Source organism: Anolis sagrei, chromosome 4, assembly GCF_037176765.1.
Source record: "Anolis sagrei isolate rAnoSag1 chromosome 4, rAnoSag1.mat, whole genome shotgun sequence".
Lineage (NCBI taxonomy): Eukaryota > Metazoa > Chordata > Lepidosauria > Squamata > Dactyloidae > Anolis > Anolis sagrei.
Genome location: NC_090024.1, coordinates 15,443,247 through 15,550,084, shown reverse-complemented (window position 1 = coordinate 15,550,084; position 106,838 = coordinate 15,443,247). Strand labels below are relative to the sequence as shown.

General features: G+C 40.3%; 1 protein-coding gene across 5 annotated transcripts; it reads right to left on the bottom strand.

Annotated features, from left to right (window-relative positions):
• Positions 1-6,988: 6,988 nt before the first annotated feature.
• On the bottom strand, positions 6,989-102,324 carry NDRG1 (N-myc downstream regulated 1). Of its 5 annotated transcripts, XM_060775899.2 has the most exons (17): positions 54,777-54,951; positions 44,949-45,081; positions 31,112-31,190; positions 30,334-30,369; positions 22,631-22,736; positions 22,079-22,199; positions 20,479-20,541; positions 19,413-19,473; positions 18,199-18,285; positions 16,973-17,029; positions 16,226-16,329; positions 16,048-16,104; positions 13,834-13,885; positions 12,573-12,620; positions 10,331-10,366; positions 9,655-9,706; positions 6,989-8,689 (listed from the first exon to the last, which is right to left on the bottom strand). In XM_060775899.2, the coding sequence occupies exons 3-17, from the start codon at positions 31,172-31,174 to the stop codon at positions 8,454-8,456; spliced, it is 1,179 nt and encodes a 392-aa protein (XP_060631882.1). In that variant the 5' UTR covers positions 31,175-31,190; positions 44,949-45,081; positions 54,777-54,951; the 3' UTR covers positions 6,989-8,453. The 5 variants fall into 5 exon arrangements, with proteins under 5 accessions (XP_060631882.1, XP_060631880.1, XP_060631881.1 ...); XM_060775897.2 differs by lacking the exons at positions 44,949-45,081; positions 54,777-54,951 and adding an exon at positions 102,204-102,324; XM_060775898.2 differs by lacking the exon at positions 44,949-45,081.
• Between the last annotated feature and the right edge of the window lie 4,514 nt (positions 102,325-106,838).

Sequence of the window (106,838 nt, the reverse complement as noted above, 5' to 3'; positions counted from 1 at the left end):
CAATTTATGTGCTGTTGCATGCTGGGCCTATACATAAGACTGTAGACAGGACATAAATTCAGTGTGCCCAACGGGACGCCGGGGCTGCCTCAGATCAAAGGCCCTTGGATTTCCTTAAAACAGAGTCTTTAGATTGCTTAAAGGTTCAACAATGTTCTTTATTAATGAAAACAAACAGGTACTTTAAAGCTTTCTTAACAGTCTATTGGCTCTCTCTCAATCTTGTCCACAGGGAACAGGCACTATCTTCATAACTGTAACTAATGGGGAAATCCTTAACTTCTAATCTGGGCAGTCTGTCTTTGCCTCTGTTGGCGTGGAGCCCCTGCAACCGGTACCAACTGCTTCTGGCTTCCGCGAGTGACCCTTACCAAGCAGAGCTTTGTAGACTTCCAGGGAAAAAGGAGTTCAGGCTTCAGTGATGGTTGACTGAAGTCTCTCAGTGAAGGAGCTGTAGGGCTGTATCTCCCCGGCCAAGCCGTAGAAAACAAAGCTTTCTACAGGAGCTCTTGGTATTATGTCCTGCATGAAAGGCTTCTCTGTGTGGACTGAACCCAAAATGGCTCCCATTCCCTCTAAAACCCAAAAAGGGGGCGGGACCAGGGAACCTAACTATAATTGACAGGTGGCTTGCCCTATGATTGCAGCCAAAAGAAGCCACCTATCTGCAGAGTCCCTGAAACTTAGGACTACAATAAACATTCAATGCAAAGCAAACAAAATTGGAGCTCCTGGTACAGCTGTACCTGCACAATTTACATAATGAACATAAAAAGGCAGCTCTTACAGGCTTTGCTTCCCTGTTCTCTTGTTCTTTCTTGTTCCCCTTTCCTGCTACATGTAACTTTCTCCAGCTATATACTTCTGCTAGGCATTTCGCTACCTGAGCAGGCTAGCCTCTTCTGCACCAAAAGGAATAGGATTAGATTGGTCCCAGATTTGAGTCTTCCTACCACGGACTGACATTATCCTTTGTGCAACCCAGCCAAGTTCTTTTCACAAGAGCAGGTGAGAGCAGGGCTCTTGCAAGAAGGATTCATTGCTTCCTGCCTGTCTTTAAACTTAAGCAGCTTATGCCACCAGCCAGACCCGGGTCCCTCTTGAGTAGGACAATTATCCACTTCTGGGATAAGGCTCAGAAATAGCCTTGCGCTTGTTTTCAAAGCATACACCACATTTGAGCAGTGACTCAAGTTACTGGCCTGTTCCTGTTTTGTCTCTACTTTTGGCAGTTACCAGGAAAAGCACAGTTCTCTGTTACTAAGAAACTTTTGCAAAATATATTGGAGGGCTGACAAATTATTCACTACTGTAGAATGAACTAAACATTAGGTAAAGGTAAAGGTTTTCCCCTGACATGAAGTCCAGTTGTATTCGACTCTGGGGTGTTGTGCTCATCTCCATTTCTAAGCCGAAGAGCCAGCATTGTCCGCAGACACCTCCAAGGTCATGTGGCCGGCATGACTACATGGAGTGTCATTACCTTCCTGCCGAAGGGTACCTATTGATCTACTCACATTTGCATGTTTTCAAACTGCTAGGTTGGCAGAAGCTGGGGCTGACAGCGGAGGCTCACACCACTCCCCGGATTCGAACCTGCGACCTTTCAGTCAACAAGCTCAGCAGCTCAGTGCTTTAACCCACTGTGCCACTGGGAGCCACATTCGTTTTCATAAAACTTAAATCACTGAGCTGCTGAACTTGCTGATTGAAAGGTTGGTGGTTCAAATCTGGGGAGTGGGGTGAGCTCCCATGGTTAGCCCCAGCTTCTGCCAACCTAGTAGTTCGAAAACATGCAAATGTGAGTAGATCATTACTGCTTCTGCAAGAAGGTAATGGTGCTCCATGCAGTCATACTGTCTACATGCCCTTGGAGGTACCTATGGACAACGCCGGATCTTCAGCTTAGAAATGGAGATGAGCACCACACCCCAGAGTTGGACAAGACTGGACTTAATGTCAGGGGAAACCTTTACCTTACCCTAGTAAAGGTGGAAAAATTAGAAAATATTCCAAAATGTTTTTAACTATTTATTCAGTAGCAGGAAAGCTTGATAAGAGTACTGAGACTCTTCTCAATTTCTGACTTACTCTGGGCAGAATTCATATGGGGCAGGGTGACCTATATAGAACATTTCTGCACAGAATAAATACCTCTTCAAGCACATGTGAATTTTCTGCAGAATAAGTCTCTAACTATGGCAGTTTCTGCACAGAACACACTTCCTTTTTTTAGTGCAAAAACAAAAACATATGACAATTCTATTCAAAATAAACGTCAACCTGCATAGTTATAGAAAGCTGTACAGTTTTCAAAAACCTTTTCCAAAGGGTTGTAAGAAAATAGCCAAAATTATTTAGTGCTTCCTTCAAGAATGGTTTTTGGGAAGAGATGAGAAGGTAAGTTGAGAAGTGTGAATTCGTCCATGCATGTGCTATCCGTATTTCTCCAGAGGCGCCTCCAATGCTATAGCTAGGCTTGTTTCCATTTCTTATTGCAATCTCCTGAGGCGAAAGGTAAAAGGAACCATGGTTTTTATTGAATTCAATCCGTTTTCTAAATAGTGCTGAAATCTACCTGAAACCCTGGAGACTTGACCACAATATGATGCTATTAAACTCACAGGTTGTTCCCATGACATCCATTAAGGTCCAATGCCATAGTTGATTTCCCCCCGGTCGAGTACTTCCAATGCAAAGCACCTAAAACATAGCTGTGTGAAATCTTAATTTCTCCAGATACTGGACAGCCAAAGCTAACATAGTCCATCATGAGGAACACAGTAAGTTGAAATCTGACATCCAGAAGGATCCACTTAGACCATGTCTAGTTTATTTAGCACTTCTAGTTAGTTTAGCATTTATGGAAAACTGCTAAACTGTATGTGACCATCAATCTGGTAGGAGATTCTCATGGTAAGACATCATGCATTGCCTCCCAGTTGAACAGCCTCTTTTCTTTTTTGGTGCCACTCTTATTTTGCCTGAAGTGTAGCCTGACTGGATGAACACCATATGACTTGTAAGACTTGTATAGGAAGTGAAAGTAATGAGGGTCACCAGGGCAGTGGAGATAAAGCATGGACAGAAAGCACTGAGAAGCTCACAGCTGCCCTACATTTCACCATATCCTAGAAAATGTCATTTTAACACAACCAATTCCATAAATATCTCAGGTAATGGGATTTATTCACTTGAAGGTTGCTACTTTCTTGGAGCTGAGGCTACCCTGTTTTTGACTACATGAAGACCATGTTCTGAAACACTCATCACCTAAAGAAAACAACCCTGAAGTTCTCACTATTCCTCTTAAGGAATCCTGGTGTAAACAGCCTACTAAAACTCTCCACATTTTAATCACCTTTTTTTTGAGGAATCATGTTATCCAAGTAAGATTGCCTCCATTCTCGAATTCTGCCAGTCTTCCTCAAGCATCTCATAATATAAATCCTTCCACAAACGTTATGTATGTTTACTTTGCAGACATTTTAGGTCAATCAGTGGTTGAGAATAAGTGGTTCTCAACCTTCGTAATGCCATGGCCCCTTAAAACAGTTCCTCATGTTGTGGTGACCCCCAACCATAAAATTATTTTTTGTTGCTACTTCATAACTGTAATTTTGCTACTGTTATGAATTGTAATGTAAGTATCTGATATGCAGGATATATTTTCATTCACTGGACCAAATTTGGCACAAATATCCAATGCACCCACATTTGAATATTGGTAGGGTTTGGTTGGGGGGGGGGGGTTAATTTTGTCATTTCGGAGTCGGAGTTCCTGGGATTTATAGTCAACCTACAAAGGGCATACTGAATTCCACCAACAATGGAATTAAACCAAACTTGGCACACAGAACTTCCATGACCAAGAGAAAATACTGGAAGGGTTTGGTGGGCATTGACCTTGAGTTTTGGAGTTGTAGTTCACCTACATCCAGAAAGCACTGTGGACTCAAACAATGATGAATCTGGACCAAATATGCCCAAATCTGAACACCGGTGGAGTTTGGAGGAAATAGACTTTGACATTTGGGTGTTGGAGTTGCTGGGATTTATAGTTCACCTACAATCAAGGGCATTCTGAACCCCACCAATGATAGAATTGGGCCAAACTTCCCACACAGAACCCCCATGACCTACAAAAATTGCTGTGTATTCCGATGGTTTTGGCGACCCCTCTGACACCCCCTGGGGTCTCAACCCCTAGGTTGAGAAACACTGATCTATATTATTCTGTCAAAGTCTGCATCTGTGCAAGTTTTTCTTGTTATTAGACATTCCCATTGTATCTGTTCTGAACTTACTCAAATTTTGCTTTTCTCCCAATGAACTGTTTCTTTCTTGATCTTTAGAATTAGTTTCTCTTGTGAAGTTTATTAAATTCATGTTTGATAGGTAACCTTGTGCACTCAAACTCCTGGGCTTTACTTTTCCAAATTCATTAACATGTATCAACATTTGATGACCATATCCCACTAGAAAGTTACTGAAAAGTTACAAAATTTTGGATTTTGATTGGATCCATGGATAAGTCAATTCTTTTGAGAGGGGAAAGCACCAATAGCACTTTGGGGGTGGGTGGAGGAAGTCACTCATGGCTACTTCTACTTCATACTTCTCTTAGCTTTTCTCTGGATGAACTAAGCTCATGCTTTTTTGTGACACATAAAGAAAGGAATGGTTCCATTTTTATAAGAGTTAAGTTACATGTTGACTTGTGCCTACGCTGACCAAGATTTTGGGAGGCAATTTTTATTATAATTTCTAGGCTTATTCATGAGTATGTTGGGTGAGATATAGTAACAAATAGATTTTGGGAAAGTACGTTAATACACTGCTGGGAGGGCATTTTCGCTTTCACACACCACTAGTAATGCCAACATTTGATGAACTGAGCGTGCCCTCTCTGCGGAGGTATGTGTTGGTGTAGCCTTGTTGCCTGACCTAGAATCCTGGTTTTCAGTATGACAGCTGGAACCAACCCCCTCCGATGCAGTGCTACCGCTGCACTGTTGCTTTTTCTTTCTCCAGCTTCCAAGCGCTTAAGGTCTTATCCTTATTAACCCCTTTTTCTTATATGGTTGAGTGACTACTGTACTTTTGGTGTCCCATTTCTGCACTCACTTTCCTCTGCACATTTTCTCCACTTTAGAGCCACTCTTACTTGAAGTTTGGAAAATATCTAGTAATTATAAGCCCTGTTCTGATGCTGATATTCCCTCTGCAGTAGTCACCTGGATTTAGCTACCTTTCAATTTATCATATGCTCTGATCTGATTTTCATTTTTATCGTGTCAGAAGTGACTTGAGAAACTGCAAGTCACTTCCAGTGTGAGAGAATTGGCCGTCTGTAGAGAGGTTGCCCAGGGGAGATCCGGATGTGTTGCCATCATGTGGGAGGCCTCTCACATGTCCCCATGAGAAGCTGGAGCTCACCACGTCTCACTGATTCGAACAGCTGACCTTCAGGTCACTGGTTCAGCCGGCAAAAGAGTTTAACCCATTGCACCACCACAGCTCCCAACTGCTTTTCATTGATAAGAAAGGTTTCTGCCCTATTACTGGACTCTTTGTGGCACTTTGTGCTCTCATCTCAATATTTTCTTTCCATAACTACTGTACTTTTCCTAATTAAAAAATAAATCAAACTAAAAGGAAAATTCCACACATTGGCAGGGCAGGAATGGAAAAACCGATGAGGAAGAACAGTACAAACATAACCGAAAAGAGTGCCGATTCCTGCTTTGTTGGTTAGCATGTGGGGATTAACCCATTTGACTGATTTCCCCGTGCCATCCCGAGTATGGAATGCATGGCCTAAATCCCAAGTAAAGCAGTCCAATGGATTCTGTGGGATTTATGTATTAGTTTTCAATTCAGACAATTGAGTCAGTTCATCTGTTCTAGCTGGATATAGTACAAGGTTGGGTTTGTGTTATTCAGGGAGCCAAATGTAAACCGGGAGAGAGGATGAACATCGAAGAGGCTTTTCACACTGTATAATTAATAGTACTGTGGATTTCACTTTAATTGCCATGACTGCATCTTACGGAGTCCTGGGATTTGCAGTTTAGGGATGAGGTGTCACTAGAAAATCTAGTGGTTCACCAAAGAAAGACTCCAGATTCCACAGTATACAGTGTACTGGAGAAGAGTCTTAAAATGGTAACTGCAGGACAACTTTCTTTATCTCCATGTGCTTTCAGCCCTCGATGGACCCAAAAGTCAGCACTACTGTGTGTGCATGTTCTTCCTATATTGGAATACCTACTTTGGGAATTTCAAAGGAGTTATATTGCCTCCTCCCAGTTTTACTGGAAAATGTCCTGCTTGGACAAAGTTACTGGTAGACACTTTTTATTTTTCTCAATTAATTTCTCACTGACAAATATTGATCTGAGATGTTGCAGGTTCCCAGTTAGAGGAGTTTCAACTTCCCCCATGAATAAAGAGTTGAGCATGCTTAGCCTGCAGAAGAGAAGGCTGAGAGGAGACACAGTGATGGCCATGTATAATTATGTGAGGGGAAGTCATAGGGAGAAGGGAGCAAGCTTGTTTTCTGCTGCCCTGGAGGCCAGGATGTGAAACAATGGCTTCAAACTACAGGAAAGGAAATTCCACCTGAACATGAGGAAGAACTTCCTGACTGTAAGAGCGGTTTGGCAGTGGAACTCTGCCCCAGAGTGTGGTGGAGGCTCCTTCTTCGAAGGCTTTTACGCAGAGGCTGGATGGTCATCTGTCAAGAGTGCTTTGAATGTGATTTTCCTGCCTCTTGGCAGGGGTTTGGATTGGATGGCCCATGAGGTCTCTTCCAACTCTATAATTCCATGAACAGTGAAGTGTATTTTCAACTTCAGATATGATTCCATTTGTATGAATTCTTATCAGATGTCATAAACCCATATTGAATAAATAATAATAGTAACAAAATTCTTCATCTCAAAAAACCTATTGCACTCAAGACATAAAACAGATTGCAAACGGCTGCAAAGTTACAAATTTATATATTTTTTGAAATAAATACAAATAATTCATTAATAAAAACTTTTCCCAATAGACAAGTTTAGCCTCTCAATGACAGTCTGCTGTTTGTTCCTCCTTATACAACGCCCAGTATAACTCGTCATTCTTAAAAAGAGGTGCTTAAACCTAGACTAAAAATCAGCTCCCTTGTACTACCCAAGCAATTCAAGATGTCGAGATGTTTTGAATGCTTGATATCCAACATTCATTAGCTATATTAAGAACGGTGATATAGCAAACTGGAAGCCAGTGAGAAAAAGATAATCTGTATAAACTATTGTTCCCATCTATGTTTGAAATCTGCTGAGTTACCCACAGCTTCCCAAACATGGGGAGGAGAGCATTAAGTTGCAGAATCAATACATCTCTACATTTACAGCCATTCGACGAATTCTCCATTACAGCCTTGCATCTCTCAACCCCCATTAACATGGCGAGATACATTTATAAAGCACCCGTTCTAAGCCTGAATTTTTAAGAGACCGAACCGTGTGGCAGTTGACTATACAGGATAATCATTATACAACATTTCCACAGTTCTACAACAAATTATTGCTGGAGTTGGGACTGGAGATCCCAACATTTGTACAACTGCCAAAAAGTCTCAAGCAAGCAAAGAAAAAGAAATTAAACAACTTGCGGTAAAAATGGAGGGCTTCCCAACACCACCTGCAATTGTCCTAAGTAGTGCAACTATGCCAGCTAGGCTTTGCTGTCTCCTAATGTCTTTTGAGACACAAACTCCAAAACCAAACTCTAACATTCCTTTCAGGAGGTTTTGAACATTAACTGTACTTGGGTAAGCAAATTAAGTTCTAAAGGGGGAAAAGACTGCAACTAAATCATAGGTAATATGACATAAAGGCTGAAATTTTGCTTGCCCAAAAGTTGCACCAAGTTCCCTATTGTAATTATTACATATTCATGTAGGAAAATAGGCCTCAAACACTACTCACAAGGCCAGACACATGTTACCATGTGGTTAATATGTACAGATGTTAGTAATTCCAGCTTCAATCTGAGGCTTTCTCTAAGAAGCCTTCCGTTGTGCCTTTCTCCATAAAGCAAACTTTTCAAGTCAAATGGGACAATTTTCATAAACTGTAAGAATAAAGGAAGGAGGTTTATGATCTGCTTCAAAAATTTTGTTTCTTAGCAGGACCTCAGGCAGTTTCGGTGTCAATTTTGTTTACAAATGCTGTTAGCTTTACCACCGGATGTGTGTAATAGCAATCTAGATTTAGTTGGAGGAAAAAAAATAGCAGCAAATCTCTGTTAGGGGAACAGAGCAATTGAGATGTCTGCTTTATTGGTCCCCGATGAACTCTAGGTGAGGGACAATGCCTTGTGTTACAGAAAACATTTTAGGTTAAATATTATGATACACAGTGGGTGGCTGTTACATCTTGCTTCCATCTCAAGCCAATCTAACAGGAAACTTCCATTGACTTGGGGCTTGACTGCTTGTTGTTGTTTGCAGAATTGGGAGTGAGCTCAATGTGCGTATCTGTGTGAGATCGATTCCGGACAGCCTCGCCAGTGTGGGATCTGCTCCGTGATCCCTCGCCAGTATGGGATCTGGTCCTGCCAGCATCAAGGGAAGAAACACTAGAGCCGGATGCTGTGCGGGATCTCATTAGTCTGGTCATGCTGGCAGAAGGCACTGCAAAGAAAAGAAAACCATGCATCCAATGACATTAACTCTGAAGCCATTAAAAAAAAAGAATGTCAATTGGCTCAATCATGACACAAGTATGCAATAAAGAAGAGAAAAACTGCCAGTTATAGAAATGTTCAAGATCAAGGAGGTTATCTAGACAAGGAGAAAGATGCTCTCATTGGCAAACATAAAAGTGTAAGCTTTGTTCAATTCTGGTGCCCTTCATAAGCGTGCAATACGGGACACTGCTTCTTTACGAATTTGGTATTTCACAGCTCCTAAAATCCCTGATCATTGGTCAAGGCATCTGAGACTCCTGGGAGTTGCAGCCCAGAACACCTAGAGAATCAGTATTTGGGAATCAATGGACTAGAAATTTCACTTTTGAGAGAGAAGCAAGAGATTTGCAGAGAGATGAATCACAATATCACATCCTGCGTGGCAATTGTTGGAATAGATGGCCTTTGTGGTCGCTTCCAACTTGGTGATTCTATGATTCAAAATCTACATTCAAAAGCCTCTCCAGACAATCACATGGATTTGGATGATGTGGATGATGGTGGTGGGGTTCATACAAAGGATGGGATGTGGTTAAAGGTGTGATACCTCCACTGCTCATCTGAATCCATTTTGGTCTTTCATACAAGTAACTCAAAAAGGGGCTCTATTCCATTCCATTCCATTCCATTTCAGAGCTCATATTCAGTTTCCAAGGGTTAGGAGAAATGGGGAGCATCAACTCTTCAACAGAATCTACTATGAATCTAAATGGACAGAAGCTTCTTTTTCAATAGTATCTATTTTTAACACCATACTGATACATAATTTACTCACAAAAGTGTTTATCTAATAAGAATTCCAGAGGGAAGACCTTCATGTTGCAATTTTTTGCAACTGATAACAATCTTGTTTTGCATGTCACAAAATGACAACAAAGCAAGTATTATTTTCAAACAAGATATACTTACTGTAACCCATTCCTTGGATAAAGTATTTGAAAGCTTCAGCAAGTTTTGCAGGCTGTAAAAAGAAAATATAGCATTTGAAGAGAATGACACTATTGGATGTGCAAGCTTGGGTTGAGAAGAAAGACAACCTAGCAACATCTAGAGAACCACAACTTGCTCTCCCAATATAGCATGTGCCAGAGCCCTTGCTCATTAGAAAAATCAATGCAACCAGCAAGAAGAGCCATGAGAAGTCATCTAAACTGGGCTGTACTGGTAAGGACTCAATTTCTCCATCAACTTTCATTATCCCACTCCCCATTTCCCTGAAGAAAGATCTGGCCATAAAAAGTTGAAATACTTTACAACCAGTGAGGAACATCTCACCTTCATGATGTTTTGAGTTTCATCTCTTAAGATGTTCCCATAAGTATGGCCAGTGAGAACCATCATACAGTGTTTTCCACCAAGCATTGCCCCCTAATAACATTTCACTACTGCACTGCATGTAAGTTGATATTCTGTTATTGGAGAAAGGGAGCTAAAATGACAACCTTTTACTGTCCAGATTCAAACCATTCAAACTGGACTTTAATTAAAATGTATAGAGTGCTTTCTCTGTTATATGCCTTCCCCCAATATATTCAATTCCAAATAAGAGACAAAATGGAGTCTCCCATTTTTACTCAATGCGTACCTGAGAAACTTGGGGAAGACCACCACAGTCAGCCATCTATTTAAAAAAAGAAAAAGAAGAAGAAAAAACTGGTTATTCAAGGTCTTTTTTAGTTTAATAGCTAGTCATGAAATAATTCTTATTTTTTTACATATAGCACACTACTACTGAATAGACATTTTGCTGACAGAAAAGCAACAGGGATGTAATTCTTCACTGATTTTCTTTTTGAGTGAAGCAGTGAATAATTTTAGCCATTTCCTTCCACAAAGCATGAAGTTCTGGAAGTCTACTGCAATTCAGGACTTATTCTGTACACATTTATCACATAGTTTTGACAGAAAAAAAACTGTTTCCTGATCATAAAATGCTGTTTTCTGCAGTAATTCTTTTTGTACAAGACAAGTCTTGGGCTGCGAAAATTCTATCAGTCCACAAATCTTCTCATCATCATTTATCAGTGTTCAAAAATATATTTTCTGGCTATTTTAAAAAAATATTGTTTCCATAAGAAAAACATGATTTTTCTGCTCTAAAATAGATATTGCAGTGTTCTTAGGATAACATTAATCAAGACTGTATCTTTCATATCTACAACTTTCATAACTACAACTTAGAAGAACTGAAGCTTTTGCAAGTCACAATCCAGATAGAAATATGGCAGACCCTATTCTTCTAGGGAAAGGATGTCCCATTATCCCCTTCAAGATTAGCTACATGCATGTTACACTCCTGGGGCTGCAAGAGGATTTATCATTAATCTGTGACCTTGTGGGAGAGAAGGGCACAAAGTGACATCTCCTCCAGGAAACTGACCAATATATTAGCTCCTTATGAAGATCACATCATTTTATTATCCATGTTTTTTGCCTTCCATGTGGGGTCCTTCAGGGTGCACAAGATGGGTAGACCTGCTACTAGGGGTTATGAAGAGGCACCCAGTAGTTAGGGTGAAAAACAGGATGGGATGGAGAAGAGGCTTATTTGGCAGCTATCTCAGAAAGTTAATGAACCAGTGTGTGGCGTGTATACATTGGTTTCATGCATTCTCAGCAGGGAAGCTGTAGTCATGAATGTGGTGAGTCAAGGAGAACTGAACACACCATGCATCACTGTCAGGAGCTATATCACTGCTGTCAATGTCACTGGATAGTCATGTCATGTAGGCATATTATCACTGTGCCCATATCCCAAATCTAGCCAGAACACAGTCTGCATAATTTGCAGGTACTGTCTTCATCTGTTTTGGCATTATTGGGAATGCATACTGGTGCCGCCAAGGATGCACCATAGATCTTGTGATGACAAATAATGACAGCATTCTACAGGGACATCGAAGTCTTAAGTATCATGGCTATGAATATTGGGGTGGGGGGTACCCTGGAGAGAGACCAATGCTGGCATCTATCAATTTCAGATTTTCAACTATCTTGATTAGAACATGGCCATACAGCCTGAAAAACCTACAACAACCCAGTGATTCCGGCCATGAAAGCCTTCGACAATACATATCTTGATTAAAGTAAGATACACAAATGTCAGAGGCAGACAAATTGCATGATCCACTGGAAAGTAACATGAGCAAAGTGTCAAATACTGGACAAACTACAGCAGAGGCAGTGGATTTTTGCTGTGCTAGGCATGGCACATGTGTGATTTTTCATCAGCTAGGTGGCAAAGATCAGAGGAGATGAACTGCTGCCCCTTGTTATACGATCTTCTGGAACTAACTCTCAGAAGGATTAATACCCATTATGGAATGAGTTTCTAAATGCAGTACTAGAAGCATTATCTTTTGACCTCTATCAGCGCTTTGATTTCTCATACATGTTCTTGAATGTAGGTCGGCCACTTTGTATACTGCAGAAAAGATGTCCCAACCCCACAACTCCTGGATTTCACATCCAAGCATCTTTCTTTATGCCCCAAAGTATGTAGCTGGTATGTATTTCCCCAAGAAAACCTCTGCTAACCAAGTACCAGTTTCTATGGTTCAAATACAGTACAACCCCGGTATCCACAGAGGTTACATTGCAGGACTTTGTGTGGCTATACAAAGCCAGGGATAATAGTAAACCCTATGGAAATGAAGGACTTGGCCCAAGGATACCATACAGGAGGAGAAAATGCCTAAAGATGGTATGTTCTACCAGGCGCGGATAAATGAAATTGCAGATAAAAGTCCTGCAGATATGGCAGACATATATTTTAAATTGGGACACCTAGTTCTTTATAACTGTTAAATTCTTATCAAAGCTGTTACCTTCAAAAGTGTAGTCTTTGTTGGGTCAAGTTTAGCATTGCAGTCAACCTATTTAGGAAAAAGGAAAAAGGTTGAGTTTTCCCTTTATACCAAGCAACAATGATCACAGAATCATAGAGTTGGAAGGACCTCACAGACCACCAAGAAGCAGGAAAATCACATTCAAAGCACCCCCTGACAGATGGCCATCCAGTCTCTGTTTAAAAGCCCCCCAAAAAGGAGCCTCCACCACACCAAATATCAAAGTGAAATCTGCACCATGATATTCGGTGCATATTTCAAGGGGCTTATAAAGTTAGGTAAAGCCTGCAAACAATGGAAGTAAGGGTCAAGTTACACATAATGCCATATGCATCAAGTGAAATTGCATTATAAAAACAGTAACAGCAGGCTTTAGGTCATGTGATGTGGATAATGTTAATTCCTTCCATGAGGCGATACTCTTGATATCAAACCCCCATCTGCTATTTTGTTCTGGGAGAGAAACTCCAAAAGCTGCAATAGAAAATTCCTCTTCTCAGATGAACAGTTAGTAGCAAGGGGGTCATCTGGACTGTGACATGGGAGAAAAGATTAGCTCTCTTTCCACTTGTTGTGATCTTGAGCATAAACATCATTTTCTTGATTGTGTTAAATTTTTACAAACAAAGCCCACCTATGCATTGGCATCGAACTTGTTATTGTTTATTTGTTCAGTCACTTCCGACTCTTCGTGACCTCATGGACCAGGCCACGCCAGAGCTCCGTCTGCTGTGGCCACCCCCAGCTCCTTTAAGCCAGTCACTTCAAGGACAGCATCCATCCAACTTCCCCTTGATCGACCCCTCTTCCTTTTTCCTTCCTTTTCCCCAGCATCATTATCTTCCCCAAGCTTTCCTGTCTTCTCATGATGTGGCCAAAGTACTTCATCTTTGCCTCTAATATCCTTCCCTCCAGTGAGCAAATGGGCTTTATTTCCTGGAGTATGGATTGGTCGGATCTTTTTGTGGTCCAAGGCACTCTCAGAATTTTCCTCCAGCTCCACAGTTCTGCCTTCCTTACAGCATCAAATGTACAGTACTTTATCCCTGAGATTAGCTCTTTCATGCCCAAGTTCAGATATACAGCCTGGTGCCTCTTACCCCATCAAGAAGAGATATTCCACACAACCCGTTTGAAGCCTTTTAGTATAGATTTGTCCTATAAAGGTCTTGAGGGTACTCCACATGATCCTTTTTTCAATATTATTTTTTTTTCCAGTCCAAGTTTTATCTGAACTTACCACAGCATCAACTGCAGGTGAGCTGTCTCCAACCACCAACAGTGAAGGGCACCTGAAAGAAAATCAATGATGTTGTGGTCATCTCTTAATACTTATGGGCTTCGAGCTTTTAAGGAAGTGATTCAGAATATTTGAGCAACCCAAAGACAGACCTGCAGTGTTACTGTGAAAATGGACTCCATTTCTGGGTCATCTAAACTCTTTAATCTCATTTATGGGAAAGGTGACATGGATTGATTCTTTTCTATGGTTAAGACCAAGAGTGGGCAATATGCTGCCTTCCAGATGCCGGTGGACTCCAACTCCCATCACAACTTCCACAATTTGATAACCGAGCATTCCAATAAGACAAGCCACTTCTGTGCCTCTCGGTAACCAGGACAGCTCAAGCATAATCCAGTTAACCTCTTGTTTTTCTGAGTCGCTAAGTCTCTAAGCTCCAGCCCGTTTGAGCCACAAAAAAGGCAAGACACTAAGATGTGCCCATGTCACCTTTCCCATAAATGAGATTAAAGAGCAACTTGGTGTCACTGCTAACATGTAAACTTCTCACGTTTACTGTTCAAGCTAGTCCTTGAAAAGTCAAGGAGGAAATAGCTCAGATGGCAAAGAAGGAAATAGCTCAGATGGCAGGGGGTGAGAGTGTGCCAGTGGGAGGGCAGGGCACAAAGTCATGGGGATTCTGGTACAGATAATGCTCTACTTATGTCTGGGACATTGGTTTAACTAAGTAGGACACTCAGCTTCTCAGGTCTACTGAGATTTCCTCTTGCTATAAGTTGAAATGGCTAAAATGACAGTTCCTGGGATTCTATTCTGATCTTAATTGTTGTTTAGCTCAGCAAAACGTTCAAGCAGTATTTGTGACTACTGGGATGTAGCCACAGAAAACCCATGAGGCTAGCTGATTCCAATGTGGAATCCCATCCTGAGCCCTTAGTCCGCCTTTCCCTTTATCTCTTCTCTCTTCATGATGATAACTTGAGCCTTTCCCACTGCACCTGGCAACCCCCCCCCCTTTTAAGGACCAACATATTCCTAAATCAATATACTTTCGGTGTAGCACACTTTATTAAAGGCTGACTATTTCTTGTTCAAAACATTTGAGAAATAGAAATGTCTTGGATCCCCCCCCCCCCCCCCAAGATTATGGAATATACACAATAACATATTTAGAGATGGGAATGAAGTCTAAACACATAGTCTAAAGGTCATTTTACACAATATTTTTAATACTTTTGAGCATGAAACAAAGGTTATATGCACTGAACCATCAGAAAGCAAAGCTGTCATTATCACAGCCACCCATGATGCATTTTTTTTGTCGTGTCAGGAGCAAGTCGCTTCTGGTGTGAGAGACTTGGCCGTCTGCAAGGACGTTGTCCAGGGGATGCCCGGATGATTTCTGATGTTTTATCATCCTTGTGGGAGGCTTCTCTCATGTCCCCGCATGAGGAGCTGGAGCCGATAGAGGGAGCTCATCCGCCTCTCCCTGGATTCGAACCTGCGACCTGTCGGTCTTCAGTCCTGCCGGCACAGGGGTTTAACTCACTGCGCCACTGGGGGCTCCGGTGATACAAAATACATCAGAATGATGCAAATTCTGATGTATTTTGGATTTTCTAGTTTCAAATAAGGGATGCACTACTTCTAGCATAAATCTCCAGCTTATATCACAATTTTTCTATGTGCTAAAATGTTTCAGTATATAATTGCCACTGATCAATAGTGAGTACTTACTGATTTGATTATCAGTAATTAACTTATAGTGTAAATCACTTCCATGAGTCTTACATAGATTTATCATGACATAGGGATCATGTGGCCCCTCCAGGAACTGTTGAACTATCTCTCCCACGATCCTTCATGGGGCTGATGGGAGCTGCAGTCCAACATCTGGAGACATGTCCTACCCTTATGCAGATGGTGTTATGAATGAATGAGTTGTTAATTGTACTAGCCATAGACCATGACATCAAATAATATAAAACTTTTAAGCTATTTTGAATTACATTAGCAGTGACAATCCCTGTAGGCATCAGATGGTGTTACCTATAAAAGCTTATACAACCCATTTCTTAATAGACTACGTAAGTTTGCATCATGAATTTCATTCCGCTGCACAATTTTAACATTGATACATAAAGATTTTAGAAAATGTATTCTTCCCCTTTTGCATCCACAGAGTGTAAATGAATTATGACAACTACTTACTGTAGGGTAACAACAGTTGTTCCAGGCATAGGACGCTCAATATCTAGGTCTCGTCGGCTGAAAAACAAGGAGACAATGAAGCATGAGGACTTCTGAGCAACCTCCAAACATCGTTTCCAAAACAGACAGGAAGAAGCCAACCCTAATGCATGATTTCCCAAACAAACTGGAGAACTACCTGTTGTAGGAGTTGACAAAGAGATGCAGATTGTTTTGATTCATGTCACTGATGATGTGCTGGCGGTAAGTATTGATCAAATCCTGGCTGTTGTGAATCTCTTCCTACATTTAAGAGAAGCTTTTATCAAAACGTACAAGAGTGTAGGGCACATACTGTCAGGCAACACCAACAATGTCTTTAATAACTAGTACAGTGCTTCATCTAAATATATCTGCAGACTTTTGGCAATGGGATACATATAATGCAGTGAAACAAGACTAATTCCGCTTCCTTCCTCCTCCAAACAGCAGAAGTTCAAACTTTGATAGCTAAATATACAATACAGAAATTTGTTTCAAAAAGGCAAATTATCCAAATGTAAGCTATAGAGTGTATGATAATGATTTGTAACCAACAAGTCCTGCACACAACCTTTACAAGAGCCTAAAATACTAAAATATCCACAATGCAAACTTCAGTTATAGAAGTAAACAGTTTGATTTCTTAATATCTTAAATGTAAATATTTGCAAATTCTATTTTTTTTTAAAAAAAAGAGCAAGGCAGAATGTATTGAAAGGCAGAGGTCTCCATGAACCCAGGAGAATGGCCAACAAATAACAAATCTTATGTAAACAATCCTTGAATATTTGCATCAGGTGATGGCAAACTACACCTGAGTCAATTATTAGCTCATTTTTCCTATATAAGGTATCACTGATACATATGACTGAACCTTAATTCAGATGTTACAGAAAGTACTTACCTTGCTAAAAAGATGTGAAATGACCATATCTGGTAAAGCATGAGCCCATCCAGAAATCTACAACATTTAGAAACACACTCATTAGGATAACTCAAGCATTTTATAAGGTCTCACAAGCTTGAATAAGTCAACCATTCAGTCCAGCTCATCACACATCCCTGTGTCCCTTTCCATCATCACACCATGCTAGAAAGCTCTTTCCATTAAACACTGAATGGTGTTGATTAATTAGATAAATAATACTTTGAAGGCCATTAGATTATAGTCCAATTAGAATGAATTATAAATAAAACTCAGAAGGTAAAGTATTTTGTTGAGAATTTCCAAACTAAAAATTTCAACATAAAATAAGCAGTTTACAAAAAGAGATTTTCCATTTCATTCTAAAGATTGCAGTGATTAGTTTTCATGATTTATTCAGAAAAGTAAAATTACTTATGCCAACATTAAAATTTTGCTAACATTAACTACAAGTGTCTATAGTTTTTCATCTATACAATATGGCCCCAATATCTGCAAGAAATACATTCCCAGACTTTGTGTATGAATACACAAAGTTATGGATAATAGCAAAACCTATTGGATTGAAGAATTTCTGGTCCAGGAATATCATAGAAGCGACATGGGAGGATCTAGAAAATGCCTAGAAATGACATTTTGTTGGGTATAGGTAAACGAAATCACAGATAGGGGGTTGTACTGTATAGTAAAGGTAAAGATTTCCCCTTAACGTAAGTCTAGTCATGTCCAACTCTGGGGGCTGGTGCTCATCTCCATTTCTGAGCCGAGGTTGTCCGCAGACACCTCCAAGGTCATGTGGCCAGCATGACTGCATGGAGCACCATTGCCTTCCCGCCAAAGTGGTACCTACTGATCTACTCACATTGGCATGTTTTCAAACTGCTAGGTTGCAGAAGCTGGGGCTAACTGGAGGAGCTCACCCTGCTCCCCAGATTCGAACCACCGACCTTTCAGTCAGCAAGTTCAGCAGCTCAGTGGTTTAAACCGCTGTGCCACCGGGGGCTCCACTGTATAATCTGTTTATTTTTTTTTATAAAATTCAAATTGTGCTTTTCCAACACTGACATTGGAATGTAGTACAATATCTGGAGATGAGAGAAAACTCTGAAATGCTCCATGTTTTTCTATTTAAATCATGGACTACATTAAATCATGTTACGTATAGATAGAAGGATATGTTTCCCACCTCTGAATGTAATATTTACCTTGGTTGCTGCCCAGTCCATCCATCCCTCGGCACATGGATTGACATTAATAAGCACAAGTCCTTCCACCATGTCAGGATAATTAAGCTGTAAATTGAAGAGTTGTGTGAACTTAAGATGTGTTGGAGAAGAAAAATGTAAATTGTGCAGTCACTTTCATTCAGTGAGGGAAATAACATTTAGCACAAATATCAAGGATGGACTACGATTTGACACTGGCTAAGACACATTCTAGACTTGTAACCCATAGAAATATTCTCAGCAAAAGATTTGCTTCTGGTAAGGAAAAATTAGAAAGGATGTGAAGCAATTTCATCCTATGGTTTTGCTACAGAGATCATAACTACAAACACAGAGTAAGGAGGTTATGGATTTTTATTTTTAAGACATGCTGGCAAATTACAATTCTGCTGATCAGAAACAACAGAACTGTAGCAACCATGTGCATTTGGGCCAAAAGGTATGCCTTTTCAGATCCATTTTTGTCTGACCTCTTATTTCATTTACTGGAAAGTTATTTGAAAGGGAATGGGTGTTTCAGTTTTTATTCGGCAGAGATTTGGCCCATTAGCTACAATGGGAAATTTTAACTGCTCAATCCTCAGGTATTCTAAGGCCCATCTGTATGAAACCTACCCCAGTTGAAGACCACACTGACAACTGTAGGTCTGCCAAGTTTCAAAACAATTCACCAATCTACTGAATTTTTAAAGAAATATTTTTAAAACATATGACATATTGCAAGAATTGTAATCACTTGTGTCCATTCTCAGCCAATCAGAGCATGGACACCAATAGGGTTTTATTGGCTGAGAAACACAGAAGGAGAGAAACTTCAACTCCCATCATGCTCCCTATGGTCACCCTATGCAAGTGCCATTGGGAAAGCGGGTTCCCAGGCCCCTCTCTGGTGGAGGATGTAACTTTCCAAGAAAAAAATGGAGGCTTCTTCTGCTGGGGAGAGAAAAAAATAATGGAGATCCCCCTGCCTCAGGTATTTTGTGGTGTTAACTCTTTTCCAAAAATATCATCTCTTTGAATCTGTTTTACTGGTCTTGTTGTCTCTCTCTTTCCCTTTGTTTTTGGAAATTTAACGAAAATGGCCCTTCGAATACTACACATATTTTTCTTAACATTGATTTGGGCCCAAATCTAATACAGGATATGATGATACCACAACGGGTGTGAGATGTTAGGTGAGCTCCAATACTTACAGCAAATCTGGTTAAGATGTAGGCACCAGCTCCAGTTCCCATTCCAATTACACTTTTCAGTCTGCACAAGGAAATGTATGGACCATTATTTTTTGGGCATACACCTCTGATTTCTAACAGTCCCCTCCTCCTAAATTTCATGATAGGCCCATTTCATATTCTGGTGTATTCAATTGTTCCTCAGTGGGAAATTTTATCAGGTACATCTGCTCCCTCCCCTGGTAGAATATGAGTCCTGTTATCATTCTTGTCCATAGGCATTGACTTTTCAAAATTTAAATAATAATGAAGTACACTAAAAACAAGTCACCATAATCTCTAATAGCATCATTTATTTTTAAACAGATGGTCTTGAGCTCATTATGGCGGCTAAAGTTAGCCAAGGAGTAAAACTGCAAAAGAGTCAACACCCCATGGCTAGTTCTGATGGGTGCAAATAGCACAAAGTGAAGGTCACAAATCATCAATTTTCTGCTCAATAATTACCCATTAATCCATATCATTTCTTGATAAGGAAGATATAATTCAGAGGAGAAAGCAATAATATTTTGCAGCATGAGCAAATAATTACACACTAGATAAGAAAAACTGACTTATTTACTATTGTACTAGTCAAATGCCACCCTATATTCGCACCAGCATTTTTTTCTCATTGTACTATAGCTTTGTCACCCAGGTTGTTGGGATAGCTTTGTAAAACCAGCTTATAACTCTGTGGAGCAACAAAAAGAGCTTTGTCAAAGAAACACCAAACAGTTCAACAAGAAGGAGGCATAACTAAAGGTGCCTCTACAGTGTAGAATTAACAGTTTGACACTACCATTAACTACCATGGCTGAATGCCACAGAATCATTGGATTATAGTTTTACAAGACATTTAACCTTCTGTCAAAAAATGCTGGGACCTCACCAAGCTACAAGTCCCAGGATTCTATAGCACTGAGCCAAGGCAATTAAAGTGGTGTCAAACTGTATCAATTCTACAGTGTAGATGTTGCTCTGCAGTCAGAAAATATCTTATCTGAAATTCCACGTGACTCTGCTCTATGTCAATGACTCTACTCACCCAAACTGTTTCAGAATTCCAGGAAGCATTTCAGCCAGTTGATCCATGGAGGGGTACATGTACCTACAAGCACAATGATGAAAGAGGCACAATTTAACCAACTTTTGTAAACAATTAAAACATAGGGTGCCATTTTTAAGTGGGGAACACAAGGGCTCATGTAACCCAATTTGTGTTGCTATTGGTGAACCACATTCACCAATTTTCCTTGATCAGAACTATATAATCTATAAAATGGCCTTTCTAAAGAAAAAGTCTTTCTTAAACACAAAAAGTCTTGGTTTTAGGCAGATGCATATTATAAGCAGGGAAATAGGATTCTCTACCTTGTATGGGAAACTACCACGAAATGAAGAGATATGAATTTACACAGAAAATATTCTACAACAAAGCGCAAAAGATTCAAAAACTTTTCAAAATGTCATGTAACACCAAGAGAATGTTCTTCATTAAAGGGGAAAAAACCATAAGGCTCTTTGGTGATAGGCAAAATTTGAAATATTTGGGTTCCCCTTAAGATTACAGAACACATGAAAACTTTGTAAACCTCTGGTTTATCACATTGTTCATTTAATAAGAAGGGATTCTCTTTTGCTTATCTTGGAAGAAGAATTCGCGGGAATCCAATTTCAGACAAAAAATAGGTGCTATTAAGCTATAATCAGATTGGTGACATAATTCATGAGTTCTTATTCTGCCCTCTTTATTCTGACACTACTAGCCAAAGATTTATATCACGTTATATATAGTCTGTAGAAAACAGTAGAAAAACTGTGAAGTGACACACAGCTAATTTGTCACATTCTTACTAGACCAGTTTGCATTGGCATGTAAGAAACTTCACTGAGAAGCAAACAGCAATATAAATATTAATTTTACACATTTTAGTTGATAAAATGGTTTAAAATTATATTTAATAATTTAGTAATATATTTTGTATTCTGTTCATGTTTTGTTCCATAAATTATGAAGGCCATTGGCTACATACAATAATGTTTATGATGAAGGGAATGTCATCAAGGCACAGGAAAAAAAAAAGTAGAATAGAGTATGATACACATGTTTCTTCTATATACCCTTCCTATCTCTCATCACTTCTAACATACTTCATGTTGGGTAAATCTTGCTATATCAAGTAATTCCATGTTTAAAATATTCAATTATTCATCAAATATTCACCTAAAAGCATCATTTAAGAATTTGTAATATTATAATTATACATTATCTCAAATAATTTATATACAGGTTGAGTATCCCTTATCTGAAATGCTTGAGACCAAAACTGTTTATGGATTTTGGAATATGTGTGTACCCATGTATGTAGAAATATCTTAAAGTTGGGAGTAGAGTCTAAATACGAAGTTAATTTATGTTTCATATGGTAAATTATTCACAATATTTTGAATATTTTAATTCACAATACAACGCTTGCATATATAAAACCATCAAAAAGACAAGTGTCACAATCTCAGCGACTGGTGTGGACAATTTCAGATTGTGGAGGATTTGGGAATTCCTGATAAGGGATACTCATGGTGGGTGGGGAGTGCAAGATGGAGCAAACATCTGTAAATGAATGCTGACTGCAGCAACAACTGACCCTGGTGGAAAAGAGGCTGCGCCATCCTGCTGCCCAGGGGCATCCACGTGGCAGACTGCAAAATGCTGTGTGATTTCCAGCATATCCTCATAATTGAAGAGGGGGTTGAAGCAAGTTTTGTCTTAACAGGAGAAGAACAGAAGAGAAGGGGACAACATTAATATCCATGTAGATATGAATTAGGAATACAGACAACACAATGAAAATCTTAACTATTTCACTCTCATTATAAGAGTAAAAATAAAATGAGGGATGAATCAGAAGCTCAAATGCTTTTTTCTACATTTGTTTTTGCAGGCATGATCCAATATAGCTAAACATGGACCTTCATTGAAAGGGTCCTTCACTATATATTACTGCATCACCAGAAAGGAAAATTTCACCCTTCTTGAACTACTGAGTGGATCTCTTACATTATTAACATACTTTACTTGTACTAAAGCAGAATGCAAAGAGGTTATGTTTGAGATAAGCAGATCTTCACTGCACAATAGTTAATGAAAATGGCTAAAATATAACGCACTTCAGCAGTCGCCTAATGATCATACTTACGGTTCAGTCCAATATCATGGTAGGTCAGGATGGCAGGCCTATTTCCCCGAGGGGTCCCACACATGGTGACATGAACAGAGCCATGCACTGTCTCAATATCTTGTTCCTGTGAGAAAGGAGGCAATCTCTTATTTGAGCATTCTTATCAACAGCCAAGAAAAAAGGCTTTTACAGCCAAACAAAGCTTATCCGAGTTCCTCAACCATCGGATAACACCAAAGCTGTTCCAGTAACTGCATTGGAATCTATTTATAAAAGCTGTTTACATCCACTAACAAAGCTTTGGATTCTCACTCACTGGCTTACAGTTTGTAGTTTCAAGTAAAGTGGAATTTCTCAGGTAGTGTAGGCAAACACTATCCAGGTTTCAATTTATTACAATTTACTGTACATGCTTCACAAAGTAATTTACACTGTCACTTAATGACTTGATTCTTCCATACAACTGACATCTAAAGCAAGAGACAAAACTAGAACTCCTCCGTTCCAAAGCATGGAACACTATTATCAAATATCAACACAATGAATGAATGAATATTTTATTTATTTATTTATTTATCATGTCAGGGGCAGACCAAAAAGTTGCATTGCATTTTTTAACAATGAATGAATAAATGAATGATACATATAATAATTTTGCTTGTTCTGATTTAGGCAATCAGGTATGATTCCTTCAGGATAGATGAACTCATCAGTTTGGGTTTCACTCAGTTTCTCTTTTTTCAGTCTAATATTCGTTCTCTCTCATTTCTGTAATTCAGGCAATCCCTGAGTTACAAACATCAAACTTTCAGATGACTCATAGGACTGAGATAGCAGGAAGTGAAAGAAATCTACCCCTAAGGAAAGGAAAGTTATCATGGGGAAAAAGTGTCTCCACTGAAGGTTTATTACCAATCCTTATTTCTACAACAAGCTATTTTTTTTTCAAAATCCAATTGTCACAGAGACAGAAAGTGAGGTGAACAAGGGCACAGACAGGAAAACAAACACCACACAGGTGTTAACCTTTCCCTAAGCTATTTGGTTGAAGTTACAGGTTAAAATGTTTCCAACTCAGAAACAAATTCAACTTAAGAACAAACCTACAGAACCTATCTTGTTCATAATTTCAGGACTGTGTGTAGCTTACATTTTAAATATATATGTACATTAATTTTCTATACTTTTTGTAATCACTATTGTTAATATATGCAATTTTGTATTCACTTTTGTTTCGTAGATACGTGGTTTTAGACATTTCCCTTATACAAGGTTTTTGTGCAAATTTTTAACCACTATATGCAAATTTTTTTTGCATAAACCTTTCTTTATACACTAATTTGTATGCATCTTTCTTGCAGAGAACTCCAGCACAAAAGCTGGAGAAATGTAAATACTGAAAGGCTAGCCTTGTTTTGTCATTCATTTTAGAACAAAAGAAGGCGGTAAGTACTTCTCAAAATGCAAACTAAGTAAAATTTTCCTGGATAATCTTTGAATGGTCAGTGTTTAGATATGAGAAGAGCCATGCATCCTGTATATATGCTAAGTTATACTACCTGGATGAAGGGCACATTTTTTAAATGTAGAAATGTTCACAAATTAAGTATTTCCGCTTTAGGAGTCATGGGGGATTCCCTCCACTGAGCACAGTTGACACTTACTTCAAAATTCAAGCATTCACACAAAATTAGCAAAAAACAAAAACAAAACTCTTTTATTTTGAGTTGAACATTCACAAATATTTCTTTCAGTTTTGTGTTTTTATTGTTGTTGTATGTTCCCTACTTATAGTGACTCTAAATGGAAACCTGTTACAGTGTTTTCTTGGCAGTATTTGTTCACAGGGGATTTGCCTTTGCTTGCCTCTGCAACCGAGAAAGTGAGTGTGGGGCTTGCCCAACGTCATCCAATGGGTTTCTATGACTGAGTAGGGATTCAAATGTTGGGTCTCCAGAATCACAGTCCTATGCTCACACCACTGAACCATTCTGGCTCTCACTGCTATCAAAAATTCACAGACATGAATTTCTAAAGATGTTGTTTCCACAGCTGACTGCTATCTTTGGAGGCAAGAGTGCATCAAATACATTAGGAAATGAATAATGTGTTCATAAAAAAGAAGTATTCTTATTTATTTATTTCACAGTTTTGTATACCGAGCTTCTCAACCTCGTCGAGGGACTCAGCCATAGCCCGGTTTACAGCCAAATTACTGCAATTTTTGAGTAATTTATTCCTCCTTACTACTACTATTAGTGGAAGGATTGCTTCCACCATTGTGGCATACTGCTTTGAGCCTTGGACTATGGCTTTGGAGAACAGGGGTTGAATTCCTGCTTGGCCATAAAACCTCATTGGGTAACCTAAGGCAAGTCATGCACTCTTACCCTCAGAAAAGTTGGTGACAGGTTCACTTTGGGGTTGCTATAAATCAGAAACTACTTGAAGACACACAACAACAAGCTGCTGTCAGTAAGTGTGATCTCTCTCCAAATTATAGCATTACTGAATTTCTAATACTTTAATTTGGAGAGAGATCAGACCTACTGACAGCAATCTCCAGATTACAGCATTTACTGAATTACTAAAGAAAACATCTACAGTTTCCTAAGTTGCACTTTGAGAGTTAAGTCCTCCAAAACATATTATGCAAAACAAGTAATATAAATTTTTTTTGGCACAATGGATTCATTGCACACTTCTTGCTAACCGTAAAGCTTCAGAATTTGTTCCAAGTTTACTAAGAGTACATCAGTCTGCATCCAATATTGAATACTTTCAAAACAAAACAACCGGTCATATTTCTTATCACATAAAAGCTATTTCAAAACATAATCAATCCAAAAGATATTGCTAAACTAGAAGTGAAAGAGAACTAGACATTTTAATTCTTGTGCTCCCTTCCCTTGCTGAAGTACTCACAGCATTATGCAATAAATAGGCAGTATCTTCCATATCCAGCACCATTTTTAGACAGTGCAGCTTGATATTAATCTCAAGGAGCCCAGCGAGAAAATAAGGATCAGATTTGACTTGGACTCGGTGGTAAGCCTGGTTATATAGCCAAGCTGTTGTGCTGCCTAAGCCCGCAAACTCCCATCATGCCCCGTCAGAAAAACTCACACAAACCAGTTCAGAAGGACGTCATTCTTAAGTAGGATTTAAGGCAGGTTTGACCGCAAGACTGTATATGCCATGCAGCTCAGACATCAACCATTGGGGTGGGGGGAGAGGAAAGGAAGGAAAGAGGCCATGCTGGAGGTTACTGTCTGGAAAAATGCCTTTACATACAGCATCACAGTCATGCTAGATACAGTACCTCAATGGGTGCCCAGATTAGTAGATTGAGATTAGCCTTGTTACCTGGCAGCAGTAACACATTAGATTATTTGGGACACAAGTGAAAAGACTGTTCCCCTGCAGGAGCTCCTGAGTTGTCAATGTCACCTAGTTTTATGAAAACCTTGGGTGAGGCAGTTGGTCTGATTTTGATTTTAATCCTAAAATGAGTGAACTTACAGTTCAACCCAGAGGCCATTTGAATTATTTCATCACATTTTAACAGTAATGCTGAACCACTTGGAAACACCATCTACCCTGTCACAATTATATGGGTCAATTTCCCTATGGTGTTCCACTTCTGCTCCCAATTGCCAATTATTTGAATTTATATTGAATTTACTGAGCTGTATGCAGTTTGATTTAGCCCTTGTTGAAATAAAGGTGAAAACAAAATAGCCACATATAGAAATTAACTGGTGTCCATTCCATCCAACTTTTCAAACTAGGATTGGAAAAGCAGTGAACACCTGTCATTTCATACATTCAATTTTTGTGAATTTTATCAAATTCAGTAAGGTCTTTCCCCTCCCACATTTTAAATTTTACCAATGTATTCATTTATTTATTTTTATTTTGAAGTTTTATATACCAGTCTTCTCACCTCCGAGGAGGGACTCAGGCCGGTTCACAACATGTGTTCATATACAGTAATGTAAAAACAGCACAATGCATCATCATCATACATTAAAATATAAAATACAATAAAATACATGGCTGTGTACCTTCTAAAACAAAGATAATATCAAGGATGCTTGCATTATATAGCAACACATGGGCACACCAGCCTCCAGGAGCACATTTTAGTTTATGAAGGGCAAGGTGCAATGTGTAGACCTTGTGTGTATACCACAGGCACCCTATGTATGTCCAAATAGTTTTGGGAATTGGAAAATAACTGCTAAAATAAAGGCCATGAATGTGTCTGACCTATTTTTAGGATGAAGAGTCTTTCTCCCAAACTTGAAATGTCTTCTAATCATCTCCTGGTCTGTACAGGTTTTTCTTCTGCCCAAAAATAAGGCAGAGGACCCTCAAAAAATTGCAAACAATTGTCTCTGTGGCCTTGGAGGAACAGTAATCTGATACGAAGCAGAAACAAAATCCAAGAGTTGGTGGGTTGGGGGAATGAGGTTCAGTATATGTTGAAAGCAGACCCTGAACTTGATTTAGTTGTCTACACTTGTCTTGGATGAGAAACTATATTGCAGGTTGGCTCTATCATTACATTACATTACAGGTAGTACTGTCATACTGCAACACTGCTTTCTTATCTGTAAGTGTTTAGTGGGAGCATCCCAGTTACTGGGTTAACTTCACCATTTTTATTATTTGTAGTGTGTCTTCATGTTATTTCAAACATAAGGTGACATCACTGGTTTTTCTTGGCAAGATTTGTTCAGAGGTGGGTCAGAGAGTCTGATATGACATGGCCCATGTCACTCAATGGGTTTCTCTGGCAGACTACAAATTGGAACCTCGGCCTCCTTCAGGTCACCTGTTGACTTTTGCTGAACCCCATGAATATCATAGGCCAGGAATACACAGAGGTGGTTTTGCCAGTTCATTCTTCTGAAACATGGCTTACAGCACCAGGAACTCATTAGTAGTCTCCCATCCAAGAGCTGATTTCGCTTGGCTTCTGAGATCATACAGGATTTGGTGCCTTATAATATTTAGTCTCAAAAAACCATAGCCAGTTAGTGCACTAATTGTATTTTTGCAGGCACACATCCTTTCTTCATACACTGTGGTTACTACAGTTAAAATCTATAAAGTCATCTGTTGTGGCATAATGATGTGTTCATGAACATTACTCTTTTTTGTTTCAGTTTTGAACCACAGCTGTAGATTTAAAATGTTGTGAGACTGAGAGGATAATGGAAGACTTTTATATGCAAATGCATGAGCTTACCCAAAAAGAAATACAAGGCAACACAAACTACATAGTCAAATAAAGACAGGCTCTGAACTGGCAATGTGCCCAAGCTTCCTATCTCAACTGACCTAGAGATCAGTGGGGTGTGAGTTCAGAAAGACTCTCTCTTATAAAGATGCGGCACACTGAAAACAGATGGCAGTGCATCCTAATCAACATCAGTGTTATAGTAAGAGGCTCTTTACTGACCGATTTGTATTAAAACACTATCTTGGAAAAAAAAATCCAAGGTACACTAATCCGATAGAAGGCTAAAAACAGCCGTGCCATCTGCTCATGCATCTCTCTCCTTTAAAAAGGCAGATTCCTGCTCAGTTGGTTCAATGAGGGCACGTGATTGGTAGATAAACACATCCAAGGGGTGCCATCACAGTTCTGACTACAGAAGCTAGTTTGACTGACACATGACTTTCTCAAAGGAGATCTCTGTATATCATGTCCAAATGAACAATGCTATTAACAGCTATGGAAATTGTATAGGTTGTCCTTTTCTAATTTGGCAAGAAACTGATAGACAATAAGCAATAAGCAATCTTTTCCAACATGCCACTATATTGAGTGTGCTTCATCTATATAAGCACTTTCTGCAATTAGGAAACCGATATCATGAAGTCATTGGAGACATAAAAATCCCCTATATGATTGTGCCCAATATGGTTAAGTGAAAAGTTTCATCAGTTACATGCTACGGAATCATCCTAAATGAACACAAGCAGAATATTTTTTTTTTAATCGTTCAGATGCTCAGCTTTGAGGATAATTTGGACTTCATTTCTGATCACAGAGTAACTCCATTCCTTCATGCATTTTATGTATACATGGGAAAAAAGAAGCCATACTTTAAAGCGGAATCTAATCTTGGTGAGACACATCAAGACATCCGAATTGGATTATTGTAATTCTACATGGGTCTTGCTTTGAACAATTTCAGAGACTTAGAATCACAGAATTGAAGGAGACCACAAAGGCTAACCAGTACAACACTTTGCCAGACAGAAATATACAATGAAAGCACTCCAAACATATAGCCATCCAACCTCTGCTTAAAAATATTACATGAGAAGTCACCATGAGGATTAAAGTAGAACCAATATTTTTTAACTGTACAGTTACAGACACACTCTAGGTATCAAGAAAATGACTGGATAAGATTCCTTTCCTTGATAGTTTTTATTTTGGTTGTCATGTGAAAGTAATTCTTTGATATGAAAGGTTATCACAATCACTTACATCTATAGCCAAGGCACAGGTTGACCACCTCAGGAACAAGATGGGCCACAAAAGCCAGATTTAGGCAGATAAATGTACGTTACACGTAAAAAAAAAAAAACTTTGAGCACACAGTCTTCCAAACTACTCCATCTGGAAATGTTAATGTTCTTATGGACTCAGAGCACAGCACACAAACAGACATTGAGTGCTTATTTCTGTGTGCTATTTTTTTTACCTGATAAGAAACCTATGGAACACTGTGTCACTTTGCCTCCAAGTTATTTTTTTCTAAAGTCATCAACCTCTTCCTCCTCCCCCATTTTTATTGATAGTAAACTTAAGTCCAGGTATTTCAATAGACTAGAATACGCTTGTGTTGTCCAAATATGATCGAGACTTTGTAGTATACCAAACATATCACATCAGTAAAAGCTCCACAAAACATATAGTTGTGTAGCAGAAGCAGCAGACTTCTGAAATATGGAAATACTGTGGATTTTTTTTTCACATCATGACAATACAACAGTCAGGGAAGCATCTCAAATCTACTACAGGCATGGGGCAAATGTGGCCCTAACACCTCCCCCCCCCCCCCCCCAATACACACACTTTTGGGAGGAATTCTCTCAAACATGTCAAGATGCAGGTTGACATCTCTCATCCAAAATGCTTGGAACCAAAAGTGTTTGGGATTCAAAATTTTATAGAATTTTGGCATACTTGTATTTGAATGTATATAAATAATAAGGGATCATGGAGATGGGACCCATTTCTAATTATTTGGATCATGAAACAAGGTTTGTGTCAAATAAAATAGACACTTTGTTTTATATTAGTACCATGCTTCCTTGAAGCTTTAGAAAATGTAGGTCTCTTTCTAAGACAATTTATCAATTGTCTGAGTGGCTTGTTTTAGCATCTAAATATAATATGATTTGTTTCTATGCCTGGAAACCACCAAATTCACCAGAAGGACGACTCATTTGGGGGGGGGGGGTACACACAAAGCATGTATGATGCCTACTACTGTTTCATACATTTTGGAGATCGGTACTTCATGGTAAGAGATAAATGATGCAATGGGACACACACTAGCATATTTCTAGGAAATTTTATATTCACCCTACTGCAACTACATTTCCCTTATGAATTTTGACAAATATTTATGAGGTATAATTACAGAAAATTATGCAAGAAGTTTGCTTCATCAAGCTAAAAAAACACTTACCTGCACATTGCCATCAGGCAGGAGATGTGTGATTGCCTAGAAAAGATATGCAAGAGTTACAGAAGATTAGGGGAATGTAACTAGAAGGTTTCATGTCACTTCTGACATGCAAGCCCTGTGAATCAAAACTACACTTTGTAGGATTATTTTTTGTGAAATCTGTACACCAAGATTTTCAACTCGATCTAGGTCTACAATGCAATCTTATACATGGCCACTAGAAATTATGTCCCACTAAGCTTAATGTGGCATGCCAAAGTAAGCTTATATAGGATTGCAGCTTTACATCACCCCCTACCAGAGGCGGCCTAGGTAATTTTCAACGGTAAGCAAACAGTATTTTGCCCCTCCCCCCAACCAATCACTGATATATATTTTCTGTTTGTCGTGGGAGTTCAATTCCATCACTGGTGGAGTTCAGAATGCTCTTTGATTGTAGGTGAACTATACATCCCAGTAACTACAACTCGCATATGTCAAGGTCTATTTTCCCCCAAGAGCGCCTCAAGAGCGCCCCTGGGCAAAATCAACTATACTGAAAATGCTTATTTTGCGTAATGGGCTGAGCCGCCCCTGCCCCCTACCAATATAGTTCTATGGAATCAATAGATTTTACAGAAGTACTGATTTAAGATGTGCAAATACATTAGGCCCCTCACTTTTGCAGGGCCTTGGAGCACAAAACCCTAGTGAAAGTACACTACATTAAAAAAATAACGCTATGCAGGCAGGTGTACATGAAAATTGATGGTCCGTCAGTACAGTAATTTAAGCTTACCTCCTCTTTGTCCACTAATGGTTTCACCTCAGTAATGTGCGAGTCAGGGCCTTCCCCTGACATTTTCAGTAGCTGGTACCTTTAAAAAAGGAGGAAAGGGGATTAGCTTGATTGCATCCAATATTTACTATGAACATAACCAAGCTTCTACAACATCAAGCACTGAGGAACATAAAAATGCATAAACCACAGCTATGATAAGATAAACATGTGGTGCAGACTGAAATGATAGGTCTTTCTTTACATATATTCCTGACCTTGTTTCCCAATTAAGATCAGGAACAAGGGCCAGGTGTCTTCAATAATATTATCCAACTAAACATTACACAGAAAAGAATGATCCCAATTCCCACATTCCTTAATAGGAGTACTTAACTTCCAAAACAGATGTGTTTCTGCCATTCTTGTAATTTCAGTATTGCTAAAATTTGACTCAGTTCACATTCACTGATTAAATGCTACTACCTGGATGAAGGATTTTTTTTAAAAAAAAAGCAAATTGTCCTACAAAAACAGAAGAAAACCCCCAGTTTGCCAGTATATATTAATTGATTAGGATTCGTGATAGTTTAAATATGAAAGGTGCTTTCTACTTGATATAGGTATAAACTGAAACACATCCCATGCTATTTTTTTTAAAAAAAACATTTCCTCTCTAGAAAAGCCATTGGCAATTCAATACATTTTCTGACACCTTAATTGATGCTTCTATTCCCAACTGTTTGAGTTATTTATGTCGTGTTTTTGAAAAATATCCATAAACTTCAGGTGGCCCAAAGAGCAGCAGCCAGGTAGCTGATGAGGACCAGTTTTAGGGAACATATCATGCAAAGTGTTGTGAACTATAAAGCTTTACACTGTTTGAATAAAGCTATTTTCTTCAACACAAGCCTTATTGGGCTGCAGGATCCCCAGGTATGGCCTGGGGATATTCCCACAAAAAGGGTTATTAATAATGGGCAATATTAGGTTCTTGTGGGTTTTTTGGGCTATAGAGCCATGTTCTAGAAGCATTTCTCCTGACATTTCGCCTGCAGCTATGGCAAGCATCCTCAGAGGTAGTGACTACCTCTGAGGATGCTTGCCATAGCTGCAGGCGAAATGTCAGGAGAAATGCTTCTAGAACATGGCTCTATAGCCCAAAAAACCCCACAAGAACCTAGTGATTCCAGCCATGAAAGCCTTCGACAATACAATGGGCTATAATGTTTGTATTTATAAATGGCTGTGTTATAAGAGGTTAATTTGTTCAGAAGGGGTCAGCTTAACTTATGAACAGCAACAGTTATTTGTCACTATCTGCATTTTCTTCCCTTCTGTCCCCATAGTTTATGATGTCTTGATTCATGTCCATCTACAGCAGGCATTGGCAAACTTCGGCCCTCCAGGTGTTTTGGACTTCAACTCCCACAATTCCTAACAGCTGGTAGACTGTTAGGAATTGTGGGAGTTGAAGTCCAAAACACCTGGAGGGCCGAAGTTTGCCCATGCCTGATCTACAGCGTCAATTCAGGACAAAATTTCAGGCACCCAATTAAAAAAATAAGACTACTGTCAATAAATTATGATACCACTTAAATACTTGGTGCTATAGATTACATTTTTGAGAAAGAAACTGACAAAACAATCTCAGATCATTCTTTGTCTAAGAAGACCCCACAAAATTCATTGGCTTGCTGAAGTCAATGTGCATTTTCTCAGAGCAACTTTTGCATGGTTATGACAAATGATTATGCCATTAAGAATCCTTCCAAATACATATAACTCTGTATGTATTTATGGTTTTATACTGTGTTATTGATTATGGCATCAAATTGCTGCCTTTGTTAGCCGCTCTGAGTCTCTCTCCCCCCCCCCCCCGGGGGGGTTGAGAAGGGCGGGGTAAAAATGCTGTAAATAAATAAATAAATATTAAAAAGTTAATGATTGGATAGGCATATCTCCTGGCTGACAAATCAGGATTTCTGTTACACAGAGACACAAAACTACGGTTCTCACAGGCAGACTCCTAGATTGAGATACCTGGAGCACAAACCAACCTAATGGAACATCTTCAACCTACTTCAAGCAAACGAATAAAGGCTAGGCCAGGACAAAGTATGAGAACACTGCTGCCTATTAGGTTTCTGGTAGTCCACTGGAAGGAACATAACAAGATCTTTCTTTCAAGTAAACATCATACAAATAATGAAGGAAACTGTAGGAGGGGAAGCTGAAGAAAGAGGTCTTGCTGTTTTCCAGCAGTGGGCAGTTCACACATAGCACATAATGAAGTTTACACATTGTGGTTTTCAATCAGCTGCAGAATGCTAGCTGTCATTTAACCAAAAAGCAACCCTCCAACAATATTGGTTAAGAATTGAAGCATTAAGTGGTGAAACAAGGTCTTTTTAATTAAGATTTTTATACTGCTCTTGGATTTGTATGTCTGCTTCAGAATCACAGATTTCCACAATGTTAACCTCTCAACATTATATATGTTTAACATACTGAACAACAAAAAATTTATATGATGAACAAATAGAGTATCAACTTAGAAAGTTGTATCAGCACCTGATAGTTGGATTGCTGCGAGTTTTTCAGGCTGTTTAGCCATGTTCCAGCAGCATTCTCTCCTAATGTTTCGCCTGCATCTGTGAAGGCGAAACAACAGGAGAGAATACTACTGGAACATGGCCACACAGTCCGAACAACACAGTGCTTCCAGCAATGAAAACCTTCCACAACACCTGATAGCTGTTCTGGTAAAACAGAGAGCTATGAAACTCCAGTGGCTGCCTACCAATCTTTTGCCTCTAGAGGGAGATAAGACCATATGGACAAACCTTGCTTGAGTTCTGGATCCTTCTCAGAAACCAAGGAATGACTTTCCAAAGGGCATGTTCCTGAATTCTAAGTTTAAGTTATGGAAATATGTGTGGATTCATTTAAGAGCAAAAATATTAGGAAAAGTATAAACAGTATAACTCATAAAGAGATTGATAACACTGTGTAACATGATTTTTGTCCCTGGGATATAAATATAATTTCCTAAATGGTTCTATCATAAAAACATGGAAAATGTTTATTAAACTGCAAAACCTTTGTTTTTGTAGGACATCCTGCAGCACATTTTGCTATAGTTTTTCAATATCTGATAGAGACTCAATCAATTCAACACAGTTTGTGACAGCAACAAAAACGAGGTTTCTGGAGTATAACAACTACTTTCAAGGCAAGCACGGCACAATTAAACAGGAAATAGCACTTTCAAACCAGGAAGACTTTTTTTCAGCTTTTGTTACATAGTGTAATCTAATTGCGTTTAAAAAAGAAAACCAGAAACAATGGAGCAAATAAGCTACTTGAACATTGGATTCTAAAAGGTATGAAGCGCAAGACTGTTGCCTTAAATCAGGACTGCACAAACTGTGGCCCCTACTCAGCTTGACCAATGGCCAGGAATTCTGGGAGTTGAAGGCCAAAACAGCTGGAGGGTCATAGGTTGTGCAGACCTGCCTTAGATAAAGGACACATTTGTGATCCAATATCCAAGCACAGAATGGTCTGGCAGCTTTACTTCAGTCTTGCCAAGACAATGCCTTTTGTCTGGCAAGGGGTCTTGGGGCTGTCACAAGTGCCCCCAGACACTGCCCCAAAGAAGGACCAACTCTAAGGCAGTTTCTGGGGGCAATTGTGAAGGCTGACTCAATGGAAACATACTCAGTTCTGTAATGTCTACTCTAACGATGTCTTCAAAAAAGAGTCCTTCTCTGTACTACCTGGAGAGGTTTGGGATTTCCCACAGATTTTTTTGTATTTATAAGATTCTCTACCTTTAGTCTGCTCCATATCCAGCATGCATATTTATTTTTGGGTCCCTTCACTCCTGGTCTAAGATTCAGACAGAGAGGCAGAATGGTGTGTCCTTGCAGATTAATGGTGTGGGAGCTGCTTGCACATTGTGAGCCCCCATCTGACTTTCCAACGCAAAGGAGTGGAGGCAGCAGGACACAGATGACAAGAGAGCCAAAGGGTTAACTCTGAACAGCACCCATTTTCAAAGTATTACAGCAAAGTAAAAACAGTAGATAGTAAGTTGCTTCACACAATTTCCCACAATCCATTCCAAACAGGATATATAGCATGAATCATGCCAAACACCCTGCATACATGAAAACTGTAAGAACTCCCAACAACACTGACATGAAAATTCAACAAGTAGCTTTCCGGAGTAAAGTGATGAGAAAAATTTAAAGCTTTGCAGAAGAACAGTGCAACATTGCTAAGGAAACACATGCTATTTCTGAACTGACTGGAGGGAAGTTGAGAGCTCTAGCTCTGACACAGAGCCCCTGCCTGTTAATATGGGTCCACATGTACAAATCACAAGATTATCTTGCCACTTCTAATAAATGTCACTGTGAGACGCTTTAACAATCCCATATATAAATCACTGGACACCAGGTTGGAAAGTATATCTCCTTCTAGGTGTTTTGGCACAGTCAATGGTAAGCTTGTATAGGTGTTTTAGTCCTTTTGGACTAAACCTAAGAGACACAATTGACTGGGGAGCCTTGTTTTACCAGATTTTTTATCAAAATATTAGAACCAGTGTGGTATAGTGGTTTTAGTACTGGGCAATTCCAAAAAGCAGAGGTCAAATCAGTCATCAGTCATGAAAACCAACTGGGTAACCTTGGGCAATTCCCTCAGCACCAGAGGAAGGCAGTGTCAAATCTTTCCTGACCACCTCTGCCTGAGGAAATCCATAATAGGTTCATCCTAGTGTCATAACTTAGAAATTATTTAAATGGATGCAACAACAACAACAAACTGCAATGCTTGTTTGGCTTAATTACATATCCATAACACAGATCTTTTGTTTACATAAATATGCACACACCACATACAGAGAGGACTCTACTCCTGTGTTCAAAGGGTCAAAATACAAAACCTATTTTATCTCCATAGTTGTTCATCCTGACAGGCATTCTGCTGAGTGTAAAACAAGGCTCCCTCCTGCTAGCTATCCTACTTTACACGAATTGGGAGGTCACAAGGTCTTGTCACAGAAAAGCTTGCTGACGCAGTCCTAGCAGGCTCCCATCAACTTCAGTCTCATTAATTCCAATTCCTGCCAATTTAGGTAAGGATTAAAGCTCAACACTGTCATACTTGTTAGAAATAATGGGCTCTAATTATGTAGCAAATTCCTTTCAAATAAACAAAATACACTTGCCAAACTGGCAAGCAAAAATACAAAGAGTTGGGTCCCAAATACATAGGCATTCATTGTGACTACACCACTCTGTCACAAGATCATACATCTCTGGTTCTGGAAGCATCCCTGCACTAAGATAATTCCACAAAAGATGTAGAGCCCAAAGTGTTATGATTTCCAAATGAGTAGAGCTTCCCTCCCTTTCTCCCTTCACCATGCAGCAGGAGAACTAGAAGTGGAAGTAGCCATACTAGTGTATAGTTGCGGCACTATTCTCTGCTACCTCTAATATAGGTTGAACATCCCTTATCCAGAATTCCAAAAACTCCAGAAACCAAATTACCCACATGCAGAACTAAAAAAAATGATACTATTGCTTTCTGAGAATCCCATGCTCACAAATGTTTCATGTACAAATGTATTAAAGATCATGTATAAAATTACCTTTAGGCTATGTGTATAAGGTATATATGAAACAAAAATGAATATTGCATTAGGCCTTGGTCGCATCACCAAGAAATCTCATTTTATTTGTATACACAGACAGATGTTCCTCCATTCACTATAAATATGCAAATACTGGTAGTCCAAAATAATTTTTAAAAGTATGGTCCCAATGGAACAAGGGAGATTTAACCTGTACTTGTACAAAACTCATCCAACTAAAATCCAAGCAATTTACCTTGCCGAGCCCTCATTTAGCAACCTAGTTTCAAAATACATCTCTTTTTTTTAAAGCCTACTGGTTTCACATTTCCTATTCAGTCGCATAACCAGCCCAAAACAAACAGGAAGTAATTTTACTTCTGTCTATAGAACAGAAGTTGCATGGCCATGTAGTGAAGACAAATGAGACATTATTTCCTTGTTATTGCTCTGGACTATATTTAGCATATTATTACAAACTGCAATAGAAGATTTCACACTAGAATGGCTGTACCTATGTTTCTCTCAAAAGCACTTATCTTATAAGTATGAAGAAATAACATATTTTTCAATCCACCCACAAGAAGACAACAGTGGTCAAGAACTTGAGTCAAGAATTGTCCATTTAAAGAATGGAACATTCCTTGGATTCCGACTGAGGTCCGTAAGAGGTCACTCACAAGGCAAAAATCTACACAAAGCTAATTAAATAGGGAAATGCAAAATGTTGCGCTGTTTATCATCAGACTTTTAACTGTTATTCATTTTCATTGTGACAGATCAGAACCAGTCAATAAACAGACTACTTGAAACTGGCAACAGTTTTAGTAGAGTATTTTAGCAGGAAATTAAGAAATATGGGGCATGGGGGGGGGGGGGGTCTATGTTATTTCGAGCTCAGACACCTCCAGCCTTTGCCAAACACAAATAAATTTATTGTCGAAGGCTTTCATGGCCGGAATCACTGGGTTGTTGTAGGTTTTTTCGGGCTATATGGCCATGTTCTAGAGGCATTCTCTCATGACGTTTTGCCTGCATCTATGGCAAGCATCCTCAGAAGTATCACTACCTCTGAGGATGCTGGCCATAGATGCAGACGAAACGTCAGGAGAGAATGCCTCTAGAACATGGCCATATAGCCTGAAAAACCCTACAACAACCCACAAATAAATTTCCTGTCCAGCCTTAGTTCTACATGCAAATCAGCTAGTAAAATACAAGCTAGACAGTGATACTGTTAACCCAAAGAGTGCTCAACAATGGTTCCTCTTCATCCTGGAGAGAAGTTACTAGTTGAGTGCCACAAGGCTTAGTCCTGGACCCAGTACTATTCAAAATCTCTATCAATGACTTGGGTGATAAAATAGAAGGCATGCTTATCAAATTGACAAATGATACCAAATTAAGTGGTATATATTAGGACAAAATCAGAGGACAGGATCAGAATCCAAAATGACCAGAGTGGAGATCTGGGCCAAACTAAGAAAATGACACCCAACTCTTTTCCACCAAAAGCCCAGGATGCTGCCCTGCCCCTAAATCAGTGATGGACTGGATGAGGGTTAATAAATTGAAGCTAAATCCAGACAAAACAGAGGTATTCCTGGTCAGTCGGAGGGCGGATCAGGGTGTGGGATTACAACCTGTGCTGGGTGGGGTCACACTCCCCCTGAAGACACAGGTTCACAGTCTGGGGATGATCCTGGACTCATCACTGAACCTGGAATCTCAGGTGTCAGCTGTAGCCAGGAGTGCCATCACACAGTTGCTATGTGTCGGGAGTGCTTTGACTGAATGTTCCTGCATGGTATAGGATTGGACTGGATGGCACTTGGGATCTCATCCAACTCCGATTCTATCAATTGTTAAGACATTTCCGTGTTTAGGATATTGAGATTATTCTCTTACATGTCCATACCTATCTTGTCATAAACTAGTTGATGAATCATATTGGAAACTGCCCAGAAAATGTTACCAATATATCAATATGATTCCAAAAACTCACCAAAACAAGATACAAACAATTATCACCATGGGGTCAGAGTAAAATACTTCTAGTCATTAGCAACCACCACCACAGAACTTATAAGAATTATAAGTCTTCCACTGGGGAGAATATTCTCTGTCAGCAAATCCCATTTTAGTTCTTCCGGAGTCATCACCCTGCCCAGAAATATCTTCTTCCTTTAATTTAATTTTGAAATCCCACTAAGCAGTTCTCTAACCTGAATATGCACCTACTACACTGCTATCTTTGGTTGGTCTGAGTAAATACATTTGCAGTCCTTAATCTTGAACTACGTTGTCCGTGTTCTTGTAACCAACCTGTCCTTGAACTATGTTTTCCCTGTCCTTGCAACCAATCCCTTCAACTCCTTCCTTGCCAATTTATTAATTGGCTCAGAACACAGTTAGAAGGACCATTTTTTATTTTAGGTGCAGTTACCTACCTAAAATGTTCTGAACTGTCTCTTCAAGGAATGTTGAATAACACTTGATTTTGATATTATTTTTATGTTGATTTCAAAAGACTAATTAATACACAAAATCCAACACTAAACACAATCTTGCAAGAGCGGAATGCTTTTTAGTTTTCCACGTCAGCTTTAATTCAATTCAACTTACCATTACCAATTTGCCCCATTAACTTTAACAAAATTACATAAGACATCTGCTAAATATTGAAAGTAGCGACTGCAGTAGATCCCAGAAAAACAATAAAAATTTCAAATTTCTGCAAAAATACATAATTCCCTATCTAATACCAAAGCATGCTGCTTTGCATATTTTTTCACATCTAAAATATTCCTTCTGAAGATATACCTTACAACACCAGTCTAGAATAGTTTTTGTTGTAGACATAAGTTTTAACAGTATTTTAGACCAACTAAAACAAATCTCTTCAAGTTATCCAAGTACTAAAATACTTTTGATTACTGAGCAAAACGGCCCATTTTAATTTGTTTTCCCCATCTTCCAAGAGAGCACCTAAAATCAAAATATAGTCTTACCCAGTTACTAGACAAATAATTATGTTCAACTGAACTTTATAGACAAAACTTACACATGATAGAAAGCTGCATATTAATCATAGTGTTTCTAAAATGTAAAAGGCTTCATTCCCGAAATCTTATTCTTTGTTGTGACAGCATTTTTCTCTAATAACAAAGACCTCACATTTCCTATCTTGGATTTAAGTATATACGAATTTTCAACAAACTTACTATAGAAGAGATGCAATTTAGTGCAAAATCAAAAAAAGCAATGCTTGGAATGATCAACTAAAAGCAGACCTTGAGATACTATTTTGAAATGCTTAACTATTCAAGTTATACATTTCCTATGGCTGCTAAAATGTGAGACAGGTAAATTTATACTATATTCAAACAGATGCTGAATTAGATGATGTCATGATGGAGAAGAAGAACTAAAAATGTATTCTAGTATCCAACTTTTTAAAAAAAAAAAACCCTCAAATGTCTCCTTGCTATTCATTTATTTGTTTATAAAGACACTCCAAGTCTATGGTCCTTAGAGGTTAACAAGCACTTCTGAGCACTTGCTTATGAGTTGAGTGCTTCTCAGTTTTATAGTGTATATAATCAAGCAAGCAAACTGAATTTTAATTCAGAGAAGCTAGAGATAATATTAATGGGAACTGATAAGGGTGCAGCTTGAAACTATTTTGTGGTGATCCCATCCTTATGGAATGCCATAGGAGGCATTTCTGCTGTAGCTGACTACTTTTAAATAGATCTTCAGGTCCTCAATAGTGCACCCTACAATTAAGAATGTTTCTTAAATTGCATTATCACCTGATGCTGTCACCTGTTTCCAGTTGAAATGAAATGAAAATTGTATTATTTGCATTTATTTATATGTTCATGTTTTCAATGTTTAAAACTGCAACAGGAAGGCTTTGCTTTGAAAACCAGAGCAATCCTCTACACTTTGAAAGAAACCCAGAAATGCATTTCAGAACTTCAGCATGTGAAAAGTAGAAAGCAACCAGGCCTTATTTTCCTCAACTGATAATTACTTTGACAAGGGGCATTGAGAATTCAGAAATCATTTGGTTGAAATTGCTATGAAATAATCCAAAATAAAACATTCAACAGCCTGAATGCTTTCTCTCTGACTCTACCATTTTAGGACGATTTGCATTTTCCAGCGGAAACATTCAAATCCTCTTAGCAAATAACATCAGGACTTCACATTTATCTACTACAAGCCCTTTTTCTGGGAGAATGTTCTCTCATATCAATTCCCTCCCTTTGTAAACATGACCTAGATGTATGCTGCAACATTTAACATGCTCAAGTATATCCGGCAAGTCAAACAATTCCTGCAATAGATAACTTTATCAGCAGCTTGAACAAAGTACATAAACATACCAAGAGTAAAAAAAAAAAGTAGCAAGTCACATTTTATATGCAACCAAGTGGGGTCTACCACCTTAGCAAGATAATAAATCATGTGCAACTATTACTTGCAATGCCTAGCAAATGGCTTAATGTGGGTCTGTCACAATAACTCACTTTTCTTTTTACAAATTATGGCACATTGTAGTAAAGGGCCCCTGTGTGGAATAGAGTTCCTTCAAAATATATTCTATATTTGCTTGCAATGAGGTTCACTTCAACAGTACAAGAACGAACGGGAGGAATCTAAAGAGGCTTCCAGAATTCCAAATGTGATAACCAGATTATAGTTTAGTAGATTATATCACTGCTTTATAGTGATGCAATAGAGCCAGACCCTGGACCCCAGAGAATCCTGGTATGTTTGGCTTCATGGAGGGAGACTGGAAATAGTACAGTATGAAGAAAATGATGCTTCTGCCTCTTCACTTTATGATTTGTGCTTTTTTTTGACCCAACTTTGTACTTCTATCTTTGGGCCACAACTTTGTGCTTCTACCATTTTAATGTTGATCTTTCTTTTTTTATTGTTCCATGTGAATGTTCATTTATACATTATTTGTTATTTTCTTATTTTAAAACATAACAAAAATGAGGGGGGGGGTTCAGGGAGGGAAATGAAAATTCACTTTAAGTTAAGAGTGTTTCAAGTTAAAGTCACACGATGAATTAAACTCTTAAGTCTATCACTATCGCTAACTATGAGTTTAGCTAGGACCAGGCAGGGACTGGTACAAATTCAGCAACTGTGTTCCATCAACAATTTTGAAGCCAAGAATCCTTAGTCAAAGTTCACAAAGTTAATGATTACACTGTCCTTTTACTGTTTATGACTATCAGTTAATTCTAATAAGTTCAGTATTAAGATATTCACAAACAGAGATATGGATCATCAGAGGCGCCTGCATTTTCAACATGGAGTACAGTACATGCATTTCCAAGACAATTATAATTCCACTCATGGTGGGTCATGAAAGGTCTCTCAATTCAGGACACATGTCATAACACATACAAAAATTGTGTTCATAGGGGTTTGATTCTAGGGGAATATAAGCTAATCCATGTTCTGAGCAAACTTCTTTTTATTACTGTTTTCTCACAAGTCAATGTAAAGAGATATCCAAAAGGCATCAAATCTAGTGTGATCTTGGAAGCTAAGCACTATATTTCAGAGGAAGGAACTGACAAAACCACTTCTCCGTGCTTCTTGCCTATGAAAATCCTACCAAACTCATGGGGGCATCAAAAGTAAATAAGTAACTTGATGGTACCAACAAAAAACCAAATGTCCCTTGACTTTAAGTTTACTTGATCTACTTGGACTACATTTTCTTAGACACAAGTCTATCGGTTGAACTTTTGTACTACTTAGGAAAGTAGACAGTAAAATGACAAATAGAATTTTATGCAATACAGAATGTTTGTTTTTAGAACTAGGATGGATGTTTGCACAGATGTTTGCACACAGTGACTTACTCATGTTCCCCAATACATACATACCTTGATTTCAAGCAACCTAATTTACAATGCTTTTCTACCATCCATTGCTATTACTGATCCCACAGTATCACTCTTAACTTTTGTAAACCTGAGTTCCAGTTTTGTGGAAATAATACCAAACTTCGGAAGCTCTTATAGATATATCAAAAAATCACAACTAACAGTTCCCAGAATATCATCCTGCGAAACCTGATTGACCAAACAAATCCATTATAGAAATGTAATTTTGATTTTTAGCAGATTCTCTCCTTCTCAAAAAGGGAGAAGCAGTGAATGGTACTGCAATCCATTGATCCCAAAGCAGATTAACCCAGATTTTAGTTTATTGGCGCCTGTACAACACAGTTAGATGAGAGCATCCCTTTTTGCTCTAAGCATTATATGGATTTATATTCTGCTATGTGGATTTTAGTGCTGCTGTGTACAGATTTCCCAAGAGGCAACATTGCATTTTTACAAAGTAACTACATGCAAAAAGTAAATAAAGGCATAGGACTGACCCGCATTTCCAGATTCCACCCCCACAAATTGAAAATACTTTTAAAATTTCAAAAACTTTCATTTTCCCATTTTATATAAGAGATGGCATTTTACTACACCACTGTATATAATGGAATTTGAGCATCCACAGATCTTGGTGTCTAGGGAGGTCCTGAAACCAGACCCAGGGACTCACTGTATTCTACTTCACATAGAATAACAGGATCTTGAGTTTGTATGACGTGGTTGGTTACCAGAATGCCAAGTTGGTTTGGCATTAAAATGGGTTGTTTCCATCTTTACAGCTTTAGTGGCCTGGGAAGATTATCAGCATGCAGTACTGGGAAAGATTAGGACACTGTATTCTTATAAATACCCAAAGATCCAGGAGAAAAGCCAAAGCTCACCATCTTCTGTTTTGATTTTTGCTCTTTAAACACTTTTTGTTACTTAGGGTTACAGACAGAAAACAGAGTTTCACCATAAGGGAAACTCAACTCCGGGGAATGGTTGCCACACTTCAGGTAGATCAGTCTCCAAGGAATCAGCAACTGAGATGAACTGCACAGAGATGGAAATAGGAGACAACACTCCTGATGTTGATAGACTGCCACTTCCAGCAGTCCTAGCCATCATAAGCAATGGTGAAAACCAGTGGAACTTAACCCAACAGAATTTCCTGTCTCTGGTTTAAAAGTATTCTCTTTAAGATTCAGTAAAATTATAACAAGCTTCAAAAACAAATGACTATTACTCAAAGTTGCACACATACAAAAAAATTACAAATAGGCATCTTTATACATATAGGAATGGAAGATATTGCAGTCAGCTGATTTTTTAAAACATGGAACAACTTGAAAAATATAATATTTAGTAATTGTTGCATGACTTCAAGTAATTTCTGACTTACGGCAAACCCACTAGAGTTTTCTTGTGAAGATGTATTCAGATTGGTCCTGAGCTTCCTCTGAGGCCATGGTTACCCAGTGGGTACTCATGGCCAAATAAGGATGTAAACCTTGGTCTCTGGTCAGAGTACGACCATCAAACTGCTATTTCATGGTGGCTCCAGTACATACTGTAACTGACTCCTGAACTCCAAACTATCTTAGGGTACTGATTGTTTTGCACCCAAGTACAAATCTTACCATATGTTCTGAAAGTAATCTGCCATAATGGTCAAATCAACAGAAAATATAGCAACTAATATATGAGAAAGACCTGAAATGCGAAAAGCAGGGTTCCTACATCTCTTGGGAGATTCTGGGAAGCACTAACCTTGCAGCCACCAGGACTGCTTATATCATGATTTGCTAACAATGGCTCCATCCTAAAACACCCACATGATGTCTACATCAGCTGCAATCCCATAGAAGGGCAGCTATGACAGTATCAGTTCCCACATATTGAAAAGTTGAAGCTGTTAACTCATCACAGTTTACTCAGCACATTTACAATGAAAATTGAATCTGCACCATTTAAAAAAAGACTTTAATGAAATTAGATTTCACTAAAGTGAAGACATTAAAATGTACAAGCAAATAAATAAAAACACATAATCAGTAGCAATCATGGGATGTTTTGATGTTCATCTATCATAGGTTATCTACATGTCTCTGAAGGTGGGCATCCACAGCTTTCCAGGTAATAGTACTAGATGTCTTTGAGCACTTAACAAAATAAAAATGTGCACTAATCTCAAGTCAAATCTTAAAGAACATCTGACTCGCTTATTTGCCTTTGAGCCCTTAATTGTATTTTTATCAACTTTTCAGCTAAAATGACACTTTATCCATATACAATGTACCTTTCTAGGATTTAGCAACTAGTACGTAGCTTTGAAGTCTTTCAGATTTTAACTTGGGATCTCCATTTCCTGGTTGCTCTTTCTTCCCACCATTGTTTCACACCAGTTTTTTTGATGTGCTCTATGGATCTGTCTGAAATTAAAGATGGCTTTTTCATTATTTTAAATTAAGTAACAATGCTAGGACATGTCCAACCACTGATACATTATTACACATGTGTCAAACCAGTTTCAGAATCTGGCCCTCCATGTCATTTTATTTGGCCCTCCAAGACCTGTATTCCTCCCCATTAGACTTCATGACTAGAGTTTATGGGAGTTGTGATACAGTAACATCTGGAAGGCTGCAATGTGTTTTGTTCAGTCAGGATAGTGGGGTTTGAATTTAGATACAAGGCTTGCGGGTATGATTCTGATGTTAAAATGTCCCTTAACCTTTCCCCGATATCAGAAGCAGAAGTGCTGCTGGGCTGCATTTCCCATTATCCCCAGTTCATATGCCAGAAAACCAAAAGTGATGAATGTTGTTGTTCAATAACATCTGGGTACCCCAAATGGGTAAAAGCAAAAGAAGACTGACCACTATGTAATATAGATAGGCTGATAGATAGTTAGCCCTCTGTTTCTAAGGAGTCTCCTTCCAAGGATTCAACAGCCCTTTAAAGACATCCATGAGGCTGATGTGGCCCTCAATGGAAATAAGTTCATTCTTGCCCTACTTCATAGGAGTTTGCTACCTGATACATGAGGGAAGCATAGAAGATGAGCAGTAACAAACTGATCCAAAGCATCATTTTGACATCCATGTTATAAAGTAGTTGTTTTTTAGATTATGAAATGGCTCGAACCAACTTGTCATGAAGGGAGAAAGTCAGCCAAGTGAGAATTGTTATTCATGAACGGCCAGCAGTGCTGACCACAAGCTTGGCAGAGTTCCACCACTCTTTGGGTTGTTTACTTATTTTGCCACATGGCAGCTCATCTGATTTCACTCATGTGCACTCTTACAAAAAAGCATGTTCTCCTTTTCAGAGATGCACAAACCCACTGTTATCACTTGTTCAACCTTAAGAACCAGGAGCAGTGTTTACAAGCTTGGGACTTTTCCAGGCCTACTGACAGAGCAAGGACATATCACCAGGCTTCCTAAATCAACTATATTCCCGAAGCATTTCTTTGAGTTATTAACAATATTCAATTACAGTAGTTCTTCAGATGTTGTTGTTCTCTCATCTGTTGGTATGGACAAAGCTAAAGATGAGGGCAGCTACAGAATTTAGAGAATAGCAATGTCTTTATTTCCTGCACTTGAAGCCTCTAAGCTGTCTATACCATCTTCTGTATCTCTAATATTTTAAATTGAAGTATCTTATAAAGATGTATTTGTTTCAGAAAACATCAAGGTGTACATTGATAACATTAATTCTAGTTGCATACTAATGGCCTGTCTACCAAAATGCACAAGATATATTATACATGAAGAGATTTCAAAAGACTTTTCCTCTAATTAAAGCAACTCCTATTTGAATGGTTCTCCCCCCCCCCCCAAAAAAAATTATAACAAATATCTAACTAAAGAATTGGACTAGACAAAAGCCCTTTTGGACTGGTATTCTGTATACAATAGGCAGAGTTCACAGGGAAGACTAACTCCTCTTTGCCATTTCCATAATGCATTTAGCAAGAGAGATTATTCTTAAATGAAATTATGCAGCCCCCAGATAAGTTTTATTTAACTATCATGAGTAAACTTTCAATAGAGCCTTGTGTAGTTTGTGTATATATTCCAAATATTTATACTCAACCTTTCTAATCAAAACAGATCTTCATAAATGCTAACTGGGTTGCAAAGTTTTAAAACGGCATAGTTAAAACAGTAAAAACCCATTGCATTGCTCATTACAGACTCTGAACAAGTTTGCAGGAAGTAGATGAAGTATAATTCTCAAACTTCAACTTTCCAGGTGTTGAACTTCAAATCCCAGAAGCCTCAGCTCAGGGATTCTGAGAGCTGACATCTAAAACAACTCAATCAGAAGACCTCAAATTTCCTTTCCAACTCAGAAAATACAGTAAATACAGCACCTAGAGTAACCCAAATGTTACACGAACCCTCAGGAAAGATTTATAATTGGCATAGAAATTGAAATCATATAAGAATGTATTTTATACACGATGTCATGGGAACATTTTGGAAGTTTGGGTATTACCACAATCACAAGTCCTGGTATCTGTGGCCAACCACTTTGTCCTTGGGTGAGAGAATATAAAGCAGGCCTTCAACAGAAGATCTCAGTACCTCCAAAGACTTGCACAAGGTAATGACAAATGATACAGCTTCCCATGAAATATTATACGAATTCTATGCAGTAGAAATTATCATACATTCCAGATTTGGGATGGTCAAAAAACATAAAAATCCCAAACTACAGTCACCCTTCAACATACACTTCAATTTGGGGCACAGGACACCTATGAAATTAAATTTAAATTGCTTTTTTTTTTTACCCAAGAGAAAACATCTCTGGGAATTTCTAGGTTTTCAAGCGCAACTTCCTATGGAAACTGATCATAGGATTGTAGTGCAGAATCTAGAGAGGTGTTCTCACTAAAAACCAGTAAGTCCTCCAGCATGTCTGGAGGACCTAGATTATTCTTAAATCAAAAACAAAAATCGAATGTGGAGGGATGATTTAAAAATTATATACTTGGTTTTAAAGAACATATGACTTCTTATAGCACACAATTCAAAACACAGCACTACAAAATGTGGACTCATTTATGGTGCTTTCTTTCGGCTAAGACAAAACCGTTCTTGACTACAATAGCAACAAAAGAGCCCACAATAACAGAGACATAACGGTCTGCTGCAATTTGTTGCAATCGCAGGAAGCTGCTCAGTGCAAAAGGGTTCACAACTTGCCAGAAGTAATTTCGGTGTCTGCCGCCACCTCCCCACAGAGAGAAAACCCATTTCCTTATTTGCAAGTCCAGCCCAGCTTGGCAAATGCCTAGAAGGTTCCCTCTGTTTCTGCCTTCTTTTTCCAGAAGGAAAGAGGACAAGATCTTGGAATATCTGCCATCCAAATAGGAATTTCTAAGATTTCCATGCCTGGTATTAGGCTCTGTAACTCAGTTTAAATATGTGACAGTATGGGAAATAAAACAAGCTTCAATATAGGACACAATTTAAGCAACTTAAATTGTTTTAGATTGCTCTTTGCTGTTCTACATAGTTTTAACAGCTTTTTCCTATACACTGATTTGAGATGAAATAAAAATGTGTCTCTTGTGTGCACATGTGCATAGTTTCAAGTCAACTAATGATTTATGGCAACCAAATTAATATACAGGTTTTCTTATGCAAGGAATACTCAGAGGTGGTTTTGCTAGTTTCTTCCTGTGAAATATAACTTCCAGCACTAGAAACACATCAATTAATTAATTAGCCGACCAACCAGTTTTTGCTCAATTTGCATGTCAATCCTGAAGGAAGGAGCTCATATTTCTGTAGGCAAGCAACATGTTACATTCCTATATTTGTATGAATCCAACCCTGTCTATTCCTCAACACTGGTCATCAGAGTTGATGGGCATTGCAGTTCAACAAAATTCAGAAGGTGGTCTTTGATGTTCCTTTGAAAACACAAGTGCAAAATTTGGGGGGGCTTCAAATCTATGGCCACTGGATGCCTCTGGGAATTGGAATCCAAAAAGAGTGATGGTGCTTCATTGAACTACAACTCCCATCATTCCATGGCATTGAGGCATGGCAGTTAATTTGGTGTCAAACTGGATTACTTATATAGGGTTCCAATCCTCTCATGGGTAGGGAGAAAGGTTTCCTTGTTCATGGAAAGCCCAGTGTAATTAAACATTATTTGCAACTACCGCTGTCTGCATCTTGTTTCATTAGGCACATACTGATCATATACATGGTGCACATACAGCAGACTCTCAGTTAGCTGGAGCACTCATGTATTCAGTCAAAAAAATGTGTCAGTGAAAGATTGCTTTGTTGCATACAGCATTTACGTAGATAGATATGTCTCTTCATGTGTCTTAATTTGCTTTTAATTATTGTATTTCTATATTATCAACACAATACAGAATTTATGTTATGGTACAGTATGGGATACAATATTAGTTAGGCTTATTTTTGCAGAAACTCTCCAGCAACTGGAAACTATATATTATCCTGCATTTACCAATCCACACAGGTGCTGGTTTACAGAGTCTACTGTATATCTGGAACTGAAACATTTCACTCTGAGAAGTGGATTGCAACCCACAAGAGCTTATGCTAAAATAAATGGGTGAGCTTTAAGTGCGCCATGTGTTATATTCATATAGGCGCTTGTTCCACTGTGCAACGCAGGATTAAGGAGAAAAGTCTTGAGCACCAGTGAGCACAGAGATTAGTGAAAGTGTCCTCTATCCTTTAAAAGCAGCAGCAACAACAAAAGATTAAGATGACAGCAAAACAGAAGCGTTACCAACCCTGTTCACCTTCAGGGTGGCATTGGAAAGGAAAACGGGAAAGAGAAAAAAAAAGGGTCCAGGAAAGCAACATGAGAATTATGGGCCATGTGGTGCTGGAAGAGAGCTGCAAAACAAAAAGCAGGAATTTCAGGAAGAAGTGCAGAGATGATTTTAAATCCTCGCTCATATATATAGTGGAGGCTTGGTATCTGCAGTTAAAATGGTATCAAACTGCATGGATTCTACAATGTAGATGCACTTACAGGCAAATTAGTTTGGGTTTTAGTAACGTCTCTCTTTTGATTAACTCATTTAGTAACTTCATTCCATAATTGAGGGAATGCTGTAATTGTTAGGGAATCACTAACTTTATCGATAACTGACATGGTGTTAATATAGTGGGCCCTCAGTATCCGCTATGGTTTAGTTCCATGGATGCTCAATTCCTGTTAGCAGAGCCGAATGCTTCCCTTTATATAGAATGGCCTAATGAAGAAGGCTTGCTTTATGGATCATTTTAAAATATTTTCAAACTCTGGATGGTTGAATCCATAAACGTTGAACCCGAGGAAACAGAGGACCACCTGTATTATTCCTTGAAGAATTTCTGCTCAAGCACGATCACAAGGGGGAGTATTTATTTAACATGTGTAAGACACATTTATAAACCATCCATGCAAGCAGCTCAATAAAGTACATTTCCACCCCATGAAGAAAAACCCTATAACATAGAATAATAATAATAATAATAATAATAATAATAATAATAATAATGTGAGAATGTTGAACCACCACAAAGTCATCCCTTTATTGGTTTGTGTGATTTTAGTGTGTTTCAATCTTTGTTCTATGTCTAGCTAACGTATGTATGTTAATGGTCTTAAGTTTTCTATACCTATTTTAACTATGTTGTATCCGGACTTGAGATTTGAGGGGAAGCAGGTAATAAATAAAATCAAGGTGGCCAATTGCAACATTCACACCTGCCTCAAGCAAACACTTCTTTCTCCAACCCTGTACATTCCAGATATATAAACCTCACTTGCCTAATTTCCAACAGATCCCTCAACCTCTGAGAATGCCTGCCATAGATGTGGGTGAAACGTCAGGAGAGAATGCTTTTAGAACATGACCATACAGTCCAGAAAACTCACAGCAACCCAATAAATACTATTTTTGTTCTTATTCCAGCAGGCCTACCCAGAAAGCTTTAATGACGAGTATTTAACTTGCAACTTACATTTAATCTTTATTTTGTGCATTTTAATATGTATTTTGTGCAAATACGTTTTAACCTGTGTATTTTAAAGAATGTTTTTAGATGAATTGGTGTTTTTGGAGAGGACTAAAGACTTGGCTTTTCAAACCGGCCTTCAATAATGGTTAATATAACTTCCAATAATTGAAGGACCTAAACTGGTTTATACCCTGGTGTAGATACTTTAGTCTGATATTCTAATCTGATTTGTGGCTGGGATGTCCAAACTGGTTTATAATACTACAGTTTAAAACGTTTAATCTTGTTTTATTTTGATTGGATGTGTTTTATGTTAAATTTCAATTGTTATGTTTTATTTTTATTTCTTTCGTTGCACATTGCATTGCTTTTGGGGGGGGGGGGGTTTGTATATTTTATGCTGCTGTTGTCTGCATTGTTTACCTGTCTGAACATATCTCCCTCTATGAACCACCTTGGACATTAAGATCTTCTGGGGAGGCCCTGCTCTCCATCCACCTCCTTCGCAGGCGCGACTGCTGGGGACGAGAGACAGGGCCTTCTCAGTGGTGGACCCTCAGCTATTGAACTCCCTCCCCAGCGACATTAGATCAGCCCCTTCCCTCCTAGCCTTCAGGAGGAAAGTTAAAACTTGGCTTTGAGATCAGGCTTTCAGAGACTAGTGCAGTACAATAACAGATTTGGAATATGTGCAAGGACTGCGAAATGGCTTTGGACAACAATTATGAATGGCATGATTTTATACTGAATGTAATGTTTTTAAACATTTTAAATGCTTAATATATATTAATGTCAATGTTACTGAAATTTCATGTGTTTTAAGGCATTGAATAATTGCCTATATGTAAGCCGCCTTCGGGTTACAGAAAGGCAGGATGTATATAAAGTAAATAAATATTGTTGTCTTGTAAGCCACCCCAAGTCCCTCTGGGGAGATGGGGCAGGATACAAATAAAGCTATTATTATTAGATACATAACAAAATTAGTACACAGCAAACAAGGTCACTATGCTGGCTTCTGTATTTGATCACACATTGGACACTTCCCAAATGTTTAGGACTGTGTGATGTATCAACGAATAATGTGTGCAGATCCAAGTGGGGTGGGCCTTTTGCAGCTGACAGTGATTTTGTCAGCACTGATTGTTTTTAAGTGCAGGCCAAAGTCTCTAGCCACTGCACCAAGTGTGCCAATCACCACTGGAACCAACTTTACTGGCTTGTGCCAGAGTCATTCTTGTTGTTGTTTTATAAGCCACCCCGAGTCCCTCTGTGGAGATAGGGAACGATACAGATAAAGCTATTATAATTATTATTACTATAGCAATGCAGAAACCTGGATAAGGTGGACACTACACCACCTTCTCTCCTGACATTCAGGAAAACACTTAAAACATGGCTTTGGGACCAAGCTTTTAACAACTGATTTGGAATAGCTCAATAAATGATTATGAATCAACATGATTGACAAATGGAATGGTCCTGGATTATGATTTCGATGGTGTGATTTTGATTAATGTTTAATACTTTACGTTTTAACTGTTTGGTTTTTAATTGTAATCATTTATTTTAATATATGTGTGTATGGCATCGAATTGATGCCTGTTATAAGGCTGCCCTGAGTCCTCTCCAGGGTGAGAAAGGCAGGGTATAGATAGAGTAAATAAACAAATAAATAAATAGTTGTACCCGCCACACGTTGCTGTGGCCAACCTTCCCTCTGTTGTTTCCTCCTTCTTTCTCTCCTTCCTTTGTTCCTTCTCTAGCTCTTTCCTTCCTCTCCCTTTTTCTTCCTCTACTTTTTTCCTTCTCTGCCTATTCTTGGACTGTAACTCCCAGCAGTCTTCCTGATTGATTGATCTATCTACCTACTATCTATTGCTGCCTAATCTATATATCTTACCTATCAATCTGGAGTATTGCTGGAAGTTGCAATCCAGGAATAGGAAATGTGTACTGATTGAGATGCTCTCAAAGAAATCCAAGGAGAAGCAAGCTTGCAGGTTGGACGCAGTGCATTTGGACATCCCCCTCCCCTAATGGGCCAGATCTAGGGGATGCTGGGAGCTGTAGTCCTACAGAGAGTGTGTATATGCTTTTGTGTATTTTGTTTGCCAAGGGAGTTGTTTTTGCGCACGTGCTGTAGCATCCTTTTGCCTTTTTTGGCCTTTTAAGTCCCTTCTGTTGTGTTTTTCAGTGTTTTATGAGTGATAGGTGTATTTTGTCCAAATTTCGTGTCAATTCGTTCAGTGGTTTTTGAGTTATGTTAATCCCACAAACAAACATTACATTTTATTTATATAGAAAATAATAATAATAATAATAATGTTGATATTGCAAGTAGATCTCTTGTGTTTTCTTCAGTCCTGATATTATTATCAATATAATTCCTGTTATTATTATTATATGTAGTATCACCAACCAAAAAAGTAGGTCCTATCAAAAGATATACTATTAATTTATATAACACACACACACACACACACAAACATATATATATATATATATATATATATATATATATAGAAAAGGAATCACAAAATGTAAAATAAGATCTAGGGGATGCTGGGAGCTGTGGTCCTACAGAGAATGTGGATATGCTTTTGTGTGTTTTCGTTTGCCAGGGGAGTTGTTTTTGCACACACACTGTAGCATCCTTTTGCTTCTTTTAACCCTTTAAGTCCCTTCTGTTGTGTTTTCCAGTGTTTTTATGAGTGATGGTCACTCGTTGGCCTGATAGGAGTCGTGTCCAAATTTGGTGTCAATTTGCCCAGTGGTTTTTGAGTTATGTTAATCCCACAAATGAACATTACATTTTTATTTATATAGACTAGCAGTACCCTGCCATGTGTTGCTGCGGCCCAGTCTGTGTATATGTGTTTTTTGTGTGTATATATTTGTGTATTTATAGGATTATGCACATGCGTTGTAATGTAATTTTTATTTTTATTTTTGGTTTTTTTAAGTTTCTTCGGCTGTGTTTTTCAGTGTTTTTCTGAGTGATGGCCACTCATTGGCCTGATAGGTGTATTGTGTCCAAGTTTGGTGTCAATTCGCCCAGTGGTTTTTGAGTTATGTTAATCTCACAAACAAACATTACATTTTTATTTATATAGATAATAATAATAATGTCTATGTTGCAAATAGATCTCTGGCATTTTCTTCAGTGCTACCAATGAATTGATTATTATGTGTAAGTCCTTTTAGAGAAGTAATTGGACATATTTTGTCTGATATTATTATCAATATAATTTTGTCGCCTTCAGGCTGATATGGGCGGGGTAAAAATGATATAAATAAATAAATTTCTATTATTATTATTATTTGTAGTGTCACCAACCAAAAAAATCAGTAGGTCCTATCAAAACCGTACTATTAATTCTTATAATATACACACACATATATATATTGATTATTATATCTAAATCCTTTTAGAGAAGTAATTGTACATATTTTGTCTGATATTATTATCAATATAATTTTGTCGCCTTCAGGCTGATTTGGGCGGGGTAAAAATGATATAAATGAATAAATACATTTCCATTATTATTATTATTATTATTATTATTTGTAGTGTCACCAACCAAAAAAAAACCCAGTAGGTCCTATCAAAAGCATACTATTAATTTATATAATACACACAGACACATATATATATGGGCGCAGTAAAAATGATATAAATAAATAAATAAATTTCTATTATTATTATTATTATTATTATTATTATTATATGTAGTGTCACCAACCAAAAAAAAAACCAAAACAGTAGGTCCTATCAAAACCATACTATTAATTTATATAATACACACAGAGACACATATATATGGGCAGGGTAAAAATGATATAAATAAATAAATTTCTATTATTATTATCATTTATTATTATTATTATTATTATTATTATTATATGTAGTGTCACCAACCAAAAAAAAACAGTAGGTCCTATCAAAACCATACTATTAATTCTCATAATAAACACACACACATATATATATATATAAAGAGAAGGAATCATAAAATATAAAATAAGTCTATTGTTGGGCATATTTCACAGACAAAACAAAAACAAGACCACAAAGCAACAGGTCAATACAGAGAAGGAAGTCCTACCTGGGCTAATAGACTCTCAGAAGTGGCCACCAACCACCACCCCCCTCAAAAGTGAGGCCTCCCCTCTTTCTTTTCCTCCAAGGCTTGCCTGCCAACGGCTGCTGCGCGCGCACCACTCCACGGGCCAGCTGAAACTTCTCCCACCCTCGCCGCGCTTGGTTGCTATCTGAGCGCGCGGCGCCTGGCGCCCGAGCTTTTATACTCTCCCGCTGCCAGGAGGCCACGCCCCCTCCCGAGGGTTCTAAACACAAACACACCCAGGCAATGTGCCTCTCCGTAGCCACGCCCCCGATGCTAGTAGGCCACGCCCACCGCAGGATGGGGAAAGCGACACTCGAACACAGCTTTGGGGGTTATATGGCCCCGCCCACTTTCTCTTTGGCCCCGCCCCTTTTCATGTTTTGTTCCTCCTCCCTCCTTCTCTGCGTAGCCACGCCCCCGAGGCTAGTTGTCCCCGCCCACCGCGGGGTGTGGAAAGCGATACTCGAACGCCGCTTTGAGGGTTATATGGACCCGCCCACTTTCCCTTTGGCCCCGCCCCTTTTCATGTTTCGTTCCTCCTCCCTCCCTCGTTACTTGGAACGTGCCTTAGTCCTCGCAGATGGGCGACTTTGGGCCGAACCAAGTTTGAAATCGGGGGGGGGGGGGAATCTATTTTATTTTAAAAATATTTTGTATTTTATATATATATATATATATATATATATATATATATATATATATATATATATAAAAATTTAAATAAAAACTCGATGCAGCCGCATTCTGACAGAAGCTGAGAACAAGCCCTAGGAGGGTTTGGAGAACAAGCCCTATGAGGAGCGGCTTAAGGAGCTGGGCATGTTTAGCCTGAAGAAGAGAAGGCTGAGAGGAGATATGATAGCCATGTACAAAATGAGGGCTGGAGGGGTGGGAATCTATTTTATTTTTAAAATATTTTAAAGGATTGTGTATGTGTGTGTGTGTGTGTATATATATATATATATATATATATATATATATATATATATTAATTCTTAAATAAAAACTTGATGCAACCGCATTCTGACAGAAACTGAGAACAAGCCCTATGAGGGTCAGGACAACAAGCCCTATGAGGAATGGCTTAAGGAGCTGGGCATGTTTAGCCTGAAGAAGAGAAGGCTGAGAGGAGATATGATAGCCATGTATAAATGTGTGAGAGGAAGCCACAGGGAGGAGGGAGCAAGCTTCCTTTCTGCTTCCTTGGAGACTAGGACGCAGAACAATGGCTTCAAACTAAAAAAAAAGAGATTCCATCTGAACATTAGGAGAGCCGTTCAGCAGTGGAACTCTCTGCCCCGGAGTGTGGTGGAGGCTCCTTCTTTGGAAGCTTTTAAACAGAGGGTGGATGGCCATCTGTCAGGGGTGATTTGAATGCAATATTCCTGCTTCTTGGCAGGGGGTTGGACTGGATGGCCCATGAGGTCTCTTCCAAGTCTATGATTCTATGATTCTATGCTATTTTGCATTGTTCATTTTATTTTGTGCTTTATGTATTTTGTTTTGATGTAATTTTTTTCTGTTGTTTTGTATTTTATTTTACTGTATCGTATTTTTAGGCTTGGCCTCATGTGAGCCGCCCTGAGTCGCCTTTGGGGAGGTAGTGGTGGGGTATAAATAAAGATGATGTTGATGATTATTATTATTATTATTAATCAAGGTAACCAATTGCAACATTCACACTTGGCTCAAACAGACAAGAGTTTTTTCTCCCACCCAGGACACAGATTTCAACAGATGCAATGTGAGTGAAGGAGAAACAATAGAGTGAGAATGAAATGATCCTAAGGGTTATTATGATAGTGTATTAGCATAAATACCTGGCATCACCCAGGTGTCATTGGGACCACTGCCTGCCTACTTTTGCTCTTCTAAACACATGTCACCTAGCAACAGCCAATCCACTTCACTTCTTTTATTTCCCAGTGACATCACAGAGAGCCAGCTCATCCACCCACAGCCAATCCACTTTGTTCCCTTCCTTTTCCTCTGCTCTATGCCCAAAAGGGATTTTTTTAAAAAAATCCAAACCCTCAATTATTTTTAAGTTGGATAATGAAGGATATGTGTGCCACATTTGGTCCAGATCCATCAAGCCATGAAGGAACCTTTGTGGTACAAATCAACAAACGTATCATTGGCACTGAATCTTTTACTGCTACTGTTCTGCATAACTGGGGATCACAACCAGACACAGTGAAGACATCTGCCCTTGTGCTATGCTACTCTGCTGCTGAGTACACATGCACAGTGTGGAACACATCTCACCACACTAAAACAGTGGGTGTGGCTCTTAATGACACATGCCGCATTATCACGGGGTGTCTGCGCCCTACACCACTGGAGAAATTCCACTGTCTAGCTGGTATTGCACCACCTGACATCCGCTGGGAAGTAGCAGCCAATAGTGAAAGGACCAAGGCAGAGACATCTCCAGCTCATCCCCTGTTTGGGTATCAGCCAGCACGTCAACGACTTATATCTAGAAATATTTTTCTAAAATCTACAGAGACACTCGCTGGAACACCCCAGCAAGCGAGAGTCCAAAAGTGGCAGGCCCAAACCCAGCACCTCAATCCATGGGTGATACCAGATGAGAGACTCCCCCCTGGGCACACAGAAAACTGGGCGACTTGGAAGGCGCTGAACAGACTGCGCTCTGGTACCACGAGATGCAGAGCCAACATTAAGAAATGGGGCCACAAAGTGGAATCCATGACATGCGAGTGCGGAGAAGAGCAAACCACAGACCACCTGCTGCAATGCAACCTGAGCCCTGGCACATGCACAATGGAGGACCTTCTTATAGCGACACCAGAAGCACTCCAAGTGGCCAGATACTGGTCAAAGGACATTTAATCAACTACCAAGCTTGCAAATTTTGTGTTTTGTCTGTTTGTTTTGTTCTGTTAGAAAAGTAATACAATTGACTGGTTGCCCTGACACGACAAATAAATAAAGCATAAATACCTGGCATCACCCAGGTGTCATTGGGACCTCTGCCTGCCTACTTTCACTCTTCTAAACACATATCACCTAGCAACAGTCAATCCGCTTCACTCCTTTTATTTCCCAGTGACATCACAGAGAGCCATCTCACCCAGCCACAGCCAATCCACTTTATTCCCTGGATTATAGGGCAGTGTAGAAAGGGTCTGAGACTGGATATGATTTGTGATCAGTATACAATCTCAATAACAAGAATTTGGAAGTCTTGATACTATTGAGGGATATCCTGCCATTAATACTGCAGTTATCGATATATGAAATACAGTATGATCTCTAAATCAACAGGGAATACATTCTAAACCTGACTGAAGCTATGTAAAGCTACAGATATGTCCAAATACCATTGATTTATTTCACTTTAGTCCCAACATAAAATGAAGTTGAATTAGAAGACCCCGAGATTCCTATATATTCTCTAAACTAGGTTCTTGTGGGTTTTTTCGGGCTATAGGGCCATGTTCTAGAGGCATTTCTCCTGACGTTTCGCCTGCATCTATGGCAAGCATCCTCAGAGGTAGTGAGGTCTGTTGGAATTAGGACAATGGGTTTATATATCTGTGGAATTGCTGGGGTGGGGCAAAGAGCTCTTCTCTGCTGGAGCTAGGTGTGAATGTTTCAACTGACCACCTTCATTAGCATTTGAAGGCCTAGCTGAGCCTGGGAAAATCTTTTGTTGAGAGGTGTTAAGATGTGCCTGGTTGTTTCCTCTCTGTTGTTGTGCTGTTCTAATTTTAGAGTTTTATAATACTGGTAGTCAGATTTTGTTCATTTTCATGATTTTCTCCTTTCTGTTGAAATTGTCCACATGCTTGTGGATTTCAATGGCTTCTCTGTGTAGTCTGACATGGTGGTTGTTGGTGTGGTCCAGGATTTCTGTGTTCTCAAATAATATGCTGTGTCCAGGCTGGTTCATCAGGTGCTCTGCTATGGCTGATTTCTCTGGTTGAAGTAGCATGTGGACAATTTCAACAGAAAGGAAGAGACCATGAAAATGAACAAAATCTGGCTACCAGTATTATAAAACTCTAAAATTACAACAGCAAAACAGCAGAGAGGAAACAACCAGGCACATCTTAACACCTCTCAACAAAAGATTTTCCCAGGCTCAGCCAGGCCTTCAAATGCTAATGAAGGTGGTCAGTTGAAACATTCACACCTAGCTCCAGCAGAGAAGAGCTCTTTGCCCCACCCCAGCCATTCCACAGATATATAAACCCAGTGTCCTAATTCCAACAGACCTCCCAACCTCTGAGGATGCTTGCCATAGATGCAGGCGAAACGTCAGGAAAAATGCCTCTAGAACATGGCCATATAGCCCGAAAAAACCCACAAGAACCTAGTGATTCCAGCCATGAAAGCCTTCGACAATACATTCTCTAAACTCTCTACCAAATTTATTCATCTGCTAGACTAAAGTCTTTCTGGAGGGCACAGATAGCAAAATAAGTAATGGTTGTGGCACTGTTGCATATGCTTATTGCTAACAGGTTGAGTAAATTTAATTTCAAGAAGCTGTGGCAACAGTAGGGGTGGGAAACAGGTTGTACTACTGATCCCAACAACCGTAGCCAACCATGCCAATGCCAAGGAAGACTAAGAGTTATAGTGCAACAACATATTGGCCTGTGTTGCTATCTCTAATGGGGGTAAGCATATTCAATCAATGGGATTTACATAATTCAGCAACGGATTGAATCAGGGTGCATCTACATTATAGAATTAATGCATTTGTCTCCTTTCATGACCCAAAGCTATGAAATTGTGGGAGTTGTAGTTTGATCAGCCACCAGCACTCTTTGCCAAAGAAGGCTAAAGGGTTTGCAAGCTTGTAAAACTGCAACTCGCAGGATTATTATCATTATTGTTTCATTTAGATACAGTGACACCTTGAGTTAAGAGTTACATTTGTTCCGTGACTGAGCTCTTAACTCAAAACATTCTTATCTCAAAGCAGATTTTCCCCAGACATGCATGTATACATTATTTGTTATTTGTAAAGTACATTTTGTTATTCAAAGAAAAATAAAACTCTATTTTAAAATGGTAGAAGCACAAAGTAGTGGCAAGGAAGCACAAATGGAAGAGGCAGAAGCATCATTTTCTTCATACTGTACTTTTTCCAGCCCTCTCTCCCTCTTCATGAAGCCAAACATATTAGGAATAAAACCCACACAAAATCAACTAACTCAAAATTCCTCAAAGTGGACAAGAGCAAAGCAGACAGCAGCCTCCCAAAGTGGACAAGACCATCAGGCATGAAGGTTGCTCCCTTGAAGCCTTAAAGCCTTGGATTCTCGTGATAGCACTTTCTCTGACTCTAGCTCTTAACTCAAAACACTGTTCGTATGTCAAAACAAAACCAGGGACGAGCAAAGGTTCTTAACTCAAAATGCTCTTAAGTTGGGTCAGTCTTAAGTTGAGCTTATAAAAGCCTGGTGACACCAAAAATGTCTCTCCGAAAGGAGGACAAAGATATGGCTTTGCTAGTTGTTCTTGGAAGGGAGTTCCAAAGTCTGGAGAATTCACCAAGAAGGATCTCTCCCTTGTTCCTGTCAAAGAAGACTAAGAAAGTGGTAGAACAGAGAAGGGCTTTTCCATATGATCTTAGAGCTCTATCGAGAAAGCACAGGGAGATATAGCCCCTCAAACAACCTGTATCTCAAACACGAATCAAGGAACACGAAAGGCACTGCAGACTAATTCAACCAGAGAAGTCAGCCATAGCAGAGCACCTGGTGAACCAACCTGGATATAGCATATTATTTGGAAACACAGAAATGCTGGACCACTCTAACAACCACCATGTCAGACTACACAGAGAAGCCATTGAAATCCACAAGCCATGTGGACAATTTCAACAGGAAGAAACCATGATAATGAACAAAACCTGGCTACCAGTATTAAAAACTCTAAAATTATAACATTAAATGAAGAACAACACTCAAACACATGGGGACTCCGGAGAAGAAACAATCAGGAGCTGCTAATCACCTCTCAACAAAGAATTCCCCCAGGCAATAACAGGGCACACCTAAAAACTGTCAGGCCATCAAATACTAATCAAGGTGGACAACTGAAACAGTCACACCTAGCTCCAACAGGTAAGAGGTGTTTCTCCCACCCTGGACTTTCCACAGATATATAAACTCAATTTTCCTAGATTCCAACAGACCTCACAACCTCTGATGGTGCCTACCGTAGATGCAGGTGAAACATCAGGAGAGAATGCTTCTAGAATATGACCATACAGCCCGAAAAACCTACAACAACCCAGTGATTCTGGCCATGAAAGCCTTCAACAATACAACCTGTATCCTAGTCATATAGATTTTTATAACAAGCACTTTGAATTGTGCCTGGAAATAGATAGCCAGTAATGGTTACTGCAACAAGGGAGTTGATTGCTCTCCATAACCTTGTAATTCTATTCAATGGGTTTGTTGTTGGGTACTTCAAGTAATTTCTGACTTATGGCACCCCAAAGGAGAACCTGTCACAGAGTTTTCTGGAGCTGAGAGTATGGGACTTGCCCAATGGGTTCCAATTGAGAACTGGGGAATCTGAACTACAAGGCTGTCATCCAACACTCAAACCACTACATCATGCTAACTCTATGCCATGGCTTATATGCTCTGCATCGCTGCATCTATTCTCCCCTCCGTGGAAGCCGACATGTATTTATGGGATCGATTGTCCTTCTAGTAAACATCCAGGGAGGAGGCTGACCTCGATTCCTACAATCGAAGCTATTTCATTACTGAAAGGCGACTGCTAGGCTGGATTCAGAGCCCTTGCTTTTGCTCTTGACTCATCGGCTCACCTGCAGTTACTCACGTCTCTGGGGAAGATTTGGAAACCAAACCGCTTCTGGCAGGTTCTCCAACATCGTTTAAGAAAGAATTTAGAGCAGGGAGGCATCTGGGGTTTTCCTGCTTCCATAGTAAGGAGATCAATGCCTCTAGTCCATTTTTACCCATTCCTTCTAACTCTGCTTCTTTGATTCTTTGGACACACCAATGAGAGAGAAACGGTGCCTAAAAATGAAGTGCAACCTGCTGACCAGGTTGCATTGTGTCAGTGCTGAGCACACCGTTTTCACTCGCAGCGTCCACATCCAGCAACACAAAACAGTTAACTATTATGATCCACCCCATGGTTCTTCATAAACAAGGGGATATAATCACATGCCCTGGGTCCAGAATGCACCAAAATATAAACAACCCAAACACAGTGGTGAAGTCTAACTGTTTTAGTGCAGTTAATGTGCTTATATGATCTGCATTTAGAAAGAGGGGTGTGTTGCTGGATGAATGGTGACTTCTCTTTTCATTCCTGGGAAACAAAGAGCTCATTTTATTTGTTTGATTGGCAGAGATGGTTATATCATCTGCCTTGTCCATCAGGCTTTCCCTTTTCCTTTGAACTTAGTTGCAAGATTTTGGATTAATGTGGGTACAGGTGTGTGTATGTGTGTGTGTGCGCATGCGTGTGTGTAGGGGAAGGAAGCTTTTCCCAAGAATCATAGAATCAAAGAGTTGGAAGAGATCTCATGGGTCATCCAGTCCAACCCCTTGCCAAGAAGCAGGAATATTGCATTCAAAGCACCCCTGACAGATGGCCATCCAGTCTCTGCTTAAAAGCTTCCAAAGAAGGACCCTCCACCACACTTCGGGGCAGAGAGTTCCACTGCTGAACGGCTCTCACAGTCAGGAAGCTCTTCCTCATGTTCAGGTGGAATCTCCTTTCTTGTAGCTTGAAGCCATTGTTTCACGTCCTAGTCTCCAGGGAAGCAGAAAACAAGCTTGCTCCCTCCTCCCTGTGGCTTCCTCTCACATATTTATACATGGCTATCATATCTCCTCTCAGAAACACTGTAATGCAAGGCTTTTAGGGGTTCATCTCAACCTTCCCAAATGCTATGACCCCTTAATACAGTTCCTCATGTTGTGGTGATCCCCAACCTTTTTTTTTCTTGTTGCTACTTCATAACTGTAATGTTGCTACTGTTATGAATTGTAATGTAAATATCTGACCTGCAGGATGTATTTCCATACACTGGACCAAATTTGGCACAAATACCCAATACACCCAAATTTGAATACTGGTGGGGTTAGGGGTGGGGATTGATTTTGTCATTTGGGAGCTGTAGTTGCTGGGATTTATCATTTACCTACAATCAAAGAGCATTCTGTACTCCACAAATGATGGAATTGAACTAAACTCCCATGACCAACAGACAATACTGGAAGGGTTTGGTGGGAGTTGATCTTGAGCTTTGGAGCTGTAGTTCACCTACATCCAGAGAGCAGTGTAGACTCAAACAATGATGGATCTGGACCAAACTTGGCATGGATACTCAATATGCCCAAATGTGAACACTGGTGGAGTCTGTGGAAAATAGACTTGACATTTGGGAGTTGTAGTTGCTGATTTATCTACAATCAAGGAGCATTCTGAAAACTGCCCACAATGGATCTGCACCAAACTTGGCACACCACCTATATGGCCAACACTACATACTGGTGGTGGTGGAGTTGGGGGGGGGGGGACTGTTTTTGAATTCTGGGAGTTGTAGTTCACCATCACTTGGAGAGCACTCTGTACCAAACTGGTGATGGAACTAGTAAACTTGTCACACAGAACTTGTCTCAGAAAGAGCCCTCCCCTTGGCTGAGAGGCCAGCTGAGAGGCCAACCTATCACAGGGGAGGAGGGCTTTTGGTGGAAGGATTCACCGTCTGTTTCCAAAAAGGAAGAGAAGGACAGGCGGAGAGATCTTCAGCCTCCTCTGCCAAAGGAGCACCTAAAACCATCATAAGTATGTTTTCTGATGGTCTTTGGAGACCCCTCTGAAACCCCCCTTGCAACCGTACCCATGTTGAGAAACGCTGATCTATACCATAGAAGGAATGTAGTTTGACATCATTATAACAATCATGGCTGAATGCTATGGAGTCTTGGGATCTGTAGTTTGGCAAGGCACCAGCAAGCTTTGGCAAAGAAGACTAAAGACGTTGTACGAGGCTTGAATGAAAAGTAATGCCTCCATCTTCGTAACTTCTCAACAGATTGTAGTAGTGGTATGCGGCAGGTACTGGCTTGTTCAGTAGACTCTCCTCTATAGTTCCATTTTGGTGGGAAGCCTTAGCATTGAATGGTTGTGCTGTTAAAGTGTGAAGTATGGAACCCTGCACAGACTTGTTCATCGTTGGCAGAAATGTATCCAATTGTCTGGTGATTATGTGGAAAAGTGAATAGTGGTAGTTAAAGAGCACATTCTAAGGATTATTTCTGCATTTAATTTATTTAAATATTCCCATCCAAACAAAGTTGGAGGTATTACTTTTCATTTAACCCTCGTAAAAGGAGTTTCAGTATACTGAACCCCAGAAAGCAAAAGTGTCACTGCTTTAGCCACATGGAGAGTTTTGGAGTGTTCCCACCAGCTGTTAGTAACTGTGGGAGTTGAAGTCCAAAACACCTGGAGGGCCAAAGTTTTCCCATGCCTGGTGTAAATACACTTAAATAAGCCAGGTTGAGAATGCCTCACTATTGTGATCAGAGCTTAGGGCGGGTCATAATATGTGCAAATGTGGTTGAGATTTTTGTCTTCTTAGGTTCAATCCAGTTTTCACTATTGTGTCTGTGATGTCAAAGGCAGTCATGGGCCACTGAGTCACTGCACGATGCAGGATTTTAAGAAGGCTTTGCACCCATATTGCCTCACCTTTAAGGGAGTTCCTGTCTTACAAGCACAATGTCAAAACTTGCAAGTCCGGATTACTCATTCCAATTATAAAGCATGCGGAGCAAAAGTATGTAAAGCTAGTTGAGGCTGGATCTACACTGCCATATGAAATCCAGATTATCTGCTATGAATTGGATTATTTGAATCTACACTGCCATATAATTCAGTTCAAAGTAGATAATCTGGATTTTATATGGCAGTTTATTTATTATTTATTTGGGGTGCTTCTACCCTGCCCTTCTCAACCCCCTAGGGAGACTCAGGGCGGCTTACAAAAGGCACAATTCGATGCCCAACAATTCAAAAATACAATATACAAATTACAATATAACGTCAACAGTTATAACTAGTTAAAACAACCAAATCAATACAATAGCAGCAATAAAATCATCTTGTGGTCAATGTTTGCCAATGTCTATGGTCCACGTCTCGCAGGCATATAGGAGGGTTGGGAGGACAATGGTTGTTATAAACAAGCACCTTGGTATCTCTACGGATGTCCTGATCTTCAAATACTCTCTGCTTCATTTGGAAAAATGCTGCACTCGCAGAGCTCAGGTGGTGTTGTATTTCAGTGTCAATGTTGACTTTTGTGGAGAGGTGGCTGCCAAGGTAGCAGAAATGGTCAATATTTTCTAACGTTACACCATTAAGCTGTATTTCTGGCATTGTAGAGGGATTGGCTGGTGGTTGCTGAAAGAGCACTTTGGCTTTCTTGATGTTCAATGTGAGGCCGAGCTTCTCATATGGTTCTGCAAAGGTGTTTAGAGTGGCTTGTAGGTCTTTTTCTGAATGCGCAAAGACTATGTTATCATTGACATATTGGAGTTCTATAACAGATCAGGATTGCAGATGAATCATAGAATAGAATCAAAGAGTTGGAAGAGACCTCATGGGCCATCCAGTCCAACCCCCTGCCAAGAAGAAGGAATATTGCATTCAAATCACCCCTGACAGATGGCCATCCAGCCTCTGTTTAAAAGCCTCCAAAGAAGGAGCCTCCGGGGTAGAGAGTTCCACTGCTGAACAGCTCTCACAGTCAGGAAGTTCTGCCTCATGTTCAGATGGAATCTCCTCTCTTGTAGTTTGAAGCCAGATGAGTGACTGGGGGTATCCCAGCTGATTTTGTTGATCTTGACTTTTGTAGATTGCCCAGACTGCCCTTTTTTTTAGGGAAAAGGGGGAATGATTTCTTTCTTCTGGAAGCTTGCAGTGATGGCAGTTTTCTTGTTTGAAAGTTTGCAACCCCCTACATCAGTGGTTCTCAACCTGGGGTCCCCAGATGTTTTTGGCCTTCAACTCCCAGAAATCCTAACAACTGGCAAACTGGCTGGGACTTCTGGGAGCTGTAGGCCAAAAACATCTGGGGACCCCAGGTTGAGAACCACTGCCCTACATGGTTGCACATTAAACAAAACACCAAAATCAACATTGGACTTCTGATTATTTCTATTTAGGATATGTGTCATATTTGGCAGCCCATGAAGCTCACAGAGAATTAACTGCTGGATCCACCGCACATGTATTCTATATTCAAACCCTAGGAATTGTATAAGTGCTACTAGATGCTGTTTATCACTCCTGTTCCAATGGTTGCCAATGAAAGAAGATGCTTTGTTCAAAGAAATATTTATTTTTCATTAATTTTATTATATATATTTTAGATAACAGTCTCTTTGTCTGTGTCTCAAAAACTCTACAAGAGAAAGTCTGTTGGAATCTTGGCTTTCTCAGCCAGGCTTGGCCTCTAATTCAATGTCCACTCGCAATTACAGGAGATCAATACTTTACTCCAGCTGTGTACTAACATGGAAGCAAGTGAGCCGTAAAATCCAGCATTGTGAAAGCCTCATTATTATTTCAGGTTCTGAACACTTGTTTGTTGCTTGGGAGAATTCACTTCCCAAAGGACGGGTTTTATTTCAGGAAGCAAAACACCCCTGTACAACCCCACACCTGTTCAACACAACATGGTCCTTTCAAAGGCCCGAGGTATTTTGTAGAACTTATCTTTTCATTAAGAAGCTTTCCAGAATATCGTTTTCTGCTTTTTCTTTTTTGGAAAGGTCTCCTGGAGCAAACTATGTTACTCAAACCCTCTCCCTGCGTTCTGTAATCTATTAGATGAAAAACAAAAAGGGTGGAGAAAAATGCAACCTTCAGCACTGTATTCTCACGGGCATTATCCTATGAGCCATTGCAAATATTCTCCCCCCAAAAAACTCAATGTGAGCAGGGTTATTTTCTCTTTGTTGTTATCTTCATAACAAACTTATGGTGCAGAAACAAAAGAAAGCAAAAGGCAGAGAGAGGAGGAAAGAGGAACTGGACCAAATTTGGTAAATAGTTGAATAGCCATAATAATAACCACAAGCCAACTCGTATTTTTCATGAGATAATAATAATAATAATAATAATAATAATAATAATAATAATAATAATAAATGAACATGTCAAACTACTCTGGGACTTCCAAATTCAGACTGGCAGAGTTTTGGAGCACAATACTCCTGACCTCACAATCATGTTAAAAAACAAAGTATGGATTGTTGATGTTGCAATCCCAGGTGACAGCACGATTGACGAAAAACAACTGGAAAAGCTGACATGATACAAGGATGTAAAGATCGAACTGCAAATACTCTGGCACAAGCCAGTAAAGGTGGTCTCAGTGGTGATCGGCACACTGGGTGCAGTGCCTAAAGACCTTGGCCTGCACTTAAACACAATTGGCGCTGACAAAATTACCATCTGCCAGCTGCAAAAGGCCACCTTAGTGGGATCTGCACGCATTAATCGCCGATACATCTCACAGTCCTAGACACTTGGAAAGTGTCCGACGTGTGATCCAATTCAACAGCCAGCAGAGTGTTTGCTGTGGACTCATCATGTTGTGTTTCAAATAATAATAATAATCAGCTGATGACCCAAAATGCAGACTGGGCAAGGAAGCCAATGAAACCATGGACCATATCCTCAGCTGTTGCAAGAAAATCGCACAGACAGACTACAAACAAAACCACAATTCTGTGGCCCAAATGATTCACTAGAACTAATGTCACAAGTACCACCTGCCAGCAATAAAGAATTGGTGGGATCATAAACCTGCAAAGGTAGTGGAAAATGAACACGCAAAAATACTGTGGGACTTTCGAATCCAGACTGACAAAGTTTTGGAACACAATACACCAGACATCAAGATTGTGAAAAAGAAAAAAAGTCTGGATTATTGGTGTCGCCATACTAGGTGACAGCTGACCTGAGGAAAAACAGGAAAAACTCAGCCGTTATCAAGACCTCAAAATCGAACGGCAAAGGTTCTGGCATAAATCAGTACAGGTGGTCCCAGTGGTCATCGGCACACTGGGTACCATGCCAAAAGATCTCAGCCGGCATTTGGAAACCATAAGCATTGACAAAATCACAATCTGTCAACTGCAAAAGGCCACCTGACTTGGATCTTGCGAGCATCATTTGAAAATACATCACATAGTCCTAGACACTTGGGAAGTGTTCAACTTGTGATTTTGTGATACGAAATCCAGCATATATATATATCATTTGCTGTGACATACTGTGTTTTTGTGTCAATAATAACAACAACAACAACAACTTCTTTATTTTTATACCCCACCACCAAAGGGACTCGGAGTGGCTTAAACGGGGACAAGCCCACAGTACAAATAAAAACAGCATTAAAAACAATCAAATAAAAAACATAACACAATCACAAGACATCATCTTAAAACAATAAGGCTGAGATGAAAGTCAGAGCTGGGATCAGGCTCAAATAGAGTGTAATGCTTCTGAAATGGAGCCCGTGGAAAGTGCAGAATTCAAATGAACAGAGGTTGAGGAATACCCTTTAAAAAGTTTTGAGTAACCAATAGGTGGGCCAGAAATAAAGTGCATGGCTTAGAGTAGGAATGAGATAGTTCTCTGGTGAAACTGCCTAATCAAAGGCATCCAAGTTTGTAATTCCTTGCGGAAGATGGACAAGGAGGGAGCCAGTCTGATCTCCCTAGGGAGGGAGTTCCAGAGCTGGGGGGTCACCACTGAGAAGGCCCTCTCCCTCGTCCCCACCAACCATGCTTGAGATGGTGGTGGAAGTGAGTGGAGAGCCTCCCTGGACGATCTCAGGGTGCGTGCTGGTTCATAGGGGAATATGAGGTCACGAAGACAGGCAGGTCCTGAACCATTTAGGGCTTTGTAGTTAATAACTTACACCTTGAATTGGGACCAGAAACTTACTGGAAGCCAGTGGAGCTGTTTAAATAGGGGGGTTGATAGCTCCCTGTAGATAGCTCCCATTAGTCATCTAATCAGACCAAGGATGAGAGACTATTAAAAATATTGCCATTAAAATGGCACTTTTCCTATAATAATACTTCTTTCTTGGTGAGAGGTTTCATTTGGCTCCCTTTGTGTTGACCCAGAACACTTGCATTTTCTGCTAGAAAGATGACTGTGATTAAGCCATCTAATTTCCCTTGTAAATTAGTTGGAAATCGCAACCTTCTACAAGCCTTCTATACTAGTTATTTGTTATGTATGTTTTGGTATGCAACTTCCATGACTCTATGTTATTTGAAGTTGTGGGAGGGACTGCAGACCATGTGATCAGATCTGGGACTATTCAGACTGAGACTCCATTTTAGAAGTCTGATGGAGGAATTTGATTTGGATTATACTTGGAGAATACATAATATGGAAGAAAGGGACTATACATATTACGCAAACAGACACTCCAGTTGGTCTAGGATAGATCTGATCTGGTCAACAAAAACTTTAACAATAAAAGTTGGAGAAATTAAAATTCATTCTAGGGATGTATCAGACCACAGTGCAATTACAATTACAATCATAATAAATAATAAAAGAGGGACAAGGAAATGAGAACTGGTGGTCCATGGCCTACAGGTTAAGAACCACTGCATTAGACTGAAGAGAGTTATGTATTAATCTGTATGCAACAGAGGAGAGACTGAAACAGAATGCCTTAGAGAACTTATTGTGAAATATTTCAACTAATAAGTAATGTACCTGTATGCTGAATGCATGAAGTCTGTAAACCAACTATGTTAATTATAACAAAGACTACTTATTTTTGTCTCTTGAGAGCATGACTTAAAACCAAGATGTTTTAAAGGAAAGTAGATATTTTTGGGCAACTGAAATAACACTTCTGAGAATCTGCTATACATTTTGTGCACTGGCATAATCTTTGTTCCTAACAGTTCAAAGAGATAACCAGGTATATCAGTCTATCAACTGAGAAACCTAATTTGCCTTGCATGAATATTACTGGATATATATACCACTAAAGAGAAGATTGACTCAAGTGAGTTTTTAGCTCTTCTCAGGAAGATCATACTTTACAAAAAGGTTATAATTATGCCAAATGGTGTGAGTGCCAATTAATCTCCAAAAGGTCATCCTTTCCAAAAGTGGTTTTCCCAAAAGGTTATGGATGCCTTTCCAAAAGCTGATGATCATAAAGGTCGTCCTTCTCCAAAATTAGTTTGGTATAAGATGGGAATGTTATTTTTCCCTTTCCAGCTCTGTCTACGCTGCTGCCAATCTTAAATAAAAACAAGAAGCATTTTTTTTCAGGTGCAACTATACAGGTCTCTAATGAGTACTGTACAAAATGCTCAAAAGAATCTGGAATTAATAGCCTGACAATAGACACTTCATGGTGACATCTGTAAGGAGGGACTGACTCATTATTGTTGCATTTGAAGCCAAGCTTCGGTGAGTAATTTGCAGTGTGGATCTGATCCAAAAACTGGGCCTGGGAGAGTTTGGAGGAAATAAACATCTCATGACTTTCAACTCAAAGCGTCTTAATAGGAGTTTTATAGACATTCCTTCTCAAAGATCAGGACCACACATTAAAGTGAAAATCAAAAGGGAGACATCTAACTTTAAGGTGCAGCAGGGGAAAGCAAAACAGAAAAAAAATCAAATAATTTGTTTAAATTTCTCAAATAAATGTTGAAGATCGGTTGGTTGTGTGTTCTGATTTTAAAAGGGTGGGTCTCTGTGTGAGATAGCAGCTCTCTCTGATGTGGGGTACTAATTTCCAAAAGGAAAAAGCATTCAAATAAAGTAAAGCATCAACAACAGCATTAGCAGCAGTCCAGCAGACCAGAAGCTTCTAGTGCCAGCAGTAGAGTGATCCATTGAGTCAGAACAGTTTCTCAAACTGTGCTCCTCCAGATATTTTGAACTTCAGCTCCCAAAAAATTCCTAACAGTTGGTAAGATGGCTGAGATATCTGGGAGCTGAAGTCCTAAACATCTGGAGGAGCAGAGTTTGAGAGACACTGCTTCAGAAAACCTTATGAAATTCATGTGGTCAGGTAACTTGAAGGCACATACTCATTGAGATATAAAAGAGTTGTGTGTATGTGTGTATACTCTAGTCCAGGGGTCCCCAAACCAAGGCCTGTGGACTGGATGCAACCCTCCAAGATCATTTACCCAACCACCACCCTAAACTTTAGACTTAGGGTCACCCTACATCTGAAATGACTCGAAGGCACACAAGAACAACAATCCTAACTAACTTGACTATCTCATCAGCCAAAAGCAGGCATTGAAATACTGGTAAGTTAATGTTAGTTAAAATTGATCTTCATTTTAAGAATTATATTGTTCTTTCAATATTTTTTTTCGCACCACAAATAAGATGTGTGCAGTATGCATAGGAATTCAGTCATGTTTTTTTTCAAACTATGATCTGGCCCCCCAACACTCTGAGTGACCATGAACTGGCCCTCTGCTTAACACATTTGAGGACACCTGCTCTAGACATTGCACAAAAGACTCATTTAACTCATTGGTACTTACTCACAGCTTGACATGTATAGGATTTAATACTTAATCTGGATGAAGGAGGGTGAACAAATTGAAATTGAATTCAGACAAGACAGAGGTACTCCTAGTCAGTCGCAAGGCCAAACAGGGTATAGAGTTACAGCCTGTGTTGGATGGGGTCGCACTCCCCCTGAAGATGCAGGTTCGCAGCTTGGGTGTGATCTTGGATTCATTGTTGAGCCTGGAACCCCAGGTCTCAGCGGTGACCAGGGGAGCATGTTGTTGTTCATTCGTTCAGTCGTCTCCGACTCTTCGTGACCTCATGGACCAGCCCACGCCAGAGCTCCCTGTCGGCCGTTACCACCCCCAGCTCCCTCAAGGTCAGTCCAGTCACTTCAAGGATGCCATCCATCCATCTTGCCCTTGGTCGGCCCCTCTTCCTTTTGCCTTCTACTTTCCCCAGCATAATTGTCTTGACCAGGGGAGCATATGCACAGTTAAAACTTGCGCACCAGCTGTGCCCGTACCTTGGGAAGTCTGACTTGGCCATGGTAGTCCACCCTCTGGTTACATCCCGTATAGACTACTGCAACACTCTCTACATGGGGTTGCCTTTGAAGACTGTCCAGAAGCTTCAAATGGTCCAATGCTTGGCAGCCAGGTTGTTAACAGGAGCGGCACTCAGGGAGCATACAACTCCTCTGTTGCACCAGCTTCACTGGCTGCCAGTTTGCTACCAGGCACAATTCAAAGTGCTGGCTTTAGCCTATAAAGCCCTAAACGGTTCTGGCCCAACTTACCTGTCCGAACGGATCTCCTCCTATGAACCAGCTAGGACGTTAAACAAGATATTGGAAACAATGAATATGGATAGACTAACATACTGGATAATACCTAACCAAGAAATACCAAAGAAACAGACAAACTGGGGCTTAGTAAAAGACTATTTTAAGCAATTAAAATTAGAACTAAAAATATAGTAGAGAAGAAATTAATAGTAGAAGAGAGGTTGTTCGAGATATCTGAATATCAGACTGGGGTTGGTAAAGGAATATGTAAAATGCAAAAAGTATGAAGATTAAACCAGACACTGAGGAGTATATTGAAGTCACTAAACCAGTCACTTTTGAGTTTTTTTGGTTTATGCTGTGTTCAGTTTGTTTCTGTATTTTGTGCAGTTTATTTGGCCACTGAAAGGTCTCAAAAGGAAGAAAACTGCCCTGTGGACATGCTGAAGTTGTTTGCATCTACTTCCTGGTCTGGTCCACTTCTCACCTAACCTGCTTTTCACTGGACTGCATTATGTTTACATCACGGGAAATATGCAGTTTTCAAAATGAGATAAACATCACCTCCAGATTTCTGAAACAAGTGAACAAGTCATAATTATCACCTTTGTATTGCCAAACTTTCAAATATGCAGATTTCTAAACTTTCAAGGAACTGTAAAATCTAGGAACAAGAACAACTGGAATGTAAGTAGAAAAGGATTGTGTTGTTTTGTGAATATTTGGGGAGCTAAAAAAGGAACCTATAAAGTATGATCCCAATGAAAGTGCTATTATCTTCATGGCAAAATGCTCTCATTTGTCTTCTGTCAGAAAAGGGGGCATATAAAATATAACCATCCCAGCTTCAAGTTGCTGGACAGCTTTTTTAACACCAAGAAGAAAACAAACACAGAGAAAGCTCCTCACCTGTAAGACTATACAGCAAGTGATATTGTCCACATTTGCCATTGCCAAAGGACTGCTTCCTTCCCTCCAAAGGCAAACCAAGACCTTTGTACGTACAAAGAGTTAGTCTCAAAGAAGACCATTAGGTGCAAAATACACTGTGAGCCAAAGTCCACTCTAAAATCCAGAACTGGCCAGAACAAATTCTCTTGCACTGCAGTGCTTCCAAGAATCTGATCATTTTGTAAAGCCAGGAATTTTCTGACTTTTTTATCCAGGTCAAACACTAAATTAACTCAAAACTGAAAGGAAAGGACTTGGTTTGGGAAGAAATAGTGAAAAACATGTTTCTCAACTTTTGAGAAACTCAAACAAGAAAACTCCCAGACTGATGTGAATCTTCAGTTTGAATATTATTCTATACAGAACTCTCATGCAGTTCTTTTGCACAGAAAACAGCACTGCCTGCACAGGTAAATACTGTCTCTTGTGTAAAACTATCACGGGCAAATGCTGCAAAGAACAAATCTCAAACTGCAAATGACCTTTGACAACTGCACACATTTAAACAGTGAGAGTAGATAAAGACTGGTAGAAGCAGTTGAAGCCTGAATTTGCACAAGAAGGGCAAGACAGGTGAACACGTGAGTTTTCCTGTCTTGCAAGTGGACAAGTGGAACAAGCCATGTATAAATATGTGAGGGGAAGACATAGGGAGGAGGGAGCAAGCTTGTTTTCTGCTGCCCTGGAGACTAGGATGCGGAACAATGGCTTCAAACTACAGAAAAGGAGATTCCACCTAAACATGAGGAAGAACTTCTTAACTGTGAGAGCTGTTCAGCAGTGGAACTCTCTGCTCCAGAGTGTGGCAGAGGCTCCTTCTTTGGAGGCTTTGAAACAGAGACTGGATGGCCTTCTGTCGAGGGTGCTTTGAATGTGATTTCCCTGCTTCTTTGTAGAGGGTTGGACTGGATGGTCCACAAGGTCTCTTCCAACTCTAGGATTCTATGATTCTGTCTTGTTATTACTGTGTCCCTTCAAGTCATTTCAAACTCATGTTAGACTTAAGGTGACCCTATTAGAAGTTTTTCTTGGTAGAGAGTTTGCCTTTGCCTTCTTCTGAGGCTGAGGGAGAGGGACTTGCTCAAAGTCACCCAATGGGTTTCCATGGCTGAAAGAAGACGTGAACTCTGGTCTCCAGAGTCCTAGTCTAATACTCAAACTTGGGTTAAAATTGTTGCTGTCTGATCATCTGAAGCAAGTCCAGCTATTGTGCAGTCTGCTTTAGGAATAATATATCATTTGTATTGTGAGAGGAAGCCACAGGGAGGAGGGAGCAAGCTTGTTTACTGCTTCCATAAAGATTAGGACAAGGAGCAATGGCTTCAAACTACAAGAAAGGAGATTCCATTTGAACATGAGGAAGAACTTCCTGACTGTGAGAGCCGTTCAGCAGTGGAACTCTCTGCCCCGGAGTGTGGTGGAGGCTCCTTTGGAAGCTTTTAAACAGAGGCTGGATGGCCATCTGTCAGGGGTGATTTGAATGCAATATTCCTGCTTCTTGGCAGGGGGTTGGACTGGATGGCCCATGAGGTCTCTTCCAACTCTTTGATTCTATGATTCTATGATTTATTTACTTTTTTCTCTACTCCTGACTTGGTACACAAGGTAGAACCCAACAAGGTTAATATGAGCCAAAGTTAAAACCCAATTAAACAATATGTCGAATTAAAATAGCAGACATTTCAAAAGGTGTAAAATAATGTAAGATGTAATATAAACAATAACGTTACACTAAGTCTTCCCTTTGGAAACCCTCTGTTGCTCAGAGGTCTTCTACATCCTGTACAAGAAGAGAACACTGACCACCTAACACCCCCCTGTGAAGATAGATCTGATCTGATTTTGATTCTGTAGTTGATACAGGTCCAGTGCGCAACTTTGGCTGCTTCTTGTTTTGCATTATTGGATATGTTTTAGTTTGTGCAGCTGGAGGATGTGGACTAGATCCTTGGAGAGATGAGTGCCTTCACACATGCCAACATTGGACCTTTTTACTTCCTGGCCTTTAAAAATAGCCAGAGGTAGAATGGCTGAATAAATAACCGCAGCAATGGATCCTTGCATAATGTAGCTTTCCATTTTGTTGAAATGGAGCTATGATGAGGATGTTACTGAAAACACCCCTTATAACCCCACCATATTAGAGAATTACAGGTCAATCTCCAATCTCTTTCCTGAACAAGGTTCAAGAGCATGTAGTAGTTTCCCTGTTTCAAGGATTCGTGGATTCAACGATGCATTTCAAACTGGCTTCAGGTCTTGCTATGGACAGGGGCGGCTCAACCCATTACACAAAGTAAGCATTTGCAGTTTAGTTGATTTTGCCCAGGGGCGCTCTTGAGGAACTCTTGGGGGGAAATAGACCTTGAAATATGTGAGTTGTAGTTGTTGTTGTTCATTCGTTCAGTCGTCTCTGACTCTTTGTGACTTCATGGACCAGTCCACGCCAGAACACCCTGTTGGCCGTCACCATCCCCAGCTCCTTCAAGGTCAGTCCAGTCACTTCAAGGATGCCATCCATCCATCTTGCCCTTGGTCGGCTCCTCTTCCTTTTACCTTCCACTTTCCCCAGCATAATTGTCTTCTCTAGGCTTTGCTGTCTCCTCATGATGTGGCCAAAGTACTTCAACTTTGTCTCTAGTATCCTTCCCTCCAATGAGCAGTCGGGCTTTATTTCCTGGAGGATGGACTGGTTGGATCTTCTCGCAGTCCAAGGCACTCTCAGAACTTTCCACCAACACCACAGTTCAAAAGCATCTATCTTCCTTCGCTCAGCATTCCCGAGTTGTAGTTACTCGGATGTATAGTTCACCTACAATTAAAGAGCATTCTGAACTCCACCAATGATGGAATTGAACCAAATATGGCACACAGAACTCCCACGATGAACAGAAAATATATATCAGTGATTGGTTGGGGGGGGGGGGGCAAATGCTGTTTGCTTACCATTGAAAATTTCCTAGGGCCGCCTCTGGCTATGGAACAGAGGCAGCTTCAGTCACCTTGATGAATGACCCATGTAAGAGACAGGTGAATTGGTTGCATTAGTCTTGCTGGACTTCAGTAGCTATCAATACCATTGAGCATGGTATTCATGGGAAATATCTTACTGAGATGAAACTGGAGGCACTGTTTTACAGTGGCAGCGGTCATTCATGATAACTTGAACTTAAGATGATGGTGCTTAGGGACACCTGCATTTACTTGTTTGGTTTCTCTGGTTTCTATCTTGTCCCCCATGCTGTTGCACACAAATATGAAATTCTGGGAGACAGTATCTGAAGTTTTGGGGTCCAACATCACCAATATGTTGATGTCACTTAACTCAGTTTCTACTTTCCATCAAATTCCAAGGAAGTTATTTTTGTACTAAATCAGTATCTATCATCCATTAATGGACTTGATGAAATGAGAACAAGTTGAAGTTTAATCTGGAAGGCAGAGGTGGTTATGGTCTGTTGAAAGGTTGAGAAGGGAATAGGGATTCAGCTTGTTCTGGATGGAGCTTTAATATCACAGGCATGTAACTTTGTTGTACTCCTCAGCCCAGGTATTGATGCTCAGGTTTTACAGTGGCCAGGAGTACTTTTGCAGGTGTGTCACCTGTGCTTATTCCTAAAGAAGCCAAAGGACTTTGGGTCCTGAGCAAGGAGAAAGGCATATATGAAAAAAATCAAAATCAGATATGGCTATGGTGGCACATACTTCCATTATATCTAATCTGGATTATTGCTATGCTGCTTTTGTAAACCTTAATGGGTCCAAAATGCTGTTGCCAGAATGCAACTGGCAGCTGGTTACAGAGAGAATAAAACTCCCTTATTGGAACAATTTTACTGGTTGCAATTTTGGTTCTAGGCACAAATCAAACTATAACCCATAGTTCTAGGCTAGTTCTAGTTCTAGGCTATGGGTTATAATGCCCTCTATATGGTTTAGGGTTAATTTATTATTATTTATTAACAGCATTTATAATAATATAATAATAATAATAATAAACCTTTATTTATATCCCGCTACCATCTCCCGAAGGACTTGGTGCGGCTTACAAGAGGCTGAGGCTAAATACATCAGTAAAACACAACAACAACAGTACATTAACAAAAACTCATAAACAAAGCAAAAAAACATAGACAATAACACCGCGGCACATTAAAACCTGTGGCAGGGCCAAATGTAGTACTTAAAACCTTTAAAAAAATACTGGGCATGATCAGGTGGAATAGGATAGATATTTTAGGGATAGGTGGGGCATGCAGGCAATCCTAGATCTCTAGTAAAGTGCATTTGGGACATATTGCTTGGAGTTTCCTTATTCTGGGAAGGCACACTGGAACAACCATGTTTTCAAGCTCCTTCTAAACACTGCCAGTGTTGGGGCATGCCTGATGTCCTTGGGGAGTGAGTTCCAGAGTCGAGGGGCCACCACCGAGAAGGCCCTCTCCCTCGTCCCCACCAATAGCGCCTGCGATGGAGGTGGGTGCGCGAGCAGGGCCTCTCCAGATGATCAAAGAGATCGTGTGGGACTCTGGAACTCACTTCCCAGAGACATTAGACATGCCCCAATGTTGGCAGTCTTTAGGAGGAGACTGAAAACGTGGTTGTTCCAGTGTGCCTTCCCAGAATAAGGAGAACTCTCAGCAATATGTCCTCACAATGTACTTTAATACTGACTTAGGATGGACTATGTTCCCTCATTTCCCTCTGAAAAATCCTATCCTAGTTATATTTTACCTTGTTTACGTCAGCATATTTTCAATTTTAATCTATTACATTTGGCCCAGCCATTTTTAAAATTGTTTATGTCACTATTGATTGTTTTTTGTTTATCTGATTTATCTGATTTGTATTTTATTGATTGTTTATTGATGTTGTGTTTATTGATGTTTTGTTTGATGTACTTTGGGCATGGCCTCATGTAAGCCACACCGAGTCCCTTGGGGAGATGGTAGTGGGGTACAAATAAAGATGATGATCATGATGATGATGATTATTATTATATAAAACAGTTTGAACTGCATCATATGGTAAGTATGTTCTTGAGCCATGGCAACCCCTCTCCAAAAAATAAATAAATGTATAGTGCATCAATAAACTTCAAATGGATAGTATGTTTTTTTCTTTTTTCTTAAAACATTTTCTGTGGACCTGGAGTTATTATCTATTATTTATTTCAAACATTTGTACCCTGCCCTTCTCAACCCCGAGGGGAGGGGAGGACTCAGGGCGGCTTACATCCGGCACAATTCGATGCCATTACATATAAATAATACATACAATAATTACATATAGTTAATTAAAATTAGTTTAAAATAGTTGTGAAATGCCAAAGTACTAGAGGTTCCAGAATGGACCTAGCAGCAGCTGTACCCTACAAACTCTATCATATCTAACTCTTTAATACTAGGTATCAATTTGATTATTTCTGTATAACTTGTATCTTTTATGTACTGTATCAATCCTGAAAAGTATAAATTGTATAAACTGTATCAAAATGTCTTTGAAAGGAGCCACCTATCCATGTCTGATTTAAATAATCCTTTGGGAAAGGAGAGATTGGTTAGCATCCCTCCAGCCATTTCCCAAACCAGATAGCTATCAGATTCTTTGTAGGTAGATAGATGGCCCTCTTTGTCAATGAAATGTACTCAGTGTGTTTGTCCTTTAACTTGATGCTGAGAGTCTACCACTCCCATGGAAAAGCGGGATTAGTAATTTTCTATGCTGACAGTCAAGCCCTTGATAGTCTAAAATCACCACTTTTGAGTCTTACATCGTTGTCTCACATGGAACTGGACACTTGAATTAATCAGGGACTCATCAGCATATCCACACCACTATTTCCTCATGAGCTGGGTCCTCAATCTGTTGCAGGGGGCATCCTTGCAACAGATTGACTCTTTTAACTGACCAGAGAAATCAGCCATAGCAGAGCACCTGATGAACCAACCTGGACACAGCATTTTATTTGAGAACACAGAAATGCTGGACCACTCTCACAACCACCATGTTGCAGAGATGCCATTGAAATACACAAGCATGTGGACAATTTCAACAGAAAGGAGGAAACCATGAAAATGAACAAAATCTGGCTACCAGTATTAAAAAACTCTAAAATTACAATAGCACAACAACAGAGAGGAAACAAACAAGGACATCTAATCACCTCTCAACAAAAGATTGCTCTAGGCACTGCCAGGCCATTATATGCTAATCAAGGTGGTCAGTTGAAACATTCACACCTAGCTCCAACAGACAAGAGTCCTTTGTCTCACCCTGGTCATTCCACAGACATATAAGCCCCCTTTCCTAGTTCCAACATACCTCACTACCTCTGAGGATGCTTGCCATAGATGCAGGTGAAATGTCAGGAGAGAGTGCCTCTAGACCAGGCATGGGGAACCTTCGGGCCTCCAGGTGTGGTGGACTTCAACTCCCACAATTCCTTGTGCTGTCTTTAGCCTACAAAGCCTCAGGGAATTGTGGGAGTTGAAGTCCACCACACCTGGAGGGCCGAAGGTTCCTGACCCCTGCTCTAGACCATGGCCATATCACCCGAAAAAACCTAAAACAACCCAACCACTAGCTGTTGTTCTTCCCACCAAGGGAATCTCCTCCTGCAGGCTGTGAAATTAAGGAACCTGGGTGTGGATCCTAGCCTGCCTCTTTTTCAGCCTATCAGGGGAGAGAGAGGGAGGTCTGAATACCTTTTGAAGTACAAGGTTAGTCAAAATGAATAGGCCAATAAGAAAATTAATTTTAGACGAATATATGTTTATTGTAACCAAACTACAGCTATGTATCGACAGATAAATTATCAAAGTTTTGTCTCACCTTCAGAGATGTTCGATATGGGCGCCCCGTGTGACACGGCATACATTCGTCTAAAATTAATTTTCTTATTGGCCTATTCATTTTGACTAACCCTGTATATTGTTTGTACTTGCATCCTTTTTGAATGAATCATAGTAAACCTCTGTGGCTTTGCCTTCAACCTGGGGAGCTTGTTTCTCTGTCTTGGCTGATCTGGTTTTGAGGATGCTCACCAGATATGGACCTCTTAACCGAGATCCTAACTGAAATCACTACAAGTGCAGACTCATACAATGCAGATTAAACTACATTGGACTGGATTATATGAGTCTACACTGCCACATAATCCAGTTCAATACAGTTAATCTGCATTCTGAAACTGCATCACTTTGCTTATGAAGATGGGTCCTCAGTTTGCAATACTGAAATAAGTTGAAGAAAAAGGGAGTTTGAGAGCAGGAGATGGAAATGGAATATTTTAAAAGCCATTGAAAAACAGGAAGAATAGAGGCTTAATCAGAACTCTCCTTGCAAAAACAAGACAGTTGGAAGATTTGAAATAAAATAAATTATAATTTGTGATAGTAATTATAATGACTAATATCTTAATGTGAATATCGGAAGAGAGGATAACCAAATACAGTGTATACCATAATGAGAAGAAGCAATTGAATATACATTTCACTTTTTCAAATATTTCGCATTCAGCTAAAATGGACAAATGCAAAACCTTTCCAATTAGCCCTTTGCTCAGCTTTACAAGACTCCAGAAGCATGTAAACAAGGCTTGAGAGTTTCAGAACAGCTGCACAAAATGAAGGGAAAGTAGCTATAACAAGACTCTGCAGATATTATTTTTGAAATGCAAATGTCTGAAGACATTTCAGAAAGACAAAAGTCTAAGCAAAACCCTCTGCAACACATTCATGTGTGCCAATAAGGGAGTGGAAAGCCTTGAAAACATACAGAATCTTCAACCAAGTTTTCACATGACACAGATCCTCAAATATTGACTTAAACTGGCCAATTAGTTCAATAGTGTTTATAAGACTACAGCGACCTCTGCCCTGGTCCTGCCTTCTAATGCAGCGAGGTAATTTATGCTGTTATGAAACCCAGATCCTGCAAGAAAACATGACTTAAGATCACACATATTCTTCCTCTTAGAGAAACAAAAACTATCCAGAAAGAGGAAAGGGTCCTCTGGGCTCAGCTACACATATACCATAACCTGGGGCTGGTCAGGAGTATAGCAATTTCAGATCAGCTCCAGATTTAGTAGAGCTGTTTACATTATCTGCCTCTGAGCTACAAGAGCAGCCAGAGCAAAGTCTAGACTATTCAAATGAGCCAAGCCTGGGTTGGCCCCAGACAGTCACCCTTCTATGATCTGTTGTGTTTGGGTTGTTGTAGGTTTTTTCGGGCTATATGGCCATGGTCTAGAGGCATTCTCTCCTGATGTTTTCCTGCATCTATGGCAAGCAACCTCAGAGGTAGAGATGCTTGGCCATGAAAGCCTTCGACAATACATCTGTTGTGTTTGTTTCTATGGCAGCTGGTAGAGAGCTCCAGAGCTCCTTGCCACATTTGGGCATCTTTGCTCACATCAGCAATAATACCCACAGGGCCAAGGAAAAGAGTGGGAGTCATGAAAGGAATGATGCAACCCCAATCCGTCACATTCCCCTGTGCTGTAGTATGCATAGAAAGGGGACAGCAACACCCGGCTGTGTGGACAGTGAACTGGTTCAAATGACACAACTGTCCACACCAACCAAGAATGCTAGGCTGCTTGGGAAGTTCACAAAAATCTAGACTTCTCCTAACTTGGGGTAAAACTAAGTTAACCAGTTTTGTTTCGTTACCAACCAGACATCCCTCAACATCTTCCGAATATCCAGAAGCAACTTCTGATCAAAACTGAGATATAGAACCAGTGCAGACAAGCCCTTTAACATCCTGATTTTCAGAGCTGACCTCTTTTGTGCCTAAGAATACTGAAGAAGCTTCCTCAAAATTACATGTACAAATCATACTGCCAATTAAATCTTTTTTGGGAGGAATGCTTTGAGTATTCAGGATGGCACTGTATCCTCCTCCCAAGTGTAGCAAGTTGGGTTGTTGTAGGTTTTTTTTCGGGCTATATTGCCATGGTCTAGAGGCATTCTCTCCTGATGTTTCGCCTGCATCTTTGGCAAGCATCCTCAGAGGTAGTGAGGTAGCAAGTTGCTTCAAGGGAGAGAAGGAACTTCGTGTGTTCCATATAATTTTGTTCTTTAACAGCTCATTTCAGGTCCTCCTATCTGTGAATTGCTGTCTCACTCTGCCTAATGATAGCACTGCCCCCATTCGATTCCAAAAGGCTTTAAAGTTGTTGTTTGTCCACTTGAAAAATTATTTCATTAGTTCCTTTACCCGTGTTTTGAAATAGCTGAGTGCCATATCTTTCTCCTGTGGTCTATTGACATATCTTACCTGCTGAACTCAATAGAACTTCGTTCTGAGCACATTGTTTTAGGACTTGCTTGCTAAGGGATCCAGTCCAAACTTAAGTAGCCCCATTGCAACTTTGGGCAAGTCTACAGGGAAAGCAAGACCCACATTCACTTCAAAGTATTGTGGGTTTTGAGGTTCAACTGACTTTGCCCCACTTTCAACAAAATCAGGAGATACTCTGGAGTTTGCAAGAAACTCTGGCATATTCTTTAGCTTCAGGATAGTCTGGATAGTGTAATTGGGTCCAATTAAGACCAATACACTGTTTAGATTGGGTAACAATCTTATCACTCTTTTCCTCCACAATATAGGAAATAATGCAAGAAAGAGGGGTGGATGTGCCTGTGTTGCTTTTGCTGTTGCTCCAAGCCAACCAGAGGTGTTAAAGTTATGGTCATCCAGATGTTTGGGCTTCCAACTCCAAGTAGGACTAGCCAGCTTGTCCAATTGTCAGGAATTCAGACTACTGAAATCCAAAATACCTGGAGGGTCACAGATTTGACACCACTGCCTAAAGCAGTGGTTCTCAACCTGTGGATCCTCAGGTATTTTGGCCTACAACTCCCAGAAATCTTAGCCAGTTTCCCAGCTGTTAGGATTTCTGGGAGTTGAAGGCCAAAACATCTGGGGATCCACAGGTTGAGAATCACTAGCCTAAAGCAACCCCATCATAAAGTTTTATGTGGCTGAAAGTATCTGACTTGCCGAAGGTAATTCAACATGGTGTAGAGGGCCAGCATGGTATAGGGGCTTGAGCATTGGGCTGTGGCCAAGAGAAGGTTTGGACCTTGGTCTCCAGAGTCATAGTCCAATGCTCAACACTAGCTGTCTTTTAAATTTCATTGAGTATAATCATTTTATAGCCAGGTAAAGAAGGACAAGAATTGCAAGTAGTGTTGGTTTTTGTTGACTGGCTTGTTTCTCTCATGTGCACCTAGCTTTCATTTGGCAACTATGTCAAAAAGCTTAAAGAGTAACCACATTTTATAGTCAATCTTTTCCTTTAGAGAAGGCGGCATGGGGGTGGGGAACAGGGATCAAAGTGCCATACCATAAAAGTTAATTGCAGTCACACACTTGAGGTCTAGCGGTGTTGGAACAATTTCCAAATAAAAGACATTGTTGTGGTTGAAAAATGGGATTAAGCGAGCTAATCATTTCCAGCCCATGTTTACTTTGTCTCAGGCTTATCTGGTAAAGTTTTCAACTACTTTCATGGCTGTGGTGGAATTCCAACCCGGATCAGATCCACGAGGGCTATTGATTGCAGTGGGTCAGGAATTCAACCCCAGTTTTTGCAAGCTTGCATAACAGAAGGGGTCAGCTGCAAATGTTGCTTCGTGCCCTCAAGTTGTTTCTGTCTTATGATGACCACATCATGGGGTTTTCTTGGCAAGATTTGTTCAGAAGGGGTTTGCTATTGCCCTCCTTGTGAGTTTGACAGCATGCAACTTGGCCAAGGTCACCCAGTGAGTTTCCATGTCTGAATGAGGATTCAGGGCCTGGTTTCCAGAGTGGTAGTACAACATTCAAACCATTGCACCATGCAATCCTACAAATATTACTACAGTTTTCATGGAACAGCCCATCTAATTACTTAGTTAATGTGCAGGATATGCAAAGCTTGGGAGTATGATTTTGTGATCTCTCCAGTGTAAATATGGCAAGGAGACCATATGGCATTTGCAGTATCAACAAACACAGCCAAGCTTTAGCAATCCAAGAAGGGCACGGAATCCTCCTTCCACATCCTTGCAAGAACTTGTAAGGGAGTGTTTCTCAACTTGGGGTTCAGGATCCCTGAGGATGGTTGCAAGGGGGTGTCAGAGGGGTTGCCAAAGGTCATCACAAAACACAGCATTTTCTGTTGGTCATGGTGGTTCTGTGTGGCAAGTTTGGCCCAATTCTATCATTGGTGGGGTTCAGAATGCTCTTTGATTGTAGGTGAACTATAAATCCCTGCAACTACAACTCCCAAATGTCAAGTCTATTTTCCCCCAAACTTCACCAGTGTTCACAATTGGGTACATTGAGTATCCGTGCCAAGTTTGGTCCAGATCCATCATTGTTTGAATCCACAGTCCTCTCTGGATGTAGGTGAACTACAACTCCAAAACTCAAGATCAATTCCCACCAAACCTTTCCAGTATGTTCTGTTGGTCATGGGAGTTCTGTGTGCCAAATCTGGTTCAATTCCATCGTTGATGGGGATCAGAATGCTCTTTGGTTGTAGGTGAACTATAAATCCCAGCAACTACAAGTCCCATATGACAAAATCAGCCCCCTCCCCAATCCCACTAGCATTCAGATTTTGGAGTATTGGGTATTTGTGCCAAATTTGGCCCAGTGAATGAAAGTACATCCTGCATATCAAAAATTTACATGACGATTCATAACAGTAGCAAAATTACCATTATGAAGCAGCAATGAAAATAATTTTTTGGTTGGGGGTCACTACAACATGAGGAACTGTATTAAAGGGTCACTGCATTAGAAAGGTAGAAAACTATAGTTGTAACAGGACAACTGAAAGAGCTGTAAGCTACATGCTGCAAGTTTAGGAAAGTCTGTTCCCTGAATGACCACTATAAAATTAATGCAACCTGCCACCACCTGAACTGCCATGACTTCAATGCTTTACCATGGGAGTTATAGTTTGAAAAGGTCTTTAGCTTTCTGTGCCAGAGAGTGCTGGTGGCGCATCAAATTGGAAATCCCAGGATTCCATAGCATTGAGACATGGGACTTCAAGTGATGTGAAATGCATTCATTCTCCAGTACAGATACATCCACAAAGACCCATCATTTGGGTTCTCGGGTGTTTTCTCCTTCAGGGAGATAGGGAAGAATCTCACGGTGAGAGGGCGGCTTTGAACATTATGTGAGCCAATGTTTTGCTGATTTTTAAACTTATTTTTATTGGAAAGCTGAGTTCTCTAACTCAGTTTCTCTAGCCTGGGACATACATGGCTAAGGAATTTTAAACATGGCTAAGATGGCAGGCATTAATGATCAACAACAGATATGCTAGGAGAGGTAATGTATTTTGCACGAGTCTGCTAAGAAGGGAAAGCTGCCTTCTGTCCAATTCTTTCTCCTTCTGAATACAAACTACCTTTGCACTTTGCACTCACTTTGCACCAATCATAGTAAGAAGAGAACAAAAGGGGAAAGCAGGAAGGGGAGAGCAAAATGTTTGAAATGCAGCTGAACAAGTGAAATGAAAAAAAAAAGATATAATCAGGCTTGTCTCTGCCAAATTCGGGCACTTGGAGAGCCCAGTATTGGTAACAATCACATTATCAGGTATCTGGTTTTCCCCTAAATTTCAGAGCCTACATTAGTTCTAGGACCCCCCCCCCCCCAGTGACTGCTGGGCTGCTGAACTTGCTGACCAAAAGGTCAGTGGTTCGAATCCAGGGAGCTTGGTGAGCTCCCACTGTTAGCCCCAGCTTCTGCCAACCTTGCAGTTCAAAAACATGCAAATGTGAGTAGATCAATAGGTACAGTACTTATGAATTCCAGCCCTTGTCTTTCTTGACTCTAATGTCCCAGTTGTGGAACGCCCTCTTTTTTGTCATCCATTCAAGATATGGCTTTTTTTTACTGAATCCTAGTTTACTTTTGAGCACGAACATGGTTTTCAAGCATTTTCAGTCTTTTAAAGCTTTTTTAAAAGTGTGATATGTTTTTATTGTGTTTAAATTATTAGGTTTTGAAGCATTGTTTTAATTAGCTTATATAGGTCATCTGTCTGCTGCTTGGAGAGCTCATGAGAAAAGGCAGGATAAAATATTTCATAAATAAGTTGTATTTCAGGAGAATATATATATATATATATATATATATATATAGCAAAAGGGATCCCCCAGTTGCACAGTAGGTTTAACCGCTAAGCTACTGAACTTTCTGACTGACAGGTCATTGGATTGAATCTGGGTAGCTGGGTGAGCTCCCACTGTTAGCCCCAGCTTCTGCCAACCTTCCCCCCAGTTGCACAACAGGTTTAACTGCTAAGCTACTGAACTTTCTGACAGGTCATTGGATTGAATCTGGGTAGCTGGGTGAGCTCCCACTGTTAGCCCCAGCTTCTGCCAACCTACCAGTTCAAAAACATGCAAATGTGGGTAGATCAATAGGTAACACTTCTGCAGGAAGGTAACGGCACTCCATGCAGTCATGCCAGCCACATGACCTTGGAGGTGTCTAAGGAAAACACCAGCTCTTCGGCTTAGAAATGGAGATGATCGCCACTTCCCAGAGTCGGACACAACTAGACTTAATGTCAAGGGAAAACCTTTACCTTTAGGTTAGCCCTGGCCTGGCAAAACTATGCACCACTGCAAAAAGGCTAGATTCTAGGCAAACTGTCAGTGGCTAGAAATAAGCCCTGGGGTGTGTTTGCATTGAGATAATTTTACAATGTGTTCCTATAGCCCAGGGTTAGCAGAAATACTTAGCCCTGCAAATATTTTTGGGCTATAATTCTTACAATCCCTTGATAATTGCTATGCTGACCAGGGCTAAGGGAGGTTGAAGTCCAATGGGGTTGAAGGGTTATAGTAAGGGTGGGAATTCTGTGGCCCTTCACATATTCTTGCATTGCAACTCCAAACATCCCTAGTCAGCATAGCCACACAGAGAAGTACTGGGGGCTGCAGTTGAGAACATCTGGAAGCCCCCAGGCTCAAGGAAACTCAGCCTTGCTATAAGATAGGAGCATACGTGTACAAACAACATCTGTGTGATAATTTGAACTGCCTTTCTGTCAGAGCAGTGATTTCCAAACTGTGGTCATCTAGGTGTTTTGGACTTCAGTTCCCAGAACTCCTAACCATTGTACAAGCTGGCTGTGGCTTCTGGGAGTTGAAGTACAAAACTACTGGAGAACCAAATTTTAGGAATCATGACAAATACAAAAATCCTGTTGCTCACTTCTCACAAAAATGGAAAAAAGTGGAGGAAAAGATTGAAATTGTGGATTCTTGAAAACTGAAACCTCTAATCTTCCTTGGTCAGACTACACCTGGAATACTGTGTCGTATTCTGGGCACCACAATTGAAGGAAGATGTTGACAAGCTGGAATGTGTCCAGAGGAGGGTGACCAAAATGATCAAGGATCTGGAGAGGGTTAGAATTCGCCCTATGGCGGTTAGAGTTAGCCCTATGAGGAGCGGCTTAAAGAACTGGGCATGTTTAGCCTGCAGAAGAGAAGTCTGAGAGGAGACATGATGAGGGCCATGTAGGAATATGTGAGAGGAAGTCAAAAGGAAGATGGAGCAAACTTGTTTTCTGCTGCCCTGGAGACTAGGACACGGAATAATGGATTCAATCTACAGGAAAGGAGATTCCATCTGAATATTAGGAAGAACTTCCTGACTGTGAGAGCTGTTCAGCAGTGGAACTCTCTGCCCTGGATGGTGGCAGAGGCTCCTTCTTTGGAGGCTTTTAAGCATAGGTTGGATGGCTATCTGTTGGAAGGTGGCGGAGGCTCCTTTGGAGGCTTTTAAGCATAGGTTGGATGGCTATCTGTTGGGGGTGTTTTGAATGTGATTTTCCTGCTTCTTGGCAGGGGGGTTGGACTGGATGGCCCACGAGATCTCTTCCAACTCTGATTTTGCTTCCCATGCATTTAACTAGGGTCAGTTCAATTGTGATCCCCCAGATGTTGCTGAATTGCACCTCCCAGCAGCCTTAAGCAGGAAATGCAATGATGAGGAAGGCTTGGGGATATAGTTTGGCAACTCAACATTCAGGGTGTTGACTAACCCCTCAAATTGTCTCTGACAAGGTACAAGCTCCTTAACTAGTTCTGGCAAAGAACAACATGACCTGGAGACAAGCAGACATGAAATAAGGGGTAAATGTTTCCCTCCTTCAACTCTCTTTCCCTCTCCTTTGTTTCTTAAGAAAGGACTTCAATTCTGCCATGGTAAAAGTGTTTGTATAAAAAGGTCAAGGCACTCGGCTGCTTCAGTTACAAAGCACCATCATCGTGTCAAGTCAAACACTGCACTCCTGTTTATGTACTGGAGCGGCCAAGGATTAATTATGCGGTTCAAATATCATGCTTGTTGGAAAACATATAAGGAAACATTCCTTCTTGGAGTTCTGCAAAGTCACACACTGGATGGATATGACCTCTGGTTAGAAGCAAACCTTGGAAACTAACTTACTTAGGTGATCCCTCATAGCCTGAAGATGATGGTCCTCCAAGTTCAGTGTCTTGGTGGTGAGTCCGTAGGTGCTAAAAGTTGCTTTTCCAGACCACAACATTCAGAATCCTCCAGTTAATGTGGCCAACATTAATATCAGATTGGAAGGGAAAACACTTGGCTTCCTTTCTTCAGAGTCCCATGTTCCCTTCTGAGGATATATGCCTAACCACTAGGAGTATGTATTGTCGAAGGCTTTCATGGCCGGAATCACTGGGTTGTTGTAGGTTTTTTCGGGCTATATGGCCATGTTCTAAAGGCATTTTCTCCTGATGTTTCGCCTGCATCTAACAGACCTCACTACCTCTGAGGATGTTTGCCATAGATGCAGGCGAAACGTCAGGAGACAATGTCTTTAGAACATGGCCATATAGCCCCCAAAAAACCTACAACAACCCACTAGGAGTATGTTTTTATCTACGAGAGCTGGGAGAATAAGATATCGGTCTATACACAAATACAGATTCATGCATTTCAACATCAGCAAAAAAAAATTAAAATTATACAGATATAAACTTCAATCCACTGCTATTCAATTTTCATGTCAATTTTTATGAATAGACTCCCTAGTAGTTTCCATTTATTTCTAAGTATTCTGATGGTAATTTTCTATCCAAAGATACTCACTGTAATTCACAATTTAAAACACACCACTCAAGAAATATTGTTGTCATCTTAACTACTTTGACTGAAAGACCACAAAGTCACACTATCAACATCAGACTTGCTCAGATCCTGCAGATTCATGATCATTATTTGGGAAGTCTGATCTGGCCACAGTGGTCCACGCTCTTGTTACATCCCAAATAGACTACTGCAACGCACTCTATGTGGGGTTGCCCTTGAAGACTGTTCGGAAACTCCAACTGGTCCAGCGAGCGACAGCCAGATTGCTTACTGGAGTGACATACAGGAAGCACACCACCCCCCTGCTGTGTCAGCTCCACTGGCTGCCGGTTCAGTTCTGAGCACAATTCAAGGTGCTGGTTTTGACCTACAAAACCCTTTACGGTTCCGGTCCAGTGTATCTGTCCTAACGTATCTCCCTCTATGTCCCACCTCGGAATCTGAGATCATCTGGGGAGGCCCTGCTCTCGACGCCACCACTAACACAAGTGAGACTGGTGGGGATGAGGAGCAGGGCCTTCTCAGTGGTGGCCCCTCACCTGTGGAACTCGCTTCTGGGGGAAATTAGGGCATCAACATCCCTCCTCTCCTTCAGGAGGAATGTGAAGATGTGGTTGTGGGACCAGGCCTTTGGGCAATCTGACAACTAGATGCGGATAACCAGATGGATAGGACCGAAAGGACTGATAAGTGTGGAATTGGAATTGAACTATGAGATTGTGAAGCGCTGACCGTCAATGAGGAAAATGGTTTGTATTGGTTTTATTGGTTTTATGGTTGTTTTTGCCTTATAATAATTACTATTTCTTGTTAATTGATGTTATTGTTAAAGCTGCTGTTTTGTTAACTGATGTTATTGTCTTATTGTTGTTATATACTGTGGGCATCGAATTGTGCCTCGCTTTTGTAAGCCGCCCTGTGTCCCTGCCGGGGTGAGAAGGGCGGGGTAGAAGCAACCGAAATAAATAAATAAATAAATAATATTTCCTTGATTGAGTCTATCCAACATAATGCAGCCATTCCCTTTTCCTACTTCCTTCCATCTTACCAAATATTATTGTCTTTTCAAGTGAGTCATGTCTTCTCATGATATGGCCGAAGGATGACAGACTCATTTTACTTATCTTGGCCTTTAGTTCTCACTCCTCCAGGACTTGTTGATGTTTTTTTTCCTTCAATTTTCATGCTTCTTTTCTCCGAATCTAATCATGTTTTACATATGATATGCTTCATGGACAAGTTAAGCAGATAGAATGCAGCCTTGTCTGGCCCCCATGCCAACTGCAATCTATTCCATTTCTTCATATTCTGTCCAAACAAATAGACTCTGGTCCGAAGAAGAGGTTTTGCACCAGAATGGGCATAAATTGTGGCGCACACATTTAAGAAAACCCATACTTTTCATGAGCTACAAAATCAAAAGTTTTGCTATAAAGTACAGGCTGGTTTTCTTCTGAAATTGTTTGGTGAACCCATTATCCAGCACAGATTTGCAGACTGTAGGAAAATATATTCCATCTTAATATTAGGAGAAACATCCTGAAAGTTTTTGATTCTGGAATATAATGCCTTAGAGCAGCGTTTCTCAGTCTGGGGGTCGGGACCCCTAGCGGGGTCGCCAAAGACCATCAGAAAACACAGTACTTTCTATTGGTCATGGGCAGGCCCGTAGCCAGGATTTCATTTCGGGGGGGGGGGGGGGTAAAAAAATTTCAGGGGGGGTTGGGGGGCTGAGTTTTGGGGGGGGGGGCTGAGTCTGAGTGAAAGAGGGTCTAGCCTAGCAAACCTTTTGTATCATTACCCCAATACCCCCATGCATATGGGATATATTGAGTATGGTGATCAGATCATGATATGAATAAACATAACAGTTTAAATAATGCACCAGTAAGGCCTTTTCGCAAACCACCATGAGAATTTCAGGGGGGGGGGGGGGGCTGAAGCCCCTCAAGCCCCCCCCCCCCCCCCGCTACATGCCTGGTCATGGGGCTTCTGTGTGGGAAGTTTGGCCCAATTCTATCATTGGTGGGGTTCAGAATGCTCATTGATTGTAGGTGAATTATAAATCCCAGCAACTATAACTCCGAAATGTCAAGGTCTGTTTTCCCCCAAACTCTGCCAGTGTTCTCATTTGGGCATATTGAGTATCCGTGCCAAGTTTGGTCCAGATCCATCATTGTCTGAGTCCACAGTGCTCTCTGGATGTAGATGAACTACAACTCCAAAACTCAAGGTCAATGCCCACCAAACCTTTCCAGTATTTTCTGTTGGTCATGGGAGTTCTGTGTGTCAAGTTTGGTTTTATTCCATTGTTGGTGGAGTTCATAATGCTCTTTGATTGTAGGTGAACTATAAATCCCAGCAACTACAACTCCCAAATGAAAAAATCAATCCCCCCCCCCAACCCATTAGTATTAAAATTTAGGTGTATTAAATATTTGTGCCAAATTTGGTCCAGTGAATGAAAATACATCCTGTATATCCGATATTTACATTACAATTCATAACAGTAGCAGAATTACAGTTATGAAGTAGCAACGAAAATAATTTTATGGTTGGGGGTCATCACAACATGAGGGACATGTGAAGGGGTTGTGGCATTAGGAAGGTTGAGAAAACACTGTCTTAGAATACGGTGCAGTTTCCTTCTCTGAAGGTTTTTAAACAGAGGCTGGGTGGCCATTTGTTGACAATACTTTGATTGTGCTTTCCCTGCATGTCCAGGGATTGGACTGGATGGTCCTGGCGGTCACTTCTAACTATATGACTCTATGACTATGATCCCTAGTGCTTTATCCTTCCCAGAACCCTACTTAGACAACTGCCATTTCTTGCTCCGTTTAGAGTAAAGGTTTTTATATAGCATTTTAAGCATATCTTCGCAAACATGGAAGATTAATGCAATCATGCTGTGGTTGCTGCAATCCCTAGAATACCCTTCTCTGAGGTCTGGAATTTATATTGAGGGTTTCAAATCTGTGTGTCAGTCTTTTATTTTCCATAGTTGTTGACAGAATTTAGTTAAGCCAGAGTAGATTCTTTATCTGTAACCTGAATGGACCAAGGCAGTGACATCTCCAGCTCATCCCTTGTTTGGGTATCGGCCAGCACATCAATGACTTCAATCAAGAAATAGTTTTCTTAGATCTACAGAGACACTCGCTGGAACACCTCAGCAAGCGAGAGTCCAAAAGTGGCAGGCTCAAACCCAGCACCTCAATCCATGGGTGATACCAGATGAGAGACTCCCCCCTGGGCACACAGAAGACTGGGCGACTTGGAAGGCACTGAATAGACTGCGCTCTGGGACCATGAGATGCAGAGACAATCTTAAGAAATTGGGCTACAAAGTTGAATCCACGATATTGCGAGTGCGGAGAAGAACAAACCACAGACCACCTGCTGCAATGCAACCTGAGCCCTGCGACATGCACAATGGAGGACCTTCTTGCGGAAACACCAGAGGCACTCCAAGTGGCCAGATACTGGTCAAAGGACATTTAATCAACTACCAAATTTGCAAAATCTGTGTTTTTTTATCTGTTTGTTTGTTTTGTTCTGTTAGAAATGTAATACAATGGTATGGTTGCTGATGACACAATAAATAAATAAATACCTGAAGCATCTCTATTACTAACCATTTCTTCCTGGTGACTTATTTTTTTTCCAGGTGTCCTGAGTTCAGCTTCCACTTTAGTTTCTAAAAGTGTGGGTTCATCTTCTAACAGGTCTTACTACAACTAATCTGTTATTTCTTCATCTATTTTATATAGTTCGTAGGTATATCGTTTCCATTCTACTTGGCCATTCTACTTCTTATTTCAACTGTGTCATGCAACGTGTTCCCTGATTATAGTAGAGCAGCCTCACTATTGGTTTAAATTCCCTTTGCTTTATCGGATATTATCAAAGAAGCCTCTCTGTTTTTATTTTTCTATTTCCATCTTCTGTTTCCCTCTGCTGATGATTACAGCAATTATGTTTGTCCCTGGGCAAAAGCTGTTGAAAAGTTGTATTCAGGATTCTGATCCTCTTTCTGCCCTCTTTGATTTTGTTTCTCATCTGTCCAGAACAGCATGAAAAGTTTCATTGATCATTCATTGAGGCTTCTTTCACATTGTGTGCAAATAGTGCAGATAGTCCCCACAGGTTCAGCACCTCATTAGAATCATAGAATCATAGAATCAAAGAGTTGGAAGAGACCTCATGGGCCATCCAGTCCAACCCCCTGCCAAGAAGCAGGAAAATCACATTCCAAGCACCTGAGAGATGGCCATCCAGCCTCTGTTTAAAAGCTTCCAAAGAAGGAGCCTCCACCACACTCCGAGGCAGAGAGTTCCACTGCTGAACGGCTCTCACAGTCAGGGAAACCTTGGTTTACTCTGCATTAATTTTCTTTTACCAGAAGCGTTGCTTGGAGATAGGTCCCATGTTTTGGGACTGTCTGGATGGGCTCTAACTCAACCACCTAACTTGGGAAACTGACTTCAATTAATGGAAAAGATTACTCTGGAGCCTAGGCCTAAAAACAACAGAATCCTCCACAGTGTTTCTCAACCTGGTGGTCGGGGGGGGGGGGTCACGAGGGGGTGTTAGAGGGGTCACCAAAGACCCCCAGAAAACACAGTATTTTCTGATGGCTATGGGGTTTCTGTGTGGGAAATTGGCTCAGTTCTATCATTGGTGGGGTTCAGAATGCTCTTTGACTGTAGATGAACTAAAAATTCTAGCAACCACAACTCCTAAATGTTAAGGTATATTTTCCACAAACTCTACCAGTGTTCACATTTGTGCATATCGAGTATTTGTACCAAGTTTAGTACAGATCCATCATTGTTTGAGTCCACAGTACTCTCTGGATGTAGGTGAACTACAGCTCCAAAACTCAAGGTCAATGCCCACTAAACCTTTCCAGTGTTTGCTGTTGATCATGGGAATTTTGTGTGCCAAGTTCGGTTCAATTCCGTCGGTGCAGTTCAGAATGCTCTTTGATTGTACGAGAACTATAAATCCCAGCAACTACAACTCCCAAATAACAAAATCAATCCCTTCCACCAACCACACCAGAATTCAAATTTGGGCATATTGGGTAATTGTGCCACATTTGGTCCACTGAATGAAAACATTATGATTCATAACAGTAGCAAAATTACAGTTATGAAGTAGCAATGAAAATAATTTTGTGGTTGGGGGTCACCACAACATGAGGAACTGTATTAAGGGGCCGTGGCATTAGGAAGGTTGAGAACCACTGCTCTACAGTCTTGAGGGCAAACCAATTGCTTCAAAGCACTAGAGTACAATGCCCTTTTCAAGTTGTGCTCAGCCTCACAGGTGACCTTGGAGCAGCAGATACTGTCCTTAACAAAAACTGTTTACAAATAACTGATAGCAATGCCCGAAACTGTTACAAGGGAAGCATAAACTAAACCACAGAAGCAAGAATGTTGAAACTCATTTGTATTTGAATAGTATTTTTAACAGGAAGTATGACTTGCTTATACTCACAAAACATCCTTCTGTTCCAACTGCCCTCTTTACACTTTCATTGATCAAATTCGTTAAAACATACATTGAATTTTGACAAACTCTTTTGCTAGACTGTGCAGCCTTTTGATGGTCTCCTTTAGTTTTGCATTCTGCAGTGGTTCCATCCACGGACGTCAGATCGAGAAACTTATAGAAATGCTATAGATGGGATTGCTCTTAGGCATCATTATAGAACTGGTCTTGTGTTATCGGGAGGATGGCAGGCACACTGTACATTTCATAGAATCATAGAATCAAAGAGTTGGAAGAGACCTCATGGGCCATCCAGTCCAACCCCCTGCCAAGAAGCAGGAATATTGCATTCAAATCACCCCTGACAGATGGCCATCCAGCCTCTGTTTAAAAGCTTCTAAAGAAGGAGCCTCCACCACACTCCGGGGCAGTGAGTTCCACTGCTGAACGGCTCTCACAGTCAGAAAGTTCTTCCTCGTGTTCAGATGGAATCTCCTCTCTTGTAGTTTGAAGCCATTGTTCCGCGTCCTAGTCTCCAGGGAAGCAGAAAACAAGCTTGCTCCCTCCTCCCTGTGGCTTCCTCTCACATATTTATACATGGCTATCATATCTCCTCTCAGCCTTCTCTTCTTCAGGCTAAACATGCCCAGCTCCTTAAGCCGCTCCTCATAGGGCTTGTTCTCCAAACCCTTGATCATTTTAGTCGCCCTCCTCTGGACACATTCCAGCTTGTCAATATCTCTCTTGAATTGTGGTGCCCAGAACTGGACACAATATTCCAGGTATGGTCTAACCAAAGCGGAATAGAGGGGTAGCATCACTTCCCTAGATCTAGACACTCTGCTCCTATTGATGCAGGCCAAAATCCCATTGACTTTTTTTGCCACCACATCACATTGTTGGCTCATGTTTAACTTGTTGTCCACGAGGACTCCAAGATCTTTTTCACACGTATTGCTCTTGAGCCAGGCATTGTCCCCCATTCTGTATCTTTGCATTTCGTTTTTCCTGCCAAAATGGAGTATCTTGCATTTCACAGAAGATGCTCTTCCTTCTTTTATTTCTATATATAACAATTGTTTAACGAGCAAAACCTAACAGAGGAAACAGATGAAAGGCAGGAGCAGAATTCAAACTGATTTTAACAGATTAGAGAGATGGACCAAAACTAACAAAATGAAGTTCAGCAGGAACAAATGCAAGATACTCCACTTAGACAGAAAAAAATGAAATGCAAAGATACAGAATGAGGGACAATGCCCGGCTCAACAGTGAAAAAGATCTTGGGAGTCCTTGAGGACAATAAGTTAAACATGAGCCAACAACGTCATGCGGTGGCATAAAAAGTCAATTGGATTTTGGCCTGTATTAATAGGAGTCTAGTGTCTAGATCCAGGCAAGTCATGCTACTCCTCTATTCTGACTTGGTCAGACCACACCTGAAATCACACTGTGTCCAATTCTGGGCACTGCAATTGACAAACTGAAATGTGTCCAGAAGAGGGTGGCTAAAATGATCAAGGATCTAGAGAACAAGCTCTATGAGGAGCGGCTTAAAAAGCTGGGCATGTTTAGCCTGCAGAAGAGAAGGCTGAGAGGAGACATGATGCACCGGGGCTGTGGCACAGCTGGCTGGGAGTTAGCTGCATTAAGATCACTACTGACCAAAAGGTCATGATTTCGAAGCCAGCCCGGGTCGAAGTAAACTCCCGACCAAAATTGTGTAGCTTGTTATCGACCTTTGCAGCCTGAAAGAAAGTTGCATCTGTCAAGTAGGAAATTTAGGTACCACTTATGTGCGGAGGCTAATTTATCTGATTTATGAGGCCATAAAAATCTCCAGGAAGTATGCAAAGAATGAGGAAAGTACTTCATCAGTGTCACAAACGGGTGGTGAAGCAACAGCTCCCCTGGTGGCCAGAAGCTGGAATTTTAAATAGCCTCTGAGTGTCTGTCTATATATGTTGTGTGTCTTTGGCATTGAATGTCTGCCTTTATATGTACATTGTAATCTGCCCTGAGTCCCCTGTGGGGTGAGAAGGGCAGAATATAAATACTGCAAATAAATAATAAATAAATTATGAAGACCATGTATAAATATGTGAGGAGAAGTCATAGGGAAGAGGGAGCAATGTTGTTTTCTGCTGCCCTGGAGACTAGGATGTGGAACTACAGGAAAGGAGTCTCCACCTGAACATGAGGAAGAACTTCCTAACTGTGAGAGCTGTCCAGCAGTGGAACTCTCTGCCCCAGAGTGTAGTGGAGGCTCCTTCTTTGGGGCCTTTTAAGCAGAGGCCAGCTGGCCATTTGTTGGGGGTGATTTGAATGTGATATTCCTGGTTCTTGGCAGGGGGTTGGACTGGATGGCCCATGAGGTCTCTTTCAACTCTGTGATTCTATGATTCTTTTGGTTTTGGATATTTTATGGGAGAAACCTCTTGGGCTGCATGCCTGGTTATCGCTTACATATGTCTTACCTATAAAGTGCATAGAAAGTGGCAATTCCAAATTGGCAAGGAAAGCAAAATTGCCTAGAATGCTTCATGGGGCCACGTTCCGTCTGCCTCTTTATTTTCCTTGTTATAACTCCTATGTTTTTCACCCACTCCATGAGAGAAGCAGGAATTCAGTAGGTGAGGAATGTATTGTCGAAGGCTTTCATGGCCGGAATCACTGGGTTGTTGTATGTTTTTTCGGGCTATATGGCCATGGTCTAGAGGCATTCTCTCCTGACGTTTTGCCTGCATCTATGGCAAGCATCCTCAGAGGTAGCTACCTCTGAGGATGCTTGCCATAGATGCAGGCGAAACGTCAGGAGAGAATGCCACTACACCATGGCCATATAGCCCGAAAAAACATACAACAACCCAGGTGAGGAATGTTTTGCCTGTTGAAGTCTGTTTGTCCCAATGATTTGATGGTTTGAAAAAAAGACGATGATGCTCCAAAGCGATCTTTAAGGTCGAGCAGGAGATGAGATATGCAAACAGAGCAGAATAAATGCAGTCTAGACAGCTCCTGATCAGCATACTGCGGGAAGGAGCTAATTAATGGACCAATTAGGAGTTAATTAGTAATTATGGCCAAGCCTGGTCTGGAGATTTCTTTGAGCTAGTTTTGGGGTGATTTTATTTATTTAACCTTAGATATCAAGGATAGTTCAGATTTAATAAAGATATCTTATTTGTTTTGCAGAAACATGCCATGATTTGCAGTCCCAGAACTAGACCGGGTGCACATGAAAAGGTTCATAAATGTACAAGGATTTATTTATTTATTTACTACATTTGTACGCCGCCTTTCTCAACCCCAAAGAGGACTCACAGCAGTTTTACATATCAGCAATAATTCAATGCCTTAAAATATACAATTAAGTAAACATTTACATTAAATCCGAAGAGTTAAAACATCAAACAATTACACCAATTATTAAAATCACATCATCCAAGATCGTAGTCCAGAGTCATTCCAGTTGTCATTTCACAGATTCCGCATTCGTTTATTTCTCTGCAGTTACTCTCCAAAAGCTCGATCCCATAGGACCGGGCTGTGGTACAGCTAATTAGTAAGCCAATTGCATTAAATCACTATTGACCGAGAGGTCATGATTTCAAAGCCATCCTTGGTGTCAGAGTGAGCTCCCAACCATTAATAGTCTAGCGTGCTGTTGACTTATGCAGCCCAAAAGACAGTTGCATCTGTCAAGTAGGAAATTTAGGTACCACTTTATGTGGGGAGGCTAATTTGACTAATTTACGACACTATAAAACCTTTCAGCAGTGTAGAATCATAGAATCAAAGAGTTGGAAGAGACCTCATGGGCCATCCAGTCCAACCCCCTGCCAAGAAGCAGGAATATTGCATTATAGAATCATAGAATCAAAGAGTTGGAAGAGACCTCATGGGCCATCCAGTCCAGTGTGCAGAAGAATGAGGAAGTACTCCATCAAGGATTCGGTGTCAAAAGTGGATGGTGAAGAGGCAGCTGCCCCTGTGGCCGGAATCTAGCATACCCTCATGAAGCCGGAAAGCTGGAATGTTAAATTGCCTCTGTGTCTGTCTATATATGTTGTATGTCGAATGGCATTGAATGTTTGCCATGCAAATGTGCATTGTAAACCACCCTGAGTCCCCTACTGTAAATAAATAAATCAATAGCCGTGATTTAACTTTTTTCTGAAGGCTAGGAGGGAAGTAGTTGATTAAATATCACTGGGAATGGAATTTCACAGCTAAGGGGCCACCATTGAGAAGGCCCCGTCTCTTCTCCCCACCAACTATGCTTGTGAAGGAGGTGGGACTGAGAGCAGGGTCTTCAGATGATCTTAACCTCTGAGATGGTTCATAGATGGAGATACGTTTGGGCAGGTAACCTGGGCTGGAACCATAGGGCTTTATAGGCTAAAGCTTTGAATTGTGCTTGGTAGCAGACTGGCAGGCACTGGACTTGATGTAATAGGGGAGTTGTGTGCTCCCTGTGAGCAATCCGACTGTTGCTCGTTGGACCATTTGAAGCTTCCGAACAGTCTTCAAAGTTTTAGCCATGTATTGAAGCAGGGCTTATGAAAAATGGCTGCATGGTTATAAAAATTGCAACAAGGATGTTCTTATTTTAAAATTTTATTTCTGCTGAAACACCCCAGAAAAATTGCATTGATGGTTATTCTGGTGTCACCTCCTATGTTGAAGCCAGTACAGTCTACACCCTCTGCACTCCCCCAAGTGACCTATTGACTTATGGAATGCCATTTCTATATTTTCTTTCTCCACCCCTTGTCTGACTGTGGATATTATGCAGGTGAGGGAATATTTTGACAGGAGATGTTACCGCTTCAGCCCTGCTGGCTTGGAGATTCTGGGAGCTATAGTCCAAAAGATAACTTGTGAGAACTTGTGAGGTTTTGACCGTATGTTGTTTTGACTTTCATCAGAAGGAGAATGGGAAGGTTGTAACCCAAAAATGTTTGTGCAGCACAGTTTGAGTACATAAGGATTTGAGAAGAAATACTGCAGAGAAAATGCATTCCTGGTTCTCACTATCTAAGAGGGTAATGAGGTCAAGGGATCAAACACAGATGGAACAAGAGCTTGGTCAAAATTTAAACAATATTGTAGTAGAATAATGATAACATTTCAATAATTATTAACATAGTTTCCCAGCAGTTGGAGGTCTCTAATAGGCCTGGGCGGTTTCGTTCGTTAATTTTGTAATTCGTTAAATATTCGTTAATTTTAGCAATTACAAAACGATTACAAAACTTATTTTTAAACCCGGAAGTGTTTTTAAATATCGAAACGGCATGCGCCAAAAAATTTTGTATTTCCGTCCATTTCGGAAATACGTAAGATGGCTTGGCTAGATGCTTGCTGGGAGCTCTCCTCTCTCTCCTCTGCCAGTCAGAGCCTGAAAGAGGAGGAGGAGGAGGAAGAGGAGGAGAGGGCGGGGAAGGCGCCGGCTGAGCAAGGCGGCCCGTCGCTTCGTTCTCCCGAGGAGGAGAGGGCGGGGAAGGCGCCAGCTGAGCAAGCGAGCGAGAGGGCGAGCGACCCTCAGCGGGAAGGCGGCCCGTCCCTCCTTCCTCACCTTTGCGGTGGGTGTGCTTCGTTCTCCCAATTCCTTAGCGGAGGGCTGTGCTTCGTTCTCCCAATTCCTTAGCGGAGGGCTGGGCTAGATGGCCTTTGGGGAGCCCTTCTCCCAATTTCGCATTGCTTCGGAGGAGCCGGGCCCGACTCGGCGGCAGCGCTTGAGGGCCCGCCAGAGTGAGTGCCTGCCTTCCCTCCTTAATAATAATTTCTCCTCCCTATTCTACTAAATTAATAATTAAATTAAAAAATATTGAAAAAATATTGAAAAAATATGGAAAAAAAAGGGCGCCATCTTTACAAAATGTTTTGTAAATATTAATGAAATTTCGTAAATACCGAACTTTTTTAAGGGAAAATTTTGTAATTATTTTAAATATCGAAACAAAAAAAAAAAACCCAAATACAAATCGATTTTAGAAACAAATTTTTGCGTTGTTACCCAGGCCTAGTCTCTAAGCATCCTAACATTTTATGCCAATAATATATCAATATGTATTAACTCAGCACAGTGTATGAATTTTTTAACAGACTATTCACTAGGGTTGGGCTTTTGGAGTAAACCTTGACCTGTTTTGTGTCCTGGCTTTCAGTGGGGGAACCCAATCCTTTTTTTGGGAGCCTCCCATAATTGGTTGATATCTGTTTTTGCTCAGGGGTGCCAGAAGAACCATTTTCTATCAGCCCATTATTGGGCAGGGGGAGCTTTCCATGCTCCCCTTCCCATCATCTTGAGCATTGAAGCTGAGCACTGAAGCTGTTTTACTCTAGAGGAGAGGCGCTCAGCTGCAGGTAGGTCCACACTTTATGGAGGTTTCTTACCTGTTTCTGCTCTAGAGGAGAGGTACTCGGCTGCAGGCAGGTGTGCACACTTTCTGGCCCCACACGCCACTTTCAGGGCATGCGTACACATGCGCACACACAAGGCAAGGAGGCAAGTTCTCATTCTTACTCTAGAGGAGGTGCTCAGTTGCAGGCAGATGCGTGCACTTTCTGGGCTTGCACACCACATACACACACAGACACACACTCTTTTTCCAAGACAAGGAGGCATGGGGTGCCACGTGCTCACGAAAAGAAGGTGAGGAGCCGGGATCAAAAGAATGGATGAAATGAAGGAAAACGGTTCCACACACAACTCTATTTACATGGCAGCAGTTAGAAATTCAACAGGACACTCTTCTCGCTGCTATATACTCATCCTAGAGGACAACCACACTGGTTCGATATAATGTTTAATAAGAATATTAAGAATAATACTTTATTTATACCTCGCCACCATCTCCCCAACAGGGACTCGGGGCGGTTAACACGAGGCCAAGCCCAAAATAATTACAACAAATCAAAATAAAGTACATACAGCAAATAATAACATCAAATGAAATGTAAAGAAAACAAATTAATACAAAATGAAATACAAAACACAGTTAAACACAGTGGGCTGGGCCAAGTTACAAGGGATAGGATAAAATATAAAAGTTTAAAACCCTTTGGTGAGATGGATGAATAGGGTAATGTGTCGGTAGGGAATTTCAGATGGAAACAAGCAATGGGGTGAATATCACTAAAGCATAAGATAAAGTGCATCGGCGGACATATTGTGGTGAGATGGTCATGATGTGGGGGTTATATTTTTTCCTTCTACCTGTTGAAGAGTAGTTTAAAGTGACAGGAACCTACCGTAAAGGTAAACAAGAATGGCTCCCTAACCTCCTTAAGAGTGGGAGTAAAAAGAAGAAGGAAGGACACCTCTTGCCTCAAGTATTCGAAATTCAAACCGGCCGTGATGGAGGAAAAAATGTCAAATTAGCAACAATTTGCTATAAAGCACACAACATTTTTTTCTTTAAAATTACCTGGTTGTCGATGCCGCATGCATTGATTTTTCCTTTGGCCAGTCACTAACGTTGGCGACCAACCAGTAGCCTGAGTTTTCTTCCTTGGCTGCAATAAAAATGGATTTTGGTCCCAGAAAGCTGCCTCGACTAAATCTCTTTTTTGGGGAGGAGGAGGAGGAGGAGGAGGGGAGGGCAACGCATAGCACAAGTCATGGCATTTGTAGCAGCTCAGCCACTGACCTCGATTTTGCCAGGCTCCAAGGCCATTTCCCCCCACCCCTTCCAGGCGGAGAAGACTCCCTTTTGGAAACAACAACAACACCAAAAAAAAAGCAAAACATAAAGACTGTAATTATTTTCTGAACATAATTCTCATCACAATTCTGATTGGAAAATGGAGCTGCTTAGGAAGGCTTACAAGATGACATCTGTTCAATGGCAGACATTTGGGTCAGGAAGGGAGTTGCTGAAGGTTTTTTGGGGAGGGGAGGGAGGGGGGAAATTAAATCGCTGTACAGATGTGAAACAGTGGATGGCAAATCAGGATGTTCTCCTCTTTGGGAGCATTGTTTTAACTGCTAGATTTAAGGAGTGCAAAACCTTACAGGAATGGCAACATTGGTGGGTCTAGGGAATCACTCTCTTTTTCTGTCACTTCTTCTTTTGCTTCATTGGCGTTGTGTGTATTGTGTCATTCCGTGGGATTGCAGAAAAAGCTCACAATCTTGCATTGGGGCCACTAGCTCCCATTCTTCCCATGAAGATGTAAATATATGGGCAATAGTTGCTGAAACTTCAGAAGCCAGAGAAGTGTAATTCAGTACTGTATATAATAATAACGTGTATGCAGAACACATCATGCGATGTGCGGGGCTTGATGAATGCAAAGCTGGGGTGAAAATTGCTGGAAGAAACATTAACAACCTCAGATATGCAGATGACACCACTCTGATGGCCGAAAGCGAGGAGGAGCTGAGGAGCCTTCTAATCAAGGTGAAAGAAGAAAGCGCAAAAGCCGGGTTGCAGCTAAACGTCAAAAAAACCAAGATTATGGCAACAAGAATGATTGACAACTGGAAAATAGAGGGAGAAAATGTGGAGGCCGTGACAGACTTTGTATTTCTAGGTGCAAAGATTACTGCAGATGCAGACTGTGGCCAGGAAATCAGAAGACGCTTACTTCTTGGGAGGAGAGCAATGTCCAATCTCGATAAAATAGTAAAGAGTAGAGACATCACATTGGCAACGAAGATCTGCATAGTGAAAGCAATGGTATTCCCTGTAGTAACCTACGGATGTGAGAGCTGGACCTTAGGGAAGGCTGAGCGAAGGAAGAGAGATGCTTTTGAGCTGTGGTGTTGGAGGAAAGTGCTGAGAGTGCCTTGGACTGCGAGAAGATCCAACCAGTCCATCCTCCAGGAAATAAGGCCCGACTGCTCATTGGAGGGAAGGATACTAGAGACAAAGTTGAAGTACTTTGGCCACATCGTGAGGAGACAGCAAAGCCTAGAGAAGACAATTATGCTGGGGAAAGTGGAAGGCAAAAGGAAGAGGGGCCGACCAAGGGCAAGATGGATGGATGGCATCCTTGAAGTGACTGGACTGACCTTGAAGGAGCTGGGGATGGTGACGGCCGACAGGGAGCTCTGGCGTGGGCTGGTCCATGAGGTCACGAAGAGTCGGAGACGACTGAACGAATGAACAACAACAATATAATAATAATAATAATAATAATAATAATAATAATAAGAAGAAGAAGAAGAAGAAGAAGAAGAAGAAGAAATGAGGATTTAAAGATCGAACTGGAAAGACTCTGGCACAAACCAGTAAAGGTGGTCCCAGTGGTGATCGGCACACAGGGTGCAGTGCCTAAAGACCTTGGCATACACTTAAACACAATCGGCGCTGACAAGATTACCATCTGCCAGCTGCAAAATGCCATGGGATCTGCATGCAAAATGCATGGGATCTGCATGCATTATTCACTGATACATCACACAGTCCTAGACGCTTGGGAAGTGTCCGACGTGTGATCCAATACAACAACCAGCAGTGTGTCTGCTGTGGACTCATCTTGTTGTGTTTCAAATAATAATAATAATAATAATAATAATAATAATAATAATACTCCAGCATATAGATCTTGTTTGCTGTGACATACTGATTAAGTGTGGAATAGGAGAGAACACTGGATCCAAAACTGGTTGGAAAATCATGCTCAAGGAGTTGTCATCAATGGTTGCACTCCAAATAGAAAGGAGGTCTCGAGTGGAGTAGCAGTAGTAGTAGCAATGATGATGATGATGATAATGATGATGTTTTTGTTAGTTTTGCCTCATAAACTCGCAAATGTGCAGATCCCAGTAAGGTGGCCTGCAGCTGGAAGATGGTAATTTTGTCAGCGCCGATTGTGTTTAAGTGCAGGCCAAGGTTTTTAGGCACTGCACCCAGTGTGTCGATCATCACTGGGACCACCTTGACTGGTTTGTGCCAGAGACTTTGCAGTTCAATCTTTAAATCCTCATACATGTCAGCTTTTCCAGTTGTTTGTCTTCAATTCTGCTGTCACCTGAGATTGCAACATCCATGATACATATTTTGTTTTTCAACACAATCGTGAGTTCAGGAGTGTTGTGCTCCAGAACTCTGTCTATCTGAATTTGGAAGTCCCAGAGGAGTTTGGCATGTTCATTCTCCGTAACTTTTTCTGGCTTGTGATCCCACCAGTTCTTTGTTGCAGGCGGATGGTATTTGTGGCACAAGTTCCAATGAATCATCTGAGCAACAGTGTTATGCCTCTGCTTGTAGTCTGTCTGCACGATCTCCTTGCAGCAGCTGAGGATGTGATCAATTGTTTCATCTGCTTCCTTGCAGAGTCTACAATAATAATAGTAGTAGTAATAATAATAATACAATTATTATTATTATTATTATTATTATCATCATCATCATCATCATCATTGCTACTAATACTACTACTACACTCAAGACCACCTTTCTATTTGGAGTGCAACCATTGACGACAACTCTTTGAGCATGATTTTCCAACCAGTTTTGGATCCGGTGTTCTCTCCTATTCCACACTTAATCAATTTGCAGATTTAAATATCATTGGGGACCTTACCAAATTCTTTGTTGAAATCCAGATAAATGATATCAACAGCATTTCCACCACTTGCTAGACTAGTGACTTGATCAAAAAGAGATATAAGATTAGTTTGGCAGGATTTGTTCTTGACAAACCCAGGCTGTCTCCTACAGATCACTGTAGTCATCAAGATATTTGCAGACAGATTCTTGTATAATCCATTCTAATATTTTTCCTGGTATTGAGGTCAGGTTAACTGGCCTGTAATTTCATGTATCTTCTTTTTGCCTTTATTTATTTTATTTTTTTGCAGAGATGTGCAATAAGGTGTTGTGTGGTTTTTGAGCAGTAGGTACAATATTTGTCTTTCTTCGTTTCTTTGCTGCCTCACCCTTTCTCCAAGATTTCTAGAAAATGATGAGAAAGGATCCAGAGAAGGCATCTAAATTTGCTTGACCACATTGGGATGCAGTTCACTTGTCCCTCCAGATCTGAATTGATTTAAGTTAACTAACTTAGCTAAACGATTGCTATCAATCTTGATTTTGCAATGTGGAACCCATGCTAAGGTCTCTGCTAGGCATGAAAGCATGTTTTGTCTTCACAATAACTTTGTGAAGTAGATTAAACTAACAGAACTAGTTTGTCCTATGCAAATTTAAAAGTCCAGCGCACTAGGGATTTGAAATCCCACATGGGAGCAAGGTAGGACATACATTCAATACATACATACATACATATGCTTCCCATGCTTGAATGCAAAAAATGTTCAGTGCTATATCCTACTGTTCTTCTGATGATTCCATTTTATGCCACCTTTCCTTCAAAAAGGTCAGTATTATGTATTTTTCCCTCTCTTCCATTTCACTGCCACAATAGCCTTGCAGGGTTAATTAGGCTGAGAAATATGCCGGTTGATAGAAGAGGAGAAGTTCAGTTCAAGCCCACCACAACATTGACTCTTGTTTATTTATGATATTTTGTCCTGACTTTCAATCAACATTCTTTGGGTGGTTTACATTTTAAAAATGTATAAATTGTTAAAATACAAATAAAACATAACTAGCCAGTTATTCCAGGAAGGAAAAAGGGGAAGATGGGGAAGAATATGTGGTGAAGGAGAAGAAGGAAGGAGGAGGAGGGAAAAGTTGAGAAGTAGGATAAGGAAGAAGGAAAAGGAGAGAAGAGAAAAGGAGGAGAAGAAAAAGGAGAAAAAGAAGGAGGAGAAGGAAGATGAAGAAAAAAAGGGAAAGCAGAAGAGGAAGCAAAGGAGGAGGAAGAGGAGGAGGAACAGCAGCAAATCTCAAGGGATAGCAAGACAATTTTATGTATATATATTATGTAGCAATTTTTTTGCCATTTTCCAACCCAATACTAACATTTTATGAGTAATTATTGTATAATATAATGTTTTCACACAATATATGTAGGTAAAAATAATTGTGTCCATCAGCATCTTTATTGCGCAGTAGGAATGATGATGATCTTTTCATAACATCCCACCTACTTTGCTTTGTTTTGGACACAAGGCACTATAGACTAGTGTTTCTCAACCTGGAGGTCGG

Excerpts from the sequence above, each read along its gene's own strand:
- NDRG1 (XM_060775897.2), bottom strand. The coding sequence starts at position 102,226 with ATGCATGCGGCATCGACAACCAG. Across the intron at positions 16,330-16,972 it reads TTTCACATCTTTTTAGCAAG|GAAGAGATTCACAACAGCCA; the intron begins GTAAGTACTTTC and ends TCTTAAATGTAG. Across the intron at positions 9,707-10,330 it reads GTCTTCCCCAAGTTTCTCAG|CCTGCAAAACTTGCTGAAGC; the intron begins GTACGCATTGAG and ends TTCTTTTTACAG.